This window comes from Lampris incognitus, chromosome 2 (genome assembly GCF_029633865.1).
Source record: "Lampris incognitus isolate fLamInc1 chromosome 2, fLamInc1.hap2, whole genome shotgun sequence".
Classification (NCBI taxonomy): domain Eukaryota; kingdom Metazoa; phylum Chordata; class Actinopteri; order Lampriformes; family Lampridae; genus Lampris; species Lampris incognitus.
In genome coordinates, this window is record NC_079212.1 from 96,343,222 (window position 1) to 96,465,117 (window position 121,896).

At 47.0% G+C, this 121,896-nt stretch overlaps 2 protein-coding genes across 2 annotated transcripts in view; both read left to right on the forward strand.

Moving 5' to 3' along the window:
• Positions 1–51,997, forward strand: part of bsnb (bassoon (presynaptic cytomatrix protein) b) — an 88,432-nt gene extending 36,435 nt beyond the window's left edge. The window contains exons 3-13 of the mRNA XM_056274013.1: positions 3,723–4,363; positions 4,463–4,625; positions 35,339–35,633; positions 35,664–36,163; positions 37,694–39,975; positions 40,030–44,098; positions 47,516–49,613; positions 49,987–50,807; positions 51,192–51,303; positions 51,418–51,573; positions 51,957–51,997. Coding sequence (XP_056129988.1) covers positions 3,723–4,363; positions 4,463–4,625; positions 35,339–35,633; positions 35,664–36,163; positions 37,694–39,975; positions 40,030–44,098; positions 47,516–49,613; positions 49,987–50,807; positions 51,192–51,303; positions 51,418–51,573; positions 51,957–51,997 — 11,178 coding nt within the window. The remainder of the gene's footprint in view (positions 1–3,722; positions 4,364–4,462; positions 4,626–35,338; positions 35,634–35,663; positions 36,164–37,693; positions 39,976–40,029; positions 44,099–47,515; positions 49,614–49,986; positions 50,808–51,191; positions 51,304–51,417; positions 51,574–51,956) is intronic.
• A 30,074-nt stretch (positions 51,998–82,071) lies between these two features.
• erc2 (ELKS/RAB6-interacting/CAST family member 2) lies at positions 82,072–121,226 on the forward strand. Its single transcript, XM_056300784.1, has 18 exons — positions 82,072–82,743; positions 95,293–95,727; positions 96,059–96,133; positions 97,899–98,054; positions 99,244–99,411; positions 99,695–99,862; positions 102,131–102,268; positions 103,494–103,634; positions 103,950–104,090; positions 106,926–107,128; positions 108,946–109,068; positions 113,675–113,798; positions 113,896–114,056; positions 117,568–117,715; positions 118,786–118,862; positions 119,322–119,385; positions 121,009–121,081; positions 121,193–121,226. The coding sequence occupies exons 1-17, from the start codon at positions 82,072–82,074 to the stop codon at positions 121,033–121,035; spliced, it is 3,021 nt and encodes a 1,006-aa protein (XP_056156759.1). The 3' UTR covers positions 121,036–121,081; positions 121,193–121,226.
• Positions 121,227–121,896: the final 670 nt, after the last annotated feature.

Genomic DNA, 121,896 nt, shown 5'->3' on the forward strand with positions numbered 1-121,896 from the left:
TGTGTGTGTGTGTGAAGTGTAATGTGTGCACCGCACCTACCTAAGCCATATTCACGACGAGCTAAAGTGTGGATTGAATCCATACAGTAGAGCGGAAGAAAGGCTCGGAGGAAATCCATCAATATGCATAGATGAGCTGTGAATGCAGGGGAGAGAGGAGAGAAAGGAAGAGTTGCAGAACGAGGTGGGGGAAAGGAGGAGAGATAAAGATGGGTGAAGGAGAACAAGATGGAGCGTGTAACAGAAATGATAGAGGAGGAGGGTAAGAGACAGAGTGTGCTGCATGCTTGATTTTTTTTCTCCACGATACAGATCAGGTTTCATAAAGATCCACATGATTGCCTTACAACAAGGGAAGCAGCGAGAGATGAGACAGAGATGAGGCGGAGGGAAGCAGAGAAACAGTGAAATTGATAAATAGCGGCTTGCTCTCCCTTCAGCTGCTTTTTTTCCCCCAATTCATAAGGACTAATGCGATTATCTTAACTGGAAAGAGATCAAGGAAAACAGTAACAAGAAAGAAAGGAATTCCCCATCGTGAGCCTGATGAAGATCTGATTGTATGAAGGTGTCAATTCTAGCTAGGTGTTGGGATTTATTTTTTTTTTATTTTCTGGTACCCACTTACTCCTGACTGTCCCCTAGGGTTCATCTCCCATCCCACCCTCTCTGTTTCTGTGACTGACAGTAAAAACCCTGTCATCTTTATGTAGAGGATCGGCAGGGGGCCAAGCACAAGGCTAAGATCCTGCCAAGCCTGGGACTGACTTTGTCTGTCTGTATATTTATCTAACTGACTGAGTGACTGACTGATTGACTGAAAGACATTTAAGCTGATAGGCAGACAGGCTTGCTTACCTGTCAGCTCAGCAGTTACCACAATGGGTTCACATGGGGGGGGGATGTCATCCTGTGACAGGCTCTGCTATGAATGCACCATCTCATTAATCAGTGGAGTCGCAGCCAAATAATTAGCACAATGCAAAAAAGAAATTTCATTTGTGTTGGTTTTATAATTATGTCCACAGGGGCCAGAATTTGTTTGAATATCTGAGGCACTTCAGTGCCTTCCCTTTCCCCACGATGAGAAAGCCAGTGTTCGCAAACAATCTTGGCTAACCAAGTTGTGCAGTTTAGTTTTGCAGCATACATTATGTAATCTTATACATGAAATTGTACAACAACATAGACGGCAATAGAGAAAGGCCAAAAAGGGGGTGTCATTAAACAAGAAACTGGCTCAGTTCTAGATAACGTTAGCTATTTTGTACTAATTTCTCAAACCCAAAAACTATGAGTCGTCATGTTTGATGGATGAGCTACTGTCTCAAAAAAGACACTTTTATGAATATAACGTCCTTTTTATTAGGTAGGAGGTGACGCTGTGAACCTGACATTTGATGTTGGGTCATGGTGGAAATTTTGAAGTCTTATGGGGAAAATGTGACACAGGGCAGGTTTGAAATGGACCAGCTAACACACGGACCAATGAAAGGATCAGATGTTTCAGCAGATGCTGAATAATGTGATTACCGCAGGTGATATAACGTATACAGCCTTCGGGATCTGGACTAGCACACAAGATATTGTCTGTGTTTCAGCATTAATGTCAAAGGGAAATGCTTAACAGCTCTGCATGAGCTAACCCATGTTGTTCTCATCAAAGGCCCCGCCATGTGTCAGATATTCTGATTTTTTAGCAATTTGTGTATGTTTGTGTTTGTAGACCTGTACACTGTGGGTAGACTGTGGCTCCTTCTTGTGTCTCCATCTTAAAAGATGTATGCTATTCGGGCGTCCGGGTGGCATGGCGGTCTATTCCGTTGCTTACCAACATGGGGATCGCCAGTTGGAATCCCTGTGTTACCTCCTGCTTGGTCGGGCGTCCCTACAGACACAATTGGCCGTGTCTGCAGGTGGGACGCCGGATGTGGGTATGTGCCCTGGTCGCTGCACTAGCGCCTCCTCTGGTTGGTCAGGGTGCCTGTTCAGGGGGGAGGGGGAACTGGGGGGAATAGCGTGATCCTCCCGCGCACTACGTCCCCCTGGCGAAACTCCTCACTGTCCGGTGAAAAGAAGTGGCTGGTGACTCCACATGTATCGGAGGAGACATGTGGTAGTCTGCAGCGCCCCCCCCCCGGATCGGCAGGGGGGGTGGAGCAGCGACCAGGATGGCTTGGAAGAGTTGGGTAATTGGCCGGATAAAATTGGGGAGAGAAAAAAGGGGGTAGGGGAACCAAAACAAAGGTGTATGCCAGGGGTGGCTAACCATGTGCCATGGAGAGCCATGTGTATGCAGGTTTTCATTCCAGCTGGACGCCACACCAGGTGAGTTCACTGATTAGCAACCCTTCAACCAAAGAATGTATCAGTGAAATCCCCTGGTGTGGAGTCGGGTTGGAATGAAAACCTGCATACACATGGCTCTCCATGGCACATGGTTAGCCACCGCTGATGTATGCTATTCAGGTGGAGTAGAAGGCTTTGAATGAACGCTCCACAAAAATGGCCTGTGTTTGTCAATACGCTGCAGTCATAGATAGGCCTGCAGAGATGTCAAATCTAACACCTGGTTTACACTTGGCCAAATGCGTCCCAGACCACCTCGGCAAGTGGTTTGAGTAACCGGTTCACAAAACGTTTTGGTGGTCGTTTACACTTGTATTTAGCGCTGTCCACTTGTGATCCGATCGCAAAGAACGCATTTTAAAACCAAGTGTAAACGCGGTGTGAGGTGTAAAGGACAGGAACAGAGGTGGGCACCACACCCCTCTGCGTCCTCAGCCTTCCCTTCCCACCTTATCTTTGTGATCTTCACCCTCCTTCCCTCCCACTGCACCCCCTTCACCACACACAATCTCTCTCTCTCTCTCTCTCTCTCTCTCTCTCTCTCTCTCTCTCTCTCTCTCTCTCTCTCTCTCTCTCTCTCTCTCTCTCTCTCTCTCTCTCTCTCTCTCTCTCTCTCTCTCTCTCTCTCTCTCTCTCTCTCTCTCAGCTAAGCCATTCATGACCTTATGTAATGACCAAGAGTCTAAAACAGCCATGGTAGTGCAGCAGCTGTCAAAGCACTGGGATGCCAATTACTGCAATGTGGCCATGTGCCACCACTGAGGCCTCCAGCTCACTTCCACCTTCTCATGTGCATGTGTGGAACAGTGAGACCAGGGTGAGGAGATGATGAAGATGGAGCTGTGAAGGAAGACAGTAAAAAGAATTGATGTCAGCGGGGGGAAACAGAGGAAGGAGGGCAGATGAATTGGAATGGGAAAGGAAGATGCAGACGAGGACGGCTGAGAGGGAAAGAGGGAGAAAGGTTGATGAGGAAAGACAGCATGTGTGAGAGACAGTAAGAAAGTATGAAAGAAAGAGAGAAACTGTGAGGGGTGTCAGAGGCTCTTAAAAGTCAGACTATTGGGAAAAGGCGACTTGTTTTATTGAAGAAATCCAGATATCTGCTCACCCATGTTTCGTTCTTCAATCAGGAACGTTGTTTTCCAGGAACAATATCATGCAGAAATACCACTAAACTTCCTCAGCAACATATTTTGCATTATGGTTGTTGGTTGTTAACCAATACCTAAGATTATTTGCCCTATTATCAAACGTTATCTTGTTGTTCCTTATGATTGTACAATGTCAAGCAAACTTTTGTAGAATGCTTGTGGTGTAGTGAAAGTGAAATATCACTCAGTAACTTTGTTGCGGACATTTTCTCCCCACAGATCCAGGAGTGGCTATGTCTGAACTGTCAGATGCAGAGAGCTTTGGGGATGGACATGACCACGCCACGCTCCAAGAGTCAGCAGCAGTTACACTCTCCTTCTCAACCGGCCAAACCAGATCCTTCCACTCAGCCTGATCCCCAGACACAGGCCCAAACCCAGCCCCAAACACAGACCTCGCCTCAGCAGCAACCTCCAACGCAGCCCCACAAAACGCCTGCCGCTAACAAACAGACTGGTCCAGCTGGCCCAGGCCAGCAACAGGTTAAGCTGCCCCCTGGGGCAGTTCCTCTCCCTGGCATGGCCAAGGCCCCATCCCAACCTGACCTGTCCCACAGCTCCCCCGCCCACCAACCCCATCATCCACGCCAGGATCAGACCCGCAGCGCGGGGAGCTCTCCGTCACGGCAGCCCCCACCTCCAGAGCAGACATTTGGGAAGCTCTTTGGCTTTGGTGCTTCTCTGCTCAACCAGGCCAGTACTCTCATATCAGAGACTGCTCAACCCCAGCAACAGCCTCCCAAACCGGCCCCCAAACCTGGAGGGACACAAGGTCTGGGGACTGGGGCTGGAAAACCCCCAGGACAACATCACCCTGCTCAACAAGGACCCCATGGACCCCTTCAACAACAACAACAACAACAACAACAACAGCAACAACAACAACTGCAACTGCAGCAGCAGCAACAGCAACAACAACTGCAGCAGCAGCAACAGCAGCAGCAGCAGCAGAAGCAGGCTCACCAGGACTTCTCCTCCAAGCCCAAGATTTGCTGTCCTCTCTGCAAGACAAACCTCAACGTTGGCAACACTGCAGAGCCGCCCAATTACAACACCTGTACACAGTGCCATGCCCAGGTGTGCAACATGTGCGGCTTCAATCCCACCCCACATCTAGTCGAGGTAAGACTCCGACAGCAACGCGTTCCGTTTGTTTTTCCGGCCGTATGCGAAAAAGTAGATGCGTTCTGTCAACTCAGTGCAAAGCCACAGCAGCTTAGCTAAATTAAATGATTCATCAAAGTCTTGTAAAATGCTGTGTCATAGTGCGGTGGTGTGTTGTGTCTCAGTTTCTGGCTGCCTGGTCTCGGAGTGAAAAACTGTGCTTTATAGAGGCTCCCTATTGGCTTGATTCAAGCGCTTGGCTTCAGGAGCTGTCATGTGACCTAAGCTGGCCTGAGTTAGCGTTAGCCCCGAGGTTCTCCAGGATTTCTTATTTCTCTGAGCTGCTCCCATTTTTTTTCTCCCTCCTTTGTATTTCTCAACGGTGAACTGTAATTGGCCGGCACTAGTCCTCATTGTTGTGGAGGTCAATGAAGAAATGCAGTGGTCTTACAGGAAAACAACTTTTCACACCAGCGCAGTCATTACAGTTTATACTTTTCTCTCTTTCTCCCTCTCAATCTATCTGTCTCTCTGTCTGTTTGTCATGGCCAGTTGTATATTCAGCAAAGAGAAGCCCTAGCAATGACGTGTCACATCAGTCAGCAGTCTCCCTCGTGCCCGGACAGAAAGATACGGCTTATCTGCAGGACATAGGGTCTTATCAAATCTGATTTAACAGCTGGTCTTGCTAGTAATTTGCCGTGCCACACTCATGTCATGTCACCGACAGGTCAGCGGAGTGCACCTTCGTCTTCTTACCTTGCCGGAGCGCTCCTCGTCCTCCCTCTCATTGAGAAAACAGCTTTTTAGAGGAGAGGGTTTTTATTCTTTCAACAGGCAAGTAGGTTTAATTATGCAAATCAAGAACGATAGCAGTAATAACAGGCTTTCGGCAGAGCGTTGGATTTTTATGAGCGTGCCATGTCTTTCCCAGCATCTGCTTGTCACTGCCACAGGCACTGGCCATTCATAGATTGCTATGGCAACAGAGAGATATTGTTTGTCAGGCGTTGCTTTCATGCTTGGCATGCTAAGGTACCGAAAGTTCACCGAAAACTTAAAAACTGCTGGTACTTTGTTTTCACAACAGACTCTGTTATTAGGTCTGTCCTATTTCTGCCCCGCCGCCTATGGTCCACGACCCAGTTCAGCATATGGTGCTTTCACTCTGAACCTGTGAACAATTTTGTTTTCATTCCATGTGAGCAGGGAGGTGGGGTGCCCCAGAGTGTGTGTTTGTGTGCGTGTGGGGGGGGGGTTATCCCTTGGGCAGGGGAGGGGGGGTGGTGGGTTATCCCTTCCAACTTTTAATCTGTGTCCCTCAGTTTGATTTTCACAGTCCGTTTGTTCAGTCCTCCCCTTATTCTCATCCAATCTCCTTCAATTTTCCATGTAGTTGTGACTGCCCCCTTGGTCTCTCTGTGAGGCCTTGGGGACGAGGCCTGCGGCTGCACTTCTGAAAAAGAAGGAGTGGTTTCACACTCACTCTTGTTTCTGAGAGGGCATACTTTGAGTGTAATTGGGAAACCTGGAGCTGGCTGCAAAACAAACTTGGTACATACCTGCAGGGGTTAAAGTGGGATTTGGTAAGTGGGGGATCTCTGTATTAGAGAGGTGGGCAAAAGTGCGGGAGTGATAGTCGGCCCCAATACTGCGTCTCAAATCAGGAAATTAACCCTACGAGCACATGCACACACACACACACTACATACTCAATAAATCACTGGCTACATGTTCAATTTAAAAAATGAAATGCATTTTAATCAGTCTTTTGTATTAGTTGAAAGTGCCACTGAACAGACTTCATGAATTTACTAATAGTCATCACAACATTTAATGTTCCAATTCCAATCATAATATAAAACAAACCAGTTTTTCAGCAATAAAAATTGAATGCTGAAACAAGCTAATAATAGCTACCGGTAGCTAACGTTTGCTAGCTAGTTAGTTATTTGAATGAAAATATTGCATGGCCAGAGCTAAGGTTGGACAAACATAACTAGCTAGCTACCGGTAACGTTACCAGACACTACCGATAGTTAGCTTGCCTAGCAGCATTCAAACAACTAGCCAGCAACGTCAGCAACTAGCTAGCAACGTTACCGGGTGGAAGATAGTTAGTTGGCTTGCTAGCTAATGTTACGTTCGCTGACGTTAGTTGCTTGAATGAAAACCACAGCAGAGCTAGACAAAACTATTGGAAATACTATTGGAAATACACTGAAGATACTCACTCTTTATGCCCCCCAATCCAAGATAATAGTGCAGGTAGCAGGTTGACGCTCTCTCGAGTCTTGTCTGCCTGGTGCGGTGAACTGACCCTGACCCGTGAGTGTGAAGCCAGTCTCTTTTGATGTCAAGTCTGGTGAAGCCAGACAGCAGGCAGGTGCGGGTCACGTGAGGACGCGATATCATTCAAACTTTTAGAAAAAGTAAAGTAGTATAAAAATAGAAGAACGACTTTATTTGCGATTTATTTTGTAATGCTTGTGAATTGGCTGCATCATGTTTTTTGTTTTAAATTTTACTGTGACAAAAAGGTTGAAATTACTCCTGTCTACAGAGTGCCGGATCTCAGCTCCGGTTGACTTGGGGGAGGAGGGGAAGTGCCGGTGTCGGGATCCGGGTAGCTCCGGCCCACTTTAATCACTGCATACCTGGCACAAAACAGAGGAGTAAGAAGTTAGCATGCCTGCTGACCAATCAGCATTCAGCATCACACATCTGACCAATCGGCATGCAGGTATTATATTTGATCATAGGCTAGCTTTCACTGCCTAGCGTTAACTAAACACAATCTCTACAATAAGGGACGGTTTACCCATCTGAAGATATTTGGTCTGTGTAATCGTTGCCCACGAAAGCTGATATAGATACCATTTCATTTTGTGAGTCATGATGATTGGCCTACAGGTATTACACGGATAACCAGCCATCCACAACAGAGTTGTGTGGAATGGTTAAATGACACACAGCTCTTATGAATTCGGCATACGCGGCCTAATCCATGAAATTACAATTTCTGTCAGATTATGAGTGACACCGACATGATTCATAATTTATACAGTGCAAATGAAACTGTACCGCATCATGCAGAACTGGACTCATCCTCCTTTTTAAATCCTGAAGATGGTGGGAACAGAGGGGAAGAAGGCGCCGGTGCGTATGGGGGAGAGTGTGGGAGAAAGAAGAAGGGGGGGTAGGAGGGGCGCCAATGATGAGTGAGAAGGAGGGCTTGTTTGTTAGGTGGCAGAATATTTCACATTTATTACTGCTGAAAATCCATGCTTGCCTCTAAGGAGACAAGATGTCCTGGTTTTGAGAATGTTTCCTTCCAAGCTTAGCTTCTCAAGGAGATGAAAGCACCAGTCTTTGCTGACCGATAGATAGCTAGATGGATAGATGGACACTCACACATCCGCTCTTGACATGCATATATCTCACACACTTCCATACTTTCTCCTGAGCTCTCTCTCTCTCTCTCTCTCTCTCTCTCTCTCTCTCTCTCTCTCTCTCTCTCTCTCTCTCTCTCTCTCTCTCTCTCTCTCTCTCTCTCTCTCTCTCTCTCTCTCTCTCTCTCTCTCTCTCTCTCTCCTTTTCATCACTGACCGGTGCAGTGTAATTTAAATTGCACAGGGGTTGTCTCTGCCCAGCTTTTCATTTAATGTGCCTGTAGGTAGGGGGGAGTTGAACACGGTGTTTTAAGTTACAGTTCTTACATTATCACATTAGTTTTCTGATTTGCTCGCTGTCTGTTCCCACCGTCAGGCCCGCTTACCGACTCGACTCAGTTAGCTGTAATGACAGACAGCCAAATGAGCGCTCTGTTTGTGATGGGGGGGGGCTGGGGGGGCTCTGAGTGGATCATTAGTGAAAGGACTGAATCTCTCATAGAAACTGATGAAAAAGTGCGGAGGAACAGAAAACGTTGCTTATCAATTATTCAGCGAGGGAGAACATTATAAATAGTTCATGAAATGTGGAATGGGTAAGCGCTGTGTTTGATTCCTCACGTCGCATCAGGTCGGTGGGTGCATGTGAGTGTGTATGTTCATGTGCTCGAGCCAACATGGCATGTTGGGAGAAAGTTTTATTGGAGGTAGTGGGGCCAGATGTGTGTTTTTTTTTTCTTTTTGATTTTTGATTTTGAGATACTTTATTGATCCCCGTGGGGAAATTCCTCTCTGCATTTAACCCATCCTAGCTGTGTAGCTAGGTGCAGTGGGCAGCCGCCGTGCAGCACCAGGGGACCAACTCCTGGTCGTCTTGTCATGCCTCGCTCCGGGGCACAGTCAGGAGTACTAACCCTAACATGCATGTGTTTTTGATGGTGGGGGAAACCGGAGCACCCGGAGAAAGCCCACCGCAGACACGGGGAGAATATGCAAACTCCACATAGAGGATGACTTGGGATGACTTTCTCTAGCAGCACATAGAAGATTATTATTATATAGATTATACACACACACACACACACATATAAACATTTTTCCTTCTTGTAGGTTTAAAAAGATACTTCTCCTGGATCGAAGCTTGCATATACTAATGATCCCAAGAGCTATGCCGTCTGGAGCTTGGCTCCTGGTAGGGTCACCCAAGGCGGGTAGGTCAACGGGAGGTTCCAGATGAAGCGCGATCCAACAAAGACCCCAACAGCGGAACTTGTGGAAGGTGTCTCCAGGTCACAATGGCAGTGAAGGCGGATGAAGGCTGCAACAGAGGGTGGTCCCCAATTGTCTTGGTTCTCCATACCATTGGACTCTGGCCACCCCCTGCCAAGAACTGTGTGGTGGCTGCAGGTGCTTCAGCCACTCCACGTAAAAAGCTGTCATGCACGGGCGTCCCAAAGGGCAGTCATACTTGACCCCGATTGATCACCGATGATGATGATGGTGATTAAAAGATAACACTGATGGATTTTCAGTTTCTTTCAAGACTCTGTTTCACAACCTGATAGGTTAGACAAGACTCCAGGTTGATTTGCCCACATCCCAGTGGTGTGTTTGGGAAAGTTTGCCCCAGGGTTAAAGTTCTCTAAGAGCTGGCATCCATTCCAGTTCAGCCCTCACAGGTCTGGCTCACTGACCTACTCACAGACAGTGGTGAGGTCTGCCAGGTCGGTTGGCTGGCTCCCAGTGTTGCAGACTAGCTGCTTCATTGACAAGAGAACAGAGTTGAACTGAGTGTAATAACATGCTCACATCAAGGTAATTATCTACAAATTCTTAATAACTGTCATTCCACCCAATAATTACTCACATGTTATGTTTTGATTAGTAGCATGTTAACATGTTATTAGTGGTCATGACAGACCTGGAGATTGATATCAGTCTGGTTGGTGGTCTTTTGGCAGTCTAGGGGGTGTCTTTGTTTGACCCACTATTTGACCCACAAATGCTAAAATGTAGGCCTACCACACAATTACTGTTTTTGTTCCTACACTGTTGCTTGTATTACACACATGCATGCATGCATGCATGCAAGCACACACACATAAACACAATAGACCTATCTGTATAATGCACTAAGTAAATGCAGTCAGGGAATGACACAGTTAATATACTCTATATAATAGTGTATGAGCAGAATTTATTAGCAAACAGTTGGTATGCACTGTGAACTAGCGATGCATGGGTCGGGGTTTTTTAATACCCGCTAAAATATGCATTAATTAACCACCGGAACCCGACCCGACCCGCTAACCTCCAAATTTAGCCTAGGCTACAGCAGTGTTGCATTATTTTGTCTATGGGCTGTTTGCCCACAATAATGCACTGATGGGGGTTATGTGGGCTGACATTTTTGAGCTGGCGAGGACTCTGGCGGCACTGTTCTGAATGAGTTGTAGACTGTTGATCCTACCCTTCCTCCTCTCCCGCTGCCTCTGGACATGGCCTTCCCCCTCTCCTTCTCTTTCGCCCAACAGTAGTGTAGTTTCCACCGGCACCCTGCTGGCCAACAGTACCGCTGGCGGTCGTTGGTTAACCCGGGCCTCGACCGATCCGGTATGGAAATCTGATTTATGATCTGCATACATCTCTGTTTAGTTTCAATTTTTACAAACGACTCCTCGCCTGCCGCCCAATGACTGCTGGGATAGGCTCCAGTGTCCCGGTGACCCTGAGAGCAGGATAAGCGGTTTGGATAATGGATGGATGGATGGACAGTAGTGCAGTGCAATATGTCTTTATTCATGCTCAGTAATCCAGGTAAGAAATTCAAGGAAAGTTGAATCAGTTCATCTGGACACAACGTTCATTGAGAGAGAAACGTTTCATCACTCATCTAATGCCCCTTTTCCACTACATGGTACTGGCTCGACTCGACTCAACTCGCCCTTTTTTCGTTTTCTATTACTGGAAAGTACCGGCATTTTGGTAACCATTGCCACTTTTCTGGTACCACCTTTGTTGAGGTTCCAAAAAAAAAAAACTGGAGCGGGTACCAAAATCAATGCAGACCTCTGATTGGTCAGACAAATGCGTCACTGCGTCATTTTGCGTGATGCGTCATCAATGTGCGCATGGGATATCACCCGGCATTTTTAAATGCCGAAGCAGTTCAAACGGGGTTATCTTAAAAGTACATTTTGAAACTGAAAAAAAAATGAAGAGCCGAAAATCCAGGGGGTACTGTTACGGTAATGGAAAACGACAAGAAGCGAGTCGAGTCGAGTTGAGCCGGTACCATGTAGTGGGAAAGGGGCATAAGTGACATCTTCAGTCTCAACTGACTGCAGGTATCCCCACCCCTTATAAACAATACAGTGGCATAACGACCGAAACCAACGATCAGTTTCATATGCAAATTGCCCTGAGCATTAATTAGAGTTTCACTAGCCATGTGTACTATTCACAGAGGATTTAAGAATGGTTGCAATCACAGCATTGTAAGATGATGACAGATGTACTCTTGCCCCCCCCCCCCGGTTCAGGGATGGTTGTTCCCTCTTAACATAGACGGCCTCTTTCACTCCCCCTTCGAACCAGTGTTCCTCCCTATCCTCATCATTGAAAGAGTGGCCACTGGCCAGTAAGTGGGTGTAGACTGTGGAGTCCTGGCCTGATACGTTAGCTCTTCTGTGTTGTGCCATCCTCTTAGCCAGCGTATGTTTTTTAAGTAAGAGTAGTGCTGTACCACTGCCTTTGGGGAGCAGAGTGAGAAGGCGGAAGGAAAAGTGGTCCCTATCCTATACAACAATAAAAAATGAATAAAAATAAAGAGTGTGTGTGTGTGTGTGTGTGTGTGTGTGTGTACATACACACAGGGTGTTGTGATGCGTCTAGTGCAGCAGTGTGAAGTTGGAGGGAAGGTGCATGTGTTCTTCCAACCCGCTTGTGTCCTTCCTGCCCTTAGCTTGCTGCCGCTGGCTAGCCTTTGTGGCGAATAGGGAAGCATCCTAGCGTGTAAGCCTTCCCTTGCCAGTACATAGCCTCTCCTTCACCAAGACTCCTGCCAGGCCTCCCCGTGGCCACACATGGTAACTGGGGTCTTGTGGCCCCAGGCTAACTTGGCAGGGGATCTCGGAGCAGCAGTGGGCCCCAGAGATATGGTGTGCAGGCCCACCCTGGTGGACATGCCCTGGCACCTATCAACCACTGCCCCGCTGCCTTGTGGGTGAGTCTGGAAGACATAAGGCTAAGGGAGCTTACCCCAACAGAAAAGCAAGCTGTGGCGGCACGCTTCGAGGCGGTTTCCGAAAAACTGGATTTCCGGCAGCCCCTTGCAGTTGTGTGGAGGTGCCGGTCGTCTAGGGATCCCCCTTGCCATCGGAACCATCTCCTCTACAATCAAGTCATGTGGCGTTGGGAGAAGCGCACCCCCCATGCCACTTTAAAAACCATCTCTGCGCAGGTATCTTCTGCTATCTGAGTCCTCAAAGGACCCACAAATAGAAGAAGATGGTCATCATCGGGCACGATGGACAACCAGCAAGCAAGCAAAGTGTGTGTGTGTGTGTCTTTGTCTGTGTGTGTGTGTGTATATATATATATATTCCAATCATTTATCAAAGACAGTACCTGGTATCGATTTTTTTGATATGAGGATTGATTCTTAAAACCTAACCCTCGGGATTGGAATATCAATATTGTGGTATGAATCCGCACATTCCTACACTGCAAGTAACCTGTCATTAAAGATATTAACTGTGTGTGTGTGTGTGTGACTCTCTCTCTCTCTCTCTCTCTCTCTCGCTCTCTCTCTCTCTCACACACACACACACACACACACACACACACAACTCTTCTTTCTTACCAAAAAAAAAGAGTTTTGGCAGTGTAAGCAAAAGATAAGGATACCACATAGGGCAAAAACTCGTATTCGGAGGTGAAGCCTCAACGCTCTAAAAATTTCACAGACCAAAACCACAATTGTTAGCTGATCTGTGATATTTTCTAGGAAGCTTACCCGAACCTGGCAAGCCTGCGGGTGGGACCCGCATGACTGTTATAAAGTATGTAGGTGGTATGTGAGGAATAGGTGATAATGGAATACACAGGACGAGATTTGCCCTTTGAAACTGTTTATTTTTGAATCATCGCTACCGGTAAATGGACCGTGGTGTTGACTCAGCTGAAGAATCACTTATGCCTGTGAGCTATTCTTATTTATAAAAATGTTCTGAATTCTCCGTCCTTAAAGGGGGCTGGTTTCTCGAGCACTGTCGCAGATGCACACATTAAATCTTTAACTTCAATTACAGTAATCTTTGATGAACCTTTTTTGGTCAGCCCACCCAACTTTGCTGCAGACAGCTATACCCATAACGATACACCTGATATGATATGCTCACACAACATCTGTGCAAGAAAACCTTTGTGAACATGCAGGCCAGGGACATGGCCATCGTCACCTCACTGGTACTGCACAACGGCCTTTTCAGAACATTGTGGAACACAGTGGAAGTGTTAGTGAGGGTTGGCACCAGTTCGCATCTCCCTCAGGAGTCCCATCCAAAGCCAGATGGCTGTCGGCACCATCCATCCAAGCCTGCCACGCTCAGCCTGGTCCCTCCCAAAGGGGGTGATGATAGCACATGAATGAGGACCTCACACTCAGCTATCTTCATCTTATATTTCTTTACCCCTTTATTCTGCATGTGCTAATGTGCTAATGCAAGGCAACACACACATGGTATTGTGCTGAACACAATGCAGCATAGCTTGTTGATGTGAATGCATGCATGCCCACCCAAATACACTTGCACAAAAGCTTAGGTACTTACAGAGTACAAACAATTGGAATGGCGATTACTCGATGGATTACTCAAAACCGTGTTGTGTGACTACAAGCACAAACAATGCTTTCGCTCGTCTTGGAATGATAGTTGCTAATGACTTTAAATGGTAACACCGTTACGTCACCATACCAGCTGCTGATGAATTGTGGGAAATTGTTCATAACTTCACGGTGAAATAATGCAAAGGGAACTGAAAGTTGCAAATATTTGTGAGTGTTTTTAAGAAAAAATTTGTAATTTATTTTACAGATTACCACTTTGAATTAGCATGAAGTAATTTGCAATGGGATATGTAATGGTTTAAGTAAATTATTCTGCTCTACATAAACCCTCGGTTCAGAATTGATTTTTAGGTTCTCCTGTTTGTTGATAAAGCCTTAAATGGGCAAGCCCTCTCCTATATCACAGATCTTTTAACCCTCTAGCCCACCTCCAGGTCCCTCGGGTCAGCTGATTTGGGACTCCTGGCTGTCCCACTAAACTTAAGGTCAGGGGTCACCGGTCCTTTGCGGTTGCAGCCCCCAGACTGTGGAACAGCATCCCCCACCCTATCAGACCTGCCCCCTCCATCCACTCTTTTAAGTCCCGACTCAAAACTTACGTTTATTCTCTTGCATTTGAGTCCTGATGTGGCTGATTTCTGGCTTGTTTCTACGTCTATGTGTTGTTTATTGATGCCTACAAGCTATATGTGCCTTGTTGTCCGTGTTTCTTGTATTTGTGTTTTAGCTACCTGCTCTGGTCTGTACAGCACTTTGGTCAACGTTGATTGTTTTTAATGAGCTCTATAAATAAATGTGACTTGACTTGACTTGTCCCTCGCCCTCAATCTCTTGATCTCTGTCTCTGTCCAGCCCACCTTCCTGTTGTGGCCTTTCAAATGAATTAAGTGAATGGACTGTGTGATCCTATCCCCCCTCCCCAAGGTCCTGCCTCAATGGCAGAAATGCAGATGTAATCATATGAACTATTTCATCAGGACCACTGTCTGCCTCTATCTTACTCTACTGGGTCCCATTTTCATCACCGTGCACCGATTCAAAGACAACGAGCGTCAGCTGTATTAGATACTGCGTCCCCCATGTCTTCCCTCATGTCTGGATGCTTCTGTGCACTTTTCGACTCTTTGCACGTTTCGCTGCTCCTCGCCCTCCGTTCAGATTCCTTCGCCTCCTGTCTGTGTGCCTTAGTGGGAGCCTGCCTGCTGTCGACACATTGATTGAATTGGCAATTACTGCCGGTTGAATCGGTGGCGGTTGATGTCACACACAGGCACTCAGCCTCCTTCATGCAGTGGCCGAGCTGTTGATTTACCAGCAACGGCGAGGCAAAGTATTTTCAACATGTTCACATAAAACCCGGTCCATTATGTAGACTGTCTAATCTGTGAGGCGAGGTGGAGAAAGAAAAAGCAGAGGGCGAGAGAGACAGAGCACAGGGGGAAGGGACATAAAGAGAGAGAGAGATTGTGTACAACGACCTAATAGCTAAGGGTGTTTGGTGGCTGTAATCCCCGTTGAGGGAGTGTTGGAATCCCCCTGAGTACTGTGCCGAACCCCAGCCAGCATTGTAAAGATCCACCCTGACAAATGAGGGCCATCAGAGAGTAGCAAGCTTTCTTGGATGATTAATTGGCAAATTTGTCTGATTGAAGTATACAAACCATATGAGAAAAAAATAATGGGTAGGGGGTTTTGACTCAGACACTGTATTTTTCACGCAGCAGAATCCATCATGTTGGTTTGAGTCACTATTTGGAGTGTGTGGTTCAAATTCTTGCATCGTCATATTCTCCCTGAATATTATGTCGCTATGAGGTTTCAGCTCAAAAATTCAACACCACAGGAAGCTCAAGTGATGTACAGTTGGGACTACTTCCTGTTTGGATTAACGTAGCAAAAAAAACACAGCTGTTTTCTCATTTGGAAGGCTTAAACACCCCCCTCTGTCTCAGCCGTATGGTCTTTGTGCTCAGAAGCAGAAAGCGTGAGCTTACCCGTCACTGGAGTTACAGCATCTCTCCTCTCCTTCACCAGACGTCTTTCTCTGGTGTTAGCTCTGGTGTCCGTCCATACACACTGAGGCGAGGCTCCCAGTGCTGTTATGCCATTGGCCATACAGCCTCACCCAGTACCGGTGTGGGAAGATGGCGGTGCAAATTCACGTTTGCAGCGGCCTCATCCAGTACCGTCCATGCCGTGTCTTTGTCCACATCTAAGTTTGTCTTCGTTTGATGGCTGGGAGAGCTGGTGCTAGATCGGCTAGGAGAGCTTTCTCTGCTACTTCCTGTGGGCCCAGGGACCACAGCCCTGCCTGGAGCTGTGCCGGAGGAGGTAGCACCAACTCCTGTCTGACTGACAGGATGCGGAAGCGGGGCAGGCTAAGCTAGCCGATGCAGATCGGCAGTTCTGATAACACCAAGGGCGGTCTGACGGCGGCCTCGCCTAGCCTTGTTTGTTTTTTTAGCGTCGTCATGTGGAGTGTGGGGAGGTGTGTCGAAGGTGTCTGGCGGGGAGAGCTGGTGTTGGATTGGCTGAGAGAGCCTGGTCTGTTGCGTCCTGTGGGCCCAAGGACCATGGCCCTGACTGGAGCTGTGCCCGAAGAGGAAACACCAAGGGTGGTCTGACAGGATGCGGAAGCGGGGCAGGCTAAGCAAAGCTAACTGCTAGCCCATGTAGACCGGCGGTTCCGACAGTCATCCTGGCTGGTGCTCCTTCTCCTGGACAGTGATTTGTTTTTTAGATATATGTGTTAGTTTGGATATGTGTTCTTGTAGTTCGTGTAGTTTTTGGATATGTGTTTTTGTCTTTGTGCCGCACTGCTGTGGGCTGGGGGAAACGATGTTTTGTTTCATTTCATGCTTGCAAGTGCACGAAATGAAATGACGAAGCGTTTCTGATTGGTGTTTCTGAATCTGATTGTGAGATGAGGGACAGGTCTTTTTCTGTCACTAAGATTACTGTTATTATACATTTTTCGCCACCTCTGCTTTTCTGGACTGTGTTGTTGAGACCGACATGAACTATAGGCGAATAAGGACATGACGTAACAGAAAGTGCTCGGGTGGAACTCATGGGCAGTGCAAGTCTGCAAAACAAACCTGCACCAAAGAAACATTAATTTTTCTCGAGGCGTCTTTGAGGTCGGCCTCGATCTGTTCCAGACCTCGCCTGCGGCGCTATCAGCTCCTTTGATGAATGGCTTCTCAAGGAGCAGAGCGACCGTATAGAACTTAAGATTACCCCCACCGGTTATTTTCCACTCTACTTTTCTTGAGTGTCCTCCCTCTCCACCTTGCAACAGGCATGCTTTGAAGCCTGCAAGGGACCCCGGCATTTGCTTCATCACCTCCTCAGAAGTCATCATCGTCAAGGCCTGCTGGCTATGCAAAGCTCCAGGGATGTCGCAGGGCCCCTAGTTATGCCGTGTCTATCCCCGCTGTCGTAGCCACAGAGTTGGGGCGTAGCAGGCCTCCCACCCATGCTACTGGGCCGCCTTGTCTGAACACATCATTTCAGCCACCTCCGTGCTCCCGCACCACCTCCGGCATGCTATTACGCCCCCATAATGCTGGTATTGGTGAAGAAAGAGCAGGTTAGTTGAGTCTGTGCCGTGTTTATAGTGCCAGCGTATCAACTGCAAACAGTTTAAAGGTGGGCTACCCAAAGTGGGAGATTGTCTGTCACAAGGTTGTGTGTTGCTGCAAAATAAAGTGTGGCGAGCGAGAAGGAGAGAAGATAGACTTAGGGAGGCAGGAGATTGAAGAATTGAAATGAAAGGGATGAAACTCAGATATTACCTTTAACCTCTCGCTAATCTCCTCCAGCGCTGCAGCTGTCAGGCAACCCGCGGACGTCAACAGACCAGTTAGCCGGGGCTCGGTCTGCGGCTTTGAGCGGGGGACCTGTGTCTGGCAGCAGCAACAGCTATTGTCACAGCGAGGCCTCAGCACTCGGCTAAAGAGCTGATCCTTCCTCTGCCTCCATTAGCGCGGACAATGAAGGCTCGCCAGACCTGCGCTGCTGCTGTTGCTGCTGCTCGGGGCTCAGCGCAACACTCCGAGAGATGTGATGCGCCATCTTGAAACCATATTTATGAATCAATCATTCACAGTCGTACATGCATTCTTATGAAAACGTACAATTACAAGCACACAAATAAGTGGGAGACTTTTTTTTATTATTGCGTAATAAGTTGCTTGCATTTATGTTTGACGGCTGCCTTCTGCAAGCTCTCAGGTGAAGATGAAATATTAATAAGTAGATTAGTGAGCTCATGGTGCTATTTGGACCAGTTAAAGAAATATGGCTTAGGATGCTCCTGCAGAGATGTCTGCATTAAATCACCGCGTTGCTTTTTAAACTTTATTTCCTTCTGCATCCCCTCCGGGCGTGCAACCGTTTTAATCCTTACATTCATTTCCCCTCCCTCCTAAAAAATTATTTCTGATTTTTCCCCCAATTTTGTGGCCAATCAATTCCTATTTTAGTTCAAACACCCACCCCCGTACTGCATGCGTTCGCCAACTGCATGTCCCCGGCCGGCAGTTTCGAACGGGACCGCCTCGTAGCGAGGTGAATCCAGGCCGAACCACTGCTTTTCCCGACACACCCAGAGACGCGATCATGTGACGAACACAAGCCGACTCCGCCCCCCTCCCGAAGACAGCCCAATTATTGCTGCTTCATCGCGTCCGCCCATAGTCGGATCTGACGAGACCGGGGCGCGAACCCCTGCTTCCCAGTGGGCAACTGCATCGACTCAAAGCCGATGCTTAGACCGCTACGCCACCGCGGACCTTACATTTATTTTTAACACGGGCGACATCACCTCATTGCAAGGAAATGAACTATATTGTTTTTTAAGGAGATCGACCGTCTCTACACAGTTCAGATAGCCCACATTATGAGTTAATGCGGCGTTTACGGTGAGCGGAAAGGCCGTCGATTCTCCGCGGCTCATCCAGCCGATCTGCAAATGGGCTGATCGGCGGCACGCCGAGGACGTCCCCGCGCCGCTGGAATATGAATCAGCTGCGCGCCGTGCCTCGCGCCGCCAGCCGTAAGTTTCACGCTCTCACCCGCCTCAGTGGGACATCCATTTTGCATGAGACTCTTCTCAAAATGTGATTCTTCTGTTTACCACATTGTTCTTCAATGATTCATGTGTCTGTCGGTAGACGTTTTGTTTGATTTGGAACGACCCCCCCCCCCCGTAAGGTCTGCTGCCCTTCGTGCCGTCAGTGATTGGTCTGCCTGCCTGGGTGATGCTTTTATGTGTTGAATCGTCAGTATGTAGAGACCATCACCTCTCTCCAGTCACACAAACACCCCGCATGCAAATCACCTACGTGCACTGTGACCGCACCGGTGGAGATGTTCACACACACAGGGTACACACACACACACACACACACACACACACACACACACACACACACACACACACACATATATATATATGATCCAGTGAGTGAAGTAAATTCTTTATGAGGCAGGACAAGCCTGTTTCAAGCCATAAGCATCATCAGCTGTCAATAAAGCTGTGAAAGAACACACCGTTTACTGCCTTGTAATGCACATCACCTGTAGTGTCGAGTGGGGAAGGGAGCGGTGTCTATACTGCCATGCATGTTAACGGTATGCACACAGACACACACACGCCAAGTTAGACTGTAGATATATACTCACGCACGCATGCATGCACACACGTTGGCACACACACACACACACACACACAGGGTACATAGATCTATACAGATATATACTCACTCACACATACATGCACGCACACACACACAGGGTACATAAATATATACTCACTCACTTTCTCTCACACACACACACACACACACAGGGTACATAGATATATACTCACTCACTCACACACACACACACACACACACACAGGGTACGTAGATATATCCTCACACACACACACACACAGGGTACATAGATATATACTCACTCACACACACACACATGCACACACACAGGGTACATAGATATATACAGATATATACTCACACACGCATGCACACACACACACACACACGCACACACACAGGGTACATAGATATATACTCACTCACACACACACAGGGTACATAGATATATACTCACGCATGCACGCGCACACACACAGGGTACAGAGATATATACTCACGCACTCACACACACACACACACGGTACATAGATATATACTCACTCACTCACTCTCACACACAGACACAGGGTACATAGATAAATGGTACATAGATATATACTCACTCACTCACTCTCACACACAGACACACACACACACGCACGCACGCACACACACAGGCTCCCCGACCGACCAGAGGAGGCGCTAGTGCGGCAACCAGGACACATACCCACATCCGGCTTCCCACCTGCAGACACGGCCAGTTGTGTCTGTAGGGACGTCCGACCAAGCCGGAGGTAACACGGGGATTCGAACTGGCGATCCCCGTGTTGGTAGGCAACGGAATAGACCGCTACGCTACCCGGACGCCCCTATAAAGTGGTTTCTTTCTTTCTTTCTTTCTTCTCGTATAGGAGACTTATATGAGGACAGGTTTTGTGCGGACAGACCGCGTGTGCTTGGCGGTGAGAGGGACACCTGTTGTTGCTGCTGAAACAAACAGAACAGGACAGAATGAGCAAATGAAGAGCAACCTGACCCTCTGCCGCCCAGCCCAGGAGGGACGTAAAGCACAGACACAGGCTCAATGGCAAATGACAGACCGTTGTCTTACAGCTATGTATATGCTAGACTGTCAGTAGTCTCCGCTTGGCTTTGCAGAGCGGAGTAAAAAACAATATTACCTGCTCAAGACTGAGTCTGCAAAACTTGATGTTTCACTAAAAGCGTAAAAGACACCACACGGTGCTGTTGCTGTAGTGCTGGTCTGTCTGTGCTTGTACCACACGGTGCTGTTGCTGTAGTGCTGGTCTGTCTGTGCTTGTACCACACGGTGCTGTTGCTGTAGTGCTGGTCTGGTCTGGTCTGGTTTGACCAACAGTGATTTAGATCCATAAGCACTCAGAGACAGGAAGCGGCTGGAGCCTGTTGCCTACTGTAAACACCTTGGTAATGGACTTGTTTGTGCCTGGTACTCATGTAGTATTTATATGTGTGGGTGTGTGTGTGTGGGGGGGGGGGTTCAGGCTTAATGTCCTGCTTGTATGGCCAATATGTTTACTAAATTGTTGGCAATTTGGATGCAAAAATGTGTTGTTGGTTCTCCATCTATTGCATAATGCAAAGCGCGATATGCTGTTGAACTCACCTGTGTGTTAGCACCTCAGCCCCTGAGCACGTGAGCCAGCAGAACTCAAGCTCAAATACATACACACACACACACACACACATATGTACACATGCACATGCACACACATGCACACATGCATACACACACATGTACCCGCGCACACACGCGCACACACACGTGCACGTGCACACACGCACATGCACACACACATGCACATGCACACTCAAATGTGCACACACATGCACACGTGCGCACACACATGCACACACATACACACACATGCACACACACATATGCACACACATGCACGCATACATACACACACACACCCAGAGCACAGTGAAGACCATGGAGACGTTACAACACATGCTGTAACAAGGTAAATCCCCTCCAAGAGATGCAAGACAGACTGTGCAGGAACTTGTTAGCTGCGGTGCTTGCAGAAGCTTACACACACAGCACATATACTTCTCTCTCACCACACAGCCAGTCTGACCAGCAGGTGAAGTAGCCAAAGATTTTTACTCCATTTCTGTGGGTCCCGAAATGTATCTTTTCGCGTTGTTCTCGTTTCAAGTTTTCTCTCCTCCCCTGCTCCTCAGAGAGCACACTTGTTCGGAGAGGAGTCAGGTTATTTATAAGTCAGGATCGGAGGCCTGCTGCTCTAAATATTACATTCTTGGAAGGTTTTTGGACAGGGCTGAAATGTCAGGGTGGCTTTTCTTCTCTAGTTGGCGGCGACTCCCACTGAGCATTCAGAGAGCTGAATGGCCAACCCCCCCCCCCAGCTGGCCTGTAGGGCAGAACTAGTGTGGGTATGGTTAAAAAAAAGAAAAGTACTTATTACCCCAAAATAGCTGTTCGCCTACTCATCCTCGCTCTACCCACTCAGTCAAGTACGCTGTATGAGGCTGTTTGTATGGCATCGGGGGCTGTGGGGCATTATTAACGTCTCCTCTGCATTGGATGCACTGTACTATAAGTCAGTGGCTGTGTGGCTGTGAGTCCTGCTTGCTCAGTGGATGATCCTTCATTTCCTCACTAATCCGCATGCCTGGTCACATGGCGCCATTGAAGGAGTCCCGGGGATTGACCCACATACCTGCTGACTCGGACTGACCTGTCACAGTGCGCGGCACACTGCTGGGACATACGCTCGCTCCCGCTGTGCCCTGTGCACTTGGTAGTCTTACAGCACCGCTCATTCAGACACTGTGCCCAGGAATAGTAATAGGGATGGTGTGGTTGTTGTTGTTGTTGGTTTTTTTTTCGAAAACAGGATGATGGGGATTATGATAAGTAGCCATGCTGATCTCTCAACTCTTATTCTGAGTATTGGTACACTGAACACAAGACTGAATACAAATTTATCTAGGGTTGTTCTGACAAAAATTATCAGAGTGATTAAGATTCCCAGTTCTGCTAACTGTGATGACTTGCTGTCCTGTAACAGGCTCCCTGTACAGTTACATATGTGTTACAAGCGCCCTGTACAGTTACATATGTGTAACAGACCCCCCCTACAGTTACATATGTGTAACAGACTCCCTGTCCAGTTACATATGCGTAACAGGCTCCCTGTACAATTACATATGTGTTACAGGCTCTCTGTACAGTTATATATGTATAACATACTCCCTGTACAGTTACGTATGTGTAACAGACTCCCTGTACAGTTATATATGTGTAACAGGCTCTCTGTACAGTTATATATGTGTAACAGGCTCTCTGTACCGTTATATATGTGTAACAGGCTCCCCGTACAGTTATATATGTGTAACAGGCTCTCTGTACAGTTACATATGTGTAACAGACTCTCTGTACAGTTATATATGTGTAAGATGCTCCCTGTACAGTTAAATATGTGTAACAGACTCCCTGTACAGTTACATATGTGTAACAGGCTCCCAGTACAGTTATATATGTGTAACAGTACTGTACAGTTACATATGTGTAACATGCTCCCAGTACAGTTACATATGTGTAACAGTACTGTACAGTTAGATGTGTGTAACAGGCTCCCTGTACAGTTACATATATGTAACAGGCTCCCTGTATGTTACATATATGTAACAGGCTCCCTGTACAGTTACCTATGTGTAACAGGCTCCCTGTACAGTTACATATATGTAATAGGCTCCCTGTACAGTTACATATGTGTAACAGACTGCCTGTACAGTTACATGTGTGTAACAGGCTCCTTGTACAGTTACATGTATGTAACATACTGCCTGTACAGTTACATATGTGTAACAGGCTCTCTGTACAGTTACATATGTGTGCATGTGTGCTTTTGCTTTTGCGCATGCTCATGCGTGTCCTCATAATTTTGCGCATGCCATGTGCTTTGACACATCTTGTGTGTGTGTGTGTGTGTGTGTGTGTGTGTGTGTGTGTGTGTGTGTGTGTGTGTGTGTGTGTGTGTGTGTGTGTGTGTGTGTGTGTGTGAGTATATATCAGTGTACCCTGTGTGTGTGAGTAATAATAATAAACTTCATTTATTTCGCACCTTTTTAAACAACGTTACAAGGTGCCTTACACAACAGGATTAAATAATGCACATAGTCAAGATAAAACAACAAAATATGATGGAAATATAGGACATAATGCCAGATCCACTCCACAGATCAAGGTAAAACACTATCTATGTATGGTGTGCGTGTGTGTGTGTGCGTGTTTGTGCAACACCTTTCCCCACTCACCGTAAGCTCACCCCAGTCTCACCTGGTTGGCAGCGGGCCTGCATTGCACGTGGTAGTTAATAATTCACGGTGACCCCGCACACATCTGACCTTCACTCGTTACAAATTAATTAGGACCTCCTCTCCCGTGCACGCCGTTAATCTCGAGGAGACACAGAACCTAACAGTGTGTCTTGGTGATCTCCGCCTTCGTTGTTTATTCATCGTCCTCTCTACTCCGGCCGTTTGGTGTTGCGGCGGAGGTTGGTCAGGGTCGGCGTGGTTTTCCCCTGCTCTCTGTTCAGTCCTCAAAACGTTGTGATACTCAAGCGAGCGAGGGCGGAACCTTCGATGGGACAGAAGAAGAGAGGGAAATTGTCATATGATATTGAAAAACGAGAGAGTTTAGGCGGGGCGGGGTGTGATGCATGTTACTTTGGTTCCGTTTATTGTGGCGTTTTATGACTCCAGGTGCTCAGAGAGAGGGAAAACCTGGCACATCCATCCATCATCCATCCATTATCCATCCATTATCCAACCCGCTTATCCTGCTCTCAGGGTCATGGGGGGTGGGGTGGGGTGCGGGGAGATGCTGGAGCCTATCCCAGCAGTCATCGGATGCCTATATTTTGTAATATTGCCATGTTTTTTTTTCTTATTTTAATCAGCCCCCTTGATTTGTGGTTGGAGCTTGCTCACGGCTGACTCTCGGCAGCCTCCGGAGGTGTTGTTCTGCGGCTCCCGTCCTCACTTTTGGCTGTGTCACAAAGACCCCCCCCCCCCCGAGAACCCCCAAAAAATGAGCTCTTTTCTGCGCTCGTCGTTTTGGGAAACAGTGCAGAGGAAATGTGCTGTGGTAATGAGCTGCAGGGACGATCAGACTTGCAGGTGTGTTTTGCTGCTCTAAATGACAAGCTGACATTTCGTGCTCACAGCTGGTGGCGTGGTTCCTGTCGGAGGCCCCGTGTGGGGTGTGGGGGGGGGGGGGGGGGGAGGAGGCCCGCTGTGAACTGATTGGCAGTAAGAGATGAACGCCGGGGTTGTGTGCATGTGCAGCTAGGTATGTGTTTGACGGCCAACATACCAGAATGACACAGTGAGTGTGTGTGTCGAGAGAGAGAGAGAGAGAGAGAGAGAGAGAGAGAGAGAGAGAGAGAGAGAGAGAGCGAGAGAAACGGGGGGGGGGTTGCTTCGCTTGTTTATAACCTGTTCTAAACCCACGTGACGCGCTGTCTCCTTCGTCGTGTAATGGTAATGGGAGCGGTGACAGATGGCGCAGAAGAGTTTTGACGCGGGTTATGAATATGTAGATCAACGACAGCGATTTGCCCAAATCTGTCTGCCTCCCTGTGCCCACATATTGTTACTCTATTCTGCGTGGTTTTTGTTTTTTTTGTGTTTTTTTTCTTTTGTCGTTTTGTGCATGTCTGGGTGTGTGCACTCCTATGAGGCTGCATCCCCATACTCCATGTGATTCTCCTCTCTCTGGCGCCCTCTATGGGTAGAAAATGTAAACGCTTTCTACGCCGCCCTCCACTCATATAGTAGGGTATAGCTCCGTTATCTGAACCCCCTTACCTGAACGAACCCCTTACCTGAACCTAGATTTTACTTTGGCTGATTGGCTGTAGGGTCGTATGGCGTTAAGGGCAGAAATGCATGACAGCTGATATTTGGCTTCTGACCCTTTTTATGACGTCACGAGTGTACTTTTTTACATGACTGTTACCTACAAGCACACATGCAAGCTTTCATACACTAACACACACACACACACACACACACACACACACACACACACACACACACACACACACACACACACACACAGCGATACACATACAGTGTTGTGAGCGACTGGGGCCTTCGTGTCCAAGCGAGCTGCTGTGCGTTGCGAGAGCAGGATCAATCTCTCTGACCTTTTCCCTCGAGCGAACCCGCGGGGTTCAGTCTCTCATTATTTGAAAGCGAAAGGGCAGCGTTTCCGTCCCGTAGCTGACTGGAGGAAGTACCACCGTCCCGCTGGGGGCGTTCGCCGTATCGACAGCTATTGTCTCCCGTGCGTGCCAAAGTTAGATCCGGACGCTCAGCATCTGCCCACTCATGGCACTTTGAAAACTGGCAAGTCAGACGTTTCTAAGAGAAATGTTTTAAAGGAGAATTTGCATGCGCCATTACCATAATCTTGAACAGCCGAGTCAACGAAGGAGTTTTCCTCAAAGCTGCTCATTGCCTCCGCGAGGGACACTGTGGCAGCACCCGAGCTGATTTCCCATGGGCGTGGCGCATACCTTCGCTAAAGGGATCAGCCGACTTCCACCCAGTAGTGGAGGGAAGAGTCTGAAAAGAGCCAGTCCAGTAATCACGGTGACATAGACTCCACACCAACAACGGCCAATATGTTTTCCCCAGAGTGTCTCTGAGCAAGACATTGAAGTCAAGTGTGTTTTGCATAGCCCTAAATCACTGTTGCAGTCTCAGAGGGCTGCCATCACATTACACTCTGCAAAAACAGATACAGTAAACGACAAGTCACGACACCACCTCTCCTTAGAAACTGGATGGAAGACCTGCCTTCTGGCTCGCTGTACTTTGCAGTGGAAGGAAGTGTGAATGGCAGACAGTGGTGGTTACATAAGTCTTTAGGCTGGTGGTGTTAACCTGCTGCTGACTAACGACATAATCTCACCAGCAAGCTGAACCCACTCCCTCCATGAATGACCCCACACACTAGTCTCGCACACACACACACACTCACACTCACACACACATACACGCGCACACACATGCACACACACGCATGCAAATATATACTCGCACACACGCATGCACATACACACGCACGCATGCACACACACGCATGCACGCACATGCTCATACACACGTGCGCAGACACACGTGCACACACACACATGCATGCACACACACACACTCACCCACACATCCACACACACTGACACACACATGCACACACACATGCACGCACGCTGCTCCACCCCCTCTGCCGATACGGGGAGGGCTGTAGACTACCACCCTCCGATACACATGGAGTCGCCAGCCACTTCTTTTCACCTGACAGTGAGGAGTTTCACCAGGGGGACGTAGCGTATGGGAGGATCACACTATTCCCCTCAGTCCCTCCCTCCCGAATAGGCACCCCGACCGAGAAGAGGAGGCAGTAGTGTAGTGACCAGGACACATACCCACGTCCGGCTTCCCACCCGCAGACACAGCTAATTGTGTCTGCAGGGACGCCCGATCAAGCCGGAGGTAACACTGGGATTCGAACCGGAGATCTCCGTGTTGGTAGGCAACGGAATAGACCGCCACGCTACCCGGACGCCCATATAAAAAATTAAAACTTTATTTCAGTTCAGTTCTATATTTGAACAGTATGTCCCCCTGGTAAAACTGAGTCCTCTGCGGGCCATGTAGCACAGATGCCCACTATGGGCTAGTCGGCCGGTTTGTCTTGTTCTCACGGTCCATTATGGACCGTCTCAAAGGTACGCAGGCTCTGACCGCCTTTTGATACGGGCCTGCCCCCCCCCCCACACACACACTGTGTGGTGAGCCTGAGAGCGCACGGCCTACATCACTCACGGCTACGCTAGCCAAAGCACTCGACATGAATAATTTGCTGCTCCCAGCTCCGGTTTGGCCCCGCTCCTCACTGCCGTTCTCCTTCCTACACAGGCACGTTGTGCTGATTCAGGAGCGAACAGCGGAGTTTGGCAGCGTGAAACCGACAGGAAGAAGCCCACTCTGTGACACAAACAAACAATAAAGCCTATTTGCATCCCATTAGAAGTTCCCTTAGGGAAGTGGTCCCGCAAATCAGAACGAGTGACTGGACCAGTTCTGCAAGTTTGGAGGAAGGTAGAGCGAGTCTTTGTATGCTGACAGAGATATAATAATAATAACTATTTATTTATATAACATGTTATCAAGAGGAGGGCAGATTTCACCATCAAATTCAGCGTGTGTGTGTTTGTGTGTGTGCGCACGTGCTTATTTTGTTTTGCAAAGGTTCTCTGCAAAATGTGTGGCATATTGTTGTGTTGCATCATTAATTCCATCTTTGTCGTGCACCTTCACATCACCAAACACGCACAATTATTTCCTGACGTTCCTCCCTGACTCCCTCTCCTTTTTTTTCTTCTTCATCACATGAAGCAAGCAGCACAGATGGTTAGTTCTGAGAGCACTGTACCCGTTTATATTTAGCTTCTCAGTAGCTCGCTTGAGAGAGATGAAAACAAAGCGTGTGTGTGTGTGTGTGTGTGTGTGTGTGTGTGTGTGTGTGTGTGTGTGTGTGTGTGTGTGTGTGTGTGTGTGTGTTTGGCGTGCTAGTGACTCCCTCCACACACACCAGCCAACGGAGCCCTGTAGGATTTGGACACAGTAATAGGGACTCGTCAACGCGTGGCGCTGGCTTGTTATTACACTAATATTAGCAGGAAACAGTTTTCTCAGAATTACCGACCACGTTTGAACCTTCGCCACGTTTCCTCTCTCCGCTTATGTCGCGTGGCGTTCGAGTCTGTTATCGCGAGGCGCAGTTGTCAGTTGGTCATGCGAGATGTGCCGTTATCACAGCATCCGTGTGCAGAAATATATACTTTGCGTTCCCCTGCCAAACCTCTGGCAACGTCTTCTTCTACCGCCTTTGCTGACAGCTGCAAACCTCAGTCATAGGGTTACTGCGTGCAGGTGGGGTTGCCCAGCTGTCCCATGAAGGACCGTCCCATAACGGGAGAGTTGTGTTGAAGCTGTACGGGGTGTATTTTGTGCCGTATCTTTGAGAATTAAATCAGTGCAGGCATACGGGAGGGGAGAGATACGGGTTAGATTGTTAAGATTGCTCAATTATGGACAAATTGCACGAGATTGAAGGATCCCCTCCATCTCTGGTACTTCTTAGCCTGTGATTCAGTGTCCCACTATGTCTCTGTCTCTCTCTCTCTCTGTCTCTCTCTCTCTCTCAAGGAAAGAAAATGTGCTCACAAGATAATCAGCATATGTCAATCTAGATAAGAAACACAACCAATACCCCCCACCCCGTATAGTATTTTCAGCTGCTACAGGCTGAATAATATGGCAGCTAAGTATGAATTAAACGTTTTCTTTACAGTAAGGTGTTTGTGGCATAACATTTAGAGAAGTCCATGGTACCAGGCAGGTCAGGGAAAGAGAGCGAGACAGATAGACAGAAAGACAGACAGACAGACAGACAGAGTCAGATATAAGCAGAGTACAAGAGAGGAGAAAGTGAGAATCTATCTATCTATCGATCGATCGATCGATCTGTCTGTCTGTCTGTCTGTCTGTCTGTCTGTCTGTCTGTCTGTCTGTCTGTCTGTCTGTCTGTCTGTCTGTCTGTCTGTCTGTCTGTCTGTCTGTCACTGGGATTAAAGGTGAGGCATTCCTTTAAACCATCTTTCTCTTTTGTTCTATCTCTAACTTTAATTATTTCTCCTCATTCTTCTCTACCTCTCTCTTCCTCTCTTCTTCCACGGCACCTTTCCCTTTTCACCTCCCCTACTTCTCTCTCCAGTATTGCCATACGTACAGGAGCTCTCTCTCTCTCTCTCTCTCTCTCTCTCTCTCTCTCTCTCTCTCTCTCTCTCTCTCTCTCTCTCTCTCTCTCTCTCTCTCTCTCTCTCCCTCTCTCTCTCTCTCTCTCTCTCTCTCTCTCAAGCAAGTTCGACTTGTGGTCTACAAACATCTGATTGATGCCCTGGCTGATGAAACCCTTTGCAGTGCGTGTGATAGGCAAACCAGAGAGGGGCTTAAGGGGGCCTGGGGTTCCCCGATGTCGACACAGTGAAGCACTGCGTAGGAAGGGGGTAACTTAGCTCCTTTCATCTAGCAACAGTAATAAATGAGATGCCTACTCCAGATGACTGGTAGACACGAACTTCTCCGGATTCAGTTCAGCCACCGGTGCACAGGCGCCGTGATGCTGTAAGGGCACGGAGATATGGGCCGCAGCACAAGTAAACTGGAGTGAAATGAAGCAACATCGCTGAAAAAGAGGAAACCATTAGTAGAAGAAAGAAACGTTGCCAAGAGGGACGGCAAAGTCTGCCGGAGCAGTTTCTCGAGCTAAGCGGGGCCAATAGGCTGGAGAAGTGGGCCAAGCCGCTGGTTCCCTGAAGAGTTTTTCCCATTCAAACCACCCGCGGGAAACTGTGATTTTGACGATTACCGCGACGATACTCAACACAGACACACAAGAGTCTCCTGGACGATTAAGTGATACCACAGGGTTGTTTTGTGGCCTTTGGTTATAAAGGTTTCGATTTCATTTCTGAGAAATCACGTTTTTTTAGTCTGTTCAGTATGTCAGAAACTACAGTACCCATGAGCCTCAGTGGCGGTCACTGTGGGGAATCTACCGCTTCTTCATAAAACGAGTCAAAGGAAATTGGTAAAATGCACATCGGGGTGTTTCAGACTGGCAGCAGCAGTCAGGAATAAAACAAGTCACCATACTTCTGGCAGCCGAACTGATGAAAATGACTGCTGGGTTATTTTAGCTGAAGAGTTTCGCAAGCTACAAAGCTTCGCCAATGCAGGCGGCAGAGTTTTAAGTTCCATGATTGGATGTGTCTAAAGCCCAATGCACACTGGGACTCGTAGTTAATTTATCTATTATGTACTCAGGCTTGTCCTTTTGACTTCTTTTTTCAAGAAACCGGAATTTCTTTCAGCGCGGTTGTCATACTGACGATTCAACGACCATCGAGTTTGCGAGGTTCACGACCACCCCGCTGTTAGAAATGGACGGCCTGTCACATGACGTTGTCTACGGGAAAATTAATGGATTTTGTTCTCCCAGGAAACAAGGCCCCATGAAGTAACTTCCTCCACTTCCACTTCTCCACTCCAAAGAAAGCCAAGACGGCAAGAAGAGGACAAAGTCTTTCATATTTCCCCTTTGTCCTCCCCAATTATACTTGGCCAATTACCCCCACTCTTCCGAGCTGTCCCGGTCGCTGCCCCCCCCCACCCTGAGCCCCCCGTCAATCTGGGGAGGGCTGCAGACTACCACAGGTCTCCTCTGATACATGTGGAGTCGCCAGCCGCTTCTTTTCACCTGACACCGACGAGTTTCACCAGGGGGATGTAGCGTATGGGAGGATCACACTATTCCCCCCCCCCACTGAACAGGCGCCCCGACCGACCAGAGGAGGCACTAGCGCAGCGACCAGGACACATACCCACAGCCAGCTTCCCACCCGCAGACACGGCCAACTGTGTCTGGGGACGCCCAGCCAAGCCGGAGGTAACATGGAGTCTCGATCTGGCGATCCCCGTGTTGGTAGGCAACGGAATAGACCGCCACGCCACCCAGACACCCGAGTGCAAAGTCTTGAGATCAAGCCTAGGAAAAGCTTTTGGACCTCAGATGTGCTGTCTGCTCAGAAAAAAAAACTTCTCTCAGACATATTCACTTGGGATGGAAACTTAGCTTTGCCCAAAGAGGATACTTGACAGCGGCGTTTGAACCGAGTTGGATGTCTTGATAAGCTCCCGGGAGAAGGGGGAAAGGGAGTTTCTGAAAAGGAAGTTGAGGTCTGAGATAAGTAACCTTGCTAGCAAGTGAGTGTGGATTAGGTGCTGACTTATAGCAGCGGTGTGTTTCCTGGTTGAAATTCTGCACAGACCGCCTCAGCCTGCCATAGTTGCAATGCACAAATGTGCTTTCAAAGGGTGTGTGTGTGTGCCCACCTTCTGCACCTGCATGTGAACAGTATGTTCAGGTAGAAACACGTGTTCTTTGAAGCATCTGCTGTCCAAGTGTTATGTTACAGTGTGTTATGTTACAGTGTGTTATGATAGTGTGTTATGTTACAGTGTGTTATGATACTGTGTTATGATACAGTGTGTTATGTTACAGTGTGTTCTGCTGCGGTTCTGCAGAATGTTTTGCCACCTGACGTTATGAAATTAGATCAGGACCCTGAGGACACACGGGCCTCGTATAATGATGGAGAAAACACAAATAACAGATTTTTCTGTTTCTCTCTCTCTCTCTCTCTCTCTCTCTCTCTCTCTCTCTCTCTCTCTCTCTCTCTCTCTCTCTCTCTCTCTCTCTCTCTCTCTCTCTCTCTCTCTCTCTCTCTCTCTCTCTCTCTCTCTCTCTGCTGTCTCGCTGTGTGTCTCTCACTCTTTCTCACTCTATCCCTTCAATTTGTCATGCAAAAGTATTCCAACGCGCCCCTATGCGTTCTGATCAGTCCGCTACGTGGTTTTGGTGTGAGAAGAGAAATGGTGGTGTTATTGGGGACTTGTCTGTCAAGCACTGGTCTGTAGATTAGGACGACCTATAAAGCTGTCAGGATGTCTCTTGGTGACTAAACAATTCTCACTCTTCGTTTGCCTCTCACCTCTCGCTCAGAACCAGACGCCCCCCCTTTTTCTCCCCAATCGTACCCGGCCAATTACCCCACTCTTCCGAGCTGTCCTGGTCACTGCTCCACCCACTCTGCTGATCCGGGGAGGGCTGCAGACTACCACATGCCTCCTCCCATACAAGTGGAGTCACCAGCCGCTTCTTTTCACCTGACAGTAAGGAGTTTCACCAGGGGGATGTAGCGCGTGGCAGGATCACACTATTCCCCCCCAGTCCGGTCCCCCCCCCCAAACAGGCGCCCCAGAGGAGGTGCTAGTGCAGCGACCAAGACACACACCCACACCCGGCTTCCCACCCGCAGACACAGCCAGTTGTGTCTGTAGGGACGCCCAACCAAGCCGGAGGTAACACGGGGATTCGATCCGGCGATCCCCGTGTTGGCGGGCAATGGAATAGACTGCTACACTACCTGCATGCCCCCAGACCTTTTTTTTTCCTGTGTGTCAGACCAACCTGTCACAAACCTGTCTTGCATTTACCTACTTCCATGTCAAAATTCCCTTAAAATGTCAGAATCCTAGTTTCGTTCAAAAGTTGTGTGTGATTGTCGGAATATGCTGAAAACAATTATTCTCAGATAGAGAGGGGGTACAATTTAAGAGGAAAATTGAATTTTAAGAAACACTGTGTTCGTACCGGGCGGCACGGTGGCGCAGTGGTTTGCGCGGTCACCTCACAGCAAGAAGGTCCTGGGTTCGAGCCCTGGGGTAGTCCAACCTTGGTGGGTCATCCTCTGTGTGGCGTTTGCATGTTCTCCCTGTGTCTGTGTGGGTTTCCTCCGGGGGCTCCGGTTTCCTCCCACAGTCCAAAAACATGTAGGTCAGGTGAATCAGCCATACTACATTGTCCCTAGGTATGAATGGGTGTGTGTGTGTGGCGGCCTGTCCAGGGTGTCTCCCCAACTGCTGCCCAATGACTGCTGGGATAGGCTCCAGCATCCCCGTGACCCTGAGAGCAGGATAAGCGGTTCAGATAATGGATGTATAGATGGATGTATTCGTACCACTCGCAGAAGTATGTGTATTTCAGACTGTGGGGTAAGTTTGTTGAATGGTAGATGAAGAACTCAGTGAGAGCACAAGTTTAAATCAATTCAAAAAGAGGTACAAAACATATTTTAAAGAGGTTCAAGGATGAGGAGGAAGTCTTGCTCCTCTCCTGACCGTGACACCCATGGTGGATGCTGTTATTGTTGTTTCTTGGAAATAATTTCTTTCTTTTTTTGTTTTTGTTCTATTGTTTTTATTGCTTTTGTTATTATTTTTTTATTGAGTCGTTGTGAGATAGTTATTGAGAATGACACAGTCTGATGTGTATAAAAACTAAGTTTATTATTTAGGTTTATTAACTGAGCATTAGCAAGGGGGCAGGAAATGATAAGTAGTAACTTCCTCCTGCTCCTTTTCGAACATATAATTTTTGTTGGAATCTCTATTGAGAATTCCTGTTGAATTCTTCTGGTTTTATTTTTATCATTTGTTGTTGGGTTTTTTTGTGTTTTATTTATGCTTGGTCATTTTGTCTTTTGTTTTGCATGTTCGAAATAAAGACATTTGAATTTGAGTTTGAAAAAATAACGGGGCACTTAAATGACTTGGACGGCACTTAAATGGACTTTTGAGCTGCGGTGGGTGAAGACGTCCTTTGAGAGGGTCATTTAACACCGGCATGGTTTTTATTTATCCATCCGTCCTCTGTGTTTCCTTGTGTGAGGTAGGACAGCAATGAAAGCGGTGATGTATTGGGCAGGTGCTAATCAGTTGTAAAAGAGATTATGAGGTCATTGTTTTTTTTGTACGAGTCTGTGACACAGCAACACCATTTGTCGGGCTATGTTAGCATAGAAACCAAGTGTGGGGGCATCCGGGTAGTATGGCGGTCTAGTCCACTACCTACCAACATGGGGATCGCCGGATCGAATCCCCGTGTTACCTCCGGCTTGATCTGGAATCCTCTACAGACACAATTGGCCGTGTCTGCCGGTGGGAAGCTGGATGTTGGTGTGTGTCCTGGTCGCTGCACTGGCGCCTCCACTGGTCGGTCGGGGGCGCCTGTTCAGGGGGGAGGGGGAACTGGGGGGGAATAGCGTGATCCTCCCATGCGCTACATCCCCCTGGTGAAACTCCTCACTGTCAGGTGAAAAGAAGCGGCTGGTGACTCCACATGTATCGGAGGAGGCATGTGGTAGTCTGCAACCCTCCCCCAGATCGGTAGAGGGGGTGGAGCAGCGACCGGGATGGGGTAAAGATAGGGGTAATTGGCCAAGTGCAATTGGGGAGAAAAAAGGGGGGGGAATCCCCCTAGAAAAGAAGAAAAAGAAACCAAGTGTTATGTCACAGGCATGGTGTTTTAGTCTCTCTGTCCAGCTTTCATAACCTGTGATAAGACCTTTTTCTGCCACTGAGCGTCCTCGTTGATCCACTGCCTTTAACTGGAATTGAATGTTTGTGTTAATATCCTGTGTTTGGTGGGGTTTTGCGCTAGATTTTTAGCGGTGTCTGGGTCTGTCACTATCTTCAAGGATAGGGTTCAGGGAATAGAAATGTGAAGGACAAACGCTCTCACCCTGCCCATGCTGATGAGTGGGACGCTGAGGCTTCCACTATGGTCTGGTTGCAGTCGGACCCTGTGTCTACAATCTAATAACAGATGTGTTCATTTGTATTCACACACAGCACTATTCCACCGTGTGTACTTGCTTTCAAAGTGCTTAAGACTGCCGGATGATTAAGTCTTCTCTTAGAGATGAAAGACTTTTTTTGGACAGGCTTTTAAATATTCAGTTGTTCAGACTCACTAGACTCAGACCTTGGCTTTCTAAGACCCATTATGAAACACAAACTTAATAATCTAATCTAATTTAATGTAATTTCAGAACAGTAGCTACACTATACTACACTATCCTACACTATATTTATATTGGACATCAATCTTTGTCTATTTGCAGCACAACCATTAATGATGTATGATATTTAATCACAAAATTTTTTACAGTCGTATTTTGTATTTCCTTTAATAACAGAGTTAAGTATGAGAGACCAACGCACTTTCTCAAACTAATATATTTTCAGATCCTTTGACTATTTTTTTTTGTGCTTCTGCTTGGTTTTCAGAAGAAAGAATGGCTATGCTTGAACTGCCAGACCCAGAGGGCTCTGTCAGGAAACTTAGGAGATGCTCCTGCCCCTGTTACACAGCCAACGGGATCCCCCCGGACACCTGCCCCCGCCAATCAACAACCACCTCAACAGAAAGAGACCAGCCAACTCGCAGGGCACAGGCCCACAGGTCCCCAACAGCAGCAGAAACCACCGGGTGCCCAAGTAAGTGGCCATCTCTCTTCTGTCAAACAGGCTGGGCCTACCTCTCAAAACAAGGGCCCCACCCAATCCTCTTCTCAAACTAAAGGTCCCAGTCAGCCTTCTCCACACCTTAAAGGTTCCTCCCAACCTTCCCCTCAAAGCAAGGGCCCTACCCCACCCTCTTCTCAAAATAAGGGACCCTCTCCTCAAGTGAAAGGCCCGAGTCAAGCTCATGCTCATGCTCATAGTAAAAGCCCTACTCAGTCTGTTAACCAAGCAAAGGGCCCTAGCCAACCCAAAGGGCCTACTCATACAAAGGGATCTTCCCAGACTTCTGGTCAGAGTAAAGGGCCATCTCATACCTCTAGTGCCAAGTCTTCATCCACCCCTGGTAAAGCAGCACCTGGCTCTGCCAAAGCCTCTTCTGCCCCTGTAAAAGCAGGAGCTACCCAACCTAAACCCACAGGTAACAGCCAGACCCGGAAACAGCAACAAAGTCAAGAGAAGAGTAAAGTCACTTCTAAATCTCTAAAGGAAGAAGTCAAGGCCTCATCAAAGAAGGCAGTGTCAGAGGGTATCACTTCATCAAAGGATGTGAAGATGACTGAAGACTCACAGAAGATGAGACACCATGAAGTGAGCTACCTGCAACTTCTTCGCCTTCACCTGTTGATCTTGATTTACCACTTTATTTTGAATTATGTATTGTTCCATTCCAGTAGTTTAAACCACTACTCATTGTAATCATTGTCATCATTATCATCATCGTCATCACATATTTGTGTTTGCCTCCTTTATCGCATTTTTCTTCTTATTTCTTCTATTGTCCTCCCCCTCCTACTCCTTCTTTTTATTTGTCTTGTTCTTTTTCTTCTCCTACTTCTTTATCTTGGTCTCCTTTTTTCTTCTTTTTCTCCTACTTCTTCTCCAGCTTCTTTTTCTTCTTTGCATTTATCAGCTCAGTTACCCCCCACCACATTCATTCTGATGGTATCATCCCAGTTCAATGTCAAAATCACCACAAAATCATTATGATTCAGTTATCAATATTTTGACATCATCATCTGCTGTAGTAATAAATATATCATGAAATATCACAATTTAAGCTCTATCATAGAGCCATTTATCATCAAGAACATCATCATTGTCATTGTGTTATCATTGCATATCATTACATTTTACTTTCCACCTCCTGCAGTTCCTTTATACCCATTTTATTTTCGTTTACCCAATGCAAGTTTTTTATTCCATGTGACTATCTGTGACGAGGTCATTTCAGATATTTTGAGCATGTTCATGGATTCTCATTATTCTTCAACTGTTAGAAGAATGCGATGGAGAATGCATCAAAGATGGCTATCAAGCATGTAACTAAATGGCATTTGTCTGTAAATGTTTGTATATTCAGCTGTCTGTTGTATTCACATTTTGTCAGTTTATTTAGCCATCTATGTGTATATTATATGACGGGCAAATTCAACCCAAAATAGATAAAATGTAGACAGGAGGTTTTATCTCCTTTGTACTTAAATTTGTACTTAAATTACATTTGTACTTAAATTAAATTGAATTCTTCAAAACCAAATTTGTTTATCTAAACTGTTATATTCTTCTGGGTTTTTGCTATTATTTGAAAACTAAAAAGAAAAAAATCGATATTTATTTAGTGTCTTTCCCATTGAAAACAGTGTATTGGATTTGTGTTGCTTTATGGGAACTATTGATGAAGTCCGGACATGGAAATATTTCTGAGCTCTTTAACTTCATAAACCTAACCCTTCTGGAGCCTGCTGCTGCACACAGTAGGTATAGTTCACACTTTCGCAAGCAATATTTTGATCAAAAAGACAATGTAGTTGGGTTGATTTTACCTGTATGTGTTAATATTTTTGGTGTGTTGATAAGAGTAGTGTCTTTGCAATTATTTTCTAATGACTTGTTAGAATGGCATTACAGACTGTGAAGACTTTTCTGTTTAAGGTCCAGTGCTTTTATTCAAACCCCTGTTATCTTTGAAATGAATGTTCATAAAAGTGTCACTGCTGATGAGTGGGATATAAAGGGTGCACTGAGGCTTGTAATAGATATTGCCAGAAGTTAATACAGGAAAAAAATTAAGTGTTTTTTGCGCCTGACTTTTTCCTCTCTTTTCCTTTCTTTCCTCAGGATTCCAACAAGTCAAGCATGCACAGTCTAAGTGACACAGGCTATTCCTCTGATGGGATCTCCGGCTCCTTGGGGGAAATCACAGGCCAGATCCGGGAGGATGGAATCAAACTCAGTGAAAGAGGTGCTTCAAGTCCGTCTGAGATCACCAAGCTGGAGAGCTCCATGAGGCCCCTGCTTGAGTCAAAGACAGCCTCAGACCAGCAGCAGAGACCACACTCACTGTCTGTTGGACAGGACCAGGAGTATAACTCTGATGAAGATGCAGCAAGGGAAGAGTCAGAGGATGACCTCAGCTGTAAACTGCGTCATGACTATGTGGAGGACAGCAGTGAGAGCGGTCTCTCACCATTACCACTCAGGCAGAAGAAATCACATAAAGATTTAACAGATGAGGAATTCATGAGGAGGCAAATCATGGAGATGAGTGCTGATGAAGAAGAGACAGAGGAATATGGAACCCAAAAAACCAAAAGGGGACATAAAACCAGTGGTGATTTGGGAAAGGAGAGACGACGGCTCACTCAACAATCTAATAGTTTTGAAGAGGAAACCAAGGGGTCAGATAGTGTTTATAAAGGAAATGAAGATGATGAAGGCATGGTTGCCTCTCAAGGAGGACTTCGACGATTTAAGACCATTGAACTGAACAACACCAATAGTTTCAGCCGAGATATGGAGCTCAATACAGAACATGACCTCAGAGAACCAGAGCTAGAAATGGAGAGTCTGACTGGTTCTCCTGAGGAGCGATCTAGAGGGGAATATTCATCCACTCTACCTGCCACTACCCCAAGCTACACCTCTGGAACATCACCTACATCTGTGTCATCCATGGAGGATGACAGTGACAGCAGCCCTAGTCGCAGAGCAAGACTTGAGGAGGCCAAGCAGCAAAGGAAAGCTCGACATCGTTCCCATGGTCCCCTGCTGCCCACTATCGAGGATTCATCTGAGGAAGATGAGCTGAGGGAGGAGGAGGAGCTTCTCCGAGAACAGGAGCAGATGAGAGATCTGGAGCAGCAGAGGATTCGCAGCACAGCTAGGAAAACAAAGAGGGACAAAGAGGAACTGCGGGCACAGAGACGCAGGGAAAGATCCAAAACTCCCCCCAGTAATCTCTCTCCAATAGAAGATGCATCACCAACAGAGGAATTGAGACAGGCAGCAGAGATGGAGGAGCTTCATAGATCCTCATGCTCTGAATATTCACCCTCCATGGACTCAGAAGCAGAGGGGTTTGAGATGATTGGTGGAAAGCTCTACAAGTCAGGGAGTGAATATAACCTCCCAACCTTCACATCTGATTACTCTCCTACTGAAAATATATCAAAAACCTCACCACCTGATAAAACATTAAAAAGTGCAGAGGAGGTCTATGAGGAGATGATGAGGAAAGCAGAGCTGATGCACAGGAAAGGGCAACCACTAAACACTCAGCAGAAAGGTGACCCTCTGTCAGTCAGTAAACCACATCTAGAACCTGGGGCTGTTTTAACCCCTGGCTCCAGCCCCACCCAGATTGCTGCACCTGTATCCTTCTCCGCAACTGGAAGTGACCCAAGAATTCTTGCAGCACAGCATTTATCAAAAGAAACACAAAACAGGATGATTACACAGACTGCCAAAATTGGAGGCGTTGTTGGGATTGCCACAACTAAAGCCCAAAGCCATCAACCCATCACAACTGCTCGGCAGGTGGGAAGTGCAGGCTCTGCTGCTGGCAGAGCAGGTTCCCAGGGGCCTACTAAGGCTGCGCCATCTGACCCTGAGTCATCATCCCTTTCCTCCAAAGTATTCTCATATTTCAAGGGTTCCAGCCCCCCACTCTCTCCCACCACTTCTCCTACCCAAAGCCCCACTCCTTTGGCAACACAGCGACACACTGGAGTAGGTAGGCAGCTGCCGTGTCTGCCTGGTAGCCCTGCATCTTCAGCGGTGCCCCATGGTACTCAGGCGTCTCAAAGAGCAGTTTCACCTCGCCTTGCACGACAACAGTCTTCCCAAGAATCACCAGTAATGGTGATAACGCTGGGTTCAGAAACAACCAGTGCTGCCAAACCCCTTACTGTAAATTCCTCCACTTCCCCTTTGTCATCACCAACACAGATCAGTTGTAAGCACTTGTATGGCTCCCAGCCTCCCTCAACAAGTTCCCCAACATCCCCGCAACTACATCCATCACAGAAATCCTCCAAACATTCGTCACAGACAGTCCAAAGTATTGAAAAAATAAATGTTGGTATGGGCACAGTGACCACCACAACCACATATAGCCGTGGATCATTGTCTATGGAAAACATTTCTCTATGTAAAATCTCAAACATTCCTGGAACATCAAAGGTGATAGGACAAAGCCAAAGTGGTAATGTGGTTGACCTAAGAGCCCCAGTGAGGCCTGCCCCGATTATTATGACAGACCAGGGTATGGATTTAACCTCTCTGGCCTCTGACACAAGGAGATATTCACTAGGAGCAGAGCAGCCATCCAGTCGACACACAGCAGTGCAGCCACTTATCATGAACCTGAATGCACAAGAGCAACCACAGATATCTGTATCAACTCCAACCACAGTCAGTGTCACAGTTGCAGCTTCTATGTTCATATCCCCACCTAAGCAACCAGTAGTCTACGGAGATCCGTTACAGAATCGTGTAGATCTGGGACAGGGTGTTGGCTCAGCAGTGTGTCTAACACAGACTAAGCCACCAATTACAGACCCATCTATTCCCAAAATTGATGCCTGCTTGGAAGATTTGGGCATCCAACAGCAACAGCTACAATTACAGCAACAGAAGCTCCTGCAGCAGCAACAGCTCCTTGAACAGCAGCTCCAGCAACATCAGCAGCAATCCTCCTTTGCTCGTTACAACTTAGCAAATCAGGTCCAACCACTGCTGTTGAAAAAAGACCTTGTTGTAAGCCAGACAAGCAGCTCTCAGCCTGTCGTGAGTGTTAGTGCCATTCCAAGGATATCTCCCTTACCCCCACAGTCAGCATCTGGAGCTCCTTCTTCTAATGTCCCACATGAGATCTATAGTGGGGTTGCCTTAGAGTTGAAAAATAAGCCCACAGTAATTAATTTGTCAACAAGTAAACCCCATGTCATGATGGTACAGCTGGATGAGAGCAGCTCCTCCCAAGCAGGTACAGTGACTCAGCTGGTAAAAAAAGAAGAACCACCTCCCGCTCCCCAGATTCTGGATCTCACTGGGCAGCTCAAACCAGAGAACCAAGAGGCTTGTTGTGATGTTGTTTACAAACTGCCCTTTGCTAGTAGCTGTTCGGGATCCTTTGCTCAGAAGCCCACAACAGTGGCATCAGAACATAATCCAACCACTGAACCTTCCCAAGTTGCCCGCCCTCCCCCTGCCCCACACTACAATGACAGTTGCCACCAGCAACAACAGCAAGCACCGCCCACGTTAGGAGTAACAGAGGATCATAAACCTTATCAACCACCAATACTGCCACCAGGAACAATACAACCCTCTATGTCTGACACTAACTTGCCTTCCATGACTGATGCAGATCCTCAGCAACATCAAAGAAATGACCAGCGAGGTCTGGCAGTTGATCTGAGCAGCATGAATCAGGCTTATGAGGGTGGATACCTTGGCATGGGTGCACAGTATGGCTCCTACACTGACTTGCGTCACCAAGGAGATGTTGTGGGCCCTCCATTACCCCTACGTCGATATGGCTCTATGTCAAATATAAATTCCGATTATGGTTACAATCCACGTGACCTAACAGGTAAACAAGACTCTAATTTGGCACAGTACAGTGCAACCACTGCCAGGGAAATCAGTCGGATGTGTGCAGCTCTTAACTCAATGGACCAGTATGGGAGCCGATATGGAAACCCTGAACTTATGCAGTACGGGGCTGGAAGGGGAGGGCCAATGGGTAGGCTCAATCTGCAGCAAAGCCTTGCATCTATAAGAGCCAACCTACTCTATGGTCCTGATGGCAGACCAACAGCCCATGGGCAAACCCTAACTAACCTAATAAATGCTAGACAAGCAAGTATAAGGGCCTTGTACCCTGCTGCTATGAGAGGAGCTGATGGCATGATATACTCCACAATTAACACTCCAATAGCCTCTACCTTGCCAATTACTACTCAGCCTGCCTCTGTCCTACGTCCCATACCAAGAGGAATATACAGACCTTATCCTACAAGTGTAACTGCTGTACCACTGGCAAGCCTTACTAGGTTGCCTCAAGTGACTCCCAGAATGCCTCTATCCACACAGGGACCATACTCTTACCCTCCTTCTAACCAGTATCCTACTTCAGCCCCTGCCCCAGGAAGTGTGCCTGTTACAAGTACCTCCAACCAAGAAACTCCAGTCTACCTTGGGAAGCCTTTAACAAGCATCGCTGCACATACAGCTGCAACCTTGCCACCAACCCAACCTGTTGCTCATTTGGGAGCACAAAATATACAAGCACCTGGTATACAGGCTACTACAATGCAACTTCAGCCTGCGGATCAACACACAGCTCAAACCCAAATACCAACACAGAATGTTAAATCAATCTCTCAAGATCAGGGTCAACCTCAAATTGTACAGCAGGTGCAAGCTCAAATGCAGGCACAATTACAAACACAACAAATGCCCACTCAAACTCAGCCTTTATCTTTGACCCAAGCCCAGCTCCAAATTCAACACATGACACACCCTCAGTCTCAGGTATTAGTACAGCCTCTGGCCCAGACCCAAACCACACCCCAAGCTACTGCTATTGCAGCACCTAGTACCAAACCTTCTCCTCCCATGGATGCACAGAAAGAAAAAGAAGAGGAGAGACTAAGTCAGCAACAAGAGCAGATGCTACAGTTAGAACGAGAGCGAGTGGAGTTGGAGAAGTTGCGGCAGCTGCGCTTACAGGAAGAGCTTGAAAGAGACAGAATGGAGCTTCAGCGACACAGAGAGAAAGAACAGCTGCTTGTCCAGCGAGAGATTCAGGAGCTGCAGTCAATAAAACAGCAAGTCTTACAGCAGCAGCAGGCAGAGCGGGAGACCCAGCTCATTATGCAGAGAGAGCAACTGGCCCAGCAGAGGATGCAGCTTGACCAGATTCAGTCTCTGCAGCAGCAGCTTCAGCAGCAACTGGAGGAGCAAAAGAGGCAGAAGACAGCCGCAGTGGAGGCAGCAGCAGCTGCAGCAGCAGAGGCAGCTGCAGCATCAGCAGCGGCAGCAGCAGCAGCAACATCTGCACAAGGTGCAATACAAGGTGTAGTTGTAGGAGGAGGGCCTCCTCAGAGTTTCATTATATGTGACCAGAGTGGAAGAGTGATCCAACAAGATGGACAAAGTGTTCAGTTCTGGCAGGACGGGCAAGTGGTTCAAGCACTGGTGTCTTCTAGGCCTATTCATAGTTCTGCCTCGGAAATGTCTTTGCGAAGTGATGACCAGGCCGAGTCCAAGATAATGAAAAAACAGAATTCCATGCCACGGCTGAGGGATGGCTCAGAGGAGGACTCAGTGAAGAGGATTGCAGATAGCTGTGTGCAAACAGATGATGAAGATGGAGAGGACAGATTTATTAATAGACGTAGGAGGACCAGGCGGATTGCAGACTGCAGTGTTCAAACAGATGAAGAGGACCAAGGAGAATGGGACCAGCAGCCAGTGAGGCGCAGACGCTCACGCATATCTAAGCACTCTGATCCTACTTCTGACACTAAATCCGACAGCTCAAGCAAAGTGTCTTCCTCAAGTATTGCTATTCAAACAACCAATGACTCCTCATGCCAAACAGAGCCAGATCAGCTAGGAAGGGTTTCACCTGCAATTCACATAACCATGGCAGAGACCTCAAAAGTGGACCTTTTACATTACATAGCTGCCCCTGAAAGGACCCAGAAGGGAGAGAGTCTGGCCTGCCAAACAGATCCAGAGGCCCAGTCTCAAGGTGTGGTTGCCCCTCAGCTTAGTGTGCCTACAACCATCAGTCCATACTCTACTAGTCTACATATGGTGGGCACTAACTCCTCTGATCCAGCTTCTCCACGACTCCAAGGGGTTGCTAAGTTTGAGAGAAGGAAACCAGACCCCTTGGAAATTAGCTATCAGCAGCAACAACAAAATGAGTCTCCGTCTCGCCAGCCTCCCAAATCTCCACAGGTACTATACTCCCCAGTATCCCCGCTGTCTCCTCACCGCATGCTAGAGACAACATTTGCCTCCCAAGAGAAACTCAACAAGGCACATGTCACACCCCAGCAGAAGGCCTTTACTGCTGAATCCCCCCAGCGTCACCAGACCCTCCCCAGGCCCATAAAGAGTGTGCAGCGCTCCATGTCAGATCCCAAGCCCCTCAGCCCCACATCAGAAGACCCTGCCAAGAATAGGTTCTCGCCATACCATCAGCAAGCTCTCTCCAACAGTCAGGTAAAATATTATCATTATTTCATATTTTAAAGTGAATTAACTTAAAAACAATTTACAATGTCACAACATTTTTTCATGATTGTGACCATATAAGGAAAATGAAAATACATTTACAGGAGGTAGCATGCAGAATTACAGAAATGTAGCACCCTCACAACATTCACAGTATGTTCCTTTAAGTAGAGCTACAGTACATTGATCAAAGTGAAAAGTAAATAGGTACTACACATATAGAACATTGATTTAGGCAACATTCATTGCTAAGCCAATGGTAATTTATTATTCAGTCTCATTAAATGTGTGACCAGACTTTTGTGCATTGAGACAACTCTCATTTCTCATACCCCATAGGTATGAGAAAGAAACATTGTGTATTTTTGCCGCCTTCCTTCTGCCCGATAACGTTTTACTTCTGTCAAACAAATCGAGAAGGCTTCACAAAATTACTTCCATGTTATATGAAAACCCAAAAAATTATCATAATTAAATTACCAAATTAAAATTCATATTTTTGTTATAACAACTAAAATCTGCTCTGTATATGGTATGTCTTTTGTCTTTGGAGGGAAAAAACACGACATTTGCATTTTCTTTTTTTGTTCTCATAAGGGCACCACCTATCTCAGCTTCTACAGGTAGACGTTGATTTTGGTTGTCCATCTATGTAGATGAATTATAGCCAATCACCAAATTTTATTTCGAGGATAGTTTTTTCCCCCAGGGTCTGCCTTCTCAGAGCAGTCAGTATTCTATCCCACAACACAACCATATACGTGTATACCACATCAACTTCAGCTAGCCGCGGTGAGTTCAGATGTTCTGTAGATAGGTGCACTAGTGAGGAGTCCCAGCTGGTGCCAGAGGGGAATGGGTGAGGTTTTTTTCTAGGAAAGCGTGTCACATAAGAGTTTCCGGTGCTGATTTGAAGCTCCCACTTGTTTTTATAAAGTGGCTTCCCTGATTTTGAAGTCTGGAAGCATACCAACAATCCTCATCAGCTTCCTCAGCAACCTTCACACATCTAAAGGTCCAGCTCAAAGACCATGGTCGGGGTTTATATTTTTGTTTAGCAAGGCTAATATTAATGGCTATTGCAGCAACTAGCCACAATGTGTAGCTAACACTAGCTAGTTCTAGCCAGCCCCGCTCATCAATTGGCGCAATAACCAGAATGGCTTCGGTTCACAGCTGCTGCTGAAACCTGGGGGTATCCCTGGCTGGTACTGCACAAGTGGGTTTTTTGAATATATGGATTTTTGACTTTTAATATTACTGATTAATGTCAACATAGAAAATACAGTTCGCCATAAGTGCCAGATAATAAGGTTTGGATAATAAAAAGTGTACTATGTATTACCTTGTAACATCCCAGGGAAGTTGACTGAGCATCTCCAAGCAGCTCTGTCAGTTGTCACAACATCATGGGAATGCCCATTCAGCAGTGTGAGGTCTAGATGCCATTTCAGCATAGAGCTAAAAAAAAAAAAAACCGAGAAATAGTCACAATCACTTTCATTTATTTTATTTACACCAAAAGTGAGGAGATTTCAATTTTTGGTCGGACTTTAACCAAGGAGTTAGTTATTAAGATGATTGCATCATGCATTCACCGTACACAGGCGAAATAACTTGGCATGTGGTGAACATTTGTGGCTTATTATCACTTAAAAGTAATGAAGTATTATACCCTACACAATAGAACATCGTAATACATTATGACAAATATAAATGTTAGAACTTAAATAAATGACACTAATGTACTTCAATAATGTTATTCCATATTTCGAAGGGCAACTTAGCCAGGTATTTAACATTTTTAAATGATTGTAGATTAAAAATTAACAAATTTTAATGAGCCATTGTTAGACTCTACTCTTCAGAGGCTTTTAGTTTGATCGGGGAAAAAAATGTAGAAAAGAGAACGGAGCGTCAAGGATAGGATAGGATCCAGTCGAAGAATCGTGTGAATGAACATAGAAGCGTCACATAGGCGCTTGGCATCAGAGAAAGTGACAGAATGTTCTCAGGAGAGCAGCTGGTAATGCCAGGAAAGCATTTCTGTATTATTTTTCTATTTTTTCCTCCTGTGTTTTCTTCTCTTTTATCTGCATTTTTACTCTCCCCTATCTGTCTTTCTGCATCTTTGTGATTCTCTCTCTCTCTCTCTCTCTCTCTCTCTCTCTCTCTCTCTCTCTCTCTCTCTCTCGCTTTCTCTCTCTCGCTTTCTCTCTCTCGCTTTCTCTCTCTCTCTCTTTATCCGTCTATCTGTTTTGCTCTCCCCTCTATATCTGGCAAACCCTTAAGAGATGCCAGGGGGACACACACAATGTGGAAGCATCCTGGCAGTGCCCTGCTGTCCTCCTGCTTGTTAGCAGCTGGTCAAAGTAAATTTATATTCCTTTGCACTCAGTGCAAAATCAGTCTGAGGAACAAACACATAGAAATCATATGAGGATTAGAGACATTTCTAGCTTTTAAGTAGCTCCTCTATCAGTGCTGGAAACATGGCTCTCTTGCGGATACTCATTAGATTCACCGCGGCTCGACACACAACAGCTAACTTGTAAGTAACAGACTAGCCTAAATCTGTTTTCGACTACTCTTGAGTACATATTGCTCTTATATAACGTCTCTATGAGATCATTTTGAGAGATGTTAAAAACGAGCAATAATTTGACTACATCTGTGAGTTTCTGAATATTTGTTTGGAAAAACCCAAAGACAATTTTACAGATTAATGACTTCCTGAAAGTAGCTCAGAAATAGGCTTTGTCACCACCACGCTAGTGTTAATCTGCTGAACTGAAAATAGTCACACTTATGCTCCTTTGCAGAAAGTCAAATGATCGCTTTACTATTGGTGTAAATATTTCAGCATTTTAGTCTCAACAATGACGTTCATTGACATATTGCACCAAAATCTCGTCGGCAGTAATTATAATATCATGACCTTATACAGAAGATATTTCCCAAATCTAATGGACTGTACAAACTCTACCCCAAAACTATGCTGAAACATTTTACAAAATGAGCATGCACTGTAATTAGATGCATATTAAGCTCTGTTTTGTCTGTGCTATCTGCAGCTGCAATTAAATGAGGATTAATAGAGAAAATATGAAGTGAAATATGAATATAAAGTTATGCATTTTTTTAAGAAAAGCATTATGATATGAACTCAGTCTGCATTAATTGAATTAGTGAGGACTATAAAGCTTCTTATTCATAAAAGTCAGTTATTATGCAGTACCCTAACAGCACGTCAGGCTGAATAGTCCTTAGCCTTGTTTAGAGAAGAGTAGAAATTTGCGAACTCTATGCAAGTATCCAGTGTACAGTAATGAGTCTACTTTACATAAAAGTGTTGTGTTTACAGGTTAACGTTTGCTCATGATGTTTCTCTGGCTTTCTGAACAGATGGCTTCCCTGCAGCAGCAGCAGAACACTCTGATGAGAAAGGTAAAGAGAACTCTCCCCAGCCCCCCTCCAGAGGAGACTCCCCTCCCCATCGTTACTCCTGCTCAAATGTACACTTCCCCTGGTATGTCCCAGAGGGTCCTACCGAGGACCTCCCAGGGCACCACCAAGGCAGGCCTACTGAATGAGTTGAAGGCTGTGGAACAGGAGTCATCCAAACTTCGCAAGCAGCAGGCTGAGCTGGAGGAGGAGGAAAAGGAGATTGACGCTAAATTACGTTACTTGGAGCTCGGCATCACCCAACGTAAGGAGACAATGGTTAAGGAGAGAGAGAAGAGAGAGCTGGCTTATCTGCGTTGTATGGGTGATGCCCGGGATTACATGTCAGACAGTGAGCTTAACAATCTTAGGATGGCAGCTGCAACAGGAACTTTTGATCCTAATGGGTTACTGTCAAGGCCCAGCACTGCTCCACTGAGTCAGTTTACCAGTGACCTCAGTGCAACTTCCCAATATCCCTCAACTTCTTCTTACATGTCCTATCCATACCCTCAAAGCCAACCATCAACACAGCAGCCAGGCCCTGCTTACCAACAGATAGGTTTCCAACCTCCTCAATACTCTTCCTCCTCTGCACCCCAGCCAGGAACATTCCAGCCCCATCCTCCACCAGGCCCAGGCTATCAGACCCAGGGAACCTTCTCTTCACACATGTATGGCCAGCCATTGTATCAGACAGACCTTGGCATGCAGCAACATGGTCACCAGGGCTTCCAGCCTCCTGGCGCACCCATGCCAGGTCAGAGCCTGCCTTACCCCAGCCATAGCTCCTACCAGCCAGTCCTCTCCTTCCAGCCCCAGGCAGAGATCCTAACAGTTCACCAAAGGCCAAGGCAGACCTCCCTGGCTGACCTTGAACAGAAACTGCCCACCAACTATGAAGTCATCAGTAACCCTGCAGTGTCAGTGGCCACATCAGCTCCTGATACCAGCTATGGCTCAGTCTATAACAATGCCTATGGGCAGTATCGCCCCCCTGAGCCTGCCTTGAGTCATTCTGTGGACAGCCCCACTTCTGCCTATGCTGCAGATGGCCTCTACACCTCCAATCTAGAGCAGAACATCCCAAGGAACTATGTCATGATCGATGACATTAGTGAGTTGACAAAAGAGAATACAAATCAACCCACTGATGCTCTTGGTCATCCCATTGGAGGGCGTTATGGCAGTGAAAATGGTCCTGGACGTGGTAGTGCCTATGGACGACCTGAAGATGAACCAGTGGATTCTTATGGCAGATCATCAAGCACGGTAGGCTACCAGAGTGGTGTGGACAGCCGCACCGGCACCACAGCAAGTGGAGGATCTTCATATTATTATGATGACTATAAACACTCCACAACACGCAGTGGCTCCAGTGGTCAGAAAATCACATCCAAGAATCTGGCCCCTGCTGTAGTCTCTTCCAAACGTAGTAAGCATAGGAAACAGGGAATGGAGCAGAAGATATCTAAGTTCTCCCCTATTGAAGAAGCACGGGATGTGGAGTCTGATCTTGCTTCATACACCATGACAACATCAACAGGTGGCAGCTGTACAGTTGTTTCCAGAACCAAGAAGCTTCACGATGACATGGCATATGGGCTGAAAAACAACATTTATGACCAGCAGAAGTATTACGGCACCAGTCGCGAGGGTCTTGAGGAGGAAGACCGCATGTACGGCTCTGGGAGGTCCAGGTCTACTGGCTATGGAATGGATAAGATCTCCTCCCGAGATGCAGCTGGCCACAGGAGTAAGTCTTACGAAAGAGATGCCATGGAAAGAACCCAGAGAAGCAGCCGTGGTGGAAGACCTCCCATGCGTAGTCAGAACTCAGAAGAGGAGAGTCCACTTAGCCCTGTGGGGAAGCCTGTGGGGATGGGTAGAGGCTCTGGTATAGCTGACTCCCATGATGTGAGAAACCAGTATGGCTCCAGTCATTCCCTGCCAGATGTACAGGACCACCACACGAAGGACCTACCCAGGAGTCACGTCTACAAACCAGATGACCCCTACCTGGTAGATGACATGCACTGTGCTGTTTCTGACAGTGAAGGTAACTGGTGCTGAATTTTGACAGCGACCTGATGGTTACTCCTCGCTTCTTAAATGTGTGCTGAAAAGTCATTGCATGTCAAGTGCTGAGTGTAGGAACAAGTATGATGACTTTTTTGTCCTATCTTTGATAAGTTGGATGCGCTCCGTAATGCATAATGCCACATATGCCTGTTTTTTATATGTACGTTTTTGCATGCATACCTTTTATTTGTGCTCGTTTCTTTCCTTTCTTTTTTTTCTTTTGGACTTTGCATGGCTCTGGACTTGGAACATTTTTTTTCAGTTGTATTGCTTGGCTTCAGTGTGCATGCCACTCCTCTCCTCATATTACAAAAAAACAATTGACTGATATTTGTTTTTAATTCAAAAAGCCTATCACTTGGGCCAAGAGGAGACCGATTGGTTTGAGAAACCTCGTGAGGCCCGTTCTGAACGCTCAAGACACCATGGAGGTGGTGGTCATTCATCTACAGGCAGGCGTACCAATGTGAAGCACACATACCATGATTATGATGAGCCCCCAGAGGAAGACTGGCCCCAGGATGAGTACAACCAACAACGGCACCCCTCATCCACGTCATCACGGGAACATCGTCACCATGGCAACAGCTCTGTGAGGCATAGCTCTTCCCGCCACTCAGAAGAGTCCAGGTCCTCCCGCACTAGGACACATCCGAAAGACCCATCTGCCCGCTCTGACGGCCGAACTTCCTCCTCTACACAAAGGAGGGGCGGTCAAGAGTCCCGCTCTTCCCAGGGAAGCCACCGGGATTCCGGTGATTTCTCTCGTGACACAGCCCCCGGCCACCACCATGGGACAGGGGGAAGGAGCCAGAGGCCACCTGGAGATCGTACCTCCTCAAGAAAACAGGATCCTTCTACAGGGCCTAAACAGCAGCAGCAACAGCCTCAGGGCCAAACTGGGAAGCAGCGGTCAGGAGGCCAGGCCCAGTCTGGAAGACAGCATGGCTCTGAGACAGTTGACGGAGCCCCGCCGCAACAGCGTCCACAACAGAATCAACAACCACTGCAGCAAGGCCAGCCCCCTCACACCACCACCAGTGGATCACAGGTCACACCAAGCACTACTGGTGCAGGGGCAGTCCAGCAACAGTCCAAACCTGGCCAGGCCACACCACAAGGACGGCAGCCTGCAGCAGGGCCTACAGCAGGGCAACCAGCAGCCACACCGGTTAGTAGACTACACCTAACACCTGTTTTTCTTTTTTTCTGTATAAAGATGTCTTTTCTTATTGAGTAGAGATATGCTTCTTAAATATTCTTCATGCCTTACGTGCTTACGTGTGAAGACTGTGATAATAGATGATAGTACAACCCATAAAATACTACTGTTAAGGGCACAAAGTGAAGAATATCGGTGGTTTGCTTTGTGCCACCATTCAGTCCAGTATTACACTTCTTGGGTTCCTTGTGAACACAATAAAGAGAGGCACTAAAGAGTTGTGCTTGAAAGCTTATATGGATCACAGAACTTGACATTAATACTCATTATCAGAATAGATTTAGCAAAGCAATACACGTTTCTAACTTTGTCTCTGTTCAAAAAAAAATGTAGGCAAAAATGGATGCTACACCTGCAGTAAATGTTGCTGGTATGAAACCTGCAGCAGCGGCCCCAGCAGTGACACAGCCTGCCAAAATAGCAACACCTCCTGTAACAGGCATCGGTGAGGCTTAAATTCATAGTGGTTTGATGCTTCATGACAAATATTATGAAACTCAGATCCAGTTACTGTGGCTTTGCCTTCAAATGTGACCGTTACCTTGTGTCCTGCTGACAGGCTCCAAGGCAGCCCCTGTGGCTATTGGTAGTAAGTCTGGAGGTATAGGCAGTGCAGCAGCAGCAGCAGCAGGACCGGCCCCTGCTGAAGGGGAAAATGTCCTCAGCAAGATCCTGACAGGAGGGGCAGCAGAGCAGGCGGGAAAGCTGGGAGATGGTATGGTCAAGAAATCATACACACTTATGTATTGTATTATTATTATTATTATTATTACTATTGTTATTATTATTATCATGTATCTGCTGTTACTAGGATAATAATGATAATAAGAATATTAATGAATAAAGTTTTTGTATGTGTGTTTAAGTGTTTAGGTAACCATTAGGTAAGTGTTTAGGTAACCATTTATTTGACAAACTTACTGGCATGATGGCTGTTGCATGTGATTTTCAGGCCCTGGTTACAGTCAGTTACTTATCTTTTGGTAACACGTTCACAATGCAGAATCTAAAATGTTGGATAAACCTGAAATGCTTATTTTACTATTTGCATTGGATTGTTTTCTCATGTTCCCAATCTTCATTTTGTTATTCTTGCAGCTATATCTGGCCTCGGGAAGAAGTTCACCTCGTTTTGGTGAATTGACGAAAGGAGGGTACGTGAGCCCAATATCTTAATGAATGTTTACAGCGTCTCAGAATGTTAATTTTCTCATTACTTGAGTAATCCCCATAGGGCTAAACTGCAGGTGATTTGAAAATGTAAAACAGCCCAATAGTCTGTTAACAAAATATTTAAGACCCAGAAAGTTGAATCAGTTCATCTGGACACAACGTTTATCGAGAGAGAAACGTTTCATCCCTCATCTAAGTGACATCTTCAGTCTCAACTGACTGCAGGTGTCCCCACCCTTACAACCAATACAGTGGCATAACGACCGAAACCAACGATCGGTTTCATATGCAAATTGCCGTGAACATTAATTAGAGTTTCAATGGTCATGTGTACTATTCACAGAGGATTGGGGAATAGCTGCAATCACAGCAATTGTAAGATGGCGACAGATGTACTCTTAGCCCCCACCCCCCCTCGGTTCAGGGATGGTCGTTCCCACTTCACATAGATGGCCTCTTTTACTTGCCGTTCAAACCAGTGTTCCTCCCTATCAAGGATGTGTACACCCTCATCCTTGAAAGAGTGGCCACTGGCCTGTAGTAAATGGGTGTAGACTGTGGAGTCCTGGCCTGACGTGTTAGCTCTCCTGTGTTGTGCCATCCTCTTGGCCAGTGTCTGTTTGGTTTCCCCAATGTACAAGTCACGGCAATCCTCTGGCACTTAACAGCGTACACTATATTGCTCTGTTCATGCCAGGGGACCCAATCCTTGGGGTGCAGCAATTTCTAGCGCAGCATGTTTTGGGGTTTGAAAGCAACTGAGATGCGGCGTTTGGAAAATACGCGTCTCAGCTCTTCCGACACTCCCACCACATACAGAATCACCACTGGTTTACGCTTAGACGGCTGTTGTCCTTCTCGTCTCTTCAGTTGGCTGGTGCACTGTTTGGACGTCTTCCTGGCTTTGACAACCAGGGCCTGTTTAATTTGGGATTTCTTCCCTCCCCCAGCCACTGTGTCAGTGGGGACGTTGTCAGCTCGGTGGTACAGCGTCCTGATGACTCCTGGTTTGTGCTCCAGTGAATGATGAGAGTCAGACCTTAAGTACTGATCAGTATGTGTTGGTTTATGGTAAACAATTGCAATTTCAGTCTAAGAAGGCTAACCTGCCAGTTTTCACATGCTCCCTGGTGAACTTGATGTGGTTGTCCACAGAGTTAATGTGGTCGGTGAAATGTGGTACATCCTGAGATTTAATTTTAACCCAGGTGTCATCCACAAATCTGAACCGATGGCTAGGTGGTGTCCCTAGATAGGACACCAGAGCCCTCTATTCCACTTCCTCCATATACAAGTTGGCCACTATAGGTGAGACTGGAGAACCCATAGCACACCCATGCCTCTGCCTATAGTACTGCCCCCTGTATGTGAAGTAGGTGGACTGAAGACACAGCTTCAGGAGCAGACACACTTGGTCAGTGTTAAGGGTGGTCCTATTGTTGAGGGTGGGGTTGTTGTACGGACTGCCTCCACTGCTTCATCAACAGGAACCCACGTGAAGAGAGACTTAACATCATAAGAGACCATTGTTTCATCCCCCTCCATAATGATGTCCCTCACCTTATCCACAAAAACCATCGTGTTCTGAATGTGATGTCCATTACTGCCTACCAACGGGTTAAGAATAGATGCCAGAGACTTCGAGACGTTATAGCTCACCAATCATACTAACAATAGGCCATAATGGCACATCCTGTGTACGTAACGGCACATCCTATGTGTTTTAGGTAAACCATACAGACTAGGTGTAGCTTCCCCTGGGTATAATCTATAGCAATTTGCATATGAAACTGATCGTTGGTTTCGGTTGTTTGCCACTGTATTGTTTATAAGGGTGGGGATACCTGCAGTCAGTTGAGACTGAACAGGTCACGTAGATGAGTGATGAAACGCTTCTCTCTAAATAAACGCTGTGTCCAGATGAACTGATTCACCTCCCTGGGATTTCCCTACCTGGATCATATTATCGAGCATGCATAAAGACAAAATATTCAATACCTTCCAGTTGTACACAATGGCTGTTGTTTGCCCGTTCCCCTTGTCAATTTTAAATGAGAGCCATTTCTTTTTTCTTCCCAGGTATGAGGAGTTGAGATACGACGAACTGACGACTTTGTACTGGAAAAACCTATGAAACTGTAACCAGCATTTAACACATTTCACCACTGTAGAGGGACTGGAGGAGAGAGGAAGAGGAGCGATTCGGAGTGCATCAGTGAGTATCTCAGTAATGCTCATCTCTCCCATGAGAGATCACCTCTTGCCTCTTGTTCCACGATAAAGCAAGGGGAAAACATGTCATATACAAAAAGTCTATTTGTGTAATGCTAAGTCTCTGACTTGACGGCATTGTCAGTTGGACTCTGAGGGACACACACCACAGGCTGCAGAAAGACAGTGTTTAGCAGCACTTTGATTGATTAGGGGATTAAGTGTCGTATCAGATGGTTATTTGCATAGATTAACCTAAATCCATTTCTCCATAATGAGGAGGCACGAGTGAAGTGATGACTCATTAATAACTCAAGATCTGTGTATTCTGACCGACGCTCTGGGTGTTTCCGCTGCTCTTTTCGCCCCCAAATGATCAAGCAGAGCTGGAATCAAAGGATGCCTCATCAGCACCGAACTCCCCAGACATGGGCGCACAAGCCGGTTGAGTTAAGGACGGGTGCGTTATTTGTCAGCACGGAATCTCGAGACATGAGCAGAAGACTTAAGGAGGCCTGTACAGGGGATGGACGCCTTGTCAGAACAGAAGCCCTACACTGATGATTAAAGAGAGAACTCTGTGGCCTCATTTGACCAACAGTAAGTAAGGATCACTCTAATTCTTCTGTGACTGTGGACCCAGGTGTGTGTGTGTGTGTGTGTGTGTGTGTGTGTGTGTGTGTGTGTGTGTGTGTGTGTGTGTGTGTGTGTGTGTGTGTGTGTGTGCGTGCGTGCGTGCGTGCGTGCGTGCGTGCGTGCGTGCGTGCGTGCGTGCACACGGGCCTAGAGGTGTTTATTAGTCTCTTGTTTGGCTTGCTGGGGTTGGTTTGGTTGCTCAGCATTGTCATTTAATTGGCTCTCTGCTGTGTTTAGGTCAGGTGATTACAGCCACTATCCTCTTGCTCCTACTGCTGGAGCGGTGAGAGTGGAGAGCCAGCAGCAGGCTAGGCCAGTACTTGTAGTGTTACCCTCTGACCCCACACACTTTGATTAAATTGGGGTAAGACCACTGGGCTTTCATGCAGAGAAACATTTATATGTGTAACGGCCACGGATGTGTAGACTCGCTAGCCCCTGGCTAAGGGGTCGGACCCTTTTGTCGACTGGTTCGCGTCCCGGGTGCGGCGGTTCCAGCTGCGGCGGTTCTGGCTGCAGTGGTTCCGGCTGCCCTCTGAATTCACTACATTGGTGTCAGAAGTGGGATGGTGAGACCACGAGGCCATCGAAGCCCGTGTGCCCAGAGGCGTGAGGGAGCTGATATGCTGAAGCGTGGAGATGCGCTTCCTGAAGGAGGGGGGTAATGTAATGATCATGAATGAGTAGACTCGCTAGCCCTTGGCTAAGGGGTCAGACCCTTTAGTCAACTCGTTAACATAGTCACCCATGGTGCGGGACACCCGGGTTCGCATCTCAGCTGCGGTGGTTCCCGGATGCCCTCTGAATTCGCTACTTTGGTGTCAGAAGTGGGATGGTGAGACCGTGAGGCCATCGGAAGCGTGTGCGCCCAGAGGCGCGAGGGAGCTGATATGCTGAAGCACAGGGATGCGCTTCCTGAAGGAGGTAGGTAGTGTAATTATCATGAATGAGTAGACTCGCTAGCTCTTGGCTAACGGGCCGGACCCTTTAGTGGACTGGTTAACGTAGTCGTCCGTGGTGCGGGTGACCCGGGTTCGCGTCCCGGCTGCCCCCTGAATTCACTACGTATGACTTCCTATCTATCTGTCTCGCTCTCTGACTTGATGCCCCCTGAACACACACACACACACACACACACACACACACACACACACAAGCATGCATGTGCACCAGGCCAAGCACATGGGATCATGACTCGGTGTAGGCATCACCCCCATTACATGCAAGAACAAACAACTGAACTAATTCTGCTCATTGTAGCAGAATCACAGTTGAGCAAATAAAGCTGATCTTGATGAACTTCCCGCTGCCCCGTCATACCACATGTTGGCTCGTACAGGACAGCGATGTCCTGTGTGTACTTGCTGTGTCTGTCACCCAGCTTGTCAAGCCACCTGTATTTACCCTTGGCATTATATCACAGGCCATGCCAGTCATCTCTTTTGTCTGTGGCTGCTTTGAGGATTCAGTGGGGGGATCCAGAGATAAAAGCTGCTCAGTGCCTCTTTGAGCAGCAGGCAAGCCTGTTCAACCCAGCGGATTAACCGCCAATCCCAGCAGGGGCTACGATCAGCCAGGACATTATATGTCAAGTGTGGGAGGAGCCTGTGAGAGCTGTGACATCACAGCAGCGTCAGTCTGTGTCAGAGTGTGACGTAGGGGGGGCCGCGACTCATGGGAAGCCATTTATAAAACAGATGAGCTATTGAGCGGAGGGACCTACAAAAATACACTGTGGTCTGTGACTGTTTGAGATGGCGCTGCAAAAACACCTGCACACACTCAAGGAAAAAGAGCACCGGTCTTATAAAGGACAAAAGGAGGAACTAAGTGTGTGACTGTGATGACAATTTGCCAATGCTTGTCTGTTCCTGTGGTTGTCTAAGACTCTATTGTGCCATCTTGAGGTTGAATAATGCGCTGAAATCCAGACAGGAATAGCATCCTGTGCGTGCACCTGGTGACCCTGAGTTTGATGTTATACATTAACAATACAGAGATATTTGTGATGATATTTGCACTCTTCTTTTTTTATTTCAGATGAAACAAACAAGGCCTAATAAGACTGCAGTTGCTCATCCCCTTCCAGCAGAACCCTATATTGGGATCCGGGCGATACCTCAGGCCACTCTCAGCTTCGATTAAAGGCCCATCCTCAGAGGCAGCCTTACCTGGGTATCAGTGGAGAAAGTCACAGTTTGGCCATCCCTGCACCAAGATCACAACACTGACCGCTTGCAAGACGAATCATCGTTTGAAAGTCAGGAAAGAAGGAAGTTTTAAAGCGCCCTCTACAGGCAGTCCAGTGGAAAGCCACTCATGTCTGAGGAGCTCGCACCTGGCCGGCATATTTGATCCCTCCTTGATGTACTCAAAGCCTTACCTCAGTAAAATGCAATGGGAAAGATCGCAATGGATGGATTTTCATAGGTTTTCCTTGTACCAAAGAGACCCACTAAAGCCCAAAATGACACTTCATACCTGCTAGAGACATGTTATACCATGACAATGACCACCCAATCAACCCCACTATGATCCTTGAATGCTTGGTTTCTATGATCTCTACATTCCAATATAGGGAATTTGACCCTGTCTTTGAATGTGTTTTTATTTATCCTCCTTTTGTTTTAATGTCTACAGAATGCATTGTGTCAACGTGGACATGGGAATGCACGCACAAATAAGAATAAAAAAAAGAATAAAAAAATAAAAATAAAGCCCATATCAAAACTTTTTTTCACCACCTATGAGAGGCCACCGGTGATTAAAACTAGGTTTTTTAGGGAAGGCAATACCTACCAGTGTGCCCACAAGTGTGAGATTCACACAGAAGACAGGACCAAATGAAAGAGTGGCCACAGCTCTTTATCAGCCACTACGAAGCCATCGTTATGCTCGTTTCCAGAATCGTCTGGGACTTGTTTGATTTCTGTCCATGGATTTGCAGTCATCTTTTAGTTTCTTTTCATTTTTGCCTGACATTCACTGAAAGGAAGAGCCTTATTCAGTACGTCTTTCTCGTATACCTCATATGTTTTAAAACTCACATCATCTTTTGTTTTTGCACTGTAGACTATATAATGTACATAAATCATATCAGAGTACGACTCGTGTAAAATACCTATTTGTGTAATTATGAAGTCATTTGTGAGTGACTCTCTCTTTTGTGTATTGTTTCTCTTTAGTAAAATCATATTTAATTTTTTTATTATTTCTTTCAACCCTTTTTCCTGCATTCTGAAGATTTGCTTGTTGATTTTTTAAAAAGCAATAGCATGCAGAAAATGGCATATAGCACAATGGTATCAATGATGTTTAAATTAATGGTTGGACATAACAAAAAAAACAAACAAAAAAACTGGTTGATAAATAGCTGTACACACAATTTGTCAGAGGGTTTACAATCGCAGCGCCACGTCCTCACATGCACGCTACATGCTACATGATACATGCATGCGGGTGCAGACAGGCATGCAGGTGGGTACAGCCACGACCACTCCACAACCCAGTTACAGTTCAGCGCCGGGGTCAAGTGTGCTCTTCGTTGAGCAGACCGGCTAGCTTCCTCCTGCTTAACGAGGTTACCGATTCACTAACGAGATAATCTCGCTAACAAGCTGGGCCCACTGCCTGTTTAAACACGCCACGCACACATACACACGAAGAAGCGCCGCATACACACACACACACAACGTGCATGTGTAGCTGAGTCAATATGGTGTTCATGTTATCTTTATTTTATTTTATTTTTTTCCTCTTGGTGAACGTTCTCAAAACCTGTGTGTAATATTTCCTGTTATAATCTGTATATCACCAATCGTCTGTTTAACAAACGAACATGTAGTTCCGGTTTAGCTGTTGTAGCAAGGGGGACTTCAATTAGTGACGCGCAAGAGTGACGTAGCTGCGAATTGGCGGTAAAAGTTGAGCAGCGCTTGTAACGGTTCCCCGGCGCGACTGGCGTTCTTCGGTCCGTGAGCAGCCATCTTACATCTGCTACACATGCGCACACACACACACATGCGCGCACACACACACACGTACATGCGGATACACAAAAGAAGTGGTTGTAAGCAATTGTCAAAATGTTCAGACGTTCTATGCAATGATTCATTTTGAACCTGGTAGAGATTCAGCGTATAGTAAAACAGTTTATTACCGTCGTTGTACTTCACAGGAAATCAACAAAAATTGTGAACTGAGGTGTTAAAACGGTTATGAGAAAAAAAATGTTTTTACCTAGCAAGCAACTTGTCTATATGATTTTGAATATTGAATATTGAACTAGGAATTTGTTTTTATTTTTGTGGCATGTTCAGACCCACCATTCCCCCGCGTGGGGACTCGTTGCCAAAGGGTTAACTGTGTAGACTGTCAGTTCTGAATGTCCACCATCATGTCGCTTGTGAGCATGGGTTTGATTGGCTTTGTCCGGCTGTTTGTAAGCCCCCTTTCGGTCTTTGTGTGTTTTGGCTGACCAGGGCTCCTCGGTGTTTGGCTTCCAGTTTACCGTCTGTGCCGCTAGAGACCCGTGACGCAGATAGTCAGCACTTCCCATTAATACGTGTCAATGTACATACTGGGTGTTAGTATTTAAAACTGTGGGGTGAATGGAATGGCTCTGCTGACCAGACTAGCCCTCTGTTGGTCAGACCATTCAACGGCCAAGTCGTTGGAAAGGTGCATGATTAGATCTTATATCCACGGGAGTTATACCTGAATGAACACAACGAGGCATGTTTTCGCCGGGGTTTGGCCCGCTGAAGCTTGATTTTTCGCAGGCCTACCCTAGAGAATGTTGATTTAGCTAAAATATTCACGTCCCGAAACCCCAAGCCAGTCATCCACTAAATCAGGGCATGTCATTTTGAAAGCACAAGCCTGACTGGTAGCAGTTGTCACTTAGATAAAACACAGAAGTGGGGGTGGGGTGGGGGTTGTGGTACCTCTCCCGAGAGTATTGCCAGGACCCGCTAACCGATGGAAATGTGGAACGGGGAGGATGCTACGAGGGACCGCGGTGGCTCGAGAGACTGCTTGGTATAAGGCGGACGAGACGAAGCGGCCTTCGGTTCAGCCGGCCAGACAGAGGGAAGGGCAGACAGACACACATCCTTACTGTAAATACAGATTCAGTTCTTTCTGTACAGCTTTTGCGTTCCCAGTACGGCTATCATGTGCACCCCCATGCCGTATTTGCTGCCAACTTTTGTGTGTAAAAGAATATTTGTTATCACAATGAAAGGGGTGATGATGATGATGATGATGCTCATCATCATTATTATAAGTATTACTGAATAAGCATAGTACATGTGGCTGACTCGTATTGACTGTTTGACAACAGTGGAAAAAAAGTTGTAATGAGAAACATATCCATTCTCTGTAGAGTTTCTATACATATTGTGTTTATAAAACAAGACAAAAAAACCCAAAACAAAACAAAACCTCCATGGCCAGTGCCATGTAGAGCGCCTTCATCAGACCATCAGGGGGTCCTCAAGTCGATTTGAAATGACCTGTAAGGCGACGAACGTTTAGGGGGGGGGGAATGATACAAAAACCTGCAAAGTGTCATTCACTGTTGTAAGAGCAATGGGCAAAATGTCAGTCGTGTATCCATTGTGAAACCTCGTGTTCTATTCAGTGTACTCCTGTAAACAGATAGAGTAAATTTTGGTGCATCATGTCAAGTAATGTGATTAATGAAAATATTGACTCTGCAATTTCCAGTCAGAAAAAGAATAAAGAGAAAATGGGCATATTGGAGTCATGTTGTCACTGTGTGTGTGTGTGTGTGTGTGTGTGTGTGTGTGTGTGTGTGTGTGATCACTTTGCACATCTGAGTCATCTATAAGTGGGACACCTGTGTGCTGTTGTGGCTGTGATCCAGAGAGGAGAGAGATTAGGAGTAAGGCCCAGCGAGCAAAGAGACTGTTCAGCTTTAACACAGCGGGTGGTGGATACACATGAGCAGCCAGAGGATACATGTTGATGCAAATGAACAAGGATGGATGGAGCGGTATTTATGGATAAGTGTACTTATGAATACAAGTACACTTATTCTCACATATGCGTGTGAATTTGATTACTATTGCAACAACACATCAGTGGAGCAGTGGCGTAAAACTAACTTGTCTCACAACAGTCTCACATTCCCTGTTCACGTATGTGTAAATATATATATATATATATATATATTTACACATATGTGAATAGGGAATGTGATATATATATATAAGATAGATGTAGGAAAAAAACTTTAATTCATACTGATCAGCCAAAACATTAAAACCACTGACAGGTAAGTGAATAACATTGATTATCTTCTTACAATGGCACCTGTCAAGGGGTTAGATATATTAGCCAGCAAATGAACAGTCAGTTTTTGAAGTTGATGTGTTGGAAGCAGGAAAAATTGGAAAGTGTAAGGATCTGAGCAACTTTGACAAGGGCCAAATTGTGATGGCTAGACGACTGGGTCAGAGCATCTCCAAAAACGGGGTTCCCGGTATGTATTGGTCAGTGCCTTCCAAAAGTGGTCCAGGGAAGGACAGCCGGTGAACTGGCGACAGGGTCATGGGCGCCCAAGGCTCATTGATGTGATGTGGGGAGCGAAGGTTAGCCCATCTGCTCTGATCCCACAGAAGAGCTACTGTAGCTCAAACTGCTGAATAACTTAATGCTGGCTATGACAGACAGATGTCAGAACACACAGTGCATCACGGCTTGCTGCGTATGGGCCTGCGTAGCTGAAGACCAGTCAGAGTGCCCACGTGACTGTCAAAACTGGACCATGGAGGAATGGAAGAAGGTGGCTTGATCTGATGAATCACATTTTCTTCTACATCATGCGGATGGCTGAGTGCGTTAGCATGATTTACCTGGGGAAGAGATTGCACCAGGATGCACTACGGGAAAAAAGCAAGCCAGTGGAGGCAGTGTGATGCCCTGGGCAATGTTCTGCTGGGAAACCTTGGGTCCTGGCATTCATGTGGATGTTACTTTGACACGTACCACCTTCCTAAACATTGTTGCAGACCAAGTACACCCTTCACGGCAACAGTATTCCCTGATGGCCGTGGCCTCTTCCAGCAGGATAACATGCCCTGCCACACTGCACACATTGTTCAGGAATGGTTTGAGGAACATGACAAAAGAGTTCAAGGCGTTACCTTGGCCTCCAAATTCCCCAGATCTCAATCTGACCGAGCATCTGTGGGATGTGCTGGAAAAACAAGTATGATCCGTGGAGGCCCCCACCTCACAACTTATAGGACTTAAAGGATCTGCTGCTAACGTCTTGGTGCCAGATACCAGAGGACACCTTCAGAGGTCTTGTGGAGTCCATGCCTCGATGGGTCAGAGCTGTTTTTGTGGCACGAGGGGGACCTACACATTATCAGACAGGTGGTTTTAATGTTTTGGCTGATCGGTGTATAAGTTTATGTATGTATAAGTATATGTACAGGTATATTGTAAGTAAAACCTACAGTACAGGTATAAGAGATTGTTTGTGTGTGCGTGTAAGAGAGAGGAATGGTGTTAGATTCTACAGTTTCTGTCTCTCGCCTCGCTTTATGTGCGTTTACCTCAACAGGTATTGGTGTCATTAGGATGTCTCTGTCGTTAAACCTTTGAATTTTGTCCTCTATCCAACAAAAAATACTTCTGATGACTGCAAAAGTAGCAAATATGCGACGTTGAATGCTATATTATGCAGCAATATCTTAAAACATAGCGACTGTTTCGCCAAGGAGGCCCCCAGATACACGATTAAGAAAAAATCACAGGGCGTCCGGGTAGCCGGTTCGAATCCCCGTGTTACCTCCGGCTTCGTCTGGCGTCCCCACAGACACAATTGGCCGTGTCTGCGGGTAGGAAGCCGGATGTGGGTATGTGTCTTAGGCGCTGCACTAGCGCCTCCCCTGGTCGGTCGGGGCGCCTGTTCAGAGGAGAGGGGGAACTGTGGGGAATAGCGTGATCCTCCCACGCACTACGTCCCCCTGGTGAAACTCCTCACTGTCAGGTGAAAAGAAGCGGCTGGTGACTCCACATGTATCGGAGGAGGCATGTGGTAGTCTGCAGCCCTCCCCGGATCGGCAGAGGGGGTGGAGCAGAGACCGGGACGGCTCAGAAGAGTGGGGTAATTGGTCAATAAAAGGGGGCGGGGAATCACGATTAAAAAGAGTACACTCCTGTACGACCTGAAGTTTGGCTGTCAGCGGACCTGTTCAGAGAGTTCCCAAGATTATTCACACCTCCTCTTGTCGGCTGCCTTCTCCAAATCTCCAAATGCAAATCTTATCTTTACGAGCTGAACTCTGGAAACAGACCATTTTGACAGTTCACACCATAGCTTTTACTACTACTACTACTACTGCTGCTGCTGCTACAACACATTCCTCTTCTTGACACCACACGGGCCCATCACCTCCTCATCACCTCTGTTTCCTTCACCAACATGCCCATTGCTCCAATCACCACCCTCTCCTCCTTGGGTACACTCTCCACCACTCTCTATTTCCGGCTTCATACTCATCACTCCAACACTCTCTTCACCTCCAACACACACTTCAGAATTACCCCTACCCCATTTCTCCTCCCAGCCACACTATGGTGGACGAGTTTGAACCCACCTCCGATGCTCCTGGCCTTACTCCTCTTCCACCTGGTCTTTTGCACACATAGTATATCTACCTTCCTTCTCTGCATCATATCAGCCAGCTCTCTCCCTTTACCAGTCATAGATCCAACATTCAAAGTTTCGACTCTCACCCCCACACTCCTACCCTTCCTCCTCTCCCGCTGCCTCTGGCCATGCCTTCCCCTCTCCTTCACCCAACAGTAGCATAGTTTCCACCGGCACCCTGCTGGCCAGCAGTACTGGTGGCGGTCGTTGGTAACCCGATCCAGTATGGAAATCTGATTTTTTTTTAAATATTATTTTGATATACTTTATTAATCCTCGTAGGGAAATTCTTCTCTGCATGTAAACCATGCTAGCTGTGTAGCTAGGAGCAGTGGGCAGCCGCCGTGCAGCACCCGGGGACCAACTCCAGCTCGTCTTGCTATATGCCTCTGTCAGGGGCGCAGACAGGAGTATTAACCCTAACATGCATGTTTATTTTTGATGGTGGGGGAAACCCACTGCAGACACGGGGAGAACATGCAAACTCCACCCAGAGGACGACCTGGAATAACCCCCAAGGTTGGACAACCCCGGGGTTCGAACCCAGGACCTTCTGGCTGTGAGGCGACAGCGCTAACCACTGGGCCACGGTGCCGCCCTTTATGAGCCGCATATTAGATTTGGCAAAGATTTTTACGTCGGATGCCCTTCCTGACGCAACCCTCCCCATCTATTTGGGCTTGGGACCGGCACTGGCTTGTGCATCCTCAGTAGCTGGGTTCACACTATAATTTTTAAATATATTTAATGGCATTTGGCACTAGTAAAGAGAAGTTTTTATCCCCCCTCCCCTTCTCTTCCCTTCTCTTCCCTTCTCCCAGTTGTATCCGGCCAATTACCCAACTCTTCCGAGCCGTCCCGGTCGCTGCTCCACCCCCTCTGCCAATCCGCGGAGGGCTGCAGACCACCACGTGCTTCCTCCGATACATGTGGAGTCGCCAGCCGCTTCTTTTCACCTGACAGTGAGGAGTTTCGCCATGGGGGCGTAGCGCGTGGGAGGATCACGCTATTCCCTCCCTCCCGAACAGGCGCCCCGGCCGACCAGAGGAGGCGCTAGTGCAGCGACCAGGACATATACCCACATCCGGCTTCCCACCCGCAGACACGGCCAATTGTGTCTGTAAGGACGCCCTACCAAGCCGGGGGTAACACGGGGATTCGAACCGGCGATCCCCGTGTTGGTAGGCAACGGAATAGACCGCTATGTTACCCGGATGCCCCAGGAGTTTACATTTTGAATGGAAACATGGTTTTGGGTTACGGTGGTAAAGACCCTACAGGAATCTAACACAGTCCAGCAGCCAGTGATGACACTACAGAAGATGAGGCTATTCTTTAATATTGCACTTCCTCCGCAGCGGTTATGTCCATGCTGTCAGCAGAGAAGTTCAGATAATAGAATACCTAGCTCAGACGGCCCAAATAGAACTTATTCAAGATGAAACATAGAAGACCAAGCTGAAAATAGAAAAAAAAAACGTACAATGGACTCATAACACCATGGCAGACCACACAACATTCATTTGAAGGTAACCCCAACATTACTCCATCCACCGTGTGGAAAGCAGAAGGTAAATTCCAGATGGAATAACACACTGAAATGCTGGGATATCTCCACACCACAATGAATAATTCACACCCTGCTTTCTCCTGATCTGCACTTTAGCCTCACGTTATTTCCTTTTGTCTTTTTTTCTCTTCTTCTTATTTTGCACTTATTCCCATCCTCCGCTCACAGAAGGGAACACGGTTGCTTCCGTGTAGAAGATTGATGAACGGTGTGTTATTACGGATCTCTTTAATGAGTCACCTGATTTGACCTCACCCTCATAATGTGAGCAGGAGCCGGGATGCTTGCTCACTGTCATTTTCTGGGAACACCGGCCTGTGTGTGGTAACTCGGGTTCGCGGCCTCAGAGGACACAGGGTTTTTTTATGATTCATGATTCAGACTGGCTGCACCCATCTGAGAAAGAATACCGAAGGAGAACAAAGAGGACTCGTCCAAATTTGCTCATTCCTTACCTTCTTCTCAACAGCCAGCCAGTACCGGCACAATACGGCATTACCAGAAACGACTGAGTCACCGTCTTTCCCCTGCAAATCGGATGTCTGACATTTATTTCTTCTTGAGACTATTAGTCTGCCCATCCCAGCTATTTAAAGTTGAAGATGACTTACCAAGAGAATGATTTTGCCTATTTGTGGCAATCATTTTTTCTCGTCACTGAGTGTTGATGTGACCCCACAAATCCCCATGTATTGCATATTGTTTTCCCTCTGACAAGATAACATTAACCCTCTACGTTAACTCTCTGCCAGCTCAAAAAGGATTTATAGAACGAGAAAATGAAGTGATAAAAGTAGTTCTGCAATAATTCTGCAATACTGTGATTCAGAAGGAGCACTGCAGACGTCCCTGATGCATACGATACCCCCAAGTGGCCAGCAGAGGGCAGTGCACAGCCTCGTCGAGCCTAGGTAGCGTACGCGACCTTCATAGTCCATAGGCCAGACGATATTTCGGTACACTCAAGGTGGCAAAACTTACTTATAATTTTTGAAAGGATCCATGTCTGTAGATGATATTTTGGTATGATAACCATTCCTGAGTGGCAGCTGTATCACAGTTATCAGCTCATGAAGTTAACCACCCGCTAAACTAAATTGCATTTTAGACGCTGGTGCATATCCTGGTTTAGCCTCATGGTCAGGACATTTTTCAATGTTCTATAATATTGTCTTTGGTATCATTTTAAAGGGGACCTTCTTAGCTTTCATTCAAGCCCTGTTGTGGATATCTCTCACAAATATAGAGGTCACTTGAGCTCTTCAACCCGTCAATAACACACATCTTTCTGCAATGTTCGCCTAAACTATATACTTTCTTTTAGCCCTGTGGCATCTAGGAATATCAGGGACACAAAACACAAAAACTGGAATACTCACAGGACTGTAAAGATTCAGGAAATGTATAATATACCCATACTATTTCATTGTGTGAGGTGATTGTGAGCCTTAAATGAGAACTAGACCAAAGCCAGTTAGGTCACAAACTGGCTCTATACATTTGTTTAAATACACAATCAAAATACATGATAAAAAGGAATACCATAGTGAGGTAATGAACTATTTTAATATTTTAAACAACATTGACATTTACATATACTTAGTCAATGATACATGTAATCCCATATCATTAGTGGGTATATGTAATGGTAATGGGTAGGGTAATGGGTATATGTGAATATGGTTACATTATTGTTATCAAGCTCTGGGTAACCAAGTCCAGAATCAAAATCCTGTGCATCAATAGACTACTACCACAGTAATACCATCAGAATCATCACACTGTCATTCATCAAACTGCTCGTTTCTCTCATCATCTGACTCCCCAAGTTCAAAGTCCAGTTCTGGACCATCCTGCTGTTTTTGGTTACTGCAGGTCTGTAACCTGCACATGTCTGTGCATGGAAGTCCATTTGACAGGCACATGCAGCTTGGCATTTTGCATGAATGCACACACTTGCATGTTAGCATTTCCAAGACCACATCTGGTGCAGGTGGGGAGCGCATCCAGTAAATGGCCAGCTTGCCTTCATCGTCTGTCCATCCATACTCAGTAGGGCTTGGCACCACAGGGTTAGCCTGCAGACAGCACTTCCATATTGCTACCTGATAGTTGGCTCGTTGAACATGCATAAAGAGACAGTCTCTACATGGTGGCAGCTGGCTGGACTCAACCTCTCCCCTTTTGGTGCAGAAGAGCTGGTAACGCAGTTTGTTCACCTCAGCAGTGCTGCTATTAGCAACATACATCCGACAGGTGAACTGCTCAATTTTCTGGAACAGCTCATCACTCACATTCCATGTCTGTCCCAGTTGACTAAAAGTCTCTTGGCAGGAAGTGTGCTTTCTCACTATCTTCAGGGCATTCAGCTTCCCTCGACCAGCGAATGCACTGACAGTGTCGCAGCCTGTGAAGGCATGTAAGCCAATTAGGCTGTCACAGATGCTGTCTCCAAGTGAACTTACCAGTTTGGTGATGTCGACAAACCGTGTGCGGTTCTGAGTCCCACACTTCTGGTAGATGGGACAGGTGATGTCCTTCTGGAAGCCAAGACAAAGCACCATGACATCAGTGTCCTCACATGTGATGATAACTGACTTTGAGCCCGCATTTGCTGCATGCAATGCATGCAGGAGCAGACGGGTGTCAGCTTCTTCATGTGTGGAGTGCAGTTCTGCTGCTTCCTCGCACCCATCTTCTGTCAACTTGTAGCAGGTTTCCTCACAGGTCATGTACAACACCTTGCCATGCAGCATAGCTCTGTATCGTGGGAGTTTCCACTCTTCCACCAGAAACTTGATGAGACTGGTCTTGTTGGAGGAACTGCACAGAAATTTTCTCCACTGCTGGACGTGGTGTCCCCCTGCAAGATTCTTGTACTGGAGAGTGATGTCTCCACCCCGGTTCAGTCGTTCAGCATCTTTGATCGAAGTCTGGTGATAGACATCAAAAACAACATCAATCCTCCCACTCTGTGCTCCCTCATGGAGGACCTGGGTCAAGGCTGACTCTGCCACCTGTGCAAAGGTTTTGTTGTTGCCATTCATTTTTTGGACCAGGCTCATCCCATCAATGATGGAAGTAGATGGGATTGGGATGTCTTCTGCAGGAGATACATTCTTTTCAAGCTCTCTGGCAAGTGCAGCCTTGTTTGTTTTTCGTAAGGACCCATCAGCATTTGCCAGTGCCCATGGTAGTGGGCCCAATGGGTAGGCAAGGACATCCTTCAGATTCATCTTCCTGCTTTCAGCCACCAGGATAATGTGACTGAAAAGGTTTCTATCTGCCTTCAGAACCACATCCTGTGCTTTCTTTCCATGAGCTTGTTTTGTGCTGACATTGGAGAATGTTTTCAGACTTTGCTTGGTCATCTTGTTGTGGAATTTCACAGTTGGTGGGTCTGCATCTAACCTTGTTTGCTGGAATGCTTGGTAGGCCTCTTCTCCTTTCTCAAGAGCTCTCAAGAGATCTATGGTCACATCAGGTGGAGCCATGTTGCCAGTGGAGAGGCTAACCAAATCAATCTCATCAGGGGACATAGGATTGAGCCAGTTATTCTCCATAAGGTCCATGAGAGACTGGACATCTGCTTCATCTCTCTTGATCCTTGGACTCTGTAGATCTGGATGAGACCATTTGCACCTGCCTTGACCTGTCAGGTCTCTCAGCTGTCTGAGGTACATGCTTCTATACTCAGCTGTGAGATAATATTTGGTCACAGCTCCTGGCTTCAAGCTGAATCCCTTTGTCCCTCCAGCTGTTTGGGTGTCTTTGTTCACCGTTTCTTCTATAGCTTGGTCAACAGGGATTCGGCCAAAGGGATTGGTGGAGCCCAGTTGGACTGAGAAGCCTCCTTCCATGAATTCTGTGTACACATCTGGGTGTGTGATGGGCAGCTCAGACATCTGGGCGTAGTAGTAGGGGAGGTAGCGTGCATAATTCATCCTGTCATAAGCAAAGCACCATGGGATCATTGCTCGAATGCTAGCCGAGTGTAGCATCCAGTCTCCCTCTCTGGATGCTCGGATGAGCCCCAACAAGATTTCAACCATGTCCAAATAGGACATCCAGAAGTTCGAGAGGCTGCCGTTTCCACCTCTAAGGAACTCACGGTAGACTTCAAATAGATCCATGATGCGTGTACAAGAGCTGTTCTCGAGGACCTCCTTCAAAGCATGTTGTGAGACTTCTTTCCCAAGGCTGTCAATGGTCTTCAGTGTCTCATTCAGGTGAACCATGTCATTCCTGTGAGTTTCTTCCAACCAGGACAGGAAACCATTCAAGGTCAGTTGCATGAGAGCCTCATACAGGAGCTTGTGTAGTCGCACTGCCCTGTTGTACTTGCGGCCATCCATAACACCAGCAATTGAGCCTTCTGCAATCATGCCAGACTCAATGCAGAGGTCTTTGAGTCCAGCATCTTGGAAACGCTTTCCTATTATTGCCAGCAGTGTGCAGATGGTGTGGAATACCCCAAGCCTAACGATGATATCATGGAACTTGTCATGGTGTTTCCATGTGATCTCGACAGCCTTCGCATACAGGGCTTGGTCAAAGACACAGACAATCTTCCTCAGGCCTAAGCACTGCATGATGCTCAGTGACTGGTTAAGCACCTCGTTGACAGTAGACATTTGTGTCGCTGGAGCATTGATGGTAGGCAGATAGCCTGTATTGTCGGGGATGACCGTCATCTCTCCTCGAGTCAGGATGTTGAAGCCTGTCCAGCTGCTGACTGACTGTTCTTCTTGTTGTGACATGCGTGCTAGGACCCAAAGAAGGTTTTTCTCTCTGGCAAGCTTAGTATTGGCTGCAGTATCGGCATCTGACTTTTTGCTTTGTGGTGGCCCTACCCGTTGTCCAGCATTGTAAGTTGGTAACATTGGTGGGGGTCCATCAATGCTTCTCTTCTTTGTTTTGGGAACAGTGGGCATGGGTTGGACAGGAAGTGGGTTGACTGGCTTTGCTTGCACAGCAATCACATTGACTCTGTGAGATGTTCCCTCACCACTGACAGTTTCTTTAAGACGGTCGATATTGTCCCAGGCTACAGTTGTGAATATGCCAGGATGGATGTTAGCTGGAAGGGCAATGCCACTCCCTGATGATGAGAGTTTCTGGAGACACAGGGCAGTGTTGATCTCTTCCATCTGTGAATAGGACACACTGTGACCAAGTCGGTTGAGGATGTTTATCAACTCTACATTTCCTGTCAACGATTTGACACTGAATGGTAGAACAATGTGCTTGGAAGGCTTGGTATTTCCACATGTCATTGCATATACTATGTCATGGCCAAATGACTGCAGAAGGCACTGCACTCTCTGGGATGCATGATCAGGATCATTTGAGCCTGTGAGTAGAGAGTACAGGAAGATAATGAGCGACTCTGGAATGGTAGGACATTCTGCTTCTGGTTTGACTTCAGGCGGCCAGGTTTGAGGAACATCTTGACTTTTAATGTCTGCTCTCAATTTGATGGCTGCTTTGGCTATAACATCTTGTGCACTGACACTTTTCAGGGTCTGCGGCTCCCTTTTGAGAGACTGATTTTCTTTGGCAAGTTCCCTCATGGACAAGTTATCGGGATAGAGGAGGAATTTTCCTTTCTCATCAGGGAATATCTGCAAGGCTCCAGCAAACTCACTCTCCAGGTTTCGCCTTATGTGCTTCTTGGTTGATTCCTTGACTTGGGCAATGCCTTGGGAGTTCATTGAAGCTACCAGTCTAGAAGAGAGATCAGTCATTGTCATCACTTGAGGATTGCCAAAAAGCTCCATCCTGATGAAGAGGAACAGCTCATTGTATGCCTTATTCACAGCAGCTTCATACTGGGCTGCAGCATCATCATCTTCATTGCTGGCAACCTCTCCTTTGGAAACCTCTTCTTTGGTGTAAAGTCTATAGCATGACCTGTGGTAGTGCCCTTCAGCTGCTACAAGGTCTCTACTCACAATGGCAAGGATTCTGCTGTCCCTTTTCTTTGTGGCTGCACTCCTGATCTTTGCATCAGCTCGCAGTTCTCGACACTACACCAGTACTTCTCTCGTATTCTGTCTCTTGGAATATTTGCTGTTTTTCTGACAAAATATGCACTCTGCATCATAAGTCCTAGATGTACTTGGAGCATGTCGAGCTACTCTCTTAGATTGTTTCTCTTCAGCAGAGACACAACTTTTCTTTTCTTTTGCAAGGAGGCCATCAAGAATATACTTCATAGTGAAGATACTGCGACACTTTCTGTGGTAGTAGATTGCTGGAATCTGTCCCTCAGGAATGTCTTTTGCCAGTTTCAAAACTGGTGCATGATTTCGTATCTGAGCTGCCCTGAGCAGAGTTCTCCATGAGTCGACACTTTGTAGTGAAACCAGCTTATCTGTATCATCAGAACAGTGGATAATGCACTCCACCCGTGGGCGCTTTGGTATTGGGTAAAAACTTGCTTGTTCACCAGTGGCCATATTCAGTCAGTTTTCACCTGCCACATACAAACAAATACATGTAACTTAGGTGTATGAACACTACTAAAACAAAGTTTACTTTGCTTCACCAGCGTCATATTACCATTATTTATCTTACATAGCCACAAATAGATACATTACCTAGTTGCTATGCAACAGCTGTATTTTGTCCACATGAGGCCGCTAAAATCAACACAAGATGAAAGTTCCTCGTAGCCACTTTAACTAATCATATTAACATATACATTAAAAGAACATGCTAACATTATGGGAAATTAGCTTACAATTTTCTCCAGAGTGAGACAAGAAGATAGATACCAGTTTCCTCTATATGTGTTTAGTAGAAAGCTATCTGGCTGCACGTTAGCCTAGCTTAGCACAATGAATGGAAGTACACAGTACTGGTTATCCTTGGTTGTTGGCCAACTAAGAACTGTCCCAGAGTTTAAGCTAGGCTAATCAGTACCAGGGGTGTTGAAATGCTATATTTGTAAAAAACTGGGCAAATACACAATCGTGAGAGGCACAGAAACAGGTTTCCTGAAAGAAAAATGAAATAGCTGCTCATTTGGAAAGGTTATCATGTATTATTTTACTTCTGTTAGTGTACCAAATAAAATGGCACCAGTGAAGTTGTGTCACCTTGGGTGATATCGATATCTGGTCTGACCCATGGACTAACTGGCTTTGGTCTAGTTAGTTTCTTAGTAATAATGCCCTTCTAATTTAAGGTTCACAATCACCTCACACAATGAAATAGTATGGGTATATTATACATTTCCTGAATCTTTACAGTCCTGTGAGTATTCCAGTTTTTGTGTTTTGTGTCCCTGATATTCCTAGATGCCACAGGGCTAAAAGAAAGTATATAGTTTAGGCGAACATTGCAGAAAGATGTGTGTTATTGACGGGTTGAAGAGCTCAAGTGACCTCTATATTTGTGAGAAATATCCACAACAGGGCTTGAATGAAAGCTAAGAAGGTCCCCTTTAAAATGATACCAAAGACAATATTATAGAACATTGAAAAATGTCCTGACCATGAGGCTAAACCAGGATATGCACCAGCGTCTAAAATGCAATTTACTTTAGGGGGTGGTTAACTTCATGAGCTGATAACTGTGATACAGCTGCCACTCAGGAATGGTTATCATACCAAAATATCATCTACAGACATGGATCCTTTCAAGAAATTATAAGTAAGTTTTGCCACCTTGAGTGTACCGCAATAGGAAATTTTGGGCTCTGGCCCATGGACTATCACAGAGATTTATCACTGCCGACTTATTAAGCAAAAATTACAAATGGAAATAGTCCTGGGAGAGTCAACTGCCCAGGTTCTCCGCCATCACTCACTGTCTCGTATTTGCCTTCCTGAGAAACGGGCAGACTGGATAATCAATACACAATGCTTTGAAATGTGTACCAATCGTGCATGCTTTCTAAAAGGGGGTTGGCTGTCCTGAAAATGGACATTATTGTTGTCTCGACTCAAAAAAAAGAAAAAAAAAGGATCAATAGTCAACGAAATGACTGCAGTCTCACAAGAGAAAATAAGCAGACTCGGTTTGGGAGGAGAGTCTTTTCTTTTCCTCAGAAATTCCCTCTGACTCAACGCTTCATGATTTTCTCATTGATTGAAATCGAGGAAGCTATAATGTAACCATTACATGTGAATCTCAGAAGTTATCTTTAGTGTAACTTATTTCATATTTCATAGTCGTAAAAATGAGGTGCAGGTTTGTGCAGCTGCCTGTTAATGAGCATCAGTGTCTCTCTCTCTCTGCCGTAGGGCTGCATGGACCCTCTGGGAAAAACAGCTTGAAAAATAAGAGCTATGCATTTTGGGATGCGTTTAGTGAGAGAGGGGTTCTTCTTTTCCCATGGTGCCTCAACATGAACATCTAGCAGTAATCCTTCCATGACATGATTTGCAGGGCGCCCTCGTCCCAATAAAAGATACCATCAGCCTCCTTCATATGGGCCTCTGTATGAAACCCTCGTCTGGCTTTTTACCTCCAGGTCATTTGTCTTTATATTACTGTCCCCTAAATTACTAGAGCTTCCAACTTGTGTCTTGTTTCTCAAGAAAAAAACAAAAAAACATATGTCCTACTCATTTGATTGTATCTTGTATCTTTGTTTATTTTATTAAATGACTCAGAAAGACATTCTCAGTTACCCAGAGCTAAAAGGACCCTTAACCATCCTCTATCTTTCTTGTGCAACTCACATTGTTAGTGTGTGTAATGGTAATGCACCTCCTCCAGGTCCTGTCAAAAACAGTTAGTATCCGTTTGGCATACACCGGACATAGAAAATGAACATGACAAAAGAAGACTTCGAGGCTTGTGTAGGAAGAGAGAAGTGTGCCTTGAGGGGACGTCACTTGTGCTTTGTAGCTTTTCTGTTGGGACAAGTCTGGAGGAAATGCTCCCCTGGTGTTGATGCTACTGACTATGGTGTCCTGTGTTGTGACATGTCCTAAGTTTCTTGGTTGATGCAGCACAGCGAGCCTCGGGCCTTCACTCTAGCTGCCCTGAGACAAACGCTGCCGCTGATGTGCTGTGCCAGAAACTCCCCCACCCGCATCAATGTCATGATACTCTTTAGCGTGCTGAGCAAAGACACAGCCATCTTATATGACTCCTGTTGCCTCCCCCATCCCCGCCCCCCAGCCAAAAAATAGTCTATATTTACCGGGGTATAACCATGTTTCCGTCTTTAATGACTGATAATGTTGTAAATTATGAAGTTTAAGGATACAACAAACTGTTTCTATGAGTCACAACGATGTAGCACATTTCCAACAAAGACCTCAATGGCAGAACTGGCGGAAAATGTCTCCAGCTCATAATGGCAGTGAAGGTGGATGAAGGCTGCAACAGAAGGTGGTCCCCAATCGTCTTGGTTCTCCATGCCATTGGACTCTGGCCACCCCCTGCCAAGGACCGTGTGGCGGCTTGCAGGCGCATCAGCCACTCCATGTAAAAAGCTATCACGCACAGGCGTCCTCCCATTATGCGGCTCCAGGATCGGCCTTTACACCCACCTGAGGGCTCAAGGGACCCAGCGGGAGGACGGTCATACTCGACCCCGAGTGACCGCCGATGACGATAGCACATTTCATGCACAGGCAACTCAATGTGCTTCATAAGAGTTGTAATCACATTGTAATCAATGGATCTGCAGATGAGCAGGTTTATAAGGTTTCTCTTGGAAGAGGCATGATGGGGCGGCACGGTGGCCCAGTGGTTCGCACTGTTGCCCCACAGCAAGAAGGTCCTGGGTTCGAACCCCAGGCCGTCCCAGGTCCTTTCTGTGTGGAGTTTGCATGTTCTCCCCATGTCTGTGTGGGTGTGCTCCGGGTTCCTCCCACCATCAAAAAGATATGCATGTAGGCCGCTCTGGTGGCCGAGCGGAATAAACCGCAGTTCTTGCAACCCGCTCGTCATGTGGCTGGGAGGTTCGTATCCCAGACTCGCCGTAACCGGTCACGTCCAGAGCGTCCACGGGGTGAGGCATTCATTAGGTCACCCTTACCCGAGGGATAGTGGGTGTAGATCGGTGTAGTGTTCGGGGACTCGTCGTTCTCCAGTGACCCCTCTGGCCCATCCAGGCGCCTGCAGCCAAGCAACCGAAAGCGTTCTCCCTACGCCTCCTTCGCGGCTTGAAGGTGATGCAATCCATGCGAGGCTTCAGCGTGTAAAATGGCGAGAGCAGCCGACGCGAGTTTGAAGGAAGCTGGTGTTACGCCTATCTCCTTCCTGTGGAAACGTGAGCCAGGGGAGTTATTCGACAAGAGTTCCGGCCATATGCCATTGGGTTAATCGGGTGGGATAAGGGGAAAAACTAGAAATAAATTAAAAAAAAAAAGATATGCATGTTAGAGTTAATGCTCCTGTCTGTGCCCCTGAGCAAGACAATGGAAAGAAGAACTGGAGTTGGTCCCCGGATGCTGCACGGCGGCTGCCCACCAGCTACCCACTAGCTATGGGTTATATGCAGAGTGAATTTCATTGTATGTATGTACAAATAAAGTGTATTCTCTGCTCTTCTTGACCTCAAATCAAATGGAGGCCAACAACCGGGAGCGTAAAAACCAATCCACCCTCTTTAATGTATAATCGTATTAAGTAAGTGACATACATTTGAATCGCCTGGCTTAGGAGACCGTATCAGGTTTGGAGAACTTGCCATTCCCCGTGTAACGTCTTCACACGACATGGCAGCTGTAACGTGGTCAGATGGGGGTTTGGCAGCGTTGCAGCCTAGCCAACAGGGCTCCTGCACAGCATGCAGGCTCCGTCAGGTCTCCCTCGGCGACACTGGCTGCTGTGTCCCAAGCCCTGCTGTTAACGGGGTGCATGGACGCTGATCGATATTTCATAAAGGGGTGGGGGGGTGGGGGTGGTGGATGTTGAATTGCGCGGAGGCCGACCACCGCATCCTACACAGGCGCCCCTCCCCTCCAGCCGGTAGTGGTGCTGCTGCTGCTCCCTGCCGTGGAGAGGAGGGGAGCGCGTATATCCGCTGCCCAATGACGGGGCGTGATGCTGAGCCGAGGCTGGCTGGTTGAATGGAGGCACCGAGATGCCGTCTCGACGCGTGATGAGGAGGGCTTGACATCGAAAAAGGTACATTTACGTACATGGTGTGCATATGCAGTGCGTCTACCGGTTTATCTAATTCGTCCCTTTGATAAAAGCAAACAACGAAACGCGAGTTAAAGAGGAAAGAGAAGAAAGAAGCGGGCGTTTTTGGTTCCGTTTCGTGCGGATTTCGCTCCGCGACTTGACGACGAGCATCTGTGTGTGAGAACGAGTCGCGTGCCGCGGTGAGTGACACGGACGCCGATTTAGCGGCGTTCGCTCGACAAGCTCGCATTTAAAGCCGCGTGATGGACGGATATGCCGTTTTCATGCCGAACAGCGCCGGAGACGTCTTTTGCTTCTCCCCTTACGACACCCAGGCGGCTGCCCGGTATTTCATTAAGTCTCTTGTCAAATACTCGACGCTCACCCCGCTGATGGTCCAGAAAAAATGGTCGAGTCGTGAACGGTAGAATTTGGTCGGCAGTGCGGCGTTACGTCTACCCGACAAAACAGGTTACACATCGGCCCTGTCAACTGCAATATTTCGGCTGGGGGAATGAGACCAAAACACAATTGAACAAAAATATCTGCATGTTTCAGGCCATTTTGTCTTTGTCCTCGGGAAAATACGTGTGGCAGTTCCGATAGGTCACCGGCAACGGTCACTGAAGACCCAAAATAGCTTTTTATGATCCGTCTTATACCATATTCAGTGCATTAATAACTAAGGATATAACCTGCCTAATACAGGCTTTCGTTCAAAATTGGCATTTGGTTGACAAGTGAACAGGCCATTTGGAAGCGCACGTTTTCATCTCGACTCTCGCTTGACCAATCACAGACGCCGATGGGCGGGGCTTAGGTTGTCACTGAGACATCTGGATCCCACAGCAGAATAGGTGATGAGTACGAGTGTGATGGTTGCACTATGTAGGTTAATCCGTCTAACAAGTGGTTGCCTTGTTCAGTAACACTTTGAAACTTTTCGCCTTTGTAAACACGCCTTCATCTTAAGTGCAGTTTATTTAAGACCGGCTGGACTATTCACCAATGTTTGAACCAGACGTTGAACTGAAATCCAGACGATTGGGTGAGGTACTTCTAACGTTACCGCCCCTTACGGGTCAACAGCGTTTGGATCCCCATCCACCCCAAACCTGGAATATAAGCAAGGAAAATCGACCCTTTCCATTCAGGCCCACATGCACGAGCCGAGCACAAATTCTGACGGAAATATGTGACCTTATACAACACATACATTCTCGTATAACCTGCAAATTCAACTCATTTTTTTAACACCTCAACTATTCACTCGTCAGTGGGTTGGTTGCAAAGGTGCCCAGTCAGTTAGTTGCACCAAGTTCCTCCAGTAAACCAGGCTTTTCTGATATGGCTCTCAAAATGGCATGGTGGCCTTACTAATACATACCCTGGAGCCCCTCACTAGCGCAGCAGCATTGCCTGTGGTGAAATCTTTTTTCACAGCATCTGTATCCTGTCTTTTGTTTCTGCACTGCTTGTTTCTGAATTACCGGTGGTAATTTCTTCTGGACCGGCATTTTGCAGATAGTTCTTTTGCGCCTCTGAGCTCTGTCTGCTTGCCAATACACAGTAATGTGTAATTAAAAATGAATCGAAATCATAACAAACAGGAGCTGACTGCAGTAGCCCTGATACACAGAGTTGTCTGCAATATTTGTTTGGACAGCTGTGTTCCTGCACACCTGCTGATATCCACATTTAAATTTCACCACAAATTATGAGATGCATGTATTCCCATCCCAGCTTCATCAATACTGCATCATTAATTCACTAGAACCATGAACAGTGCAGAATACATAAGTACTGTGTAGTCCCAACCCTGTTCCTTTAAAATATGACTCCAGTTGCAATCACTTAAAACATGTCGGACTTGTTTCCATGTGATTAAAGAAAGACTTAGTTATCTTTTTCTTAACTGCCGATATTAAACATTTGTACACTGAAGAAAAAGACGACAACATAATTTGAAACTGGATTTAGTGGTACTACTGGAAATGTGCTCCCAGGATTATATATACGGAAGCACAAGTTTTGGTTTCGTTTGTTGTGTCTGACTGTAATCTTTGTGTTTGTTTGTGAATGTGTGGAGCTGTTAAGTTGTGTTTATCTCTGTGTTTGCATGAGGTTCCACTAATCAGTTTTTATGGCCCTTTTTGGCTTGGAGACTTTATTAACAGGATTGCTTACAAGTGGATAGGCGTAAATGTACTTCCTTTTAACTGCAAGTGGATTTATAGGTCTGCATTCCCCTTAGTGTCTCTCCACTGCATACAAACAGTTCCCTGTCTTTTCTCCATAGCCACCGTATAGTCGGCATCCCTCGCTCTCCGAAAGTTTAATTACTGTATAGCAGACCCATACTAGTGCTCGGAGATATGGAAGATAGACAGATAGCTAGATGATAGATAGATACGTAGATAGATGGATAGATAGATAGACAGATAGCTAGATGATAGATAAATACGTAGATAAATAGGTAGATAGATAGATAGATAGATAGATAGATAGATAGATAGATAGATAGATAGATAGATAGATAGATAGATAGATAGATAGATAGATAGGTATATAGGTAGGCAGGAAGGCAGATGGATGGATAGATGGATGGAGAGGTAGGTAGGTAGGTAGACGGATGGATAGATGGATGGAGAGGTAGGTAGGTAGGAAGGCGGATGGATGGATGGATTGATGGGTGGATAGGTAGGTAGATAAACAGGTAGGAAGGTAGATGGATGGATGGAGAGGTAGGTAGGTAGGTAAGTAGGTAGATGATGGATGGATGGATGGATGGATGATAGGTAGGTAGATAAATAGATAGGTAGGAAGGTAGATAGATAGATAGATACACAGACACAGATAGATAGATAGATAGATAGATAGATAGATAGATAGATAGATAGATAGATAGATAGATAGATAGATAGATAGATAGATAGATAGATAGATAGATAGATAGATAGATAGATAGATAGATAGATAGATAGATAGATAGGTATATAGGTAGGCAGGAAGGCAGATGGATGGATAGATGGATGGAGAGGTAGGTAGGTAGGTAGACGGATGGATAGATGGATGGAGAGGTAGGTAGGTAGGAAGGCGGATGGATGGATGGATTGATGGGTGGATAGGTAGGTAGATAAACAGGTAGGAAGGTAGATGGATGGATGGAGAGGTAGGTAGGTAGGTAAGTAGGTAGATGATGGATGGATGGATGGATGGATGATAGGTAGGTAGATAAATAGATAGGTAGGAAGGTAGATAGATAGATAGATACACAGACACAGATAGATAGATAGATAGATAGATAGATAGATAGATAGATAGATAGATAGATAGATAGATAGATAGATAGATAGATAGATAGATAGATAGATAGATAGATAGATAGATAGATAGATAGATAGATAGATAGATAGATAGATAGCTGGATACAGAGACACAGATAGATAGATAGATAGATAGATAGATAGATAGATAGATTAGATAGATAGATAGATAGATAGATAGATATGTAAAAACATCATGTTTAAGAATGCAAATGAGGTTCATCACATTGAACTCTTTAGTAATGTGAAATATAACATCAAACCAAAACTAGTTTTCAACTAAAACCCCCCCACAGATATTTCAGACCTCATTTTGTGAGACATTGTAGCTAACAGATATTTGTTAACATTACTTTAGGCAACAGAATTGTGTATCACAATATTTAGATTTAATCCTGATACAATGCCATTGAAAGAGGACACAAGATGATAGTGAATTAGTGGCCAGCCCTGACACATGCCATGTTGTGTCTTCATTTGTTCTTCGTCGTCTCCTCTACGTGTCCCACCTCCCCACTGTGCACCAACCAGGTAATGCTGAGACGTCCTACCGCTTCCAGGATAGAAAGGTTGAGTGTTTCATTCTGACCCGGGTCTCATTTTCCATGGTTTGGACTTACTGATATATAGATGACTGCTGCCAGTTCAGACAGGCCCATCGCACACAGCAGACAGCAGACAGCATCTCGCTTTGAGAATCAGGGCCGGAATCAGAATACTTCATTCATCCCCGAGGGGAATTGGGTAGAAGTAAAAAATTGGGTAGAAATTGGGAGATTGAGAAGAAGCGCTTTTTGCCTTTAAACTAGTCGCTAGTCGGACTTCTCAGGCCCGCTGTGTGTATGAGAATGGCATGGCGGCCTGGTGCTGTAACGTGCGTGTGCGCCGTACATTTAATTCGAGGTTAATTAGCTGGGGTCGCCTCAGAGGGACCGTCTGCTGCAGAGAGGGGGACTTCTTCGGCTTTGCTGTGAGACACCAGCTCCAAATCGGTCCGGTTATATGGGACGACACAGATGGTCACATCCCTTGGAAAGATTCTGGTTGAGCTCCTCTGCTTTTGCTTCTGCCCCCCCACCCCACCCCACCCACCCGATTCAAAACGGTTGTTTTTCAAGTTGGCTGAGGGAGATGACGGTGTCCTGACCGTCGCTCCTCCTCTGCCAGGCTAATGTCAGGGCCTCTGGTCAAGTGATTCCCCACACCGACGACGCCTCAGCATGTGTGTGTGTGTGTGTGTGTGATTGCCTGTAGCCTGTTGTCATCTTATCTCTGCCTTTGAAAATGGTGTCAGAATTTGCATGAAGCCAAAAGAAGAGAAGAGCATCTTTTTTTTGGGGGGGGGGGCGTTGAATAAGTCTATTGGCCGTGTCATAAACATGCTGGTGTTGGGGCAAGAATCACATATGTGCCCGGACCATCCGCAGTGTCTTTTTTTCTTTTACTCTTCCTCTAGACCAGAATTTTTTTTCTGACGATGAAATGTCAACGAGAGAACGTAATCTATACCACCATAATCATCATCATCATCGTCATCATCATTATCATGAATGGTCCATCACTGACAGTAACCAGCGCTAACACTGTCCAGGCTGGCTTTTTTTTTCTTCAGTTAACTTTATTGCTTTGGTTCCTTCATTATCTTCTTCGTTTGCTAATTAAAATGCCCCTTCTGAATTTAAGATATGATCAGTCTATATTTAGTCACCACCCCCACTCCTGAGAGGCCATTTTGGAACCGAAAGGGCGTTAGTTCACCATTAAATATTCAGTCCCTCGCTATTCTCACCTCCCTGCTAACCGCCATGATGTACGACGTTTCATATCGCTGCAGAGTCCCCAAAAACAGAGCCTGGAAAACCTGACGGAGGAAGTAAAAACAAAATCACATCTTTGGTCTCTGCTAAAAAAAAAAAAAAGGAGCGGTCCCCGAAAATCATATCCAAAGACTTTTGTTAGAACGGCATCACGAGTAAATCTCTCGAATGCACGATTTCCATGCTTACCGCGTCGTTTTATCAATTATGGAATTACGGTCTGCTTGCGATGGGGAAAGCCAGGATGATGCTGGGAATCCCAGTGGGTTCACTCGGAATGAGAGCCAAACAAAATCTGACAGCGGGCTGCCGGCAGTGACTCACCCATCTCTGAAACTCGGGGGGGAGGGCTGTCTCTCTCTCCATTTCTAACCTTATGCAGAGGGAGGCTGCGATTGCTCGCCTCCGTTAAGTAACTATGGAGGAGTGCGCTTATATGTTGTGCCGAACACGCTTTTTTACCCTTGGTATCCACATGCCCGTCATCTCACGTGTAACACATTCTGTATTTATTGTCGTATGCTATATATCCTCATTCACTTCTGTTTTGTCCTCTCAGATCTGACTCCGACGTGCACAAGCTATCAGGGCATGCAATAAACCACCCATGTGTGATTCAGAGAGTCTGAGCAGTCTCATTGCAGCGCGCCCCTGATAAGGACCCTCTGGTGGCCACACCTCCCACACGCAGGACATGTACAGCAGTGCCAGAGCGGTAGGCCACATAGAGAGCAGCCCCGCACGGTCCCCGCGCCTGCCAAGGTCCCCCAGACTTGGCCACCGGAGGGCCAACAGTGGGGGCGGGGGTGGTGCGGGGGGCAAGACTCTCTCCATGGAGAACATCCAGTCCCTCAACGCTGCTTACGCCACTTCCGGGCCCATGTACCTGAGTGACCATGAGGGCGTGGGCTCTACTGCCACCTACCCAAAAGGCACCATGACGTTGGGGCGTGCCACCAGCCGGGCCATATACGGGGGCCGCGTCACAGCCATGGGCAGCAGCCCCAACATTGCTTCGGTGGGGCTGCCCCACGCTGACCTTCTGTCCTACAGTGATCTGGGCTCCCTCTCCATGTTGCACCACCACCACCACCAGGGGGTGCCCTCTGCCCTGCTACGGCAGGCAGTGCGGGGCAGCGGGGGAGAGCTGCTGGAGATGCAGGCCCAGCTCCGGGAGATGCAGAGGGAGAATGAGCTGCTGCGCAGGGAGCTTGACTTGAAGGACAGCAAGCTGGGCTCTTCCACGAACAGCATCAAGAGCTTCTGGAGCCCCGAGCTGAAAAAGGAAAGGATAATGCGGAAGGAGGAGGCGGCACGCACCTCTATTCTGAAGGAGCAGATGAGGGTTACCCATGAAGAGAACCAGGTAGGAATGAGATCCCCACTCTTCACCCAGACTATATTTTCTGTTTCAGTCATTTTCATTTTCAACAGTTGTCTTTTCTCTCAAGGAACAGTCATCCGCCGCCATGTTCTTTGAGAGGTGCTTTGCTCAGTCATGTTTTTAATACGTGTGGAAACTTTCTGGAAAGAGCTGTTTGTGTAAATAAATGTTTAAGGGTTTTTTCAAAACGTCGTCTGGGGTGACATGGGGGGGAAAACCGTCTGAAAAAAAACCCAAACGCGCAGTGCAGCAGGATATACGACGATCTGCATAGCTCTCGACTTACCAACTGATTTATTAGTATGAAGCATATTTAATTTGGCGTCGCTTTAAAATGCTCACCTCTAAATGCCATGTAGTGTAATATAATGTCGGATAGTATAAATCAGATAATTTGGGGGGTGTAGCCTGACGGAGGTGACTTTGGGCTTTGTGAACAGGTGGATTCAGTTTGAGTCTGTGTCGAAAGCTTAGAAAGTCCCGCTGAAGCGGTGTTTTTCCATTCTCACCTGGTCTTCCCCCGGTGTCTTGTGACTTCCTGTCTGGGGCGGGATGCGTAGCCTCTTTAAATCACTTGCAGACTGGAGGACTCACGAGGCCGAGAGTGAAATGTCAAGGACGCCTTTAAACGCTCCCCCATCTGTCTTGCGCTTCCTTTTCCTGTCTGTCTCGCTACCCCTCCCCTTCAACACGGTCCACAACCTTCCTCGGACTGACTTTCATCGTCTATGACGGTCAATTTCTAGTCATCCGCTGTCACGGCGGCCTCTTCAACAGAGCCGCTGTCCCAACAGTCTGTACGTTAACGGCCTGTTGGGTAGTGTAGGTAGTCCTCGTATACAGCCCTCGTGAATCACGATCATAATCCGGCAGATTCGGGTTTTGAATCACAACTGAATTTGGACGCTTTAGGTGACCATTCAGTTCCTAAAATGCGAATCTCAAGGGGCTTTTTATTCTATTTCAGATGATGTTGTGCTTTTGTATGGTGTGCACGGACGTACTTTGTGTGGTACAAGACACTGAGGGGAAGACACGCGGCACACCGAGGAGTACTTTTGCACGGGTCAGCATTCTGCCGGACTGGTTAGGCTGGTCTCCTCTTATGTTTTCTTGGGCCCGCTGAGGCATGATGCAGCAAAAATACACAACGCCTCAAGCAGTTTCAGTGACAGAAACCTAATTGACATCCGGTCGTGGTGTTTGTCCCGGTCAGTCCCGAGGACTTGTGTGTGTGTGTGGTTGTGTGGATTTTCTCGGACACTCCTGCAGCAGACAGGCCGCTCATTACTCACCACGGCGTACTCTGCCGTTTGGCTTCCCAAGGTTACAGCTGGATCCCATCGCCGTGACCTTGAACACAGCCCCGTGGTTCTGTGGTGCACACAGCATCTTCCGGTGTTCATATCCACTCCCGAAACAAGTCATTTCTGGCTGGTTTGCTGGAGGTAAACGAGTCTGCAGTGCGCCGCCTGGCCCTTGGAGAGGAGCTACGCTGCTAGCGGGACAGGTGCCACGTTTTCTGCCTCACAAGTGGGCGACTTCACCCTCCGGTCATCCCCAGAGGGGGAAGCCGGATGGGGCCCACTGTAGTTGTTATTCATTTCCCGATGAGTCACAAAAATGTAGCGTCAAGATAAAATGGAGCCGATAAACGGTCAAAACAAGATGGCGTTCCTGATGGAATCGCACCAACTAACACAAAGTATTGATCATTTCAGTTATTCACTATGCTCACAACTTGTGAGTATTGATTTGTAACGCTCGCATGTTTAGCATTACGTTATACGCTGTAGGGAACTGCGCATGAATGTGCTCAGGAGGATATGAAACGAGCCGAGTGTGGGCTTTCAAGGTGTTTTTTTTTTTTGTGCGCCGTACAAAAGAGAAGACTTCATTTTTAGCCCGGGCCTTGTCATCAGGGTTGTCTCTGGCTGGGATGCTGTGAAGGATTTTTGTTTCCTGCCTGGTAGAATCCCATTAATGAAGTGTGTCAGCTAATAAAAGGCAGATGTGGCCTGTTACTATAATTGGACAGTTGTATCCTGATTTCTGGGCTGTTGTGCGTCCTTATGTAAGCGTATGCCTCTAGAGTTAGGGTTTGCTCACACCCATGAGGTTTGTAGAGGGAGGCTGGCTGAAGAGCAAATTGCTTCATTAATTATGGAGTAATTTCAGGCCAATCACTACATCTGTCTGGTGGTATCCCGATACACTGGCCGCGTGTGCCTCGGGCCTCTATTAGTTTGGTCAAACAGCATAAATAATTTATATTGTGAAAAACAAGAGTCGGGAATATAAGCCTCCACTTATAAAATCAAGGCGAGATTGACTCCGAAAACTATCCAGACAACGTCGTCGTTGTGTTGTAGCACATCAGTTTCACCAAATTTGAACCACAAACTGTGGAGCTTCATCGACGGTTAAGGAGTTTTCATCCGAAGACATCGTTTGGACACAAGGACAAGAGAGTATTGTCTTTGCCGGGCTTATTTTCAACATCATCGTATCGTCGTACATCCACTGGCGCAGGCCGTTGCAGCTCACGGCCGTTCATGCGACTGGATTCCAGCGGACGTGTCTGTCGCGGGGAAGCTGGACTGGAGCTGCTGGAGGCGTCCCGCGTGAGCCTGAGCGCGCCATATCTGACTGAGTCAGGAGCGCCGCTGCTCAGCCAGCCAGACAGCCCTCATCAACGCAATCCCCAAAATGGAGGCTGAGCCTCCCATATCGCCGCTCTGTTCATGCACAGATACGGCGGCGGAGACGTGACGTGGTTCTTGTGGAGGCTTTTATTGGTATTTTATTTATTTATTTCCATTCCAAAGCTGTGGGTTGTTACATGTCACCATGCAAGAACACACGGTGAAAGGGGTAGTCGTGCATGTGTGGCGAGGCTGGGCCTCCTTCAGTCTTTGGGTAATGTGGTGGCAATTGGCTCTGTGCAGCAGGCAGGTTCCTCTTATTCTCTTGCAGGTCCAGCACAATGACGTTGTATGTTTGAATGTGTAGGTTGTGCATGTGGGTGTGTGTGTGTGGTAAGGTTCAGCCAGGGTGGCTGATAATGCATGCACAGGGTTTTTAGTCACCATCATCGCCCGCATGCGGGGGCTCCCTCTATGTGTGTGTGTGTGTGTGTGTGTGTGTGTGTGTGTGTGTGTGTGTGTGTGTGTGTGTGTGTGTGTGTGTGGAGCCGTGCGGTCACGAACACACCTCTGAACACAGCATCCGTACACGTGATGCAGAGATTGTGTAACTGCCTAGCTAACAATTGGACTGACTCATCTTTGACAAGAGATGTAGGAGGAAATTAATAGTGAGTCATAGCGCGTGTCGTTTAGCTCTGCTCGAGCGAGCCAGTACGTGTGTCGCTGTTTTGGGCTGTCGTTTGATGGCGAGCCCATGTGGATACAGGAAGTATCATGTAGACCACCTGACTCTCCCTCCAGTCTGCTCGTATAAGATGGCCACTGCTTTAAATGGAGGACGGGAATCGGAGTGCAACAATTTGGGGAAGAGGGGAAGGGTGGGGAACAGGTACTGGGAGTCGACCCGGTGGCGAGAGGGAGATAAAATGGAGGAATAAAGCGAGAGGGGATGAGAGACGCTCCCCTCCGCACCTTTTTCCCCACCCATCACGCCTCGCGCGAGGCTGTAAATCGGATCGGCGCGGTTGAAAAGTAAAGGTCAGCCGACGAGCCCAAAGGAAAGCGAGAGCAGCTCAGCCGAAACGGTCCACAGAGTTGGTGAAAGAGAGATGGAAACAAGGCAGAGAGGGTTTGGGTCAGTGAGGGGAGTCAGAACCGGCCGCGTTTTAGGTTTTCCTCCACTCAAATATGGGCTTGACGGGTCAAACACTATAAACCTCTGCAGTCAGATCATGGACTCCCCCTGTCCACCGCTTGAAGACCCCCTATACCTGGTTTACAACACCGATAGGGGTTTTGTGAGCTCTGAATGGGAACTCTGCGCAGCAAGTGGAGCGCTCGGTGACTCCCCACTTGCCGCCACACGTCCCCCCGTGCCCAGATATGAAAATAAAGGTAGATTTCTCATCGCGTCATTTTGCTGTCATGCACGTACACCCGGGTGAGGTTGGGAGATTTTGCGGCTTGAAAAACGTGACCTCTGCTAATGGTGTCGATACCCGTGTTGAAGTTTACTCGAATGATTTATTCGTTTATTTAAGGGTAGTTTGAACGTTATGCGTAGTGAATGATTTAACACAGATTGAGACAGCAAGACCCATTTTATGTGCGGTCTGTGTCTCAGATTGTAGGGGTGTATATGTCATGATCAGTTTACCGACCAACAAATTGATAAATGGATGAATGAATGCAACCTTTTGCAGAATGATACTGGCTTGAATTTGGCAATAGTACTATCAAGTCCTTCAATGATAGTTGGGTTCAGGGCATGTTTTTTTGGGGGGGGGGATTTCCCGATTTCCCACCCATTTCCCACCCTTTTTCTCACCAATTGTACCTGGCCAATTACCCGACTCTTCCGAGCCGCCCCGGTCGTCGCTGCTCCACCCCCTCTGCCGATCCGGGGAGGGCTGCACACTACCACATGCCTCCTCCGACACATGTGGAGTCGCCAGCCGCTTCGTTTCACCTGACAGTGAGGAGTTTCACCGGGGGGATGTAGCGCATAGGAGGATCACGCTACCCCCCCCCCCAGTTCCCGCTCCTCCCCCCCCGAACAGGCATCCCTGACCGACCAGGGGAGGCGGCTAGTGCAGCGATCAGGACACATACCCACATCCTGCTTCCCACCCCTCTATGTAAGGACGGATCTGTGTCTGTGTCGACACACCTGAGCAGTTTCTCATCAGCCCACAGGGACCCTGCATATCCTGTGCTCTTCGTATGATAACCTTGTAAAGCACAACAAAGTCTTGTAAAGTAATTGAAATACCATCCGTCCATTTTCCAAACCGCTTATCCTGCTCTCAGCGTCACGGGGCTGCTGGAGCTTATCCTAGCAGTCATTGGGCGGCAGGCCGGGAGACACCCTGGACATGCCGCCAGACTATCACATAGGGCCCACACACACACACATTCATATCTAGGGACAATTTAGTACAGCCTATTCACCTGACCTACAGAGGATGACCCGGGACGACCCCCAAGGTTGGACTACCCCAGGGCTCGAACCCAGGACCTTCTTGCTGTGAGGCGACCGTGCTAACCACTGCACCACCGTGCCACCCTAATTGAAATACATTTGATAGATTTTCAACGGTCTCTTGCAGACTCCCCGTAAACCCGTGTTATTGTTAAGAAAACAAGGCTTAAACCGTACCGGTATGGCCAAATCCATTAGATGTAGAGCGTCTTTGTATATTTGTATATTCCAATTCACATGGTATCTTTGTTTTGCTTTGTTAAATATACAGATTACCATGTACAACATGGCATTTCAATTCAGAATAATTCCCCCTTAACTATCGTATTATGACCAGGGGGGGCATTAATGTGTAGGTTTGAATCAATCACTTATTTTGTTGAGAACAAACTTCTGCTTGCAAAAGCCTGAAACACCTTGAAAAGGTGAGGCGTTAGATATTTAATTAGGTATTAACATTTTTATTTCACGTTCTGCAGAACGTTTCTTCTAAAAAGTATTTTCATAACATCTGATATTGATCTTCAGCCTCTCTTCTATGCCACCCCGTTCATCCTCCGGCCTCCCGTCCCTGCGGCTGAGTGCAGATGGATCAGTGCCCGTACACGGACATGGTTTTGGGTGTAATTGTATATTGTCAGCAGTAGTGGCACATAACACGGAGATTAGAAATGCAGCAGGCTGTTCTGACTCAGTGCTTCGGAGCTGCATGGGTCAGATATGAACACCCACACTTGCCTAAAATACAGCTGTACAGGCACACGGACGCACACGTGCAAACATACACATGCACATATACAGACAGGTGACAAATGAAAGGAAAAACCAGTATAAAGTGTCTTAGTAGAGGTGTCCAGGTGGCGTGGCGGTCTGTTCTGTTGCCTACCAAAATGGGGATCGCCGGTTCGAATCCCTGTGTTACCGCCGGCTTGGTCGGGCGTCCCTACAGACACAATTGGCCGTGTCTGTGGGTGGGAAGCCAGATGTGGGTATGTGTCCTGGTAGCTGCACTAGCGCCTCCTCTGGTCGGTTGGGGCGTCTGTTCGGGGGTAGGGGGAACTGAGGGGAATAGCGTGATCCTCCCACGCGCTACATCTCCCTGGCGAAACTCCTCACTGTCAGGTGAAAAGAAGCAGCTGGTGACTCCACATGTATCAGAGGAGGCATGTGGTAGTCTGCAGCCATCCCCGGATCGGCAGAGTGGGTGGAGCAGCGACCGGGATGACTCAGAAGAGTGGGGTAATTTGCCAAGTACAATTGGGGAGAAAGGGGGGGGGGTCTTAGTAAGGTGTTGGGCCACCACGAGCCTCCAGAACAGCTTCAGTGCTCCTTGTCATAGATTCTGCAAGTCTCTGAGCTCTATTGGAGGGATGGACACCATTCTTCCAAAAGATAGTCCTTCATTTGGAGTTTTCATGGTGGTGGTGGAGAGCGCTGTCCGACACGTCGGTCCAAAACCTCCCACAGATGTTCAGTTTGGTTGGGATCTGGCGACTTTGAAGGCCGTAGCATGTGATTTACATCATTTTCATCCTCATCAAACCATCCGGTGAGCTTGAATGGTCCTTTACCCCATGAATTGACACAAAAACTTAAAATGCTCAATACCTCATAACCACTTAACTATGCTAGTAGCAGATATCTACCAAGTTATTCTGAGTGAGAATAACTTTGTATTGATTTGGGAGGCACGGTGGCGCAGTGGTTAGCGCTGTCGCCTCACAGCAAGAAGGTCCAGGATTCGAAAGCTGGGGTTGTCCAACCTTGGGGGTCATCCCAGGTCGTCCTCTGTATGGAGTTTGCATGTTCTCCCCGGTGGGTTTTCAGGTGGGTTTTCTGCGGGTGCTCCGGTTTCCCCCACCATCAAAATAAACATGCATGTTAGGGTTAATACTCTTGTCTGTGCCCCTGACCAAGGCAATGGAACGAAGACCCGGTGTTGGTCCCCGGGTGCAGCATGGTGGCGGCAGCCCACTGCTCCTAGCTACACAGGTCACAGCTAGGATGAATTAATTTGCAGTAACCGAATTTCCCCAAGGGGATTAAAAAAGGAAACTTAGTAATAATTTGTAGTAACCCTTCCCTCTAAGGGGGCAAGTGGTCCCAAACCATGGCAGTAAAATACCCCCCACAGCATAACAGAGACCCCGGACCCTCTCCCTGTAGGGGTCAAGCATTCATGATTTTCCCTTAATTTGTACATGCACACACACACTCTACTTTATGGTAAAAAAGTATCAGGTATTTTAGATGAAGACGTCTGCTAATAACGTTGTTAAGTGGTTATGGGGTATTGAGCATTTTACGTTTTCATGTCCCAGTGGGGAAATCTTGTGCACCATTTCTAATGTTCATTTGTACACATTTAAGAAAGAGAGGTGACAATGAACAGACCACATAGGGCGGCACTCTGTCACCTGACTGTCACGTTCCATTTTCTAACCAAGGTCCTAGCGTTGGCTCTGTAGATGTTTAGGTGCCCCCACCTCAAAGAGTTCGTCACAGCCAGATAGGCGCTGCTCAACCCCGTTACCCACGGCCACCTTAAGGGAAAGAGAGGTGGGCCGAGATAGCTCAACCCTTTTTCCCTCGGTTCTGTGCAGCCTTCACAAAGCTCATCGACAGGCTATGCGGTGAAAGAGAAACCACCTCTGGAGACAAGAGAGACCACAGCTCCAATATCCGCTGAGTCATAACTGACGCACCACAAGAGGACCCTGAACAGAGGCCAGTTCAATTCTGCTGTGGCTGCTGAGAGGCTGGAGGAGGAGAGGACCGTAGTCACTCTAACCCTCGGTGCAATTATGTAAATGGAATCATTGGACTGCTTCCTCCAATTTAGCTTCAAGACGACAGAATATTGATCAGGGCAGAGAAAAGGAGTGCAGATGCGAGAAGGAGAGAGAGCACTCTTTCATTTGAGATGACAGATTGGTGGGAGGGAATGGAGAGAGAGCGAGAGAGAGAGAGAGAGAGAGAGAGGTATGAAACGTAAGTGAACTGTGAACAAGCCTTGGTTGCCCCCCTCCAACTTGGAAAGATGGAGCACAAGTCATTGCAAAACATCTCACAGTGCGTTCAGAGGTTAAGTGCTTGTCAAGATTTCTGAAAGTGGGTTGCCGACTCGCAAGTTATACCAGCCACACTATCTGAACACTCCCCTGTCTCCTGCTAAATTGTTATGGGAACACAGAGGTACAGGAGATGAATTCAGAGGTGCTCGTGCTTTACAGCCATACATCTCTGAGGCATTACTGAAGATGATCGATCGTATGTTTGCCACTGTTTCCTTGTGTATACATCCCAGAGATGACACGAGGATATTGCAATCAGTTGTAATGATTGTGATTAGAAGGCTGATACAGGGCTCGTGACAGAGAAGGTTTGTGAAGTTTTGAGAGGTTTTTGCGCGCTGGTCTAAGATGGCTTACATAAAGGAGTGGAGAAATAAGATGCACCGGCACAGTCCAGCAGGAGCTGCTGCAGCAGGAACACTGCCCTCTGCTGGCTGAAAGTGCACACGGTCCACACACGCACACCTCGGCGTCTGCTCCACTGGAGGGAAAACAGATTCAGCAGACAATTATAGTGACAGTATCAGCTTGTCTGGGGGTTGACACGTGGGAAACAACATTGTTTTAATCACAAGCATTCATCTCCTTCCAGAACGGTCTGACAGATCACGTCATGGGGATTTGGGGATTCGGCGGTGTTCATCAATAACTGAGGGATGAAATATGGACGGCTGGGCAATTCTTACACTATATAAAAGTAGTGCTGGGCAATAGGGCTGAAAATGTTATCACGACTCATTTTCACACGAGACAATAATTATTTGTATCATGGTATTTGAAAAAGTTCTATTTGGTCCATTTTTTATGGGTTCATTTTGAACTATTCATCATGAAAGATGAATCGTCGAGAGGGTTTACTGCTTTTAAGACCCCCCCCCTCCAAATGCCAGATTGTACTATTTACTGAACCTGTGCATGATTACAGTAGTTAATACAGAGCAACTGAAAGTCTGTTGTTAGGAGAGAGCCAGCAGATATTTAACTTCTCCTTCAGCTTTTTAATTAATAGAATTAACGCAACGCCAATTTAACACAAACTAAACGTAACACAAATTAAGATGAACACAGAATATCAACTTCTATTAAAGGGTTAGTAAATGTAACGCAGCTATATGGACGGGTTAGTAGTTGTATTTTCAGAGCTCGTCAGAAAAGTTTCTTGCATGTTTGATCATTTATGCGCGTGTCTAGACGGTAACCCTAGATTTGCGAAACTCTCACCGTCTCGCGCACGTGCGCAAGATGAGCGTAAGGTCAAGGTTGGGGTCAGGCTGAGGTTAGGTTAACAATCTCGCGAGACTTTTTGCAAATCTTAAGTTCTTTTTTAAACAAATCTTTATGAAAGCAACGGATTTAGTATACAAAGGACAGCATACAAAACGAACGTACGTAAGAAAGGAGCCAGGGGTACATTACGTAAAGATATTAAAAGACATAAATTAATTAAAAGTTTTGACAGCCTTTTTGGTCGTAGAAGAAGAAATTAGTTTTACATATTGTTTCAATTTCTTTCAAGAAAACAACACCAGCAAAAAAGTTTTTTGTTTGTGAATTTGCTTTTGTGAATAAAAAAAATTGCAAATATTATTATCAGATTTATAATGAAAAAATATTTGTTACCTTTTTTGGGGTGTTGATGGAAACCAAATACTACATTCTCCCATAATAAAACAAAAGTTTTTGAAAAGATGATCAATGACATCTGCAAAGGTCTTGCCAGAATTTCTTGGTTGGGTGTTCATCACAGGGAGAACAGTTCGTGTTTACAACTCTTCTGCACGGGGTGATTGGCAGGACAATATTTATGAATGATTTGAAAGGACACCTCTTTAAATCTTGTTTGTGATCAGGGCAAATCTAAGGTTACCATCTAGACACGATCGTCGTTTATGAGAAAGTTGAAATTTATTGTGTCGCTGGCCTAAAGTCAGTAGGTGGCGCCATTACAATCTGCTGGAACAGTGCTGAGCCGATGTGACGTCATAGTATTTACACAAGCCTAACTGGTTAAAACAGCTTCTTGATTTAGTCCATGATGAGGAACGCCGCTTAATACCTGACTTGAAGACAGACGCCTCAGTCATAGGAACTCTTTATTTTAAATAAATTGCATCAATTCTTACTTTATGTCATGAAGCATCTTCCTGACACGTCAAATAACAATCCTTGTATGTTTTTCTCTTACTTATTTTCCCCCAAAGCTGACTCATGAGTTACTTTGTATGGAAACGTGGCTAACGCCCTCCTGTGGCAAAAGGCCGAACAGGTGGCCAGCAAACCGAACACGCCCCTGTATCGATGCCGTCTCATCGCCCAGCACTAACTTACTCAAGCCCTCACAGGTTCATGTTGAGCATCCCCTCTTCTCGGCATTGTTCTCTGACGCTATGTTTTACCATTCATTTTTTTCTTTCTGTTCATTCTGCCCATGCGCCGCAGCTGCTGGATGCCAGGAGAACCAAGGTTTGTCCCTATGTTTGCACCGGCTGCCGCGTGCACAACATAGAGTCACCTTCTGTGTGACGTGTTTTTCAGAACCCTGGCTATCCCACCGAACACACCCCTTCCGTGAACCCTTTCCGCCCTCCACAGGGGAATGAAACACTGTTCAGCAGTTAAACTCCGTCTCTCTGTCCGCTGAATGTCCCTGGTCTGTTTACTTCCCTACACACACTGAAACTGTAGAACACAGATTGTTAAAAAAAATCACCCCAGACACATGTGATGCTTGTTCCCCCCTGTAGTATCTTTTGTTTTTCAGCCCCTAGAAACACAGTAAACAGGATTTTATTTTCTAGTGCAATAATCTGTCTGTTTCCCTTGTGTGCTCTTTTGAACCCTTAAAGAAAGCCCTTCTCTGGACATGGATTAACCACTGAAAAGCTCCACTTTCAAGGACGAGTCCTCGTAAACAAAGCTTTGACAGAACCCAGACCCTAGTTTTATTGCTCTGAATCCAGACCATCAGCCCGTTACACGATATATTATCTTAATATTTACTGTTATGCTTGTTTTACTTCACTATAATTACATTCAACCTTTTGTGAAAATAAGTAATAAAGTACACACAGATGAATAGAAAAAGACACACACATATATATTTAGAAACAAGTCTGCCAACTCACATAGACAGATGCAAACTTTTACACATAAATACACTCAAATAAACACGAGCCTTTTCACATACTCTTTAATCCAGCGTATGCTCCCACACCCCTTATTCCTGTCAGCAAATGGAGAATTGAGTGTCTGTTCATCTTCAAATTTAGGGCCATGGGGGGGGGGGTGTTTCAAATTTTAAAAAAAATGTTTCAGTTTATACCAACATTACATTTTTTTTCAAATTTCAAATCAAATCATATCAAAAAAATTAAATTTCAAATTTATACCTCCATTACAACTAGCACCTCAAGCTGAAGTAAAGGGTCGTCCCCCCCTTTTTTTTTTCTTTTTTTTCTTCAATTTCCTTTTGTTAAATTATCTGTAAAACATACTAGGTACAGCTGGGGGGAAAATTTTGAAAAAAACAGCAGGCAAAGTTGTGAATTTGGTTGTACATGTTGTTGAAATTGAAATAAAAACTAAGTTGAAAACAATTTTAGGGCCATGAAAAGGCAATACTGTCCATGTGCTGTATATGAATCAACAGGGCCGAGAGCAACCTCTGTGTTTTAAGACGGTATTGGGGTAATGGGAGACGGAGGTCTGCTTTGATTAGCGAATCAAGACCCTACATGAAGTCTCCTCGAGTGCACAAAACGCAGCAGCCCTTCACAGCACACTTAGGAATTAATCCACCGGGCAGCTGCGTCTTATTCTGACACATCGAGTAGCCTGCCTGTCTGAGCAGATCCCTCCGCCGAGTCCACACAGTTACATCTCTGAATAAATCAGCTCATGTGGCGACGTAAAGCAAGACAAATCCTTTGACTTACACCTTCCACGTGGTCCACATTTGAATATCCATCGTCTTTTGGCAGTGTTCATTCCCTCCTCGCTGTTTGTACCTCTGTAAGTGCTGCGCTTCACATCTTCACGCCATTTTCACACCAATCTGGCACACTAGCTGGGCACAGAACCTCACGGAGAGCCTTTCCAAAGTGCGCCTGAGAGTAGTGTCCCTGAAGCGGACCGTTAGTATATCTTTCCTTGTAAAATTGCTCCAAGATCAAATCTCATTAATTCTGGAACTTTCTGGTGTTTGTGTGTGTGTGTGTGCATGCGTGTGTCTGAGTGTGTGTGTTGGTACATGCTTGGATACATATTTGATTTTGGGTGTGTGTGTGTCTGTGCGCGCGTGCCCGTGCATACATGTTAACCCCCGCAGCACCTACAGCTGACCATCCAAGCTCTGCAGGATGAGCTGCGCACCCAGAGGGACCTCAACCACCTGCTGCAGCAGGAAAGTGGCAACCGGTCCAGCGCCGAGCACTTCACCACCATCGAGCTGACGGAGGAGAACTTCCGCCGGCTTCAGGCGGAACACGATCGGCAGGCCAAGGAGCTCTTCTTGCTGAGGAAGACCCTGGAGGAGATGGAACTGAGGATCGAGACCCAGAAGCAGACGCTGGGTGCCAGAGATGAGTCCATTAAGAAGCTGCTGGAGATGCTGCAGAGCAAAGGGCTGCCCCCGGGGCCAGGCAGGGTCTCTGAGGAGGAGGAACAGGAGAGGGCCAGGCGCATCGCGGAGGCAGAGGCCCAGCTCGGACACCTAGAGGTCATCCTTGACCAGAAAGAGAAGGAGAATATCCATTTGCGAGAGGTATTGCGTGACCAGAGTGATGCCTGCTTGGGAGGAAATCTCCCCGCCGCTCCTTTTGAGTTCTTTACTTTTCTATCACTAGAGGGCGATGCTGGGCTGCGCATGTTATGTTACTTACTGTAATAATTGAACATTATTGAAATTTTTGATTGGAAACCTGCAAGCTTTGAATGCACTGAACGTCACTGAATTCTGAGCGGCTAAATATTTTTCTAACACATTTAAAGTGCTTTTTTCATCACCATGTTTATTGCCTTGGCACCAGCGGAGGCCATAAAGACGCCTCAAAATGGCATTTCTGTGCTGCATAATGTTGGGTCTTTTCTCCAAGGAGTTACACAGGAGGAATCAGCTGCACCAGGATCCAAGCAAAACCAAGGCCCTGCAAACCATCATAGAAATGAAGGTAAGAAACCCCACCGCCATCGAAAGCTAGACAGTCAGATTTCAGCAGAAAAATCTGACGGCAGTCAAATTGAATTTAATCATAGTCAAGTTTATTTTTGTAGCCCAAAATCACAGATTTGTTCCAGAGCGCTTAACAGTTACAAATACAATCAGTAAAATGTAAAACACCCCTTATCCTTAGACCCTCGACTCTACCAGCCTTGGTGTATTCTTAGTTATAAAACTGTGGTATGCAAATAGATGTATAATAGTATGCATTATAGATGTATTGTTGATGTATATGTATTATTGATAGAACATAGATAGGACAGCCATGTACAAACCCAGCCTAGAACCCATTAGTCTAGTTGCAGAGCCCTGACATCACTTCCTCAAAATAAATCATGACATCATCGCTGAGCCGACACAGCCGCTCACACTGGGCTGGATTGGCGCCGAGCAGAGCCCAGCATCTCTCGGCAGAATCATGTGATCGACGGGTTTTGGGGTGCTGTGGATTTGCATACAGAGCGAGGCGAGGCTTGCCTCCTCTGTTACGGAGGAACTCCCCGCATCTCCCCCTTTTTTTCCTGTTGCTCCGCTGCCTGTGTTGATGCTTGATAGGAGCATGAGTAATCCTCCCTTGCTACCCCCCCAGCCTCCTCCTCTCCCCTCCCTCACTCACCAGAGACAGCTCAGAGCACACAGCCTGCCTGCTGCTACCATGGAAACAGGTGTGGTTGTTTATGACAGTGAGAGGCCAGTATGCAGATAGAAAGAGAGCGAGAGAGAGAGAAAGAGAGATGGATGGATGGATGGATGGATGGATGAACAGCAGGATTCACTGACCGGGTCAGGGTGCCAGTGAGGACATTTGGATGGAATAAAAAAGCCCTCTTGTCCTGTTAAGGTACAGTTTTGTTTTTTTTCGTCATGTCTCTGCAGCTATGTTCTCTCAGCAGTGTTGGTTATTTCGTAACGGGTCACGTGGCGATTGAGATGAGATCTATTAACTAGTGAAGAGCATGTGCATATGCAGTGTTCAGGCATACATCCAAGGTGGTCATTCGGTGCTCACTGGCTTGAGGAAGGGTAGGTATCTGACCGGTGTTCTTCCGTAGTCAGTTACCACTGACCTGCAAGGGGGCCGGTCACAAGTTCAAGGAAAGAAGGGAAGGAGGGAAAGCGAGACGGCGAAGGTGAGAGACAAAAAGAGAGAGAGAGCGAGGAACAAGGTTCTCGCTCCATGCTCTGCAGGAGAGGGAGATGGACCATGGCTAATCTTAAAGACGTTGTATTATTTATTTAAAAAGCCGCGAAGCTAAAACTGCACTCACAGTTGCAGTCCAGAGACCACAGGCTTCTGCATTGATCTGCAAGCAGCTACAGCGAAGACTGACTTACTTTTTCCCAGTCGCTTCCTCCGCATGTTTTTTCTGTGGCTGGGTTGATCTCTCCATGCTGGATGTGTGCTCAGTATTTCCCTATGGTGATTAATCCACTGAACTGCTGCAAGGGGACGAGAGGAGGAAGCCTCCGATTTCACCCACAGATCCCGATACCGCAGTTGCTACTCTTGCAACTCTTTCTTGTTCTTTCTCCCTCTCTCTTTCTGCCTTTCTCTCTCCTTTCCCGCCTCCCCCCCTCCCTTTTTTGTGCTTTCAACCACTCTCTCTCCTAATCCCCATTTCTTGCTATGCCCGTATTTTGCAGTATGCAATGTCGGAAAATGCCAACCTCGATTTTGAGATGTGACCCCTCTCTGCATGTGTGTGTGTGTGCAGGATACCAAGATTGCCTCTCTGGAGCGCAATATTCGGGATCTGGAGGACGAGATCCAGATGCTGAAGGCAAACGGATTATTGAACACAGAGGACCGCGAGGAGGAGATCAAACAGATGGAGGTCTACAAAAACCACTCTAAGTTCATGAAAACCAAGGTACACCACATAGAGACATACCCTCACCGTGCTGTCACTTCCCAAAAAGCTGACCGACGCATGCCTGTTTGTTTGTTTTCTGAGTAATGCTCAACAGAGTGAAGTAAACCAAACAACTTTCATGATAAATGCCTCCTATGGCCTTCATGTCAGTTTCATTATCCAGCTGTCATTCAACTGATTTGTTGCAAATGATTGCCAACGTGTGCAAAAACCGACAGCGTATCTTTTGAGTGAGTTGCTAATTACTTCTGCAGATAGTTGCACGTCTGCAAAATAACAGCACGTCCTTAGCTTTACGTTTAACTGACCCCACCCGGTCAGGATTTCAGTGTGAGTAGAATTGAATGGATTAGAACTTTATTTGTCATTGTACAAGTACAACGGAATTTGACAGTGCAGTTCTTATCCGTGAAGATAAGGACTGCGCTGTCTTGATCTTCCTCTCCCTCAGAGAGGAAGATCAATGTGGTCAGTGTTACTTACCGCCAGCTCGTACTACTACTATGATTACTTCACGTTTCGCCGCCGTGGTCGTCATGTGACCCGGTGAAGCCAGACAGCCGAGCCTCCCAGCATCCGAGCCTGTAGTCTGTGATCACGTCAAGGTGCCGCGCTCCTTCCTCTCCTCCCTCTCCTGCTCTCATGGGGGGCACTCAACCCCCTCAAGAGCTTTGACTCTTGTGTTGACAGGCGCCTTTGCCTCAGTACGGTCAACGAGGGACAGACCGGCCGCAGTTTTGTTATTCTATTTTTAGAGCCCCATTCATCAATCATAGAGTGAGTGATGGATAATGGATGAAGAGTGCAGGGGAGTCGGTCCCAAATGCATTTTTAATGAGAGAAAAGCCTGGTGATTAAAAAAAACAAAAACAGCTTTGCAGAGTAAAATGTAGTTTTGCTCAGAGGCTTCGACGTCAGTGGACATTTTTTTAAGAAACTATATTGCACAGCAGAGGTTGATATCTACGTACAGTAACACAACTCAGACGGTACAAATTTCTGTCTCTCTTCCTCTGTCCGTTCGATCGTCGGCATTTCTCTCTGTACCTCTCTTTTTCTCTATGCCTCGCCCCTCTCCGCCTCTACCTCTCACTCTTTCCTCACACACACACAATGCAGCAACGCCTTTATGCTCGAACCTTTCCCACGACATACGGTTATGTAACGGGTTGTTCCCTGTCTGCAGATCGATCAGCTGAAGCAGGAGCTGTCAAAGAAGGAGTCCGAGCTGCTGGCCCTGCAGACCAAACTGGAGACCCTCAACAACCAGAACTCAGACTGTAAACAACACATCGAGGTGCTCAAAGAGTCTCTTACTGCCAAGGAGCAACGTGCTGCCATTCTGCAAACAGAGGTAACGGAGGACACGTTTATCAAGAGCCTAGTAATGCACAGCAGAGGTTTCCAGAACATCTCCATCCATTTCAACAAAACCAAGGAAAACGGGCTTCCACCCTGGACCTGAGGCAAAAAGCATCATGCAATATTAGTATGAGAATAAATTATTTATTTTGGTGACCCGTACTGGGTGACCAGTACTTGAAGAAACGCTACTGCGCAGTATTCAACTCACCCTCCAAAATGTCTCCTCAACGGTCGGTCCTGTGTCTAACGGTTGGCTGTGTGTTGTGACGTAGGTGGACGCTTTGCGTCTGCGTCTGGAGGAGAAAGAGTCCTTCCTGAATAAGAAGACCAAGCAGCTGCAGGACCTGACGGAGGAGAAGGGCACGCTAGCTGGGGAAATCAGGGACATGAAGGACATGCTGGAGGTGAAGGAGAGGAAGATCAATGTTCTGCAGAAGAAGGTAAGGCTCAGAGCCGACATCTGCCACGTTAACAGAGGTGGAGATGATGCGTTGTTACTGGGTTGATACATGATGGATGGAAGATGGATGGATGGGTAACAGGCGGGCAGATGGATGGACAGATAGATTGGTAGATGCAGAGGTTGTTAGATGCACCAGTGCACAGATTAATTGATGGAGGATGGAATGGGATACTGACACTGGATAAAGAGACTGGAAATGAATAAAAAAAATCCAAAATCTACATCCTTGCATCGTGGTCTTGTGCTACTAAACCCTCCCTCAAAGTTTTTTTTTAAATTTTGTCTGAGTGGAATCAGCAGGTGTAATTGAAGGGGAAACTACGCAAGCTTTTTAAACTTAAAGCCGTGGTTTTAGTGGTCTGTACTGTGTATAAGCCAGTTTGGCTTTGATTGCCCTGATGTGTATATTGGGGCACAGAGCGTACTTGATTTGGAGAGTAATTAGGGGAGGGACCAATCATAGATCATGCATCCCCCTCCCTTTTTTCTCCCCAATTGTACCTGACCAATCACCCCACTTCCTGAGCCGTCCTGGTCGCTGCCCCACCCCCTCTACCGATCCGGGGGGGGGGGGGGGGCTGCAGACTACCACACGCCTCCTCCAATACACGTGGAGTCGCCAGCCGCTTCTTTTCACCTGACAGTGATGAGTTTCACTAGGGGGGCGTAGCGTGTGGGAGGATCCCCCCCCCCCAGTTCTCCCTCCCTCTCTTCAAACAGAAGCCCTGACCGGCCAGAGGAGGCGCTAGTGCAGCGACCAGGACACATACCCACATCCGGCTTCCCAACCGCAGACGCGGTCAATTGTGTCTGTAGGGACGCCCCACCAAGCCGGAGGCAGCACAGGGATTCGAACCGGTGATCCCCGTGTTGGTAGGCAACAGAATGCTATGCTACCCGGACGCCTGTGAAATACTTTTTAATCCTTTGGGGAAAGTCCTTTTTCTACTTGACCTGCATCCTACTACGAAGGTCAGCAACCCAACAGTGCCCAGCACACTACATCTCCAGAGCAGATGTAGAATGTGATATTCCCCATTATTCATATGTAATGTTGGATTATATTTCAGTCTTGCACCCAGTTGTGTTGTTGAAGTTTGGGTTTTTTTTCCTGCTTACTGTCGGCCACCATGGTGCCCTTCTGAGATGGTGTGAAACGAAGGGCAATAGTTAGTGGGAGCCAATAAAATGGCTGTACAGTTGATTTGTCAGGTTGCAGGGCCCTCGACTGCACCGGTCAATATCTGAGAATACAAAGCAGGGTGGTAAGTCTTTCCATTAAGGGGTGAGAGAGCCTCTGTTGCTCTGGGGGGGAGTGGACAGAAAAGGAAGAAGATATTTCTGCCTCGCCAACTCTAGTATGCACTATAAATACACACTGAGTCTCTCTCTCTCTCTCTCTCTCTCTCTCTCTCTCTCTCTCTCTCTCTCTCTCTCTCTCTCTCTCTCTCTCTCTCTCTCTCTCTCTCTCTCTCTCGCTCTCACACACACGTACACAAACCCTGACCCCTGACCCCATTCCCCTGCTTTCTCATCTCTGCTGTTTTGCTCCTACTCTCCCTTGTGTAATAGCTCTTTCCACTTTTTTCCTTTTATCCTCTGTTTCTGAATTTCAAAATCCAGTTTTTCCTTCCTACCACGTGCTGATTTCAGACACACTGTACACATGAATGTAGTGGACTATTCCTCCCTGGTAAAGTGGAAGTTTGTGTTTCTCTCTACATCTTGTAGTGCTCTTAGTGTACCTCTCTCACCAACCACACTTTGTTGCGCTTACTTTCAAAAATGGTTACCTCCGGCTTGGTCGGGTGCTCCGGTCGCTGCACTAGCGCCTCCTCTGGTCGGTCGGGGCGCCTGTTCCGGGGAAAGGGGGAACTGGGGGGAATAGCGTGATCCTCCCACGTGCTACGTCCCCCTGGTGAAACTCCTCACTGTCAGGTGAAAAGAAGCAGCTGGAGACTCCTCACGTATCAGAGGAGGCATGTGGTAGTCTGCAGCCCTCTGCGGATCGGCAGAGGGGGTGGAGCAGAGACCAGGACACGGCTTGGAAGAGTGGGGTAATTGGCTGGGTACAACTGGGGAGAAAAAGGGAGGGGAAAATCCAAAAAAAAAAAATTATGTAGTATATATGTTATTGTTATCAGAACAAACAGGCTTTCTGTGTCTCAATGTGTGTCCCTATGCTGTCTTTACTGTCTGTGTCTCTCTCACTCTTGTCTCCTCCTTGTGACTCTCCCCGTGCCAGATTGAGAATCTGCAGGAGCAGCTGCGAGACAAGGACAAGCAACTGGGGAACTTGAAGGACAGAGTCAAATCCCTGCAGACTGACTCCAGCAACACAGACACTGCCTTGGCCACCCTGGAGGAGGCGCTGTCTGAGAAGGTACGGTGTAGAGCCCTGCGCGGGGCTGTTTTCTTAATCCCACTCCCGCCGGTTGTTTTTCCTGTACAAGTAGTCCCCGGGTTACGAACACCCGATTACGAACGCCCGTACCGTACGAACCGTATAGCCTATTATTTTCAAAAATCGAGTTACAGACACACATTTAGCAGTTACATTTAGTATTATTACTGCATTATTATATTTATGATGTTTTAGGTAAAATATATACTCAGACGAACATTTGGCTAACTGACACTAGATGTGAACTGTACGTAACTGTTCCGACTTACATACAAATTCAGTTTACGTACAGACTCAGAAATGGAACTGGTTTGTAATCCGGGGGACTGCCTGTAGATTTCGCCCTCTGAGGCTATTGCTAGAGGGATCTTCTTCTTCTCCTTTCGGCTTATTCCCTGTTTCTCAGGGATCACCACAGCTGATTTTACAGTTTCCATTGGTACCCTATGAGGGCGGGGGGGGGGTAGTGTGATCCTCCCACACACTACGTCTCCCAGCAGCTGGCGATTCCACATGTATCGAAGGAGACACATGGTAGACTGCAACCCTCCCCGGATCGGCAGAGGGGGCGGGGCAGTGACTGGGACAGCTCGGAAGAGTGGGGTAATTGGCCCGGAACAATTGGGGAGAAAAAGGGCCAGATTTTTGCCCCTTGTAGATCAGTACTTCTGCACATTTGTCCCAACTAACAATGTCCAGTTCGTTTCCATCTTTGTCAGGAACAACTGGGACATTTTTCCAAATCTCCGCCTTGCCTTGCTTTGCTTTTGTATTGGAATGCTCTACTTCCATCTTCTTTTCAACGTCATTTGTTGACTCCATCCTTCCACTTTGCGCTAGCTAGATCCTGGGACCCCGCGGTTTATTTTTTTACCGCCCGCTCCTGCCCCACGGGACCGCCCGCTCCCGCTCCCGTGAGATTTGCGTGCCACAGGACCCGATCCCAACACAGTCCTCTAGTGCCGTGCTCCAGCGCCCAGCAGACCTCTGTGCTGTGGATGGGATGGCTGTTTGTGTGCCCCCCGTTGGAAGTGTGAACACCTGCCGTACGGCTCAGCAAGTGTTGTTATGGGCTATTTGGTAGCGTGGTTTTTTTTCCCACTGAAATGACAATGAATCATGGTTTTATATACCAGCTATTACTGTTGTGTGTCACCAACTACAAACACACACACACACGTCTATTTTTCCTTCTGTCTCTCAGGAGAGGATAATAGAGCGTCTGAAGGACCAGAGAGAGAGGGAGGACAGAGAGCGGCTGGAAGAAGTGGAGTCATATAAGAAGGAGAACAAGGACCTCAAGGAGAAGGTCAACACCCTGCAGTTGGAATTAACAGAGAAAGAGGTCAGGAAATGTGTACGTGCGTGCATGTGTGTGTGTGCGTGTGTGTATGTGTGTGTGCGTGTGTGGTTGTCTGCATGACTGCATATCGTATATGTGCACATAAATCCACGTGCACTTTCCGTTTGCCTGTCGGCTTTTTATGCAACTGTACAGTGTGCACATTAAGTACAGCGGAGCCTCTTTCATCCGGTAGCCTTTATTGTGCTGCTCCTTCTTTTACCGTGACCCACTTAGACCTGCTGAGACTGTACCGGCCCATTGTAGCGGCCCGCCTCGGCCCCACGCTCACTGTCAACACTGTCTTTTCTCCTGCAGTCCAGTCTTATTGATCTGAAGGAGCATGCGTCATCCTTGGCTTCCTCGGGGCTCAAGAAGGATTCAAAGCTCAAGTCCCTGGAGATCGCTATTGAGCAGAAAAAAGAGGAGTGTAGTAAGTTGGAGACACAGTTGCAGAAGGTAGGTGTGCACCTCACGGTGTAGCACTGCAACATATCCATCATCTCACTCACACCCATAGCATTGTTTAGTCTCAAGGTTTGATTTTGGTGTGCGACAGAAAGTTCTGGAGGCCGAAGCGCCTTTCAATCTCAAAACCCCATGGCTCATCACGGAAGTTGAAGGCTAAGTAAAATAAAAATTTGAAAGATTAGTGACTGATGTTCTGAAATAATGTAGTGATGCTAAATATGTACAGGAGCACATATAACCTACATGTTGTTGAGTTTGAGTGGGTTGTTCACTCATGGCTTTATTATGGAAGCTGCTAAAATGTGCCCCTGGAGGAAAACAGTGAAGCTTTCTCCACTTATAACAGGTAGGACTAATAACCCCTGACATACTCAGTGCCTTTAACCAGGTATAGAGGGGTGTCCCAGTAGCGTGGCGGTCTATTCCGTTGCCTACCAACACGGGGATCGCCAGTTTGAATCCCTGTATTACCTCCGGCTTGGTCGGGCGTCCCTACAGACACAATTGGCCGTGTCGGCGGGTGAGAGGCTGGACGTGGGTATGTGTCCCGGTCACAGCACTAGCGTCTCCTCTGGTCGGTCGAGGCGCCTGTTCAGGGGGGAACGGGGAACGGGGGAATAGCGTGATCCTCCCACGCGCTACGGCTCCCTGGTGAAACCCCTCGCTGTTAGGTGAAAAGAAGCGGCTGGCGACTCCACATGTATCGGAGGAGGCATGTGGTAGTCTGCAGCCCTCCCCAGCTCGGCAGAGGGGGCGGAGCAGTGACCGGGACGACTCGGAAGAGTGGGGTGGTTGGCAAAGTACAATTGGGGAGAAAAAAAAGGGGGGGGCAGGTATAGAGAAATGGTGCACCAGCACTATCAAAAATTCAGATCTTTTAGTCAGCATATGTGCAACTTGAAAAATCAGTCTCCTTTTTTTTTTTTCTTAAAAAGAAGAAAGTTTATTGTTTGTTATAAGTATCGTGGTCATCCTAAGTAAGCCAAAAAAGTGAACCTGACTACCACTAAGGATGGCTGATTAGGATAACGGTCACCATCTTTCCTTACCTACTATCATTTCCGTTAAAGCCGGCGGTACTAGTTTGGCCGGAGCACATGGTCGGTTACATGCCCTCATCTGTCTCCTGCTACCCTAAGATCTAAAATGATGTCCTCTCTTCTGACCCTCTGCAGTGTCTCTCTGTTGTGTCCTTCCTCAACATGCCCACATGTGTGCCCCGTAACGGGGCTGTACTGTTGCTCTGTCCAACATGTATTTGTAACATGTCTCTTCTACCATGATCCTGTTTCTGTTCTCTCCGGCTAAAGCTAAATGCTAACAATACTCTCCTGGGTCTCCCCCCCCCCCCCTCCTTCCCTCGTCTCTCCCGTGAACAACCCCCACTTTGCAATGTAGCAAGCTGAGCAGCTATTCAGTCAGATGAACAATCCTGTAAGTCCCTCACTGGAGATCTCCGAGGCACATATTGAAAGCATGAGGACACTGATAAAACACGGGGCCGCCACACCAGATCTACTTCAGCTTTCCCTCCTGACCGTCTCTCTAAATGCATGTTGACTTTTTCGCACTGAGTGGATATCGCTTGAGCTTTGTGCGGCACACACAACTTTACGGGATTGACTTGACAACACAAAGACGTTCAGATGTAAAGTTAGTGTCACGCGATTGCTTTTTTGAAATGGGCCCAATTTTTTTTAGGTTGAGCCCAACATATATGTGGTCTATCTATGTAGTGTCATTTTAGTAATATGGGTTTTTTTTTTATCTAAAAGTGTCTCTATTTTATCCGTCAGCGCTGAGTTATTGATAACAGGGTATCCAACATTAGATGGGTAAACACCTGTTGAGCTTTACTAGCCTCCATTTGAGCAAAATCGTAGCGTCACTTCCTCATGCTTGAAATATGAGACTTATCGGTGGCCTGTGGATCGACCTGGAACCTGTTGCTTCTAATTCTCCGTTCTTGGACTGGCCATTGCAAAGATTGTGCGGCTTTGTTGGGTTTGCATGACGTGGCGTACCTTGTTTGCATGTCTTACTGTCACTGTTGCTTATGCCTCACTGTCGTCTCATTGTGATAGAGGACCACCAGGACCTGCAGGTTGTCGATCGTTGTGGTGTGTTGGTAGATGCTTCTCATTGGCGCTGTACAGCTGTTGCCCTTGTGCAGCCCGTGTTAATATGTGTGGTTGTATATCCCCTCTAAGGGTGATATGTACCACTGGTCCTCCTGTACAGGCAGTGAATTGCAAATTTGTTGTCATGACGATTCAATCAGCCCCGAGGGATTAGACAGGGATGCTATGGTTAGTTAGTATTGGTGGCTGATAGAACACAATATGAATGTAACAATTTACTGCCACTCACACTGTGTAAAGAATATACTGGAAGATTTATTTTCCTAAATAACCTGAGTAAAAAAAAAAAAAAAAAAAAAGCTACACACCCACAGAGACACACAGAATTAGACAGACACACAACCCTGCAGACTGCAAACCTGCCAAGTGGGCTAAGTGACCGGTAGTCTCATAGGGCAATTAAATGGAGCTAAATAATAGCTTCATTAAAGCTAATGAGTCGGCAGCAATAATGATGCCCTCGTCCACAATACTTTACACTGCTTCATTCATCCAGAGAGAGACAGAGAGGATGGTATAGCCAATAAAAGACACTGGCTGACTGGAATTTATGTGTCCCTTTCTTGGGCCGTAAACACGTGTTTGCTGAGCTGGACATGTACCATAGCTCTGATCTGACTCTGTGTGTGTGTGTGTGTGTGTGTGTGTGTGTGTGTGGTGTGTGTGTCATGTGTCATAGCAGAAAGCCCACGAGGTAGAGCAGCAGTCTGGCTCGAGGGGAAACCCAGAGCACACAGACCGGGTCAAGTTGCTGGAGAAGGAGGTGGCGTACTACAAGGAGGAGTCAAACAAAGCACAGGCAGAGGTGGAAAGACTCCTTGACATCCTGAGAGAGGTGGAGACGGAAAAGAATGACAAGGACAAGAAGATCGCCGAGTTGGAGAGGTAGCTACCAAACAATATCCACACCGGGCAATTTGATTCTGAACTGACGGCTAATTTTTTTTTTAATGTATCTGTTTCCTGTCTGATCTGTCATTTTGTTGTGTTGTTGTAATCACCCATAAACAGCTAAAACTGTTTGTCCTCTTTTACAATATGCCCTACTGGTAAAATTATTGCTGTCATTATTTAAAATCTCACGGGAGAGTATATATGCTAATGGGATTGTGACGCTACGGCTGATTAGAGTTAATTTCTCATCCTGGAGCTTCGAAGGTCAAAGTTCAAAGTGCATTTGACGGTTGCACTATGCTGTGTTGAGAATGTCCTGTACTGTGTGCTTCGTATACAGGCCTGTGCTCCTCTGCAGCTGTCTGGAAGTCTGCTTCCCTGAGCCTTTGTGTAATTTGCGCTGTAATCTGTTTTTTATCCTCATCGGGAGTCTGTCAGCTAACTGGGCCGAACCGGAGCCGTCCACTCCTTTTGTGTAGTGAGCTCGCCTCCTGCCCCGAGACCGGAGACAACCGAATCTGCATTTCCAGAAATACCAGACAGAGTCATTATGTAAATGCTGTGTTACTGTTTCAGATTAAATCACTCTGAAACGGTGTGTCAGATGTAGATTTACAGGGCGTCCAGGTGGCGTGGCACTCTATTCGGTTGCCTACCAACACGGGGATCCTTGGTTCGAATCCCCGTGTTGCCTCTGGCTTGGTCAGGCATTTCTACAGACACAATTGGCCGTGTCTGCGGGTGGGAAGCCGGATGTGGGTGTGTGTCCTGGTCGCTGCACTAGCGCCTCCTCCGGTTGGTCGGGGCGCCTGTTCGGTGGGGAGGGGACCTGAGGAGGAATAGCATGACCCTCCCATGCGCTACGTCCCCCTGGTGAAGCTCCTCACTGTCAGGTGGAAAGAAGTGGCTGGCGAGTCCACATGTATCAGAGGAGACATGTGGTAGTCTGCTGCCCTCCCCGGATCGGCAGAGGGGGTGGCGCAGTGACTGGAACGGCTCGTAAGAGTGGGGTAATTGGCCGGGTACAATTGGGGAGATTTACAGGGAAAGGGCATACTAAACATAACTATATTACTTCAGATGGTGTTGGATTATGAACTGGGTTAATAGAGTAGATGAATAAAAATCTGATCTGCGAATTTCTTCATATTTCCGGCCTGTCCTACAGTGCAGTACATTTTCCAAACCCTTATAACTCCCAAAGTGACTCTGAAGTATCGGTGTTTGGAATCCTGAAACCAATAGTTATCATATGATTTTAATTATAATGATTATTGGTGTCCATCGGGGCACAGCTATCTTTATTCGCCTGACAGCTGTCGTTAAAGGTGGCCGTCCAATGGATGAGACTAAAGTACTAATTTGTTAGCCTACATCACATCCACAGATTAGATCTCTCCAGCAGGGAGTGCTAGCTTGTGAGAGAGTCCCCGTCCCGCCATGCAGATGATCCTGTCCCAGGAAGCGTGCCTCTTCCCTCTCAGTGACTCAGTAACTCTTCGTTTTAGCGTCATGCTAGACTATCAGTAGTGTTTGATTAACTCTTGTCCTCCTATGCTGTCTTTACCCACTTTTCTCTGTCCTGTCCCCTCTTCTTTCTTCGTTTTCCATGCCCACCCTGTCCCTCTCATCCTGTCTCTGCCATCTTTCCTGATAACTATTGCCTCTCAACCTCCTCCTCTCTTTTTTCCGCATTTCGTCCAACCCTCATCTTTATCCACTTTCCTCTCCGTCTCCCTCACTACCCTCTCAACCGGCGCCTTCCCTCCCTACTTCCACTCTTACCTTGTTGTGCCCCTCGACACCAGCCCCCCCCTCCCTGCCCCTCGCCCCGCCCCTCGTCCCGGTGGCAGAGCCCCCCCTGACCCGCTCCCCTCTGTGTCAGCTGCCCCCCAGCAGATAGGGGGCATGGTGTGGGATTTCCTGGGAAAGTGAGTGCTCTGCCCTGGCACTTCAGCTCGGCTGCGTGGTTTAAGCCTGTGACAGCAGCCGCTGCGGCCGCTTCTGCTTTCACCCGTGTGCCTGGGTCCGCCTGCCTGCTGTCCAAAGGGATTCACAGATCTTTATATCAGACCGATGGACTCTGCTCTTGTGTTTCGTTACTTTGCCCATCCACGTGATGCAAAGATCCCTGGATCCGTGCAGCCTCCGTGCAGAAAACCTGCATTAATTTCTGCCGCATGTGCACGTGTAGTGGCTGCATGCGCTTTCGCTATGGCTGGGTTTGGTGCATGTGTGTGTGTTTGTGGATGTGCACGTGTGTGTGCTGCATGCGAGTTTATGTTTGCAAATTGCACGCACCTATCTCATCTAGGCTCTCTAGTCACCTATCTCTGCACCAATGGGGAAAGAGGGAATGACGTTATCAAGGAATTGGACGTAGCAAACGTCATTACAAGTCATTAAAGAAGGGCGGCATGCAGAGTGCGATCAGTTGAGCTGCCATGACGTGTCACCGTTCAGGGTTCTGGTTTTGCATAAAGCGTGCAAACCAGTAAACAAAGCATCAGCTCACAAAGTGTTGTAATATATGTCCAGGTTGGCATATATTCTGTGGTGTCCCCTGTGAGAGTCTTCTGATTGTTGTGTACACCTTGTGATTTGTGTCACGGTGCTGTAATTTACAATGTAGTAAATCACACCAAGGCCACTGAGCAATCTGATTTTAATTCACTCTCATAGTCAAATTCTGCCATTTACATGAAGTGGGGTTGAATCACTTCAGCTGTTTAAAATGTTCGAGAGTATTTTTTCCCATCCCCTTATCCTCCATACTTAACTGCATGGTGCAGTATTAGCCGACAAATTGAATAACTTGGTGTGGTTTTCACAAACTGCTCTTGTTTCTTTCAAATACCTTCAAGTGTACCGGGGAATGATGTTCACATATATTTTCACATGTATCTTTTTGGTCCACACACACACACACACACACTTGTTGTGTCTCTCGTGGTGTTTACTGTTTGTAGTACTGCTTACGGTAGTAGTTGTGTGTCAGGTCCTCGCATACCACCAATACTGCTGGTTTTCAGTCCTGCCTGTAAGCTCGTGAACCTGTTGCTCCAACCAAAGCACCTCCACAGAGAAACCAGGTAGCTCTCATACAAGCCTCCGTGGCGCTGCTGAGCACAGGAAGTGCAGAATGACAACGAAGAGTAACCCCCAAAACGGCCATTTACACCAGGAAATATTCGTTTATTAGCATCCGCTTAATAAATAAGTGACATCATTCATTCTTGAGAATCACCGCTCTATTCTGAGACAGTCACCCCCCCCCCCTTAATCTTCGTAAGATAAACACCGTTTTTGTGTGTCCCCTAATTTATAATCACGAGTTTAAGAGCATGGTCAAATAGCATCATATAACATATTTATTGCCCCGCGCGCCCAAAAAGGCACACGGCTTTTCTAGGAAGTGCCTTTATTAATTCAGCCTGACATGGAGCGGTGGTAAATGTAAAAGCAGTTACGTACATCAGTGCAAGAGTCCATTACCTCGGCTGTGCGGTAATACTTTGTAGTGCTGAGCCCGGCTGTGTATTTTAATATTCGTGGGCATTACAACCGGTCAGCATCAGTATGCTGTGATGCCATCGCTGGCACACTTGAAACTGTGTTCACGCGAGGCAGTCGTGGGACTGGCTGACAAAGGAACCAGGACTGGATACTAGTTAATATGGCTTCTCGTGATCACTGAACTGAAACCCGTGTGGGGGTTTTCTATTTCTTTGTGGCAAACAGTTTCAGCATTTAAGCTAGGGGGTGCGCAATATATCTGTCCGCTTATCGGCGTAACAGTTATTGCTTAAAAATGTGTTATTGGTGGGTGTCCGGGTGGCACGGCGGTCTATTCTGTTGCCTACCAACACGGGGATCGGCGGTTCGAATCCCCGTGTTACTTCCGGCTTGGTCGGGCGTCCCTACAGGACACAATTGGCCGTGTCTGCGGGTGGAAAGCCGGATGTGGGTATGTGTCCTGGTCACTATCACTACACTAGCGCCTCCTCCAGCTGGCCGAGATGCCTGTTCGGGGGGGGGGACTTGGGGGAATAGTGTGATCCTCCCACGTGCTACGTCCCCCTGGCGAAACTCCCCACTGTCAGGCGAAAAGAAGCGGATGGCGACTCCGCATGTATCGGAGGAGACGTGGTAGTCTGCAGCCCTCCCTGGATCGGCTCAGAAGAGTAGGGTAATTGGCCGGGTACAATTGGGGAGAAAAAGTGAGGAACCACCCCCCCCCCCCCCAAAAAAATGTATCGTTACTGACTGGCGGCCTTTCCAGGGTGTCTTCCCACCTGCTGCCCAGGGAATGCTGGGATAGGCCCCAGCATTCCCAGTTTGGATAATGGATGGATGGATGGATGTTGCACCGATTAAGATGACACATTATGTATGTGCTGATGGTGACAACAACCATGGATGGAACGTCTGGTCACGCAACGACCTACAAAGACATGTATAGGCCCTTTTGATATCAACAAAAATAATTGTCACTTGAGGCGATAGTGTGATAGTCAGAATTTTTCCTGGGAGACTTTAAGGAGTGACCTGTTTGGACAACACATTTTTTTTACATTTTGTTTTTACATTTAAGTTGAAGTTATTTTTGCCTATCTCCTCCGGTGAATGCGGGCATTTGGAAACAGTGAAGTGTTTAGTGATGAATCAGGAAAGGTAGTCATAACACAAGTGTTTTTTAGACATCCAAGCGTCACATCCACATTATAATGATAGGTCAACTCCACTAGGGGAAACTCAGACACATGGTGGTGTTGCAGTGAAATGAAAAATATTGGTATCGGTATCGGCCAAAATGACAGCGTTCTACATTTTTAATGTTAGCCCGATAGACTCCCAGTCATTCTGAGTGAATCTGCACATCTGCATCAAGTGAGAAAGGCCATATTAGGGGATCACTGTAAACCAACTGGCTAGCTCCCTGAGAAATTGTGTTCCAGCCTCCAGTCAGGGAGGATTTCGACCGGGAATGGCAGGTGAAGGTAACGCGCTCCTCGGCATAACAGAAAACCAGTACTACTGGTGTTATCTGAGGACCTGGTTGAGAACCACTGGCTCACAGTTTGTAGGGAGGTTTTGTGCTTTGAGCTGAGTCCTTCTCCCGCTGTAAGCACGCTCCCCCCCCCCTCCTGATTCCAGCCGCCCATCTGCTTGCCTCTCCCCCTTCTTCACCCCCTCACCTCCTCTCACCCCCAGCTCCATCTACCACCACCTGTTAGCCCAGTCACATCACCCAACTGTCCTCAACTCTCGTCCAGTGAACTTTTACCAGCATCCACACCCCTGCTCTCCCTCCTAACGCCCTGGTCCACCCTGCCCTGCCCTACCCTGCTCTGCCTCACCCTAACTCAAACACCTAGCTTGTCCTAGCAGATACAAAGGGAAATGATCAGCCTAGTGGTCTGCATGAATAGAGCTGCTGTGCTTCAGGGTCGACATGCGCTCAGTGAGTGAGGTGCTGTAGTAGGTAGGGGTTTTGGGACTGAACCCCTTTGGTCCAGAAGGGTGTTCATTTCAGTCAGGTCTCCTCTGTCGTACCTCCCCATGCTTTCATGACTGACTCTCAGTAGCCCACTCAGTCAAACCTTGCCGTCCAAACCACTGATGGCTCCCCCCTTTTGCTCTAGCGCTCCAACCTTATCCTTTGCCCTTGTCTTTTTTTTTCTTTTGCCCGGCTGATCCCCCCCCCCCCCCCCCCTCGTCGTCTGACTTGCATGTCTGGCACTCTCGGCCTTGGCAGCAGATGCGCATTTGCTCCCTCTTTCTGAGGATGAGGTGCATCCTGCAGTAGCGGTGTCAGGCTGCAAAGCACAAAGCAGCGGCTGTCATGGGAACTCGCCCAGTGTTGTATGCCAAACCAACGTTTCTCTTTGATTTTCTCTGTCGATGTTCAGTCATGTCACAGTTCTAATGTCAGTGTTTTTTGTTTGTTTTTTGTTTTATTCTGTCTCTTCTTGTTCCTGTATCCACTGCTGCTTCCTATCGTCCTGTCGCCCCCTCCCCTCCTCCTCCCCTCCTGTCCTCCTTCTCCATCTCCTCCTCTACCCCATTCTCCGCCTGCAGTCTAGCTCCCAGGTAAGTAGCATCCCTCTTGGTATGACTCTTCCTCTTCCCTCCTCTTCCTCCTCCACTCTGCCTCCACCCCCTCACCTGACAAGTGCAGCCACCTCCATGCTAGCTCTGGTGATTGAACCTGTGAGTCATTTCCAGCGGTCTCCTTCAACGCATTAACAACAAAACCAAACGATTCACGCCTGACTCATTGCGTTCTGTCTCTGTCCCATTGACCTAACAATTGGTGTGGTTTTCGAAAACTCCTTGACTCATGTGCAGTTCACCTAACATGTTGCCCCCATTGTGCTGTGCCTGTTCTACTTGTTCATATTTTTTCATCTATTGTCACAAATGACTCAATTTTTTTTATGTGTTTCTCAATGGACAGACATTAACTTTTTAGAACTCAGGTTTGAAGTGAGAATTGGATTGGTGAAAAAAAAACATTTTTTTATGGATTTACAGACAAGGAGGCAAAGACCAGATGAAGAAGGGTTCAAATATCAAACTGGGAGCCCAAGGGGAAAAGAAGGTCATGGGACAGGACCCTCGTAAAGATAGCACCACCGACGGTGTCCACCATTTAAAGGTTTGTCCATATTACTTGGTGAAATACAGTTTTGTCATCAGAGTGCTTAACAAATCCTCTGTGTGTGTGTGTGTGTGTCTACGTTTCTGTTTGTCAGTTGGAGGAGCTGATGAACACCTTGGAGAGGACCAGGCAAGAGCTAGATGCCACCAAGCAGCGGCTGTCCTCCACACAGCAGTCACTGCAGGAGAGGGACAGCCATCTGACCAACATGAGACAAGAGCGCAGGAAGCAGCTGGAAGAAATCCTGGAGATGAAGTTAGTACCAACCTGCCATTTAACACCCGCTGCCAAACAAAGTGCTAGTAACTCAATTTTGGCATCAGTGAAAGAGGCTGACACTTTATGCCTTAAAGCTCTTTAGTAAATGGTCAAAATATACTGAGTTGATCTGTTGTGGTGTATGTATCCCTTAGCCTCCATTCATACGTGGCTTTAAAATGCATCTCACAAAAGGACAGCTAAAAAGACAGGCGTGAACTCATCCAAGAATGAAATTCAGATCACCAATGTCATATACAGACACCCCACCCCCGTAGCCAGCTATGAGGCTACCGAGGTCTGGACCTCAGTAATTTTTTTCCCTCTCAGGCTGACGTTTTGCAATATGTGTGTGTGAATGAACATGATTTTATTTTGTGAATGAAAGGGTTTTGACATCGTTATAAATCTCCCTGCCAATGCAGCTATTAGGCTAATTTTAACATAGCTAGGCAGAACAGTAAACAAATCTGAGCAAATTCTCTGTAGGTTCTATGGTCCTCTGTAGGCTCTATGGTCCTCTGTAGGCCCTATGGTCCTCTGCAGGCGCTATAGTCCTCTGTAGGCCCTATGGTCCTCTGCAGGCGCTATAGTCCTCTGTAGGCCCTATGGTCCTCTGTAGGCTCTATGGTCATCTGTAGGCTCTGTGGTCCTCTGTAGGCTCTATGGTCATCTGTAGGCCCTATGGTCCTCTGTAGACGCTATGGTCCTCTCTATGGTCCTCTGTAAGCTCTATGGTCCTCTGTAGACCCTATGGTCCTCTGTAGGCCATATGGTCCTCTGTAGGCTCTATGGTCCTCTGTAGGCGCTATGGTCGTCTGTAGGCCCTATGGTCCTCTGTAAGCTCTATGGTCCTCTGTAGGCCCTATGGTCCTCTGTAGGCCCTATGGTCCTCTGTAGGCCCTATGGTTGTATCGCTCCACTGAGTAAGACTTACTTAAGCCAATCAGGACTTATTCCTCGGTGATAAGTGACCGTGTTTCTGTCACATCAGATAGTCGAGGCGTTAAGAACAATTAGAGCCTACCAGCAGTAAGGAACGTTATAGTGTCTACTAACGAGTGTCCTCTTTTGTGAAAAACAAAATATGGTTACCTTAGATAAATTCATTCATTCATTCATTCGTTCATCTTCAGCCGCTTCTCCAAGGTAGGGTTGTGGTGGCAGTAAGCTAAGTAGGGCACTCCAGACGTCCCTCTCCCCAGCAACGCCCTCCAGCTGCTCCTGGGGGATCCCAAGGCGTTCCCAGGCCAGATTGGACATGTAGTCCCTCCAGTGAGTTCTGGGTCTACCCCAGGGTTTCCTCCCAGTTGGCCATGCCTGGCAAACCTCCAAAGGAAGGCGCTCAGGAGGCATCCTAATCAGATGCCCGAACCGCCTCAACTGGCTCCTTTCGACACGAAGGAGCAGCGGCTCTACTCCAAGCTCCCTCCGGATGTCCGAACTCCTCACCCTATCTCTAAGGCTGAGCCCAGACACCCGACGGAGGAAACTCATTTCACCCGCTCACATCCATGACCTCACCCTTTCGGTCACTACCCAAAGCTCATGACCATAGGTGAGGGTTAGAACGAAGATTGACTGGTAAATTGAGAGCTTTGAGTCAAGATAAATATTAACATTAAATATTTAATGTTTATATTTACCTAGGGTGACCAAATATGGTTACTCTAGGTAAACATTAACGTTACGTATATACCATGGTCACATATCTGTGGGACCGGTCTGTTCAGTACCGGTGGCACAGCAGCTACCTAACCCAGTACGAGCTCTTCCACACATCTGAGCTCTCACATATTTCCCAACTATTCACTTAAAATGTGCTACACCTTTGTCTACACTTAGGCTAACAGTCTAATTAATCAGAACACTTGCCTCAAGTTATGTGTGTGACGAAAATAATAATGATGTAGATGAATAATCACAGGCAGTCAGATGATGTTGTAGTTACTTATTTCATTTACTTTGATTATTTTAGAAAATAGTTAAGATACATTTTTTTCCCCAGAATATTTTCAACTATTTGTCCTAAAAGTCGATTTGCTGTGCGAAGGTTACATTGTGATTCACATGCATTAAAAATTCACCAGAATGCAGGAAATTATGTATCTGAAACTCAAATGTTCCTGGGGAAAAAAAGTAAAGAAAAGCACAAATGTACAGCTGTAAAATAAACCCACTCTAATGCTTCTTGACCTCAGCTGAAATGTTGGTTTCGGCCCTGTATACAGAGGCGGTCAGAGATCCATGTGACCACATTGGTAATGTAGTTGGACTACGTATGGATTTCCTAAAGCTTAGGACCAATTTTTCCTGTGTGCAACTGTGCCTACCACTACAACAGTATAAATACACAATTAATGTCGGTGTGGTCCTGTGCACCAGTTAGTTCGACATACCATCAGCAACCAGTCTATGACAGAGCACTTGCCCGGCAACAAAAAAATATATTTTCAATGTTTTTGAGAGTAAAGTATGCATTGTGAAATTAGTGCTGATATATTTGAGAAATAAGGGAAATTTTGAGTAAAAATGTTCAAAAACTAGATTTTCAGTAAAGAGTAACTGGCCAATAACCGCAGTGACAGCAGCGCGGCTTTCACACAGGTAATTTAAAAAAAATTATATCTATCTATCTATCTATCTATCTATCTATCTATCTATCTATCTATCTATCTATCTATCTATCTATCTATCTATCTATCTATCTATCTATCTATCTATCTATCTATCTATCTATCTGTCTATCTATCTATCTATACACTCATGGCAGTGTTACATTTAATGTTGATTTTTTTTTTGCTGCTTCTCAGTTATGCTAAAAAAAAAAATCTTTCCAACCCGGTGCATCCACAATTTCTCCATGTGAGAAATTTTCCAAGACTCAGGCTTTAGCCAATCTGTAATCCTAAACGGAATAAGCGTGTAACTAAAATGAATGAATGAATTGATTAATACATCCACTCAAAACTCACAAGTCACAATCACAGACTGTACCACATTTATAAACGCAATACAAAACAGGAAAGTTGCCTGTCATGGCATGTCAGTTATGTCATGCTATAACCTAAAAATCACCTTCCCATCACTGACCTAACTGGTCATTCAACTGGTAAATGGCAAGACTGTGTAGGTGTATTAAGTGATTTCATTGTTATTATCATTTCCATACCTTCTTCATTCTGATTTACACAAACCCATACATTCACTTTTTTATGCAATCATCAAGTCCAGAGAGCGTAGCGGACCTTAGCTCAAGTCAAGCTGACTGAAGGACCGGGGGACTATGTGCTCCATTCAAATATGGGCTTAACGGACAAGAGTGCATTGAGTGAGTCCGAGTATAGAAGTGATGTACATTATTTGCAAACCCCGACCATGACTGGCCACTGGAGGTGCATGATAACAGGTGTGAAGAGACTCCATCTCAGATGAAATCTGCATATGTCTGGACACATTTTGTACATGATTGTTACTGACCTCTGGATGTTGCTTTATTCTCCTCCAGACAACAAGCTCTGCTGGCAGCCATCAGTGAAAAGGATGCTAACATTGCCCTGCTGGAACTGTCAGCCTCCAATAAGAAGAAGACCCAAGAGGAGGTTCTGGCCCTCAAGAGGGAGAAGGACAGACTGATGCACCAGCTAAAGCAGCAGGTTGGTACTGTTAATAGTAATCCATCCATCCATTATTCAAGCCACTTATCCCAGTTGGGGTCGCGGGATGCTGGAGCCTATCCCAGCAGTCTTTGGGCGGCAGGCAGGGAGACACTCTGGACAGGCCGCCAGTCCAATCGCATACATCGCAAGGTAATCGCATACCTGATTAGACTTAACTTTCTTCCCTGGTCTGAGTACAGGCTTCACTATGAAACAATGCCCTTGGAGCCGGTAGAAACACGATGTGTTGCTGAAGTGCACACTTTGTTAACATGTAAACCAGATCCTACCGTTGAAAAATGATCTCCTTACTAACTGTGTCAGGTATTGGGATATATATGTATATATACAAGGCTCAGCATTTTCAGTTTTTACCAATTTTCACCGAAAAATACCCAGATTTTTTAAAAGGAGCAGATCAGTTTAAACTGATTTTCACCTGGATTTTATGTTTCCACAGATCCAAAATTTGTTCCTGTTTGTGGCGAAATTCAGCATGCTGGATGGCTTTGAAAAATAAAAACCGAAAACGCTGAGCCTTATATATATATAGTATATATCATGGGCGGCACGGTGGCCCAGTGGTTAGCGCCAACAGCAAGAAGGTCCTGGGTTCAAACCCCAGGGTTGTGTCCAACCTTGGGGGTTGTCTCTCGTCGTCCTCTGTGTGGAGTTTGCATGTTCTCCCTGTGTCTGCGTGGGTTTCCTCCGGGTGCTCCGGTTTTCTCCCACAGTCCAAAGACTTGTAGGTCAGGTGAATCGGCCGTACTAAATTGTCCCTAGGTGTGAATGTGTGGGCCCTGTGATGGCCTGGCGGCCTGTCCAGGGTGTCTCCCCGCTTGCCGCCCAGTGATGGCTGGGATAGGCTCTAGCATCCCGCGACCCGAATTCGGGTAAACGGCTTGGATAATGGATGGATGGCTAGTACGTATCCCAATAGATGATGCAGTAAGTAAGTAGATGAATATAAAGATATTTACTTGAGGTGAACATTGATCTTTACTGGCAGTGAATGAGACTGTGTTGCCGGTGCAGTTGTGATGACCACTTTGTCTCTTACTCAACAGACACAGAGCAGAATGAAACTGATCGCTGACAACTATGAAGAAGAGCACTACCATCCACATGGTCCTCACCACACCCAGCCTCAACCCCCCCACCCTCAGCCTCAGCCCCAGCCCCAGTACCCCCACCCTGCCCACGCCCAGCAGCCGCCGTACCCCCATGCCCCACACGCACAGCATCCTCAACCCCTTCCCCAGCACCCACAGCACCCTCAGCAGTCCCAACCACAGTATCCTCACCCACAGCAACACCCCCAGCAGCACCCTCAACCTCCTCCCCAGCACCAACAGCACCCCCGCCCTCCACAGGCCCAACACCCCCACACCCAGCACCCCCAGCATCCCCAGCACCCCCAACATTCCCAGCATCCCCAGCACCCACATGGGCCTCCCCCACAGCAGCATGTCCACCCCCAGCACCCTCATGGCCCCCTTCAGCAAGGACCACACCCCCAACATCCGCACCCACAGCACCCTCAGCACCCCCACCACCCCCAGCATGCACCCTCACACTCCCAACACCCACGCCACCCACCCCCCCACCATCGTGGCGGGCCGGCCCGTGGGCCCCCCCATGCTAGTCACCGCCCCTCCCCCGACCAGGTAAGATGTCTTCCTCACTTTCTTGGTTATCATTCACATTGTTACAGCTGCAACCCTGAAGATTTACATGTAAGCAAAGGTCTGTTTTGAGGCTCTCTGTCGCTGTCTGTCGTGTTTAGGGTAACTACGTAATCAGCAAACATCCAAATCACAAACACTTTTATACCTTCTTATTGTAATAGTTTACGTTGGCTAGGAATTTGCCTGAAAATGTCCTCTGGGGCAGGGAGTCGGTGGATAAGTAGATTATAACAGTGCTGATCCAGCCGCAGGATAAATTCTGAAAGTAGATGACTAGCCCTTCCACGCTTACGGGGGAATTTCAAGTTGCTGTTTCCTTGGATTAACTAGAATAACAGTGCAGCTTTAGTTAATTAACTCTGCATACGACACAATTGACAACAGGACCCAGTTGCCAGTGATATAAAAATAAGTAATGTTCCGTTGCCTACCAACACGGGGATCGCTGGTTCGAATCCCCGTGTTACCTCCAGCTTGGTCGGGCGTCCCTACAGACACAATTGGCTGTGTCTGCGGATGGGAAGCCGGATGTGGGTATGTGTCCTGGTCGCTGCACTAGCGCCTCCTCTGGTTGGTCGGGGCACCTGTTCAGGAGGGAGGGGGAACTGGGGGGAATAGCGTGATCCTAACACGCGCTACGTCCCCCTGGTGGAAACTCCTCACTGTCAGGTGAAAAGAAGCGGCTGGCGACTCCACATGTATCGGAGGAGGCATGTAGTAGTCTGCAGCCCTCCCCGACTCGGCAGAGGGGGTGGAGCAGTGACCGGGACACCTCGGAAGAGTGGGGTAATTGGCCAAGTACAACTGGGGAGAAAAGGGGGGGGTAATGATTTGTGTAGCTGTTTGGGAGAAGTACTGTATCTCCAGGTCTGCAGGAAAAGGTCTGGAAAAAGTCTGGAAGTCAAAAACTGAAAATGGGCGAAATTACAGAACATCATCTGGCATGCAGCGTTTCACATCTTCATGACAGCACCCACAACCAAAAGGCGGGTGGTGACAAGTGTGATGAGGGAGCTACATTGTTGCTGCTAACGAGCGGACATATCAGATGTAGTCTGTAGAAGACCTTTATACCGCAGCATCGACAGCAGAACTCAAATGAGCAGATGATCTGGCTGGGCCAGCCATCGTTTGGTTAAAGAATCACAGTGTCCGTTGTTTCCTTTTTGTTTTTACACAGCGGCAGCGAGTCAGTCTCTTCTTTTTAGACCATCGAAATCGGAAACGTCTGGTTTTGCCGCATGTCCTACTTACATCAGCTGCAGCTCAAATAGCAATAACCTTTTGTCAAAATCAGCCATTGGATAGAGGCGTAGTAATGCTGCACTCCCACCACGTGACCACAGAACTGAATTTAACTAAACCGCAGTTTACTCAAGATCTCTGTGCCAAGTTATGCCAAACAGAACACACAATAAACGGCTTTTACATTTCATCTCTTAACACTTAACCGACACTTGCCTTGTTTACCTTTTGCTTGTTTTGATCTGCAACTTTTCTTACTATTTGAGTGATGTTTTTTGGACCTTGACTAACTACTGTCACTGTTTTCTCTACTTGGTGCTGTTCCCTGCTGTTGGCACGTAAAATTACCGACCACAGGACGACGAGGAGGGCATTTGGGCATAATCCTTGCTGTGACAACCAAAGCTGTAATGACGTTTTGAGGAGTAAGGTATTTCACAGAATTTACCACTCTGCAGTACTTCTTTAGCGCTCTGTCTGTGCTATAGCTGTATCTTTTACTCCTCTTTTGTCGTTCCTTCCTTGTTTTTCACACTCGTAGATGATGCAGTCAACATCGGAGGAGCACAGCCATGCCATGATGTTGAAACACATTGCCTACCTGACCAAACCTTTATTAACACCACCTAATCAATATTCGACAACGGGGCCTTTTGTTTTTAATCGAGAGGAGGAATGGGGGACATAGGTGAGCAGGCCACGCAAGACTGACAGCTGAGCAGGTAATTCCCTGGATGTTGCCGTGGCACGGCATATTCAGAGACGCGGAGGCTTTTATATCAGGCGGTGAAACGACTTTCCAAAATGGTGGCCTATTTGTTGCTCTACTCTAGGTGGATTGGGACCTCCCTCTCATATGAGTGCCCTCCTGGAGGAACCGGACACAGAAGTTGGATGTGAAGAGATGGATGTTGTGATGAATGATTGGAGAGACTGATATACTAGCTGCCTGATCACAGCCCTGCATCTCTTTACCCCAGAGGTCTCACTGGTCAACTCACCTGTCCGTCACCGGCTTCATCTACCTGCCTCCGCCCCCTCAGGCCAGCACCCCCAACTCGGCCTCCCTAGCAGAGATCTGAACACACCATCGACAACCCTGCTAGACTTGTGTGTATGTGCTCAACCAACCCACTTTCGATTGGCTCAAGATCACGGTCCTGTGTGTGTGTTGCCGGCTGTTTTCATTTGCCTGAATGACTCCTGGCTCTGGTTGGCTTCCCTGCCTGACTCTGTCGTGGGTAT

What these genes read in the sequence shown, in the direction of transcription:
- erc2 (XM_056300784.1), top strand. Translation starts at nt 82,072, where the DNA reads ATGTACAGCAGTGCCAGAGCGGTAGGCCACATAGAGAGCAGCCCCGCA. An exon ending in GTGTGGGATTTCCTGGGAAA is followed by an intron (nt 109,069 to 113,674) that starts GTGAGTGCTCTG and finishes ATGGATTTACAG; the next exon opens with ACAAGGAGGCAAAGACCAGA. An exon ending in GAAGAAATCCTGGAGATGAA is followed by an intron (nt 114,057 to 117,567) that starts GTTAGTACCAAC and finishes ATTCTCCTCCAG; the next exon opens with ACAACAAGCTCTGCTGGCAG.